The sequence below is a fragment of the Arachis hypogaea genome, chromosome 2, assembly GCF_003086295.3.
Source record: "Arachis hypogaea cultivar Tifrunner chromosome 2, arahy.Tifrunner.gnm2.J5K5, whole genome shotgun sequence".
In the NCBI taxonomy this organism is placed as follows: Eukaryota; Viridiplantae; Streptophyta; class Magnoliopsida; order Fabales; family Fabaceae; genus Arachis; species Arachis hypogaea.
Window position 1 is genome coordinate 97,030,657 of NC_092037.1, and position 144,179 is coordinate 97,174,835.

The window sequence follows — 144,179 nt, forward strand, 5'->3', positions numbered from 1 at the left end:
CATATAGAACTGAAATGTTCTTGAATTTTAATTATATTTTAAATTTTCTCTACTTTATGTCTTTTAAATTAATATATAAATACAACTGAGATGTTTAAAATATTTTAAAAATTGTCGGGAAATGTATGAAGAATTTCAATTTTCAAATTGATAACGAAAAAAGTAAGAATAGTTTATGCATTATTCGAGTAATAAAAACAACCCCCAAAAAAGGTGGGATATTCCTTTATCATGATAAGATTTTAATAAATCAAACTATAATCATTAAATGCAATCGTTCTATTTGTTAACTTAACCACACCTAATACTTTAGCAAAACCCTAAGTTTCTAACCTTTATTCTAAGAGGATATGTTCAAGTAATTAATTCAAAAATTATTATAAAAATATAAAACTTAAGTTTTTATTATATTTGTTTTTATATTTATTAAAATAAAAAAATTAAAAAAATTTGTACTAATACTAATATTAATAATATGTTCCCTTTACACTAAATCATAAAAATAGGTATTAGAGATATAAGTAATTTTGATACAAGTGATTTACTAATATAATATAAAAAAATTATGATTAAAATTCAAAAATCGACTTCTATTATTTTAAAAAAATTAATATAAGACAGCGCAAATAAAAATGAAAAATACAAACAATATGTCAATATATACTTCAAATAAAAAATATTATTTATAAATATTAAATATATTATTATAGATTTAACTATCATGTATTTTAAAAATATATATTAAAATTTCTACTAATATTTTTTTAAAGCAAATTTTATTTTATAAACTTTTTTAATTAGTCATTAAAACACTAATTAACTAAATTCTATTATTATTATTTATGACAATTTAGATTAGCCAAATCCAAATTTGTTAAATAAAATTGACCCAATAGGCCAGCCAATACATGACAGATTAACTTTCGGTTCAACTATGTCGGCTAAATCCTAGTCACCATCATTTAATAATGTGTTTAGTTTTAATCATAATTAATGGTAAGTAGTCCATTTGTGGATGGCACATGTTAGGCAAAGAGGTTGGCACGTGGCAAGTGGTAATAGTCTAAAAAATATCTATGCTATTTATGACAAAGTACTATGGTTTCTTGCTTCCAAAACCATATGTAAATGTGTTGGGTTCAGAACTCAGTTACCAAGAATTAATGAAATGAAATGAAATTGCTAAGTATAAAAGAAATCAGAATGTTAGGTGTTGGATTATGGGGGACCACTGAGCGTGCAGTGGTCCTTCGATGCGTTTGATGAGATCCAACGGTCACAAACTACTTACTTTTCCCAATTTCTTTGTGCACGTAATTCCCCATGAATTTGCTCTCGTCACCTTTTCTTACATTTATCTGCCTTTGTTTTCGTGCAATTTTTTTTTAACTTCTTTATGTTATTGAACGTTAGATGAAACAAATTGAAAGATGAGCAAAGAAATTATGTTCTTCTTATAGCTTATAATGCACCAAGAAATTTGACGTAACTTAAATAATGTAATCAATTTGAGTGTTACATTATTGAAAATATATATAAGATTTTGAAAGTTCTAATAATAATAATAATAATAATAATAATAATAATAATAATGAATGCTAAAATATTTTAGAAATTTTATGAATTCTTTTTAACTTTAATATTATTAACAATTGCCATAATATTTTATTAGAAATAATACTAAACAATAATTGTCGTCTTTAACTTTTTAAGTAAATTGATTTTAATGTATGTGGTTATTTTTCTGTCTGGTTACATTAAAGAATCAATAAATCTAAAAGTAAAAGAAATTATTATTGTTATTATAAGAAGAGAAGAAAAAAGTATAACATGAAAGCTTTTAATTGTTTCTTTATATTTTCTTAATATTTTAGACTTTTAGTCTAATTTTCTCTTTATGTAGTGTCAATTTTTTTAGCATTGATTAAAATTATTTAACATATCTAAATATTTATTATAAGATATATATTACGTCTTTATTATTATTTCTATTCTCTTAACGCTTATAAATACCATTTTATATTATATTATTGAGTTAAGAAATTAACTAAATTAATTAGTGATGACAAACATTATTTTTGGGCAAAATAAATAATTAGTGTTAAGTGTTAATAAGTATATGTTGCTAATTATTTATTTCATATTGCAGGCCAACAAAATCTCAAGCAGCCCAAATGATATAAAAATGATATAGCAAGGCTGATGAATAAGAAATCAAGCACAGCCCAAGAGAATCAAAGCCAAAGGATCCAATGGGCCAAACGGGTGGCTTAATGAAAACCGGATCCAAGCCCGTATCCATCCCACAAAGCTTCTCATACAAGATTGAAGCTTTCATTCCCTCTCACTTGCTCTCACCGAAGCAACGTACACTTCTCTAATCAAGTCAAATCATAGCATCAGAAAAGTAAGAAAGAGAAAGAGAGAAAAAGCTTCATCCATAAGCTAGTGATCAAAGAAGCAAGAGAGAGAGAGAGTGAAGCTTGAAGCACAGAAGCTAAAACAGTAACTCCAAGCTAAATCAAGTTTAAGAAAGGTAATCCATCTCATCTTGCATGCATCAGATCTTCATCCCTTCTTCCCAACTCTCTGCACTATCCAAAAATGGCATTCAAGGAAAAGTTGATCTCTGTTCTTCACTGCTACAAATCCACGGTCACAAGAGATTCTTGGGGACCAAGTTGCATCTCTATGGTTCAGATTTGGTTGACCATTGGAAGACAATTTCGGTTACTCCTTCTTGGCTTTCGAACAAGTTGGAGAAGTCAGAAGCAAAGTTCCCATTGTGAGGATTAATGGGAAAAAGTGAGACAGTGGGTTGGTGAAGCTCAAGGCTCAAGGTGTTGACCTTGGAAGCAGAACCAAGCAACATGCAAGGAGATAAAAGAAGCTTGCTGCTCATTCAGAAAGCAAGGAGAGAAAACCAGAGTTTGAGAAGTTGAGTTCTGTGAAGTATTCCCTGTGAAGTTCCTCTACTTGGACAATGCTCTCTATCAAAGAAGCATTCTGCCAATACTGAAGAACAAATTCTGAGGTTTGCAAAGCTGGTTTTTCACATAGCTTAGAGGCTGTTGATGAAGTCAATCTCCTTCTTGTTTTACTGATTGTAATGTACTTTTCTAAGCTTATCTTTCTGTAATTTCTTGAGAGAAAAGGCAGTGTGAGAAAGCTTGAGAAAAAGCCATGAGTGGAAAAAGGCTGAGAGATACACTTGAGAGAAAATCCTAGAGTTGTTTTCTGATTTCTTTAGGTGTAATTATGTCTTGTATCTTGTACCTGTAAGGTATCCCTTCCTTAGTTGGGTTAGCACTAAGAGGTATAGTTAGGTATTAGCATAGCCAATGTCAAGTTAGGTTAGAACTTGAGTGTGAAAGGATTGGGTCAATCCTGTGTTATTGGTGTATGTAATATTGTTAACTATAGTGAAATTCTTCCATAGTTGTGGAGGAGACTGGATGTAGGTTGCATAGCACAAGGCAACCGAACCAGGATACTTGCTGGTGTTAGCTTTTCTCTTCTCTGCTGTGTTCTGTTTTATGATTTTCATGAGACAAAAATAAATTGTCTCATAAATTTCCGCTGCTCAGATCAAACAGAATCAAAATAGCAAAGGTGTTTCAAAAGGGTAACAACAGCAACTTAAAAGGAAGGCATAGATTCAACCCCCCTTCTCTAAGCCTACCACAACCTTCAATTGGTATCAGAGCTAAGGTCTCAAGAATCAAGCTTAACCGCTTGGAGCAAAGATCCAATGGCGAACAATCTGGGCACAACCACGGTTGCCTACACCCTCACTGAAGGCCAGTCAAACAACAGGCCACCTTTCTTTAACGGAAAGAACTATTCCTACTGGAAAGAAAGGATAAGGATCTTCATCCAATCCATTGACTACAACTTATGGAAGATCGTTGTGAGTGGTCCCAAGATCCCAACAAAAACAAGTGCTGATGGAGTGGTGACTCCGAAAGAAGAAGCTGAATGGAATGAAGATGACAAAAAGAAGATAGAGCTGAACGCTAAAGCAATCAACCTTCTTCATTGTGCTATCAGCTTTGAAGAGTACCGGAAGGTGTCTAGATGCAAGACAGCCAAAGAAATCTGGGAAAAACTCCAGGTTACACATGAAGGCACCAAACAAGTAAAAGAAACGAGGATTGATATGCTGCGAAAAGAATACGAGATGTTTAGCATGAAGGATGGAGAAAGCATTGATGAAGCATTTGAGAGATTCTCAATCATAATCAACAACCTTGATGCTATGGGTACAAACTATGCAGAACAAACCTTGGTGAGAAAACTCCTTAGAAGCCTCACAAAAGAGTGGGAAAACACTGCCACTGTCCTAACCGAGAGTAACAACATAAGTCCCATAACCTATGATGAGCTGAGAGGAAAACTCCTTGCCTATGAAGCCACACACACAAACACAGAATTAAAGAAAAAGGGAATAGCCCTCAAGTCACAAATAGAATCAAAAGAGAGTGAGTCTAGTGATGGCATTTCAGATGACGAGCTTTTATTTTTTGCTAGGAGATTTAAAAGGATGCTGAAAAGCAAGGGCAAATACAAGGGTTCAAGTTCAAAGGAGCAAAAGATAGACTTAAGCAAGGTGACGTGTCATCATTGCAAGGAGGCTGGGCACTTCAAGTCAAACTGTCCAAAGCTCAGAAAGGAGGACAAAGGCAAGAAGGAAAGGAAGAGAGTACTCATGGCAGCTTGGGAAGATCTTGAGAATGACTCAAATGAAGAAGAAGAATCTGAAGGAGATGACAAAGACTGCTTCATGGCTGGAAACAACAATCTTGATGAGGTAAACTACTATGATTTGACTATTGAGGATTTGCATGTTATTATTGATGATCTCACTTTAAATACATCAAAACTGCTTGATAAATACAATGGGTGCAGATCTGAAAGAGATGTGTTAAGAGCTGAAAATGAATTTTTAAAAGAAAAAGTGAAGGAAACTGAATGTGCTTTAGACCTCATTGAAGAAAACAGATTTCTAAAATCTGAACTTGAAAAATTAAAAGGAAAGCACATTGTCGATCCTTCTCATGAATTAATTGCTGAAAATAAAAAATTAAGTGATATGATTAAAAGGCTGAATGGTGACTTAGCAAAATTTGCTCAAGGCTCTAGCAACTTGGACAAATTACTTGCAAATCAAAGACCATTGTTTGAAAAATCTGGTTTAGGCTACATAGCCAAGGAAGATGTAGTTTCTAACACTTCCTCTATAAAATTTGTGGCCTCTTCATCAAATACCAAATCCATACCAAACAAATCAGGTATCGGATATGTTTCAACATGTGAAGAAAAATCTGATGAAGAATACACAAATGACGCTAAGCCTTCACCAAGAACTGGTCCAAGTTCAAACCGACCAGGTTTAGGTTATATTTCGAAGAATGAGGCTGCTTTCAAGAAACCAACTTTTTACAACAAAACCTCATTTTTGAAAGGCAAAAATATTCAAAAAAATTCTGGTGAAAATGCTTTTGCAAAGAGGAATAACTTTATTAAAAATCAGTTTGTCAAAAGAAATGCATCTCCTCCAAGAACCAGAAAATTTCAAAGCTTTAATCATTTCAAGCAATATAACTCACATCAGTTTCAGCAACACACACCAGAAAATCATTGTGTTAATTGCAAGAAATTTGGTCACTCATATGCACAATGCTTCATTGAAAAGAGAGTTGTAGGAAACAAAGTATACAATGTTGTTTGTGATTTCAATGCACTTGGGCAACCAAGATGGATTAATTTCAAAGAATCCAAATTAATTTGGATACCTAAGGCTACCTGAAACTCATCATGCAGATTTGCCTAGCATCCAAAAACAAAAAGGACATGTGGTACATGGATAGTGGATGTTCAAGGCACATGACTGGAAGGTCAACCTACTTCATCAAACTAAATAAGTATGATGGAGGTTTTGTGACATTTGGAGATGATGGTAAAGGTAAAATTATTGCTGTTGGAAAAGTAGGTAATGAGCAATCTACTTTCATTGATGATGTACTTTTGGTATGTGGTTTAAAGCACAATCTTTTGAGTATAAGTCAGCTGTGTAATTTAGGATATTTAGTTGTTTTCAAAAGGCTTGAATGCTGTGTAGTTAATGAAAAAACAAATGAAGTGATGTTTGTTGCCAAGCGTTTTAATAATATGTATGGACTTACTCTTGATGAACTAAAAGATCAAAATGTAGGTTGTCTTCACTCTAAAGAATCTGAAAAGTGGTTATGGCACAAGAGATTAGGCCATGCAAGTATGTTTCAAATAAACAAACTTGTTAAGAAAGAATTAGTAAGAGGTCTTCCTTTGATAAAGTTTGACAAAGACATCACTTGTGATGCTTGCCAAATGGGAAAACAAACAAAAAGTTCTTTTAAACCAAAGGAAGACATCTCTACTAAAAGACCACTTGAGTTGCTACACATTGATTTATTTGGTCCAACAAGAACTCAAAGCCTAGGTGGTAAACATTATGGTTTAGTAATAGTGGATGACTACACTAGGTTTGGTTGGGTTTTATTTCTTGCACACAAAAATGAAGCCTTTTCGGTTTTTGAACCTTTTTGCAAGAAAATTCAAAATGAAAAGGATTTGAAAATCTCTTCTATAAGAAGTGATCATGGAACTGAATTTGAAAATAATTTGTTTGAAACCTTTTGTGAGGAATTTGGAATATCTCACAACTTCTCTTGTCCAAGAACACCACAACAAAATGGTGTTGTGGAAAGAAGAAATAGAAGCATACAAGAGATGACAAGAGCTATGCTTTGTGAGAGTAATGTTCCAAAATTCCTTTGGGCTGAAGCGGTCAACACAGCTTGCCACATTTTAAACAGAACAATCATAAGGAAATTTTTGAAGAAAACTCCTTATGAACTTTGGAAAGGCTACCCACCAAACTTAGATTACTTGCACATCTTTGGATGCAAATGTTTTGTTTTAAATAACAAAGAAAATTTGGGAAAATTTGATCCAAAGGCTTATGAGTGCTTGTTTGTAGGATATTCCACTACTAGTAAAGCATATAGGGTTTATCATCAAGATGCTAGAATTATTGAAGAGTCCATACATGTTGTATTTTGTGATACTAACTTGGTGCAAAGCATTTTGGAAGATTGTGATGCAGGAAATCAAGCTCAAAAGGAGAATGAAACTACTCAAAATCATGGAAGAGAAAATTCTGGACAAGCTGAACCAGAACCAGCAAATGCTGAAAATTCAAGAGACAATTCCATTTTGTCTCATGAATTTGAAGGAAATCCTGCAGCCAGCAGCACCCAAAATCCCTTGGTGACTGAATCTGTCTCCAAGTCCACCAGACCTCGTGAATGGAGATTCCTGAAGAATTATCCTGAGGAATTTGTCATTGGGGACGTATCTCATGGAGTGTAAACAAGGTCTTCCACTAAAAGGACAAATGAAGGATCAAACATTGCCCTTCTTTCACAAATAGAGCCTCAAAACGTCAAAGAAGCACTAAGTGACCCTTCTTGGGTTAAAGCTATGGAGGATGAGCTCCTTGAGTTTGAAAAGAACCAAGTATGGACTTTGGTTCCAAGGCCAAGTGGAAAGAAAGTGACCGGCACCAAGTGGATTTTTCGGAACAAGTTGGGAGAAGATGGTAGCATTGCAAGAAACAAGGCAAGGCTAGTGGCTCAAGGATATGACCAAGAAGAAGGAATAGACTTTGATGAATCCTTTACCCCTGTTGCCTGAATGGAAGCCATAAGACTTCTCTTAGCTTATGTTGCATTTTGTGGTTTTAAATTATACCAAATGGATGTGAAATGTGCATTTTTGAATGGAGTGATAGATAGAGAAGTGTATGTGGAGCAGCCTCCTGGTTTTGAAAATAAAGAGCATTTTGATCATGTTTTCAAACTATCTAAAGCTCTCTATGGTTTAAGACAAGCTCCTAGAGCTTGGTATGAGAGACTTAGCTATTTTCTTTTGAAAAATGGTTTTCAAAGAGGCACCACAGACACAACTTTATTCATCAAGAACTCTAATGATTCTTTTATTCTAGTCCAAATATATGTTGATGACATTATTTTTGGATCAGCAAATGAATCCCTTTGTTTTGAATTTGGAAAACTCATGACAAGTGAATTTGACATGAGTATGATGGGTGAACTTAATTTCTTCCTTGGGCTGCAAATTAAACAAACTGAAAAAGGTATTTTCATTCATCAAGAGAAGTATGCCAAGGAATTAATTAAGAAATTTGGTATGGAAAATGCCAAACCCATGGGAACTCCTATGCATCCTAATTCTAAATTAGATAAGGGAGAAACTGAGAAAGATGTTGATGAGACTAGGTATAGAGGAATGATTGGCTCTCTTATGTACTTAACTTCCTCTAGACCCGATATTGTGCAAAGTGTTGGATTGTGTTCTAGGTTCCAATCCAAACCAAAAGAGTCACATCTTTCTGCAGTTAAAAGGATCATTAGATATGTTCATGGCACATCCAATTTTGGTCTTTGGTATCCTAAGATTGATGATTTTTCTGTAGTTGGGTATTGTGATGCAGATTTTGCTGGTGATAGAGTTGATAGAAGGAGCACTTCTGGTTTATGTTGCTTCCTTGGGAAGTCCTTGAATGTATGGTCAAGTAAGAAGCAACCAACAGTGGCCCTTTCCACTGCAGAGGCTGAATATATAGCTGCTTCCTCTTGTTGTTCTCAGCTCTTATGGTTAAAAACACAGCTTGCTGATTACAAATTAAATGCTGAAAATATTCCCCTGCTGTGTGATAATATGAGTGCCATTAATATTTCTAAAAATCCAGTTTTGCACTCTAGGACTAAACATATTGAAGTGAAATTTCACTCAATAAGAGAACATGTCCAAAAGGGGGATATTAGTATTCAATTTGTTAAATCAGAGGAGCAATTAGCAGATATTTTTACTAAACCATTAGCTGAGGATAGATTCTGTTTGCTTAGGACTTGTCTAGAAATTTTGAGTTATGACTCCTTGTTTGAAAAGTGCTGATGTTTTTGCTGGAGCTTTTTGTCTCATAAACAGGTATGAGACAATTCTGGGCAAATGATGAATGTTTTCTTCTAGTCAGCGTGTTCTGGGCTTATTGCTAGTGAAAAATCATTCTGGGCCAACCTCAATTCAGATCTTGGTAGTCCTATGTGTCTCATTTGTTCAAACCACATCTGGGCCCAATATGAATGTTACATTCTTATGTTTAAGTGTGTGTTTAAGTTTTCTTAAAATTTTTTGTTTAATGGCCCGAAAATTTTCTTTTGGGCTAACTTAATTTTTGACTTTAGTCCAAAAAGTGTTTCAATTTAATTCTGTTTGCCTTTCAAAATTTAAAATTAATTTCCTGTTTTAATTTAAAAATCAAATAAAATCTTTTCCTTTATGATATCATGTCTTTTCAAGTCTTGTCAAATGGTGATGCAGTTGCATGGTTTTGGAAATTTGCTTTTGGGTACGGTTACCAACATAACTCTCTTCCCTCCATAACTCCTCCTCTATCCCTTCGGTTCTCACCACTACCCCTAACACTCTCTTTCTTCCTAAATCATAACCACAAAATGAGGAAGAAAACCATTGCTCATAAACCTCCTCGTGAAAAGCTGTATAAACTTCCATCCAAACCTTCCACTCGCTCACAAGACAAAACCTTCACTCCATCTCCTTCTCCTCCTACCTCTCCTCCTCGCTGTGACCCCATGGCTCGGACCAAGAACACTTCAAGATTTCCTGCCTCTGCCAAGCCAACGCCACCACCGAAAGTCACACCATCCAAGCCAGGTTCATCGAAACCGAGTTCATCCAAAGGAAAGCGACCTGCAGCACCAGAACCTCCACCTGAGTCCACACAACCAAAATCTAGGTCTGTTCCATCACGTTCTCAAAGAGGTAAAGCTCGAGTTCCTCTCTCATCTGTTAGAGAACCAGAAGTTGATCCTTTTGCTCACAAATCACACTATATGACATCTCACTCAGACTTTAACCCCCATCGTTTCAAATCTGCCATGGACCACGATTTCTATGAGGGAGTTATTAAGTATCGTACTCTATGTCCATCTTTTCTGGCTGATTTACCTGATTTGAAAAAGAAAGGTTTTCCTTTTGTTGAAAACTTGGAATTTTTAGACTGGAATCACCTTTTTGACATCAAAAAACCTGTATATCCTCAGTTGGTCAAAGAATTTTATGCGAACATGACTTACCATGAAGGAGGTGTGCATTCTTATGTTAAGGGCAGAGACAATTTTTTAAATAATGAAACTGTCAGTGATGCATTGAAGTATACTGATGTTGGGCCTTGTGCTTACACTTCGGTTAAGTGGGATGAAGGTGTTGGAATTTCTTATCTTGATGCATTGGCTCACATTTGTGAACATGTTTCTTTAATTGATGGCATCACACCCACTCACAAAGCCCTAGGATATGAACGTGCTCAATTACACCGCATTGTCAACCACATTTTGATTCCTCAAAGTGGTTCATATCAAAGGGTTTCTTACACTGACACACTTGTTTTATATGCCCTTATTACAAAAACAGAAATCTCTTTTGCATACTTGATGGCTAGATACATGTTTGATTCTGTTCGAAGTACAAAAGATAAAGCACTTCCTTATGGCATGTTTCTAACTTGCATATTTGAGCATTTTGGTGTTGACTTGACCAATGAGAAATATGAAAATAGACATTCATACCTAAAGGGGGGTGGTTCAGTGAAACAGAACAAAGGACCCACTAGATCTGAAAGAGTCGTCCTAGATGATGAAGATGAGGACTTTGTCCCTGAGGATTCTCCTGCTCCTTCCACCGAGGGTACTTCCATTTCCACTGGGAAGAAATCCACTCTGCTGAATGTGGTCAAGGATGTTGCTCAAGAGTTTGTATCTCAATCAAATCACATGATTGCCATGAGCAAGGAACAAAGGAAGTTAACTAGCAAGCATGAGAACTTTCTGAAGAAATCAAGGGATAGGGTGGCTGTGCTCATGACCTTCATTGATAACCTTCACAATGATGAAGACATTGCCACTGATGTTGAAGAGGATGCTGCCTCGGAAGGAAATGGTTCTGATGCCTAGGATTTGTCTCATAAAAACTGCTGCTGCTGCTCCTTCTTTGTCTCATAAACTCTGTTTATTGGGCTACTGTTTGATCTACTTTTCTTGTCTTGGATGACTGTAATAACTTTGAACACTGATGCACTTTTGGTTATTTAGTTGGTTGTTTTGACTGTGCACTAACCTTTCTTGCAGGGTTTATAGTGCTATTTTTATTGATCTTGCATGTTATCCACCCTTGATGACAAAAGGGGGAGTAATAGCAATTAAAAGTTGGTTTTTGATTCAGTTGATTGATGCTGATAATTTATTGATGCTGCTAATTCTGTTCTGAACTTTGTTTTTGCAAATTGTTTTTTATTTACAATATGCTTTGGCTGTTGTCATGATAAGAAATATTGGGCTGAATATGTGTTGCTAGAATCCCTTAGTCAAGTTACATCTTGAATAGCTCCTTTTAAGCTTAATACAAACAGGAACAAAAAGGAAAAAAGCATAGATTCAGGGGGAGCTACTGTTGAAAAGGAAAGGGGGAGCAACACATTAGCAAGCAACATCATTCAAAGGGAGTCTCTAAGACCTTACTCAAACTCATTTCCTTTTGATTGTTGCTTAAATCATGTTTGTCATCAAGGGGGAGATTGTTGAGTTAAGAAATTAACTAAATTAATTAGTGATGACAAACATTATTTTTGGGCAAAATAAATAATTAGTGTTAAGTGTTAATAAGTATATGTTGCTAATTATTTATTTCATATTGCAGGCCAACAAAATCTCAAGCAGCCCAAATGGTATAAAAATGATATAGCAAGGCTGATGAATAAGAAATCAAGCACAGCCCAAGAGAATCAAAGCCAAAGGATCCAATGGGCCAAACGGGTGGCTTAATGAAAACCGGATCCAAGCCCGTATCCATCCCACAAAGCTTCTCATACAAGATTGAAGCTTTCATTCCCTCTCACTTGCTCTCACCGAAGCAACGTACACTTCTCTAATCAAGTCAAATCATAGCATCAGAAAAGTAAGAAAGAGAAAGAGAGAAAAAGCTTCATCCATAAGCTAGTGATCAAAGAAGTAAGAGAGAGAGAGAGTGAAGCTTGAAGCACAGAAGCTAAAACAGTAACTCCAAGCTAAATCAAGTTTAAGAAAGGTAATCCGTCTCATCTTGCATGCATCAGATCTTCATCCCTTCTTCCCAACTCTCTGCACTATCCAAAATGGCATTCAAGGAAAAGTTGATCTCTGTTCTTCACTGCTACAAATCCACGGTCACAAGAGATTCTTGGGGACCAAGTTGCATCTCTATGGTTCAGATTTGGTTGACCATTGGAAGACAATTTCGGTTACTCCTTCTTGGCTTTCGAACAAGTTGGAGAAGTCAGAAGCAAAGTTCCCATTGTGAGGATTAATGGGAAAAAGTGAGACAGTGGGTTGGTGAAGCTCAAGGCTCAAGGTGTTGACCTTGGAAGCAGAACCAAGCAACATGCAAGGAGATAAAAGAAGCTTACTGCTCATTCAGAAAGCAAGGAGAGAAAACCAGAGTTTGAGAAGTTGAGTTCTGTGAAGTATTCCCTGTGAAGTTCCTCTACTTGGACAATGCTCTCTATCAAAGAAGCATTCTGCCAATACTGAAGAACAAATTCTGAGGTTTGCAAAGCTGGTTTTTCACATAGCTTAGAGGCTGTTGATGAAGTCAATCTCCTTCTTGTTTTACTGATTGTAATGTACTTTTCTAAGCTTATCTTTCTGTAATTTCTTGAGAGAAAAGGCAGTGTGAGAAAGCTTGAGAAAAAGCCATGAGTGGAAAAAGGCTGAGAGATACACTTGAGAGAAAATCCTAGAGTTGTTTTCTGATTTCTTTAGGTGTAATTATGTCTTGTATCTTGTACCTGTAAGGTATCCCTTCCTTAGTTGGGTTAGCACTAAGAGGTATAGTTAGGTATTAGCATAGCCAATGTCAAGTTAGGTTAGAACTTGAGTGTGAAAGGATTGGGTCAATCCTGTGTTATTGGTGTATGTAATACTGTTAACTATAGTGAAATTCTTCCATAGTTGTGGAGGAGACTGGATGTAAGTTGCATAGCACAAGGCAACCGAACCAGGATACTTGCTGGTGTTAGCTTTTCTCTTCTCTGCTGTGTTCTGTTTTATGATTTTCATGAGACAAAAATAAATTGTCTCATAAATTTCCGCTGCTCAGATCAAACAGAATCAAAATAGCAAAGGTGTTTCAAAAGGGTAACAACAACAACTTAAAAGGAAGGCATAGATTCAACCCTCCTTCTCTAAGCCTACCACAACCTTTATGTATTATTTTAGACAACTTAAACACAATTAATAATACACAAAATTTTTTTCAGTTTAATCTCTTATTTCTAACATTAATTATTTTTATTAGATTTAACATCATTTTCAATTTCTAATAATTTGTTCCAAAGACAGTATTTATTAATAATTTAAAAATTTTTAATCATTCTAACTATCTAAGTAATTAGTTTTAGCGGTTTATATATTACAGGTTTAGACGATTTTTGACACATTAATAAATTATTGTTTATAAAAAACTATTAGATCAATTACTTGAATATAATTTAAAATCGATCAAAAATAGTAAGAGACTGTAAACCATATTTACTTTTTAATTTTTCTTTACAACAATTAGTACTTTTAATGAACACCATCTACTGTTCATAAGATCTTAAACTTTAAAATAGGTGGACAATATTGCCCATGAAGCTTTGCTAAAAGATACAACAACATGTTAATCACGAATGTACCAAAACAGTAGAAACAAAATAATTGACAACCTTAAAATATATATATATAGATAAGATGATGGTATGCCCTACATATTGTCTCAGATGTATGTTGACAAGTTGCGACTAATTTACATCATGGACCTTATGCCTTTTCTTACCACAATATAGAGGTGTAAGTTACCGAACCAAACTGAAATTGACCGTAAAATCGAACTAAAATTTACAACAATTAAATAAAAACCGAAAAAATTAGTTTTTTTGGTTCTTTTTAAAATAAATCGATTGGTTTGGTTTTTGATTGGTTCGGCAGAAATTGAATCGAATCGAACTGAACTGCAAAAGTGGTTTAGTAATACATTGAAATAAAAATTTTAGACTTAACAAATGTGTTTGTTTTATGTTTAGTTGTTGAAATTGTGTTGAATTTGAATGTAATGTAATATTATTTCAATTTATTAATTGTTTTGAACATCATTTTACTAAAATTAATTTTCTATTAGTTAGGATTTAAAAATCGAAAAAACTGACCGAATCAAACCGCTTTTGATTCGATTCGATTGTTACGCAAATAACAAACTAATTGATTGATATTATGTAAAAACCAAACAGATCGGTTCAATTAATTTTTAGTCTAAAATCGAACCAAACTAAACCGATAATACCCCTTCCACATTATCATTCAATCTTTCAATACAATCGAAAGAAAACTAATTCGATTAGTTGTGAACTCCATTTAAAAATTTCTTTTTAGTCAATGAATTGCTACTTACATGCGAAAAGAAAAACTGATTTATTTTTCTATACCAAATTATTTTGGTTTCTTCTGTATGTATGTGTTAGGGCACCTTTGGATTATTGTAATTATTATCTATTTTGAAGTTCATTTTATCATCGTACAACAGCTAAACCCAATAATGAAAAATAGTTACATATATATCATGTCCGATAAAATTATTGAATCTCTATTCAACACGATTAATATTAAGAGATAAGATAAGCTAAAGTTACAATCATGTCATATATTATAAAAGTATACTTTATTCACCTGGATGAAAACACGAGTTAAATATACAAAGAAAAAATATAAATAAATAATAAAAATACTAAATAATATGGATAATAGATATATCGGATGTTCATTTTATTAGATGTGCATATGATTATTCTAATATTAAGATTTAGATAAATAATTTAAATAGTTAATTTATTCATTTGTTTAAGTGAAAATCACATGTTCGAATTTTATTTTATATATTTAATAATTTATTGATTAATAATAAAATTTTAAATAGAATTTACATTTACAATAAATTAATGATTAATATATCACACACTGAAACATACCATAAAAGTAAGACGAAAGCAATTAATTAGAATGTAAAAAGAAAGAAGGTAACTAATAAATGTGTGTGTGCGGGCATCAGTTTTTGTGGACCAAATCCATTGACACAAGCAATCGGTTGGTGACTTGGTGGTAGGTCCCTATTTATTCATTTGTGGCAAATATGAAGCACATTCAGAAGCATGAATCACGTGTTATAATCATAGAATTAATTCTATCCACACAATATGTCTAGGATTTTGCTAATTAGATTTAGTGTCATCAAATTTTTTAGGAGGAGCTCGTGCTTTATGAAAGTATAAATACTTTGTTTGTATTTGAAAAATAAAAAATTTATGTGCGTATAATTATAATTTTTAAAAATTAATAGTATTTTTTAAAAAAATTTAAAAAAGCCTTATAATTATCAAAATATAAACGTTTAATATAATTTTATATATTAATAATATCTAAATATAATTTTATAAGTCGTAACAAGACGGGATGTATGTAAGTTCGGCCATTGAAGAGAAAATTTTAATACAAAGGTGAAGATTGGAAAAAATATTATACAAAATGTTAAAAGTTTTAAATATATTGAATACATCATACAAGATAATGAAAAAATTAAACATGATATAAATTATAAGATCTAAACAGATTGGTCAAAATGACGGAGTGTATTTGGTTTTATATGTAACAAAAAAAATGCCTGTAAAATTTAAAGGTAAATTATATCACACTGATATTAGACCGGCTATGCTCTATATATGGTACAGAGTGTTGGGCGGTCAAAGAAAAGCACGAACATAAGTTAAGTGTGGCAGAGATGAAGATGTTGAGATGGACGATGAGTGGTCATACGTGATTAGATAGAATAAGGAACAAAGATATAAGAGAGAGAATTGGAGTAGCACCTATTGTGGAAGAGATGGTAGAATCGCGTCTCAGGTAATTTGGACATGTGAGAAGAAGGCCGACAGAACACCCAGTCAGAAGGGTAGATGAGATGGAAGATGGACAAATGGTGAAAGGCAGAAGAAGACCTAGGAAGACCATCCACGAGGTGGTCAAACGAGATCTACATGTAAATGGTCTCTCTGTAGACATGATATATGATAGACCTCAATGACATCGTTTGATTCATGGAGCCGATTCTACCTAGTGGGACAATGTTTTGTTGTTGTTGTTGTTAGTAGTGTTTAAAAGAAGTGATTGAGAATTTGAAACTAATAGATTGAGATTTAGTATTGTATTTAGTAGTTAGAGATTAAAATTAAAATTTTGGTTTGAAGATACAAAATTTTAATTGTTTCAGTACCTCTAAAAAATAGAAACAAAGAAAACTAAAATTTCTGACAATAGAGATTGAAATTTTAATAATATTTACTTTTAAAATTATTCTCATTCAACATTTTAAATTCCAAATCTAACCACATACTTTCTTTTTTCACAGAAAATTGAGACAACACACCAAACATAATATTAAGACATAATTTAATCTTAATTTTTCAGTTTCTATCTCCTGATATCTATTTCTTACTCTTAGTCTCTTTTTTAAATATAGTCTTATTTTTTTTTAATTTTAAAATTTTAATCAAATACAATTATATTATTATTTATATTTATTGAAAATTATTTTTAGTTTGATATATCAAATATAAATGATACAAAAAATTAAATTTAATAAACTATTTTTAAAAGGTAAAGATTTTACTAAACTAACTTTTAATCGAAAGAATAGAAAGAAGAAAAAACGACTGAAATGCTTTTAAAAAATTAGCTTTGTATGGAATGCTATTTGAATTTCTTTAAAAGTCAAACATAAAACATTTCCTTAATGTTTTAAATAATTTTTTGATACCAAAGAAAAAAAAAACAAAAGTTTAGGAGTGTACAATATTCTAACAGTAAAATAATAGAAGTTTTAATATATTAAAAGGCTAAAAGCCTTAAAAAGTAAAACCAGAAGTACAAATTTTAATTAAAACTGAGTTTTATTATAAAATATATTAAGAATACATGCTAAAGGGTTTCATAGAAGAAATAAATTTCTAAGAATATTTAATGTGTTTAAACTTAAAAAAATTATCACTCTCAAACCTTTAACAATTATTCTTAAAACAGTAGTTCACAAAAATGGCATACAAAACTCTTTTCAAGTACTGTGTTCACAGTTGTACACAATTTTTGGGGCCATAAAATTATAACAGAAGCTGCCGACCTAACCTATATAAAAGTAAATTTTGACTAACGCCTAAATACATGAAATGCACTTGAAGTTGGTCACAATTTTTCTGCCCCAATCACAAAAGTATACTTTATCTTTTATTTTAGTTTTTTGTTTCTCACCTTTTATTTTATTTACTTTTGCTTAATGCAATGTTTGTTTAAATTAAGGGTGTACATAGGTCGGATCATACTGGATTTAACTTAATTCAGATTTGACCTAAAATATAAATTAGATCTAATTTTTAGATCTTAATCCAATTTTAGACCCGATGAAACCTACGCATTTTCGGATCGGGTGAAAATCGGATATTGGTGAAAATCGAGTCTTTAGCATGTAAAAATCACCTAATTTTCAATCATTATTTCATAATTTACATAGTAAAATTCAGGGTAAAAAACCTAAATAAACCAATGGGAGATCTTTATTACCCAAATCAGCCAAAACAAAAATTTTTTCAGCAATCCACCAACGAGCAAATATATATAATTCGAATCAAGTTGATTCGAACTGCAAATGCAAGTAAATCGAAACAACATGATTCGAATTACAATTGGGACGAGTTGCATGTAATTCGAATTAAGTAGATTCGAATTAGTAAAGGCTAAATCGAATTGAGTCGTTTCGAATTAGTAGGCAAACGTGACTCAAGGGAGTTCGAATCATATTGATTCGAATTATTCATTGTTGGTTTCTAAAGGTAGTTCGAATTAACTTGATTCGAATTACTAGTAAGTTGCCTAAATAAGGAGTTCGAACCAAGCTCATTCGATTCAGTTTTACTTCCTCATACCCCACCAAATCCCAGAGAAAATGACGCAGAATCTGTTTGACAAAGACTCAAGAGGTAGATTAACGCGATGGGGGACGATCTGGGAAGGCTGTATCGTTTGGATGGAGTCGCTCACATCGCCGGGGTGATCAACGACGAGGTTAGTGATTTTTAATATTGGTATATGTTTAGTGGTTTTTAATAGTGGTATATGTTTAGTGGTTTTTAATAGTATATGTACAGTGGTTTTCGTATATGTATTTTAGTGGTTTATTAAAGTGGTATTGCTAGTGGTTTACATAAGTGGTTTTGCATGCGGTTTAACATAGTGGTTTTCTATGTGGATTTGTTGATGGTTTTTGTTAGCGGTTTACGTAGGTGGTTATGGTAATTGTTAATTTCAGTGGTTTTGTTGATGGTTTTTGTTAGCGATTTACGTAGGTGGTTATGGTAATTGTTAATTTGAGTGGTTTTGTTGATGGTTTTTGTTAGCGGTTTACGTAGGTGGTTATGGTAGTTGCTAATTAAAGTAAAGGGTTTTTTAAGTGTAAAATATAATTACAATTTCAGCCATCATTATTAAAAAACTTCAGTTCATGAATGTGTACATCACGAAGTTGCTAAAATACTACTTGTGAATGGATGCAGATTTAAGACTAGTTTTTAATTTGTTCTAATCATGCGGTCCTTTTATTTCGCAGCCCCAACGCTGCATATCGAGTATGCGGCGGCAGCAGGGAATGCGACTGGATGAGCGGTACGTTCCGTACTTGCAGATGGCCGGATTATACCATCTTGCGAGACTGAACGACAAATGGTTCCAATTAGACGAGCCACTTGTGAGTGCATTCGTCGAGCGGTGGGGTCCAGAGACGCACACTTTTCATATGCCGTTCGGAGAGTGCACGATCACACTTCAGGACGTAGCATACCATTTGGGGTTGCCAGTGGACGGACATTACGTGAGTGGCTGCCTTACGGATTTCCATGTATACATACATGGTGGTCGGCCAGCTTGGCAGTAGTTCCAGGAGTTGTTTGGTGTGTTACCCCCCCAGCCAAATTCAAAAGTTCACAGTGAACTGCAGCTGGTTCCAGGAGACCTTCGAAGAGTGCCCCGAGGGGGCCGACGAGGAGACAGTTAGGCGCTTTGCCCGTGCCTATATCATGATGTTATTGGGCACCCAGCTTTTTACCGACAAGTCCGGCAATCGTATTCACATCAGATGGCTACCGTACGTGGCTAGGCTTGAGGAGATGGGTGGCTACAGTTGGGGGTCGGCGGCGCTTGCATGGCTATACCGGTGTATGTGCCGAGTGGCCAACAGACATATCGTGAAGTTAGCTGGGCCGTTACAGTTACTTCAGTCTTGGATATTTTGGCGTTTTTCTAGATTTCGGCCTGATGGGTTTGATTTGTTTAGCTGGCCCCTGGCATCCAGGTACGACTATGTCATTATATTATGTTTAATTATTCTGTGAATTCAAGTTATCGCCTGTAATTGTTATTCTACCTCGTTACATTAATGATTTACTTCATAAATTAACGTCCTTTTCCGGTGGTCATGTTACAATCCTGGCGTTAGCGAGAAGGGACCTTGGGTTCAGATGACCCGGCTGAGGATCAACATGTTACAGCCTAGGGATGTGAGTATGCTAAGGTCCCATGTTTAGTCAATTTAATTTTAGACATACCTAAATAGATATTTTAATGTATTGGGGATTCTTTTTTCAGTTTCTCTGGATGCCATATAGCACACCAGAGGTCGTTCAGGTGGTCCATCCGGAGGTGCTGGAGTCTCGTCATACGGCTTTATGGCGTTCCGTCACCTCGCTGATATATTTTGCCGTGGTTGAGTGGCACCAGGTTGATCGGGTGTTACCACAGTTTGGAGGAGTACAGGCTCGCCCCCGTCCCGCCCTGAACATCGACTTCTTGATGTTGAAGGATGGTAGAGGAGGTGATCGTTGGTTTTCGTCCCAGTTACAACACTAGCATCATCACTGGGAGACACGTGCGTAGCACGTCCTTTGTTTTGACGTTATGCCGGACCCGGGTCCGTCACATGCCTTCTTGGACTGGTGGCGTCAGCACGGAAAGAGGTTTTTATCACCGGAGATGTTATTGAGGGATCCTAGAGACATTCCTATTCCAGTTGAGGCTACACAGAGGGGTGTTTGAACAGTTCCCGACATGGACATAGTTGACGACGTTCCCGATAGGCGACGGGTTGACAGGAGAGCTCGGGTAGGAACACGGCGTAGCGACCGGGAGTGGAGGTGGCTTGACCATGCTATAGAGGAGGGTAAGCAGGCAGGGAGGGCTCGTGGAGGAGCACGGCGTCGTGGCGGGCGACGGAGAGGGGCTGCAGTGCTCCATATTGGGGGTGATCATCGTGACGATGCCGTTGCTGGGGGTGCTGCTCACGGTGGTGTTATACCCGATGCTGGCGGAGCTGCTGGAGAGTTACATGACTCGGTTATGGGACATCCTTCGGGTCATGTTGACGCTGGACTGGGGGAGGGGCCTCTCGGAGATTACTTTGTCGGTGTTCCCGGCGACGATCATACACTACATGAGAGTACACCATGGGTCAGTCCGGGCACCATGTATTCAGACTTTCTTGCCGATGATGGTCTTGATGCCGAGTACGGAGGGGACCACTTCCTTGACGAGATCACTGCCATCATGCAGGAGGATAAAGCTGCCCGTCGAGTTGGTCAGACTTCGGGGTCACAGGCACATTTAGATATAGATCTGAATTAGCCTCCATCCGTGCCTCAGACTGAACATTTTGCCCTGGGCGGTACACCACCATCAGCAGCTTGTGCTGGATCACAGTCAGTTGTCGGGCCTTTTTCATCCCGACCGTTACATATCCAGCCACTCCAGGATGATGAGGAGGATGACATAGAGGATGAGGAGCTGCTGATCCGGAGAGGTCACAGGACATGGGTTCCTCGACGTTACTTCACCGGATCGCACCTTTTTAGATGATTTGTGTTGTCTGCTATTTGTTATATACTTATGTTTATGTATTTCCGTTATCACTGTTCTATGTACTAGTCATTTACTTTAGCAGATGATGTCTGTATGTTTACTAGTGGTTACATTGTATCAGGCACTATGAGAACTATGTTACTTTGCTTATTTATATTAGTTCCGTTACTTACCTTGCATAATCCGTTAAATTAGAGAATCCTTTTCAATGTTTATGCTACGTACTTTTTGAGAGCAACTCACGTTCATCACATATATACACAGGCCTCGAACACACTAATTCGAAACAACCAAAGTTGAACTATATACACATAATTCGAATCAAGTTGATTCGAACTTCCCTTTGACACTAAAAAGACATAATTCAAATTAATATGATTCGAATTCTCCTAGGTCACGTTTGCCTACTAGTTCGAATCGACTTGATTCGATTTATGCTTCCTTAATTCGAATATAATTGATTCGAATTACTTGCTTTTGGAGTTCGAATCATGTTGATTCGAATTATATATATTTGCACTTTGGTGGATTGCTGAAAAAAAATCTTGTTTTGGCTGATTTAGAAAATAAAAATCTCTCTTTGGTTTATTTAGGTTTTTTACCCTAAAATTCACTTAACAAAATATAACAAAAACTAACCATTCTCTAAAATTAAAGTATAACCATAATCAATACTAATATTGTCTAATAACACCAAATATTTAACACAATATTATATATTAATCTAAAGTCTTATACATTTTAAACATAAAAATTAACTTATAAATTTATAATGACTAATAACACAAAATATTAAGGTTTACAATATTTAAATTCCACATAAGAATAGCCATCATCCATCACTAATAACACAAAATATTAATTGTGTATGATGACTGGGCTGAGTTCGGGTGGCTCGAACTATGGCTCGGACCCGACCCGAAATAATGATCGAATCTATATTTAAGACCCTTACTCGACCCTAGATCCGATGAAATCACACTAAATTAGCCCCTAAAATGTTTAGAAATGGGTGAGTCTTTGAGTCAGGTCAGACCATGTACACCCCTAGTTCAAATTTACAATATGAGACCAGATGGAGACTATTTTTTTCTTTTGAGGGGTGGGGGGAGGAGGTGGTGTGATTTAGTTAAAAAAAATTGAATCGCAAGCACTGCCTAGAAGAAGTATTTAAATGTTTATAGAAAATTACGTTTTATTAACGATGTATTTTTTTCAAAATACTTCAAACATTGATTTGAAGTGCTACTAAAAACCTAGATGAATTTAAGGTTGAATGTGAGATCTAAACACTTTTAGATAAAATTTTTGATTTATTCGTTTAGATAAACAAAAGTTTCGATGTTTTCCACAATAAAAAGTACTTATAAGAGATTTTTATATTTAAATTAGCAAAAATTTTAATAAATTTTTAATGAAATTAGAATACAAAAATACCTGTGTGTTAGAATATTTATAAAATAACAATGTGAAAGTTATTTTTTAAAAATGACTTCTGAATATCATAAATAAATACTTTTTTTCGGTGTGCAAAATTATTTCCCTATATTTAGAGTGATTATCACTTGGAGCTTGGAAGTGATATTCAAAGCAGTGGAAAAATGTCTAACTTACTCTCTATATCGGATCGGATACGGATTTCAGAAATCTATTTTAAAATTGATTTGGCCCATATAGATTAGGCCACATGAATTAGATTTGACACTATTAAACCGACCTTGTCAAATCTAATTTCGAATATAACTTATCTGTTAGGAGGAGCGTGGCCCTGTTGGCCCGACTTATATTCTTTAGGCTGATGTATGAACAAACATATTGTAATTCACTTGACAATTTCTATTCTCTCATTTATTTATCCAATGATCAACTTAAATATTCTCATTCATTATATGTGAAAATCTAAAGTAACATGTGAACAAGTATCGATTTAAATTGACTGAAATAATTTAGCTAGTCAAATTTCTGATAATAGGATTGAATGCATAAATGCTAGCGATTTTATGGGATAAAATAATATTTCTTTTAGTTAAAAAAAATTTGTTCATTTTGACCCATAAAAGGCCCAGTTGATCAAACTAGCAAAATGTAGACTGAAAAAGAAGATCAAATTAATTACTTGAAAAAAGAAAAACTAAAAAAAGTGACCAAAGATGAATAAACATAAAGAATCAATTGCATTAGTTTTCTTGTCATCACAAACAAAAACAAAAAATTACATTAGTCTTTTTTTTTTCCAGGAAACTAACCAGTCACATGTTTGAAAATACACTGTTGACCAAAAAATTATACCCACAATATTTGTTACAAACAAAAAGAGATTCACACATTGGTTCAAATTTCAAACCTTACATGATCTAAAATTGACCCTTGAATGCCACTATGATCCCTGAACCAAAACTCAAAACGTTGTGTTAGATCAGTTTGTTTGATCACAACACCAAGGACCAGCTGAAATTTATGTGTAATACTCACCTTGTTAATATGAGGCAGCAAAACACAGATTTGTTGACCAAATTATTAGGGTTCTATGAGTAATTAATCAGGGCATGTTAAAAATAATAAAAGAAAAAGAAAAAAAAAGAAACTTGTGCACTCTAATTTTTTTTTTTTCTCTTATGTTTTGTGTACTAAAAGAACAAACACCCTATAATGGCAAGAGTTTCTTTGTAATCCACAAATCATACTATTTCTAGAACTCCATTATTGCCACCACACTCCTTGTGTTGAAGGTGAGGTGTAAGAAATGCAATGAGAAGAGGGTTTTTCTTGAGGCATGAATGAAAATCATCCTTGGTTATTCTTCCATCATTGTCATCATCAAATAACATAAAAAGCTCATGAACCTGCAAATAACAAAAGTTACCATCATTAAAATTTAAATAAGGACAACTTATCATGTAAAATGTTTCCTTTATAGACTATGCTACGTGTACACCAAAATCAACCACCAAAGTCCGCCACTAGTATCAAATAGATGCTAAAATACAAATGCACGTGGAAAATAAATTAAATCACACATGTAGTTATACACAAATACATTGGTGGCTGATTTTAGTGACTGATTTTGGTGTACGAATAGCATTTTTGTTCTGTATATATATAATCGTGTATTGTCATGCCAGCGAAATCTGACTAATCCAGCTCAAGAAATTGTTGCTGCCTTTCTCAGCACTAATGATTTCTTTCCATTCCTATGACTCGAACTCGAGACTATTAGGACAGGGAGGAGCTTGCCTACCACCCAACCAACACAATGTTGGTTTGACTTTTATGATATAATGACTTTGATTAAACAACAACAACAATAACAAAGATTTTGGGTTATATGGATCAAATAACGCCATTGAGCCCTATCATGTATCATATCTATAGTGAGACTGATTAAACGACTTGTATACTAAATCAATGCGAGTTACCTCATTCTCATTCCAGCTTGGGATGGCATGTTGCATGAAGTCTTGCAACTGGAATTAAAATGAATTGCAAAGAACAAGGAAGTTAGAGTTAGGCTAGTGTAAATATAGTAAATGGAAATAGCCAAATAAGAGTATAAAAGATCATGGTACTTCTTGTTCTACAATGTAGCCCTTTACTGCACTGCTGCATTCCGCAAATGCTTCTTCGCAAGCTTGATGGAATCCTCGATGCTTCATGACGTAAGAAGATCCGTACAAGAACTGGAAGCAACATAAAAGCACGTGGATAAGATGTCGTGTCATTAATCTGAACTAAATTTGCAGAAGTAGTTCTCTTTGGCTTAAAAACTAGTACAGATGTAAAATGCAGAAAAGCTACTCCTAGTTTTCGATATAGCAAAGAAAAAGAGTAGAATGAACAGAATCACCTGTCTAAACGTTATTGAGCCGCACTTCTCCACATCAATGAATGCAAACATCTGTAATCAAATATAATCAACATGCAAATGAAAAGGCAGAAAAATAGTTGGAAGATGGAGATTGAAATGAACCTCATCAAGCAAAAAGCGAAATGGAGCAGAGAAATGTTAGTTTTGAAATTAGAAGACAAGACATGATATTGCAGAATTCGAGAGGTAATTTATCTTAAACACACAAGGGTCAGAACTCCGAATCTTGAGGGGATTTTGATAGAAAATTATTAAATAAACTTTACCTTTTCGGATAAAGGGCATGCCTTAAGTCTTAAAACCTTCAAGAAGTTATGATATTGAACTCGACCGCTGCAACCAAGACATGGGTATCATTAGTTTCCACAAATATAAGATTGGATTATACCACAAACTGTAGCCATTAACAGTTGAAATGACAATTTAACTTTGATATTTGTGACAATAGTACCTGGGATCAGGATTCATAGCCAAGAATTTATCTAGGAATTCAACAGCTTCCAAGCTTCTGATATGAAATAACTGAAAAGATATAAAGTCTCTTTTTATCTCTCTTTCCACTATTGGTAAGTCTATAGCAGTATCATTTTTAAAAATGAATTAAACAGCATAAAATGTTTAACCTAAAAAGCCTACTTGCGTAGGCTGAAGGAGAACATAATTTTATGGGGACTAGTGAATGACGGCAAATAGAAAGGAAAAATTAAAGTTTCTAGGAGAAAATACAACATAATTAAGGTTTATTAGTTTTATGGACTTACTGATTCCAGCGTCGCCATTTCAACCATAAAACTTGAGGGGTTTTCCTGCACAAGTCCATAACCATGATTAGTTCAGTACCTGGGTTGCAGTTACAAACAGAGAGAAAAGTATAACTACCACAAAATCTATGGAAGGCATATAATAAATTTTATAGCCAAAAAGCAATTTAGTAACTAGGAAAAATACATAACAATATTTATAACCAATAAATCAATAGTTAAAAAAACACACCTGTTTTGCTTCTTGTGCTTTCATATAAAGCATTATGTCTCCATAAGTGTGTCCAGTTTGGACAACGTTCATCGCAGATGCAATAGCACGGCAAGCCTGCATTTATCCACATATTATTAGTAGGCAAAGTTTAGGAGGCCAGCAATTTTATTGAATTTTGGCCAGCATGTAACCAGCAGAGAAAGGTGAGCCATTGGATGAAATCTCACACCAATCTCACACCATCAAATCATCATTGATGGCTAGTTGATGGCTAACAATCACAAAAATTGCTGGCCCCTAGCATTGTTCTTATTAGTATAGAGGAGCAAATAATCAACAAATCATCCAGTATAAAGTCCTTTGATAATGCATGAAAGCATAAAACAAAACAGGAAGACTCACCCTCTCACGAAAGTGGACTGCAGTTTCTTTATCATGCAGGGGTGAAATGACAGGAAGATATTCTACCTGTTCAATTTGAGATCAAATTTATGTGCTATTTCACAAATGATAAGTTCCCATGCAATAGGACATTAACCAGTGAAAAGAAAAATTCAATCTGTAAGAGGGTAACCTCGAAGAAGTTGTGGAATTGAGTGAACATCCTGAACATAAGCTTTCCCAAAGAAACATTACCCCTACACAAATTTGCATACCACATAAAATGTCAGTGACAATCTATTGCTGCAAATAATGGAAACAAAATTCAAGGGTCTTCGTAAACAAACTGCTTACCAAGATTGATCAAAGTGTACATGAGGATAGCGAACAATTACAGGCTGGATTGGGTAACCGGGGATGAATGCACCAAGTTGGAAGGAGATAAGGCTCCTGCCATTAGTTGTGGTTCCCTCAGGAAATAGCAGTACTCGAGGAAATCTATTGCAGGAAGCCCTTCTCTGTTATTCAGATCCTTGAAAGCAGATTTATGTATCAAATGGCTTATAAATTGATAAGTTACATGCAGCAATTTCATGCCCAAGCATCTAGTGTTTAGCCTCTAATTCCTATTAGTTCGAAAATTCTTGCATCTTTCTATTCAGTTTCGAAACCTGAATCAGATATAATTTTATCTAACTTCATCTCTGAAGATCCCTTCCATTTACTTGGCAACTAAAGTTTTCATAACTTACAGACACCTTAATCATTTATGCTGCACAGTGTAGCCTGAAACATATTGCTTGTACAACTCCTACTTGATGTTATTTCTTTATATATTTATATTTATTCTGTAAGGAAAGGTATACTTCTACTTTGCCACATACGAACATAAACTTCTATCATTAAGTAGTATCTCCCTGAGTTTTAACCAAATAGCCCTTTCATAAACTTTGCAGATGCTTGGTGTAAAAATAGGGGCATCAGAGGAACATATGTGAAGAAGATAGCAAATTGAGCATCAATCAACCACCAAATCAACAACCAAGGAACAAATACAAGTCTAAGATACAGATAAAACAACGGTAAGCAAGCTAACAGAAATGTTTTTACCTTTATTTCCTTGACGGCATGTTTTCTTGATGATGGTGAGAACCTGTCGACATATATGACCTGAAAGCATAAAAAGTGGGGAGAAAAAAGAAAGGACAAACAGCTGAATGGTGTGTACTCTTTAACTGAGCATACGGAAAGTGTAACCATGAAATGAAATTACCTGCATTGCTCTAATAATGGTGCCAACAAAAGGTAGTGCATCATGAGACTCTGATGCTACAATGGTTGGAAATAATTCATAGAAATAGAAGATAGGTTCAATGTAGGATACGTGATTAGATACAATTATCGGTGCAACTTCCCTTGGTGCAGGTCTTCCCTTCCGCTTTATCCACTGATAGCTGCAATGAGCAGAAGGAGAAAAGAGTGAACTACAAGTTGATATATTTATGTTATACAACACTGAAATCAACCCTATAGAAAAGAAACTAACCCAACACCTCAATGTATCTTTCATTCGAAAAAACAACACAAGTACATTTTTTTTAGTTCTGGCTTCCAAACTTATTTCCTGCATAAGCCATCAAAAACTATACAGGGAATATTCAATTCTAATGTGTTCCCTTTCATTCAACATAACATCACAAGGAAGTGCAGAATAGGAGGTAGAAGGAGAACGAATGGTGTATTGTAGTATATAATATAACAATGAAAGCAAAGTTATTTTGAAACACAGACAAAATGTGGAGTTTTCTAATCTATCAACCAAAATAGCAAGTATGTATAACTATTTGCATGATATTTGAGATAATAATTATGATACTCAACCACTTTTAACAACTTGGTAATGCATAGTTGGACCACAATATATAAAAAGGAAAAAGAAGAAAAAGTACACTAGAAGTGTTTCACTAAATCCAATCAATAATTCATGAATTGGAATATTGAAAATTTACATCCCCCATTTCCTTAATGGTATAAGTCAAGTCCTTGATCCTAAATTTAGTTTTGTCATTTGCTCCTTTTCCTCACCTAACAACTGAAGTTTTTACCTTCATATTACAACGTAACAAGTAAGTTAGAGCAATGATTACATTACATTCACTCTAATGCCAAATCAACGTGCTTAAAAAGAACAAATTAAATCAAATGAAATAAATGATTAGACAAACTCTAGTGCCACATCAACGTCTTGTGTCATAAACAAGATAAAGTGACCTAACCACAATCAATATGTACTAGCTAGTAGTATCACCTAACCTAACTTAAATAAGATCTTAACTCAAAAAATCAAATAAAGACAACAACTTAAGAGAGAAAGAACAGGGGAAGAGGGGGATCAAAATTCAGTGATGATATGCATCTATGCATTACATCACCCTACCTAAGTTCAAGGGGAATTTACAAAGTTGACTAAGATCTTAGCTAAGAAAAACAACACCACCGAAAAGGAAAACGAGATAAAACAAAAATCAAATCAATCAGCACTAAGAGATCTTAGTTCCTAAATAGCCCATTCAACTCAAAACAAAGTACAGTTAAGTCTAAAACACTTCATATAACTGAAATCAGATTAGTTGATTCCAAACACTAACGATCAACACGGACAGACATAAAAAAAAAAAAAAAAATCAAATTTTGAGCTGAAGCCAAGTCAAAGTCTGAAAATCAAAGATATACCCAAAAGAGAAGAGGATCCATCTGGCGCAAATCCTTGTAACCCACATGAGCCTGCACCTCCACTTAGGCATGGGGTTCTCCTTGTCCTTCCACCCTTCCAACGCCAACCTCGTTGCAATATACCCAACAGCAAGGCACAATCCGAAAAGCACAAGCCTGAGAATCGCAATTGGCAAGCACAGAAGCATCTTCAACCACTCGTAGACTCCCTCAATATTCGGCGTGTTGTTCTTGAACGGGTCAACGGTCATCGGAACCGGCACAGTCAACGCTTCACTCTCATCGCATCCCAGAAAAGTAAAAGGATTCCCTCCGGCGGTGCCGGAAAGTGGAGCTGCGGAAGTGGTGTCGGCGGCGGGGAGTGGGTCGACGGTGAGGATGAGATGATCGGAGGTGATGAGAGGGGAGGTTATATCGTGGTTCGGCATTGGAGGGGTGTAGGGATACGCCAATGGATTGAAGAAAGTGGACACACGGAAAGAACAAGGAAGAAGAAGAAGAAGAGGAGAAAAAGAAGAGGGAAAAAGAAACAAAAACGAAAAGCGTTAACAGTTGTTTTGTTGTGTTTTGAGCATCTTTTTGAGGATTCCGTGTTTATGGTTTAAATAGATGGAAGAGGTGTAAGAGCCAAGTGTGCATGTGATTGCGATGTTTCCATTTTCCATGTGAGACTCCATTTTTATGTTTAACCGAGTTTGGTAACAACTCAAGGTTGTCATTTTATATAAAATTGATATTATTTAAAAATTATAAAATTTTAATGTATACTTAAATTTTTTTATTTTTTTATTGGTTTGTAAATATTTTATTGAGTGCGATAATTAATCTAAAAATTTAAATTTTTTATATTTAAAGTAAAATTTAAATTCTCTAAAAGGGAATGAATTTAATCATACTAATGTTATGTATAATTTTATGAGTCTTGTTATATATTTTTTTAACTTTTTTTGGTAATCAAGTTTAATCAAGTTGGTTTAAATTCAACAAAAATTAATGTTATTAGTGAGAATGTAAATACACGCTTTAACTATTTCTATTAACGTAAACATTTTCGTATTCGATCATTCTCCTCTTCCTTCTACTCTTATTCTTCTTCTTTTTTTTTGCCTTTCTCCTTTCTTTCTTCGCGTTTTTTCTTTTTTTTTTTTACATTTTTTTCGTTGCCGTTTTTTATTGTTATCATTATTATTGTAATTTTTTTCTTTTTCTCCTCTTCTTTCTAATGATTTTGCAACATTATATATTTATTCTTCTTCTTTATTTGTTTTTTTTTCTGCTTTTATTCTTGTTGAGAGAATAAAATAAGAAGAATTATGAAAAGGTACTAAAGAGAAGATGAACAAGAAAAGAAAAAGAAGAAGATGATGATTTAAAGAAGAATAAAGAGTAGGAGAAATTTTGAGTTATGTAAAATTTATCAGAAAATAACATCGAAATTTTGGTGCATTCTGGATTTAAATAAGGTGCATTTAATTGGTGCTTGTTTTGAACTAAGTTTGTTTGTGTGGCGTCATAAAAAGAAGACGATGATGATGACAATAACGATAACGATGATCATGATCATGATGATGGAGAAAGAGGAGGAGATAAAGGTGGTAGTGTGGTGGTGGTGACGACGACGATTACGAAAGAGAAAGATGAGAAAAAAGGAGGAGGAGAAGAAGGAAAAATAGCAACATCACAGGTCACTACAAGAAATGCACTAAGTATCGTTGGATTTATCGCCGCACATTAGCGTTATCTTTACTGTTGTATTTAGCGACGGATTTGATGTGAAATTCGTCATGCCAAATAATTACAGTTGATAGCCGCTTCCGCTGGTAAAGTCACAGGTAACTTTTGGTAGGAAACCACAACAAATAGGCACCAAATTTAGCGTCGGAATTATCGACGGAAGAATCCGATGATAGACATATTTAATGGAACGTTGCGTTTTGGTGATCCGTACCGCGTTACCATTATAAATATCCATCAATAAATTCGACGATAACCGTGTCCTAAATTGGAACCGAAAACTCTCTCTCCCTTCATTTCGAACTCACTCTCTCTCTCTCTAACCTCTCACCTTCCTCTCTCTTTCTAACAACTCTCTCTCTCTAACCTTCTCATCTTTTCTCCCCATCAACCTCCTCCGCTGCTACTGCTGCAAATGCCCTTGCTACGTTGCTGTCAGCTTGGACTTAACAGAGAAGTTGGAGCAGTTCGATCAGTTGCTACAGCAGATGAAGGAATACAACCAGTAGATGCGCGCTGGAGGGGCACCGACGGCAACACCTGCTCTTCCGCCTCAACAAGGGGACCACGACGCCGCCGCTGACGACGAAGAAGATTATCGGAACCTGTAGGAATTAGGATTTTATGCATTTTTGTTTGTCTACTTCATTGTATTCTACATTTGTGACATTTTATTGTATTCAGACCGTTTATTTTTTAATAAAATAAGTTGTTAATTTCTGCTAACTTTAAATTTCTGGCAATAATTTTGTTAACAAGAGTCTACTAATTTTGGCTTAGCTGTGCTAAAAAATAAAATATAAAAAAATATTTATTATCAGATTTATCGTCGGATTTTGACGTCTAAACACGTGAAATGTCGCCAAAGTTATCATCGGATGTATCTGACGGTAACCATCAACACAATCTCGCCAAATTCATTGAAAAATCGATAAAAAATTTACCGATAATTAGTATTAGAAGAAAAAATCTGCCGGTAAATAATTTTTTAAAAATGTTTATACTGTCAATTTAAAGACAACAATAAATTCGACGATAATTCTTTTATCGGTGGAATTGATAAATTTGACAACAAATTTGATGGCACTTAACACATTTTTAGTAGTGCGTGAGAAAAAGAAAAAAAAATACTAAAAAAAAGGAGGAGCAAGCAGAAAAAAAGAAAAAAAAAAAGAAAAAGCATGATGCTTAAGTATTTTTGTTGTTATGGTGAGTTTTATTGTAATTTCATTTATAAATTTATTGATTTATATAGACATATATAAAAGGATATCATGTATATATAAAGTCTTAAATTTGTTATTGTTAATGTCGTACTAAAGTTAAAGATTTTATGTAAATAATTAGAAAAAATAATGGATTTAAAATAAAAATATTAGTGTTGTGAGAAAATTTTGTCTTAACATTAGGCCAACTTAATGGTTATTTATCTCTAATTATCTCTTTTTTTTTCGGTGGTTTTGTCCCATTGAATTTTCTATTAAGAGTTTTTAAAGAGACTAAGAAATGTGAAGCCGTATATTTTTATCGTTGGTGATGGATTTTCTGTATTTGTTTATCCATTTTGGGTTTAAACTTTTCAATAATAATTTTCGAAAAAAAAAGACAACCTTATGTAATTTATTCCATTTTTATTTAAATTATTAATATTTGAAATTATTTTGTTTTAAAGAAATTTCAATCAACTATGACCCACCGATTCAAACAAAAGAAAACCATACTTTTCAAATCGTTATTAAATTTAAATTTTATCTGGCTATGAAATTAAAGGAACTATATATACACTTTTTTTTTTCTTACATGAAAAGATTTTGCTTAAATTAATATCTTAGACTAAAAGTTAATGGAATTATTGCAAGAGAGCATGATCTAGCCACGTGATGTGTGCTTCCTTTCAATGTGCAATGGATGTGACTCTCTTCCTAATATGTTTTGACCACATTTTCAGATATAGAAATAACAATGCTTAAAAAAAAGGTTAATTATTCACTAATAGTTATTTTATATTATTATCGAATCAAATTTTAATTTTTTAAAAATTATTTAGATAATAAGTAAAAGAATTATATTATTTGATGTGATCTGATCAAATGTTAAAAAAATTATACTGTTATTGAATTAAAAAATATAATTATTTTTTGTTATAATATCTCTCATGACTAATGTTGCCGTAAAAAAGTAGCGGCTATGAAATTTTTCTTTATTTACTTGACTTTACACACACTACCAAAAATCCCAGCTCGTTCGTTATTTCATGATTTTGTGAGAATATTTGTCTGTTCATTATTTATCATCGTCCCACCTAACTTTAAAGGTAATTAAAAAAGTAATTGTCATTATGGCATGAAATATATAAATATAAAGCTAAGGTTGTAATAATGGAATAATATCTTAATTGCATATTTAATCATTTTGCATCAGTAGGGATTACTAAATAAGATTCAAGTAAATATTAATTACTCCTAACAAGATAATTAATCAACTTTTTCCTCGTTTAGTAATTAGGAAAATATTCAAAAAGTTGATATTATTAGAAATATAGTAAAAGAAATCTCTTGTTTAATAAATATATGAAGATATATACATGAAGCTCAGATCATAGTTTGTTCAATAATTTTTCTTGTCATATTTCATTTGATATTAATATATATAATTTTCATAGCATTATTAATAGGTTGACAATTTTAATTTTATTGTTTATTTATTTATTTAAATACACCCTGAGAAATGAGTGAGCCCACTTTCACGTTGAATATGAAAGGAAATTGACATGGCCTTGTCCACATGCTTTTTACAACTTTAAAGGAACTAAGCAATGCCTCAATTCTCGGCTAAGGTATCGGAATCTAAACAAGTCGGCACAAAAAATAAAATAAAATCATTTTCATAAAAACTATAACACAAACTAATATAATATTTGGGTGGTGCTCAAAACACATGGGATACACTTCTTAAGTTCTTATGGACATAATTTATCCTTAGCTTTTTTTTTTCTTTGATACGTGGCTTAAAACTTTACGGAGGGTATTATTATTAACTGAAATATATATTTCTACCCGTATTATTGAGATTTTTTATTTTAATAAATAAATAAATTACCGAAATAAATAATTTAAAAAATATTTACCGAAATAAATATTTTTCTCTTATTTCGTTTATATTGTAAACGAGATAATTTTGTATGTATCTCATTTACCGTGTAAACGAGATAAAATAGACAGACGCGACATGTGTATATCTCGTTTGTGCAAACGACATATACATCATAAATGAGATATATGTATTTAAAAAAAATAGAAATAATAAAAAATATTAATAATATTAATAATCCAAAATTTTTAAAAGGCAATTAGTACATAAAAAAATAGGTAGAGAGATTAAAATGGATAAATTTGATCAATTAATACTCAAAAAAATTGATGGAATAATGAGAAGAGAATTGAAACGGTTATCTCTCATTTTTTTTTTGAGATATATATTGAAACTAGATATATGTATATTTCATTTACACACGTGTTGCATACTTTTCTCTTATCTCGAAATACATACAAAATTATCTCGTTTACACCGTAAATAAATATGAGGAAAATATTTATTTCGGTAAATATTTTTAAATTTATTTATTTTGGTAATTATTATATTTATTTAATTTATAAAAAAATCCGTATTATTAAATGTGTAGTTAGTTCTATTATTATTATAATAATAAATTTGAATGTTTACACCCACAAAAGAAACATGCTCTCTTGTACTAACTCGATTGTCATTCTCTTCCATAATAATAATAATAATAATAATGGCCTCTAGCTATATATACTTTAATTTCCTAATTGAGCACTCATATATATAGTTCTTTAGAGTTGTACCAATATGTTATTTCTTCAATATTATATAACGAGTTAGATGATATTTAATTTGTTAAAGTGTCATGATTATTGTGGGTGTGTTATCCATCACTTTAGGGTACACACTCAAATTTGGTTATTATCTTATTCATTGCTCTAACTTTTTTCTTTCTTAGCCAACCATAATGATATAAATGGTCATAGAATTGAGAGAAAACAGACTTGATATTTGTGTATTGATCATTGAACTAATTAAGATTATTAATTGTGATGTATCCGTTAGCAGTCCTATTATACAATAACCGAATAACTAACTTTAAATAATGAATATTCCAAGGGCTAAAGTATAATGAAAATTCTATAATTTTGAATTATATTAATCTAGTTACTAGCCAACATGGTTGACTCATATGTATATGTATATATATAACAACAATGTGAATAAGAGAATTCTTTTTTTTTTTTCAGCATTTCCCTTTTTTTTTTTAATTTTGTTTGGTCTATATTTTCAGTCATGGTTGCCCTATCTTATGCAAGAAATATGGTATGGGCTGGTTCATTTATTGGCCCAATAAAATTCAACCCACCTAAAAAGGTCAGCGGATTTTTTTTTGTTAAATGGAAAATCGAACTAAACAAAATCTCATTTATGAACAAACAAAAGTATTGCTTTCACTTCTTCCCTTTCTTTGTTTCAATTTTAATTTTAATCTCACAAAACAATCAAAGAAGGAGAATGTTGTGTTGTAAACTATGAACAAGAATATGTGTCGGAGATGACCATGAAAAAACGTCAAATAGGGAGAAAAGAAAATAGGAGAAGGGGAAGAAGAATAAACCATCGAGAATCGGGTTTTTATTTATTTATTTATTTTGGAATTAAAATCAAAGGATAAAATTATTATTTTCAATTATGTGTTGCTAATATTCTTTAGAATTAAATACAATATTAGACACTATATTAATGTTACACCTATACACAAATACACAAATACATATATGTTATATTTATATTTTAAATGTCTATGTCTCAATATTCAAAACATATACAAATCAAATAGAGTCTTAATTTACAAATCATTTAATTAAATTTATCCTTTTAAATGATTATTTATACGGTAATTATAAAAAATTATTTTTAACATAATAATTCATAAATTAAATATACGTGTAAAATCTATTTTACTGTTAATATATCATAAAATATTTAAAGAGACAAAATTAATTCTAAAATAGTTGAAATAATATTATGCATGTATTGATGTTCAGAGTTATCAGTCATACAACGGTAACAAAAAAGTTACTAAAACAAAGTCACAAAACATAGCATAGCCGATTTTGTCTTCTAATTGAGCTACTCTATTATGCTTTGAGTTAAGCCAGCTTACAATCCAATTTGCATTTGGAGGGAACCAATTCATTACTGCTAGCATACTTGAAATTTTAAACAAAATATAAATATTATGCATCAAAACCCCAATATTATTACGCAGTAAAAAAATCTAAAAACTTTGCAATGACTTTTAATACTATAGAAAAAGGTGTTAGTTACTTTGAAAATGTTGCTGAACATGACAAGTTCTTGCTGTAAAACAAGCCCTGCTGAAGAGCAACCAAAAGAAGCCATCAAACACAGCTTCTGAATTATGTTCTGTGTTTTTTATGAGAGAATTAAGGTTTTTTTTAATGTTTTTCCTTAAAATAACAAAAATTTTCCAGCTCGTGTGACTTTGTGACAACCCCATCAATTTATCCCTTCCTGCACCTCAGAATCAAAAGGATTTTTTTATAAGTTGGACTTTTGGGTGGCACTGAAAAAATTTAAGTAGGAATATAAATAAATAAAAATGATTGATTTTCTTCTTTTAAAAAAAGAAAAAAAAATAAGTAAATGAATAAAGGTTTTTATGTGAGCCACTCTGAGTCGTGATCATCTAAATAAATAAATGAATAGAGGTTGGAAACTAAAAATGGTTTTTGACTTTTTGCAGTAGTTTAAAGGATTATGAGATGAGAATTAATTTTAAAGATGTTTCTGCTAATCAGTCTAGCCTTTGATTGTAGTTAGTTTAAGTTTAAATTCAAATGAGGTTGCCTCACATGGCTTACTTTTCATATTTTTTTTTTTGCTGAAAAAGAATTCCCCAAAAAAGAAAAGAATAAATAATAAAATGCATATGTTCGTTTATACGATGTTTTGAGGAAAAGCATATATAGGTTGGTGCAGAAGAAGCACAACATTTATATCTATCTACATCTTATTTCAATAAATTTAATGCAACAATGTTAGCTTCTCAACCATATAGTTTTCATACATGATAAATAGCAACACGTAAAATGGGGCAAATACCATATATTATAATGTCAACTTTGCCTCATTTAGGTTGAATTTCAAGCTAAGCCTCAAAAGTAAAGATAAATAATGACTAGTACATGTTTAACATACATGCTTGAATTTGAATTCAAGAAATAGGATCATAGCTAGGGAGGGAGTTTCATATTATCTTCTTGCTTTGCAAGCAATATAATCTATACAATCTAGATAGTGATACATGTCTTGAAGCTTCTGAACAAATAAGCTTCACAAACTCTTCTGCTTCTCATCTTTTCTTGGATTTTGAAATTGTTTATATTATAGGCCTAATTTCTCTCTATTAATAACTAATTTAGATTATTCAAATTATAAAATATAGGTTTAATTATTCGTCGGTTTCTATAGTTTCACCAAATTTATAATTGTGTTTCTATATTTTTTTTCTTTCAGTTGGGTCTCTACAGGACTTCTAATTTTGTAATTATGTAATTAGACAGTGTAAAAAATGTTAGAGTTAACGAAATATTTGTCTGCAAATTGAAAATACCTACAATTAAAAACTTAATTAGATATTTGACAACATATTTTTTAGGAGGAATATTCTGTTAATTTTAACGTTTTTATACAAAAATGACCTAATTATAAAATTAAAAATAGTGTAGGAACATAATTGAAAAGAAAAAAATATAAGAATTTAATTGTAAATTTAATAAAATTATAGAGACTAACCAAGAGTAACTAAACCTAAAATATATATTATAAGAATTCATAGATAACATAACTGGAACTTAATCTTCATTTAAATTGACTAACTAAAAGTGATAAGGACTAATAATAAACATTATGAAAATGAGAATGTTAATAGAAGTTTCTCCTAAAGAAGCAATCATGTTAGATATACATATAAATTTTACATACATTGACTGTTCTGCCAAAGAAGGAATAAGAAATTCTCTAATCTGTCTTACAAGTTTCCCTTTTACCAAAACACTTGATTTAATTATTTGTATGCAAAGAAGCAAAATGTTTGGAACCTTGATCCTTATCCTTTTTCTTTTGTGATTTCTAATGGTATATAAGCTAAGCTTATTCTTGGAGAATAACATGTCACTGTACTAAAAATGTTTTCACATAAACTTACCAACTTTTCTTCTCTTCTTTGGCTTCCATTGCTTTTGATCCTACTGAGCAATGCTGAAGTTAATGGTGTTGAGCAAAAGGCAATGCTTTTTTCATTGATTATGATATTATTTTGATACTTTTTTTCTTTACTAATGAAGCTAGAATTCTTGTCTGCAGAACTTTTACATTGTTTTCTTAAGAGATCATCCTCTTATTAGAGACAATGCACATGAGGCACATTTAAATGTTCTATCAACTGTTAAAGAAAGGTAGCCTTGTTAATTTTCAACTCTTTCTTGCTCTTCACTCTTCAAATCCGAGCTACTCGGACACTTGTCCCCCTTATCAGACCTTGTTTTTATTGGTCGGATTAGTCGAGTTTCTGATACTAAAGTTAATTAGATAATTGTTGCTCTGTCAAGACCAAAAGATTAGAATAAAATTAAGGCTTGTTCTACTTAGTGTCTCAAATAAATCTCTTTTACTATTTTATTGGCAGCCACATTGAAGCCAAAGAATCCTTGGTATACAGCTACACAAAGAGTTTTAATGCATTTGCTGCTAAACTCTCTGAGGATGAAGCCAAAAAGTTATCTGGCATGTCATATTTTCCACCCATATTCTTTCATATTTGTATAAATAATAGTGTATTATTTGTATAGTCATTTTTTTAACACTTTTTTAGTTTTTAATTTTTGTTTGTTATAAACTGTTTAGCCAAGGATGAAGTGCTTTCAGTGTTTCCAAATCGGTATCACAAACTGCACACAACAAGATCATGGGACTTCATTGGATTACCTTTGACTGCTAAGAGAAAATTGCAGTCAGAGAGTGACACCATTGTAGGGCTTTTGGACACAGGTTCATACTAGCTTTCTTCCTATTCTCATTTTCATTACTTGCATTCCCATGGTTCTTGATGTCAAATATTTTCTCCGTTTCAAAATAACTGTTAGGTGGAAGCTCACACGCAGGTGTCTTCATGTGAATTTATTAGATGATTTGACATGTTTGATTAAATTGTTATTTAACGGCTCTTATCTATCAATTTCACATGAAGACAATTGCATGTGAGTATTCATTTAACTGTTAACTTGCGGAAAGTTGCATGTACTTTAAAATATTAATATATTTGGACTATTTATCCTACCAGGTTGTTTGAATTGACAGTTATTTTGAAACAGAGATAGTAGTACATAAATGGTATTTCTACAACTTAAAAATGTAACTGCTAAACACTGTATCTATGTCTCTTCATATTGGTGATGGTGAGGGTAGGGGTTACTCCAGAGTTTCAAAGCTTCAAGGACAATGGACTTGGTCCTCCACCAGCTAAATGGAAAGGAACTTGTGATCACTTTGCTAATTTTTCAGGCTGCAATAAGTAACATCCCTATCTCTATGTCTTACTTTACTTTCAATGTGTGAATTTGACATATGAATATCAATCTCTAGTGTCTATATCATTGGTTGTCTAATTTTAATTAAAGTATAAGCAACTAAACCTTAGTTTGCTTTGGTTTATTACAAAAGTGGTTGAAAAAATAAACCAACTAAACAAGAACTATTGGACTTAAGCATTAGAATGATACTACTAGTTTTATCTAACTATTGCTGATATATTTGTTTCATTCTCTATGATGATTACAAACTTGAAGCAAGCTTATAGGAGCAAGATACTTCAAGCTTGATAAAATGGAAGATCCAGAAGATATATTGTCTCCCATAGATGTTAATGGGCATGGAACTCACACTTCTTCAACAGCAGCAGGAAGTCTTGTCCCTAAAGCAAGTCTCTTGGGCTTGGCCGAAGGAACTGCTCGCGGCGCAGTTCCATCGGCCAGGCTGGCCATTTACAAGGTCTGCTGGCAGAGCAGTGGATGTGCTGACATGGACTTGTTAGCTGCATTTGAAGCAGCTATCCATGATGGTGTGGATGTCATATCAATTTCAATAGGTGGAGGGGACACAAATTATTTGAAGGACTCCATTGCAATTGGAGCATTTCATGCCATGAGGAATGGCATAATAACTGTGGCCTCGGCCGGAAATGATGGCCCGGCTATGGGGACTGTCACGAATACTGCGCCGTGGATTGTGACAGTTGCAGCTAGTGGCATTGATAGGGAGTTCAAAAGTACTATAGAGTTGGGGAATGGAAAGAATGTTTCTGTAAGTTTTTTCTTTGTTTCTCATTTAGAATTTGATACTAACAAGACTAATTTCACCATAAAAAATGCATAGAGTTTACAATCATATATTTCAGCTGATAAATTGATGTAACTTTTTTTCCTAAGAACTAAAATGATGTCACAAAAATTTGTGTATACCAACTATGATAACTATGCAGGGGGCAGGAGTAACCACTTTTAGTCCAAAACAAAAAGAGTACCCTCTAATCAATGGTGTTGATGCAGCCAAAAACTCTGATAGCATGGACAGTGCTAGGTGAATTTTCTTCATGTTTGTCCATAAAATCTATAGTTAATTAATCTTTGTAAATTGGCAATAAAAAAAACTCAAAAGGAACATTTTAAATGCATTGACAGCTTCTGTTTTGAAGACTCTTTAGACCCAAAAAAGGTGAAAGGAAAGATTGTATACTGCAAACAAGGAACTGGTGGAACTGAAGGTGTTATCAAAGGGTATGGAGGAATTGGAACTATACTTGAAAATGAACAATTTCCTGAAGTTGCCCAAATTTTCATGGCTCCTGCTACTATTGTTAATACTACCATAGGTCAAAGTATTACCACTTATATAAAGTCAACAAGGTATAACAATTTTATCATTAAGTTTCTTCTAAACAAAGAATTTTCGCTTACAGATATCTGCTGTCATCCCAGAGAATAAATTTCGCCTTTAATTTAATCATTTTCGTCAACTTGTAATAACTATTTAACAATATTGGATGAATTTGTTGTCCAATTAAGATCACCATCAGCAGTGATACTTAAGAGCCATGAAGTAAAAAGACCAGCTCCATTTACTGCTTCATTTTCATCAAGGGGTCCAAATCCAGGTTCCAAAAACATTCTCAAGGTACCATTTAGTTGCATATATAATAGTACATTTTCATGCATTATTATTTATAGTTTCTAGACTTTGGATGAATTAATAAAATTTGATGCAGCCTGATATAGCAGCACCTGGAGTTAACATATTGGCATCTTATACACTAAGGAAATCAATAACTGGTTTGAAAGGAGATACTCAATTCTCAGAATTCACTCTAATGTCAGGAACTTCCATGTCATGCCCTCATGTTGCTGGAGTAGCAGCATATGTCAAATCTTTTCACCCGGATTGGACTCCTGCTGCTATCAGATCTGCCATTATTACCACAGGTGAAAATTGTTAAGAAAAATTTTGATTTTAAAGTATTTTGAACCTATAAAAACAAGTTAGTCTAGAGTAAATGTTTAATTTGGTCTTCGAAAATCGAAATTGCAAGTATGCTTTATTTTAGTCTCTAGAAGATGAACTATTTGGTCAAAAATTAGAAGCAGACAAGTCTTATTACTCCAAGATTAGATAATTAGTAATCTTGTTTTAAAGCAGACTCAAAAGACCAACCATATTAAGATTGAATTTTTGCTAATGTTTGAATGATTTCACACGATATATCTTTAAAATAATGATGGTTGATTAATATTCAACCAATTAATGATTGAAATACCTTACAAAATATAAGTTACAAATTGAGGTGTTATCTTAATGCAAACAAACTAAATATTTATGCAAAACCTGAATGCCTTGTGCCTCAAGTCATAAACATCATATCTTTTAAGATTGCTTGACTTGCCAATGTTGTTTTCTTGAAGCTAAACCTATGAGCAAGAGAGTTGACAAGGAGGCCGAATTCGCCTTCGGCGCTGGTCAAATAAACCCAACCAAAGCCGTCAACCCCGGTCTAATCTATGACATGGACGACCTTGGTTACATCCAATTCCTATGCCATGAGGGCTACAATGGTTCCAATTTATCAGTACTAGTAGGACACTCTATAAATTGCACCTCTTTGGTACCAGGACTTGGCCATGATGCTATCAACTACCCTACAATACAATTCAATGTGAAAAAAGACAAAGAAACAACCCTTGGTGTGTTTAGGAGAAGAGTGACCAATGTTGGTCCTGTTCCAACAATCTTCAATGCAACCATCACAGCTCCTAAGGGACTGGAAATTACAGTTAAGCCAAGTAGCCTTGTTTTCTCAAAGGCTATGCAACAAAGGAGCTTCAAGGTTGTGGTGAAAGCAAAAACAATGGCAAGCATGAAAGTTGTGTCTGGCTCTCTTGTTTGGAGAAGTCCACGTTACATTGTTAGGAGCCCTATTGTAATCTATAGTCCTTAAAGTTTGACATTTTAATTCGGTTTTATGTGTACATGTTAAATCTGAAATTGTCTAATACATTGTCTTGTGAATAATCAAATGAAAGTGTTAGTTTGTGTTGGTAATGATTTTCCATGATATTCAATTTGATTTCTATATATATGATCAAGAAATTCAGGACAGGGTAGAAGAACCAAATTGAAGTGGCTTACTATAGGGAATTTATTGATCCTATAAGAACAAAAATGATTTATTTAGATACCAGGTACTTTCTACTTTGTATGGTGATTTTTCTAAAAATGTTTTGCTAAAATGTAAAAGAGAAAAAAAATCACCCAAAATGATTTTGTAAGATTAGGATTTAAACCAAACAAAATAGAGAAAATCCAAAATCAGTTATGTGAGAAACTTCGGGAAGGAATTAAAGTAAGAAAACATAAAATTAGAAGACACCACATCCAACTCAAAACTTTTAAATAATAAGTTAATGGGTCTCTCATCTTATAAACTCCTTACTCTTCCTTACTTTCTTTAATATGGGACTAACTTCATACGTTCCTTACACCTGCAACATTAATAAATGTTTTGTAATAATTTCACTCTTAAATGGATATAATTTGAGGGACTAAATGAATTTTATTTTTTTTATTAACTTTTTTTTTTTAGAAACATAAAACAAATGAAAAGAACGTGATGGTTTAGGAGATTAAAAGCATGTTTAAGTATATATAAAAATAGAACTATGATTGAAAAGACATCTATATGGAATGGAGGAGTTGTGTGCATGTTCACTTCACACCCTCAATAATAACTTGCAGCTCGTGAATGAGGAATCCCTTAAATTGAACTCAAAGGAATGGCTAGCTAAAAGTTCTCACAAAGGTCAAACTATACAATGATCACTCACGTAAAATAAATCAAAATTTTATATAAAATTGAAAGAATAAATTAAATACGTAAAATATAAAATTATAACAAGATTTAAATTGTAAAATTATTTGATTTAATCGAATTTTTTTAACAAGATTAACTACCAATTCGATACCTGAAAGATATTATCCATAAAATAGTTCCTAAATGATTTAAAAATACAACAAAAATAAAATATTATATTTTTTTGTAAGTGGCAAAAAATTTTTTGTATTTAACAAACAATTTATCCATTTGATCTGAATTTTTGTGGCAACAAATGTACAAAAAATATCGGAGAAAAATTTAATATTTAAATTTTTCAAAAAAAATGTGGTCATTCACAATTTAAAAAAATCCATTTAACATAAAATTACTAATTTTTAAGAAAAACAAATCTTTTTTTTAATAATGATTAAAAAAATTTGCATCAAAATCTTAACTTTAAAGTCTTTTTTTAGAATATATATTTAATATCTAGTTTTTTTTATCGTATTTTTAAATTTTTAAAAAAAATTATTGGTAGCATTTTTTAAAATTTTTTTTGTCAACAATGTAAACTTTTGGATACTATTTTGATAGTTTATTCTTTTTAAAATTAATTGGTTCACTCAAAATTATAATATTAAAATATTTTAAATATTAAATCGAAATTATACAACAATTGCTGGCTTTGGCTTTTTTATGTATGCCTTACTTAGAAAGCTAGAAATTGGTGTTACAATGATGAAAGCTAGCTATGAGCCTATGACATAAATGTAAGCATGCTAAAAGAGATGTCATGAGAGTGAGAGCTAATGAAAACCAATACTTCAATTATCTGCCACCCCACTTGGAAACATTCTTAAATGATGTTCAGAGGCATAAACCCTTTTGGGGTCTCATTCTGACAATACCATAACTCCACTAACTTGGAATAAGTAGGCAATGCCATCATATCAAGCACTTTACAACAACATCCCAGCAGTTGTAAAAGAAAAAAAAAAAAAAACTAATAGCAATGTTGTAAAAAAAAAAAAAAACCAAATTCTTTTTTTTTTTTTTTAATTTATGTATGCCAAACATACACATTGATTCAATGGATGTTCATGAAAGTAAGATCCTACATGTATTATTAGCCTAATGTATGACATAAAAATGAGTATATAAAATATTTTCTTTATAAAGTGTGCCTTTATTAACTATGATATTCATGACACTATATCAAAGGATACCTCAACTAAGAAACACTCTTATGATCTCAAAAGATAAGAAAGGTTCTGCAAAGAGAATAAAAGAATGCTAAAAGTAAAATTAGAAGCAACTTTGATGGTCATTGATATAATGTGGTGGATCAGTGATATGATTTGGCACCGAATAGATAAAAATATTTCTACAATTTAATATACAATGGCACATGATTATACTTTTTACCCTACTACAATATGTATATGAAGTGCATATTATTATTATTATTCTTATCATCAATAATTATAAATGAATTGAAAGCATGCAATCGTGAATTAGAAGACAAGAATAGATAAAGGTAGACTCATGGTTGAAATGCAATGAACATGTATTAGAAAAAAGTCAAAGCTTTCAACATTTTCAGGCCTTGGTAGCTTCTTCAGGTTCTTATTTAAGATTCAATGCTAAGAGTGTATTAGCATCCTTCACTTCCCATAGCATCCTTCAATGTTCTTGTGCTAAGGGCAACATGAAAGGTTTGGAATCTAGCTCCATTCCTTCTCAATACATAGCATACATTGTTCTTTGCATTGTTTGCATTCTCTGTTGCTGAGATGAAAGTAGTTTTCCTTTTTAGTAATGTTCCTACAGAAAGAAAAACTGGTTATATGGGGCATTGTCAAAATCACTGTGTTTACTTCCTTTATCATACATGTATTTAGAAACTTGAAAAAAGACATTTAAATGTTTGATTTGTTTCTTTTATTTTTTCCTTTTTTTGCAGGCAACATGACCTCTAGGACATTGCTACTTTTCTTGGCCTTAATGGTAACAAATTCAATTGCTATCATGGACAAACAGACATATATAGTACACATGGACAAGACCAAGATCAAATCCTCAATTCATTCACAAGACAGCACTAAACCATGGTTTCAATCTGTCATTGATTTCATCACTGAGGTTTCAGTGCAAGAAAATGAAGAAGAGGAAATAGCTCCTCAGCTTCTTTATGTCTATGAAACCAACATGTTTGGTTTTTCTGCACATCTTTCAAGTAAACAACTTGAATACTTGAACCAAGTTGATGGTTTCCTTGCAGCAATGCCTGATGAGCTATTAACCCTTCACACAACACACACCCCACATTTTCTTGGCCTACAAAATGGGAGAGGACTTTGGAGTGCTCCTAGTTTGGCCTCTGATGTGATCGTAGGGATCCTTGACACCGGTATATGGCCGGAACACATCAGTTTCCAAGACACTGGTTTGACAGAAGTACCCTCTAGATGGAAAGGTTCTTGTGAAGAAGGGACCAAGTTCTCTGCCTCAAATTGTAACAAGAAGCTAATTGGAGCAAGAGCCTTTTATAAAGGGTATGAAAAAGTTATCGGGAGAATCAATGAAACGCTGGATTATCGTTCGCCAAGAGATTCTCAAGGGCATGGAACACACACAGCCTCAACTGCAGCCGGTAACATGGTGAACAATGCAAGCTTATTCGGCATGGCTAAAGGTTCAGCAAGTGGAATGAGGTATACCTCAAAAGTTGCGGCTTATAAAGTATGCTGGCCGCTAGGCTGCGCCAATTCGGATATATTGGCAGCTATGGATCAAGCTGTTGCTGATGGGGTAGACATATTGTCACTCTCTTTAGGCGGCATTGCAAAGCCTTATTACAATGATAGTATTGCCATAGCTTCATTTGGGGCAACTCAAAATGGAGTTTTTGTTTCTTGCTCTGCAGGGAATTCGGGTCCTTTCAAATCAACCGTCGGAAATGTTGCACCGTGGATCATCACTGTTGCTGCTAGCTACACTGATAGAAGCTTTCCAACCAAAGTGAAGCTAGGGAATGGACAGGTTTTCAAAGGGGCATCTTTGTATCATGGCAAGACAATCCAATTGCCTCTTGTGCATGCTAATACAACAGGAACACAAAGGACAGCACAATTTTGCACCAAAGGTTCACTTGATCCAAAGCTAGTCCATGGAAAAATAGTTGCTTGTGAACGAGGAATGAATTCCAGAACTGAAAAGGGCGAGGTGGTGAAAATGGCAGGCGGGGCAGGAATGCTACTACTAGTGAATCAAGGAGAAGAGCTTTTTGCTGACTCTCACATTTTGCCAGCAACTTCCTTAGGTGCCTCAGCAAGCAATGCAATTCGAAACTACATCCACTCTGCCAAATCTCCAACAGCTTCAATTTCATTCATAGGAACAACGTATGGTGACCCAGCACCAGTTATGGCAGGATTTTCTGCTAGAGGGCCAAGTATAGTGGGGCCAGATGTGATTAAACCAGATGTAACTGCACCTGGTGTGAACATCTTGGCTTCATGGCCACCATTAACTGCTCCAAGCCTGCTCAAGAGTGACAAAAGGAGTGTGCTATATAACATAGTTTCTGGCACCTCGATGTCATGCCCTCATGTTACCGGCATAGCAGCACTTCTCAAATCTGTGCACAAAGATTGGTCACCAGCAGCTATCAAATCTGCACTGATGACCACAGCTTACACAGTGAACAACAGAGGTTCCCCTCTTTTAGACATTGCATCAAACACCTCATCTGCATTCGCTAACCCTTTTGCATTTGGTTCAGGCCATGTCAACCCAGAATGTGCCTCTGATCCAGGGTTAGTCTATGATATCACCAACAAAGATTACCTAAACTACTTGTGCAGCCTTAACTATACTCCTACCCAAATTGCTATAATCTCAAAGGGTCATTTCAAATGCTCCAAATATACATTTTTTCAACTTGGTGACCTAAACTACCCTTCATTTTCTGTCTCATTTGACATAAATGGCACAAATTCTAGTGTTACATACAAGAGGGTAGTCACAAATGTTGGATATCCTAGTAGTTCTTATACAGTGAAAGTTGAAGAACCAAATGGAGTATCAGTTAAGGTTGAACCAAGGAATTTGAGGTTTGGAAAATTAGGTGAGAAATTGAATTATAGTGTGACTTTTGTTGCAAATGGAGGAACGACAATAAGTGACACTTCAACATTTGGATCATTGACTTGGGTGTCAGGCAAGTACAATGTTAGAAGCCCTATAGCAATAACCTGGCAATAGCAATTGTCATTGTTGTAATTTCATTTTGATTATTAATGAAATATATATCTACTGTCATGGCCCGAATCCAGCCATAACTGGCGCTCAAGGGACAAGTCCCTCAATAAGCCAAACGACCAAATTTTTCAGAAAAACGGACAGAACCTCCTCTGTTTCTAGGACCTTACCAACATAAGTATTAACTCCCTATATCAAAAATAAACATCCATTTCCAAAGACAACAACATATTCCAACCATATCCACAACCAAATATATCCAAAATATGCATCATATATATATATCAAGTTGATAACTAGAATATATAGTTAAATCCATAAGTCTTACATAACCAAATCATAATTACTACCTAAACAGTTCAAGATTCAAAATAACATAACCCACACGAGGATCCTGCCTGTGACATATGGAGCATTGACATAATCTAAATTTTGAGTAAAGGTTCCATTACATAATACTTAGCCCTTGGAAAGAAGAAGGGCTCACCAAAATGACTAAGATCTACTGAGGGGCAGGTGGAATGGAACCTGGAATGACTCCTGTATCTGAAAAACATGGGAATATAATAGGGTGAGTTTTGCAACTCAGTGAGCAAACATTATATCTATAACCCACACGAGACAATACAAGTTTTACCATGAAAATTATACTTCTTTTCAGAGATGAGGAATCCATATTAAGTAACTATGCAAATAAATAGATAAATAAGTAAGCAGAATGAACTGAAATGGGAGTTCTCATTCCAGAAGTCAAATCAAATCGGATATTACACAGCTAGGGCGGCTCCACCTCTAAGGGTAGCCCTTTCCTCTAGTGTGCCCGTACGGTATAACAGATCCAACGTGTGGCCTACACGTTAGGCTAGCAACACCCCTGCTAGCTGAGGTCTGAGCCATATGCATCTAGGTTAACGTCATAACCGCCGTTAACTACGGTTTTCTAGTCAGAGTCTCCCAAACCAATCCAAACCAAATCACTTATAAAAATCTCTAGTGCTTATAACATACTACTAAATTCCATAACAAATCAATATATATAGGATTGCATACTAAAATTTAATTAAGATTTAAATAAGGTCAAATAAGAAAACATTTATACTTTACAAAATATATAAATATCATCTCGTGTGTATTTTTATAAAATTGTAAGTTTCACAAATCAATATTTATTTTCAAAAATTCAGAAATCACAATAATAAAATATTTTCAAACTCCAAAATTAATGATTCAACATAGATATTGATAATAATATATTTAAAAACAATTATAGATATAATATCCACTCACAACTTGATTCCAAAGAACCGGAAGCAACTCTGAGCGCGTCAACGAGCTACCAAATGATGTCCAATAATTCTACAACTCTAGAAATATGACAATAATGATATTTGTGAGCTACTAATATTGTCAATTAACATAATCTTACTCACCTTGACAAAAGCCCCAAATTTTCTAACCCTAATAACCCTAATTCGGATTTATACATACCCATAAATATATAGATGACAAAAATTGGGAATATGGCTAATTATTGAGTCAAAGAGTTACCTTGAAGCCTCAATAATAATTGGAACTCAAGGATTGAATGGTTCCTTCACTCATTAAGTTGAAATCACATGATTTGGAGGTTTTGAGAAAATAAGATTTTGAATAAACAGAGGTAGAGTAGAGAAGAAAAGAAAGCAAGATGATAAAGGTGAGTTTGATGATATAGGGTGGTTGATGCAAGGAGAAGAGATGAGGAATTGTAGTTGAGAAAGGAAGAGAAGAGAGGATTTTTAGTGTTGTTGTTAGGAAGAAATAAAAAGAAGAAATGAAAGAAAGAAGGGGAGTGTCGAAGGAGGGGGCACGGAGAAGAGAAAAGAAATGTTTAAGTGGGGGCATGTGCCCCCCACGTGCTCTCCCCCCCTTTTTTTTCTTTTGTCGGTTACTACATTCTCTCCCCCTTAAGAAATTCGGTCCCCGAATTTCGAATTTATATACGGTGATAAGTGTGATAGTTACCTTTAGACTCAAACAAATACGGATATTTGTCGCGCATAGCGTCCTCCATTTCCCAAGTTGCTTCTTCTACCGAATGATTCTTCCAAACAACTTTCACAGATGCTATCTCTTTAGAACGTAGTTTCTTTACTTGGCGATCAACGATAGCCACGGGTTCCTCTTCAAATGATAAATCCTCCTTTAGCTCTATGGCTTGTGGTGTAAGCACATGAGATGGGTCAGAAAGGTATTTGCGCAACATTGACACGTGAAAAACTGGATGAATCATAGATAACTCAGACGGTAGTGCCAAGCGATAAGCGACTACACCTATTCTGTCCAATATCTCAAATGGACCAATATAACGAGGACTTAGCTTCCCTCTTTTTCCAAACCTCATCACTCCCTTCATAGGTGACACCTTAAGAAACACTTGATCACCCACTGAAAATTCTAAGTTACGCCTCCTATTATCAACATAAGCCTTCTGCCTACTCTGAGCTGCTAATAAACGTTCTCTTATTATGCGAACCTTCTCAACCGCATCTTGTACCAAATTTGGCCCTAAAAGCTTAACCTCACCAACCTCAAACCACCCAATAGGTGACCTGCATCTTCTCCCATAAAGAGCCTCAAATGATGCCATTTGAATGCTGGCTTGATAACTATTATTATAAGAGAACTCGATCAAAGGTAGATAGCTGTCCCAATTCCCACCAAAATCTAGAACACAACACCTTAACATGTCTTCCAATATCTGGATCGTCCTCTCTGATTGCCCATCGGTTTGAGGGTGAAAAGCTGTGCTAAGATCTAGACGAGTTCCTAACGCTTTTTGAAAAGATTTCCAAAAATGAGAGGTGAACTGGGGCCCGCGATCTGAAATAATGGACACTGGAATTCCATGTAGCTTAACTATCTCATCAACATAAAGTTGAGCATACCGAGCTGCACTGAAAGTTGTTTTCACCGGAAGAAAGTGAGCTGACTTCGTCATTCTATCCACAATTACCCAAATTGAATCAAAACCTTTAAAACTACGAGGTAAACCTGTTACAAAATCCATTGTAATCCTTTCCCACTTCCATTCAGGTATCTCAATCTGTTGTAATAACCCAGCAGGTCTTTGATGTTCAGCTTTAACTTGTTGGCAAGTTAAGCAATGAGAAACAAAAACTCCTATGTCTTTCTTCATGCCTTCCCACCAAAACAATTGTTTCAAATCTTGATACATCTTATTGGAGCCTGGATGAACGGTATACTTAGAATTGTGAGCCTCCTCCAAAATAGCTTTCTTCAAGTCGGGGTTATCTGGCACACATAAGCGTTGACCACAACGCAACACATCTTGATCAAGAGAAAAGTCTGAGTTCCTCCCATTGCGAACATCTTCCATAAGCTTTCTTAGTTTCGGATCATCACTTTGTGCAACCTTGATCTGTTCTATCAGGGAAGATTGGGTTCGAACATGTGCTAAGAAAACTCCTGATTCTCCAAGATCAAATTGAATTCCACTGGCCTCCAATTGATGAACTTTTTCAACAATTGGTCTCCTTCCAAGAGTGATATGGGCCAAGCTACCCATAGATTTCCTACTGAGGGCATCTGCTACAACATTTGCCTTTCCAGGATGATACAAAATGGTACAATCATAATCTTTTAGCAACTCCATCCATCTCCGTTGCCTTAAATTTAAATCCTTTTGTTGGAATATATACTTCAAACTCTTGTGATCCGTATAGATCTCACAGGTCTCACCATAAAGGTAATGTCTCCAAATCTTTAAAGCAAAGACGACCGCTGCCATCTCCAGGTCATGAGTTGGATAATTCTGCTCATGCTTCTTGAGTTGTCGCGAGGCATAGGCAATAACGCGGCCATGCTGCATTAATACACAACCAAGTCCTATCCGAGATGCATCACAAAAGACTGAGAATCCCCCAGACCCAGAAGGTAAAACAAGAACTGGTGCTGAGGTTAGACAAGCCTTAAGTGTCTGAAAACTTTCCTCACAAGCTTCTGACCATTGAAACTTCACATTCTTCTGAGTTAACTTGGTTAATGGTGCCGAAATTCTCGAAAAGTCCTTGATGAATCGCCGATAGTAACCGGCCAACCCTAGGAAGCTGCGAATTTCTGTCACTGTAGTTGGCCTTGGCCACTTCTGAACGGCTTCAACCTTCTTTGGATCCACCATGATTCCATCTTTTGATACCACATGCCCCAAGAATGTCACTTGATCAAGCCAAAACTCACATTTAGAAAACTTAGCATAAAGCTTGTGATCCTTTAAGGTTTGTAACACAATCCTCAAATGATACTCATGCTCCGTAGCACTTTTCGAATACACCAAGATATCATCAATGAAGACGATAACAAAGCGGTCCAAGAAAGGTTTGAAGACTCGATTCATTAAGTCCATGAAAGCTGCAGGCGCATTCGTCAGGCCAAAGGACATTACTAAGAACTCATAGTGCCCATAGCGAGTACGAAAAGCAGTTTTCGGAATGTCTTCCTCTTTTATCTTCAATTGATGGTACCCTGAACGCAAGTCGATTTTTGAGAAACAGGTAGCTCCTTGAAGTTGATCAAACAAATCATCAATCCTTGGCAATGGATACTTGTTGCGAACAGTTATCTTATTGAGCTGACGATAATCCACACATAGCCGCATCGTCCCATCCTTCTTCTTTACGAATAGAACAGGAGCTCCCCACGGAGAAGTGCTAGGACGAATGAATCCTTTCTCTAGCATATCTTCCAATTGAACTTTTAATTCTCGTAACTCAGTTGGAGCCATACGATAGGGAGGAATGGACACAGGTTGGACTCCCGGAGCTAATTCTATAGAAAACTCAACTTCGCGATTAGGTGGCATCCCTGGTAGCTCATCAGGGAACACATCAGGAAATTCTCTAACTATAGGAACCTGATCAAGACTAGGCACTTCGGCATCAACATCTCTAACAACTGCCAGAAATCCTTGGTTTCCCTTATCCATCAATTGCATAGCACTCATAGATGAGATGATGCTGGCTAAAGTGGGACAGTCATCACCCTTAAAAACAAAAGGTGAGATACCCGGTATGTCAAACTTTACAGTTTTGGAGTAACAGCCCACATTAGCATGACAAGCTGCTAACCAATCCATGCCTAAGATGACATCAATATCTTCCATTGGTTCTAAAAGGATCAAATCAGCTAAGGTTTCAACGGTATTAATTCTAACAACACAAGACCGAAATACGACTCGAACCATCGTGGAGGCTCCAAGCGGAGTGCCAACATGAAATGGGTGGGATAACAGTTCAGGTTGTTTATCGAAACGAGATGCAAGATGTGGAGATACATATGAATAATGAGAACCCGTATCAAATAACACTCGAGCATCTAAAGAACAAACTTGTAAAGTACCTGCCACCACAGCATGAGAAGCTTGAGCATCTTGACGTGTTAAGGCTTACACACGTGCCTGACCTCTTCCTCTTTGGCTCCCTCCTCTGTGATAAGTCTGACCCCTGCCACCTGCTCCTCTGCCACTAGGACCAGAAGAATTTCCAATAGACATAGCTGAAGATGATGGCATTGGTGTTGTAGGACGTGCAATGCCTGGAGCAAAGCCTCCTCTAGCATTTGGACAATCTCTCCTAAGATGACCATATTGACCACAACCAAAACATGCTCCAGTAGTCTTGAAACATATACCAGAATGGTAACTCCCACACTGATGGCAGTAAGGCTGAACTGGTCTTGTCTGATTTGAACCCTGTGCACTAGATTGAGAGGTGCTCTTAACAAAAGGTCTGGGATTCGAAACACTCATGGAAGCAGATCCAGAAGAAGCAACCCCACCAAAAGATGCTTGAGGACGAGCTCGATACCCCGAATAACCTTGCTGATTAGTTTGACCATGATGAGACTGAAATCCTCCTAAACTAGATCCACCAGAAAATTGTCCCTTCATCTTGGGCTTCTTTCCAACATCCTTAAAAGCATTTCTCTCCGCTATCCCAACTTCAATTCCATAGGCAGAGTTTAGGACATCCTTAAAAGACATGCGTCCGACTTCAGGCATAAGAGTAGTGAACATAGGTTCTGCCAATCCACGAACGAAACGACGAACTTTCATCTCTTCTGAATTCACCAAGTACGGAGCACTCTTAGAAAGTCTAGTAAACTCCTTAGCATACTCAGTCACTGTCATATTCTCTTGCCTTAATCTTTCAAAGGCAATTGCATCTTCTGCTTGCTTGTTAGCTGGATAAAATCGAGCAAGAAACTCTTCAGTAAACTCTTCCCAAGAAGGAGGAGGAAGTCCAGCTGCTTCTTTGCTCTCAAGAAGAGACTCATACCAATATCTTGCTGAACCACGCAAGTTGTAGGATACTAACTCAACAGCCCATTTTTTGGTGCACTTGAGAGCTCGAATAGCTTTCTTTGCATCCTCTAGATATTGTTGTGGATCTTCATCCAATGAATCTCCATTGAAAGTGGACGAATTCAACTTCAAATACTTTTCAATTGGCGGCTCTTGATCCCCAAACAATTGATGAACCCTATGAGGCTGAGGATTTGGCGCATTAGGAAGTCTCGCTTCACCCCTATTTTGATTTGTTAGAACCTGTAACACCGCATTAAGAGTTTGATTCATTCCCCTCAATTCAGCTGCTAAGTCCGGTTGAGCCTCTCTTACTGCGGGGTTCTCTTGAACTCTCTCGCGGGGTATCTCTCCTTCGCGCCTATCAGCTATCCTTTGGCTCCTTGGCCTTTGTCGAAGAGCTCCAAGAGGCGGAGAAACTGCCCTATTGGATTCAGCAGCATCAGGAGCACCAACAGTTCCACCACGTCTTTTCTTAGGTGGCATCTTCCACCTATCGAGTAAGTACAGCGATTGAATCACCAACGACATATGTATATGGAGTTCAAAGACAATAGGACAGACGGAAGAATTATGAGACCAAAATATTAAGGACAACTTCCTATAGGCCTCTAGTAACATCACACTTTGTGAAAATGGGCCGGCTTCCATTTGCACAATTGTGATCTTACTAAAGGACACTTGCTCCATATTACACAGGAAAACCTAAAGCTCTGATACCACTTTGTCATGGCCCGAATCCAGCCATAACTGGCGCTCAAGGGACAAGTCCCTCAGTAAGCCAAACGACCAAATTTTCCAGAAAAACGGACAGAACCTCCTCTGTTTCTAGGACCTTACCAACATAAGTATTAACTCCCTATATCAAAAATAAACATCCATTTCCAAAGACAACAACATATTCCAACCATATCCACAACCAAATATATCCAAAATATGCATCATATATATATATCAAGTTGATAACTAGAGTATATAGTTAAATCCATAAGTCTTACATAACCAAATCATAATTACTACCTAAACAGTTCAAGATTCAAAATAACATAACCCACACGAGGATCCTGCCTGTGACATATGGAGCATTGACATAATCTAAATTTTGAGTAAAGGTTCCATTACATAATACTTAGCCCTTGGAAAGAAGAAGGGCTCACCAAAATGACTAAGATCTACTGAGGGGCAGGTGGAATGGAACCTGGAATGACTCCTGTATCTGAAAAACATGGGAATATAATAGGGTGAGTTTTGCAACTCAGTGAGCAAACATTATATCTATAACCCACACGAGACAATACAAGTTTTACCATGAAAATTATACTTCTTTTCAGAGATGAGGAATCCATATTAAGTAACTATGCAAATAAATAGATAAATAAGTAAGCAGAATGAACTGAAATGGGAGTTCTCATTCCAGAAGTCAAATCAAATCGGATATTACACAGCTAGGGCGGCTCCACCTCTAAGGGTAGCCCTTTCCTCTAGTGTGCCCGTACGGTATAACAGATCCAACGTGTGGCCTACACGTTAGGCTAGCAACGCCCCTGCTAGCTGAGGTCTGAGCCATATGCATCTAGGTTAACGTCATAACCGCCGTTAACTACGGTTTTCTAGTCAGAGTCTCCCAAACCAATCCAAACCAAATCACTTATAAAAATCTCTAGTGCTTATAACATACTACTAAATTCCATAACAAATCAATATATATAGGATTGCATACTAAAATTTAATTAAGATTTAAATAAGGTCAAATAAGAAAACATTTATACTTTACAAAATATATAAATATCATCTCGTGTGTATTTTTATAAAATTGTAAGTTTCACAAATCAATATTTATTTTCAAAAATTCAGAAATCACAATAATAAAATATTTTCAAACTCCAAAATTAATGATTCAACATAGATATTGATAATAATATATTTAAAAACAATTATAGATATAATATCCACTCACAACTTGATTCCAAAGAACCGGAAGCAACTCTGAGCGCGTCAACGAGCTACCAAATGATGTCCAATAATTCTACAACTCTAGAAATATGACAATAATGATATTTGTGAGCTACTAATATTGTCAATTAACATAATCTTACTCACCTTGACAAAAGCCCCAAATTTTCTAACCCTAATAACCCTAATTCGGATTTATACATACCCATAAATATATAGATGACAAAAATTGGGAATATGGCTAATTATTGAGTCAAAGAGTTACCTTGAAGCCTCAATAATAATTGGAACTCAAGGATTGAATGGTTCCTTCACTCATTAAGTTGAAATCACATGATTTGGAGGTTTTGAGAAAATAAGATTTTGAATAAACAGAGGTAGAGTAGAGAAGAAAAGAAAGCAAGATGATAAAGGTGAGTTTGATGATATAGGGTGGTTGATGCAAGGAGAAGAGATGAGGAATTGTAGTTGAGAAAGGAAGAGAAGAGAGGATTTTTAGTGTTGTTGTTAGGAAGAAATAAAAAGAAGAAATGAAAGAAAGAAGGGGAGTGTCGAAGGAGGGGGGCACGGAGAAGAGAAAAGAAATGTTTAAGTGGGGGCATGTGCCCCCCACGTGCTCTCCCCCCCTTTTTTTTTTGTCGGTTACTACATCTACTTTTGTAAAAAAAGAAGAAGATAAGATTATTTTATATAAATTTTATATTCAGTTATCTAATTATATCTGTTATTTTATATAATTATTTACGCTGTTAACGTAAAAATAAATTATTTTTGTTGATATTATGTAATTAGACGCTATTTTACATTAATAATCTATCAAAATTAAATTTTTAATTTAACACTAATCAATTTAGATTGGTCCAGTAATATATATACAATTTTTCTTTTGTAATAATAATAAAAAGGGAACGTTGTTATTTGATATATTGATCACATTATTGCTGCAAAGTGCCGTTATTTTCGCGCGAGTTTTGTACCCTTCGTTCAAAAGACCATGCTGACGTGGCATGCATGAGAGAGAGAGGGGAAGAGAAAACGAGAGCGCGATGGAGTAGTGTGTATGTGAGAGAGAGAGTGATGTGGTTCATCTCCAATGCCTTTGAATCTTCTCATTCTTCTTCTTCTTCTTCTTTTGATGAAGCTTCCGAATCAGAATGCTTCGTTAAGGTGAAAGCTTTTCATTAAAACTCTTAACGTTCAGCTGAGTTTCCTAAAAAGGATTCTCATGCATGAATTTTGTTAGCGTGTTCTTCCGTCTCAATCAACATTCAATACCACCATCTAATACAGATGCAGTAATCCTTTGTTATTATTGTTTTCTATGTGCATAATTAATATAATTTATTTGTTTTTAATTCAATTTGTGGAATAGTTTTGCATGATCATCAATTCAAGTAGGGTTTGGAACAATTTGAGTATTTCGATTGATAAAAATGGAGAATAATAATGGATCTCCAAGCCAAAATCGGAACTCTAGGTCTAGGAGCCCTTCTGATCATGCAAGAGCTCAATCTCCAATTCCACATGGTGGTTCTGATCCACATGCACCATCAACTCATCATCACCCTGCATATTCATTCTCTTATCCCCCGGGACCATATTCCTACAACTATTACCCTCCACCTCCTTTATCACCTTCTTCACACCCTTCTCTTCCACACTCACCATGTAGCCATAGATATGCATACACCTCACTTCCTGTGTCACCCAGCCCCGGTTCTAGCTCCCCTGGTCCTCCAATTAACCGCCCTCCGCCTCAATTGGTTGCCTTTAACCGCCCTCTTCCGCGATTAGACTATCCCCTGAGTCTCGGGGTGCCAACAACTAAACGGCGGCCTCCACCACGGCTGGACTATCCTCTGAGTCCGGGGCAAAAGTCGGCTTATTCTCCACCTCATTATTATACTTTCCCCTACCATCAAGGTCCTAAAAGTCCAGGAGTATCATCACAATCTAGTCAGAGTCCCATTTCCAGCTCTCCTAGGAGTCCTTCCTTGGAAAATGTTATATGCAATGTTCAGATATCAGATAGCAAGCTCGGTGCTCCTGCATCACCCTCTGCTCCTGCATCACCCCCTGCTCCTGCTGCACAAACTGGCCCTTTTGCACCACATTTTGCGCATTCGAATTCAGTTCCATTTCATGGGAGGAATGATGAATTTAATGGTTGTTCGGATAAATTATCAGGCAGGAGACGTTCTACCTCTGATGTAGGGGATTTAAAGACTTCGCCTAGTGTGTGTAATGAATCGCCACGTAACCAGAGTTTGCAGCTTGCAAGCTATAAAGGGTCTTCTTTGAGAGCTTTGCTTCTACATGGAAATTTAGATATATGGATTCATGAAGCCAATAATCTTCCAAATCTAGACATGTTCCACAGAACTTTGGGGGATATGTTTGGCAAAATGCCTGGTAGTCCGGGCAAGGGCAATACCAGCGATCCTTATGTGTCAATTCGTGTATCAAGTGCTGTGATTGGGAGGACTTTTGTGATTAAGAACTGTGAGGACCCCGTTTGGGAGCAGCATTTTTGTGTTCCTGTTGCGCATAATGCTGCTGAAGTTATCTTTCATGTTAAGGACAGTGACGTCGTGGGATCAGAACTCATTGGTGTTGTGGCGATTCCAGTCGAACAAATACACTCGGGGGAAGTAATAAAAGGGGCCTACCCGATTTTGAATAGTAATGGGAAACCTGTTAAGCAAGGTGCTGTATTGAGCCTAACCATACAGTACACTCCAATTGATAAACTAGTCATGTATCAACAAGGAGTTGGAGCAGGTCCTGAGTATATCGGGGTTCCCGGCACTTATTTTCCATTGAGGAGAGGTGGAACTGTTACTCTATATCAAGATGCTCATGTTCCAGATGGCTGTCTCCCTAATTTGATGCTTGATAATGAGATGCATTATGTGCATGGAAAGTGTTGGTTTGACATATTTCAAGCAATAAGTCAAGCTCAACGGTTGATATATATCACGGGCTGGTCAGTATGGCACAAAGTTCAGTTGATTAGGGATGCCGGCCCAACGGAAAGCCTTGGCCATCTTTTGAGGTCTAAGTCACAGGAAGGAGTAAGAGTGCTTCTCCTTGTTTGGGATGACCCTACATCAAGAAACATCCTTGGTATACAAACAGTAAGTAGTGCAATCTTTTGTTTTCTTATTATTGCATTTCTGTGTTTGGGAGGCCTGTTAGGATGGTATTATTATTGCTACATGTTGTCATCATAGTTATATTCTATTTGCTTTGAATTTTTTTTTTAAGATCAGTAAAAAGAGCTTGAGTCTGAAACTGTATAAGAATGGATAAATAGGAGTTTCATCACCAAACGCATTTCAAATATTTATTTATTGTAAGAACTGTGTAACTTCAAAATGTAAAAAAGGAATATAAATTGTTCAATCTATTTGATTACAAAGTTGTATATTTAATAAAGGGAATTTTTTAAAATCATACCAATAACGTTCAACTTCTTGTTTCTCTCAGCCAAATGATTATATTGGTAATGCATATGACAAGAGAAAAATCTTTATTTTGTCCTCTATTAGTACTTCTCTGATGTGATTTCTGTTGTTTATTTTATTTCAATTAAAGATTAAGATCCTTGAACATTTTTTCTTCTCCAGGGGTTTTGCTTATCAGAAGAATGGGCATGATTTTATCTTTTAGTTTTAATTATACAAAACTCTCTACTTTATATTCAGGATGGTCTCATGGCAACTCATGATGAGGAAACTCGAAAATTTTTCAAGCATTCTTCAGTACAAGTGCAGCTTTGTTCTCGCAATGCAGGAAAACGACATAGCTGGGCAAAACAAAAGGTTTGGTTGATATATTTTGTTTGTTCCATTGTTTAATTTCTCACATTATTAGAGATTTTCATTGACTTTGGCATATGATGCACACACTATGCTTGCAACTAACATGATTCTGTCAGGTAACTAAACAAAATTTTTGTCACAAATTTCAGAATTTACGAAACAGAATATAGTTTTGCTAGCTATTAGATATTTGATTTGAATCTGCATTCCCACAGATGTTTTCATTTTCCTTTCATAGATGAACATTAAAATTCCTTTTCTGGTTATCAGGAAATTGAAGCAATATATACACATCATCAAAAAACTGTAATGGTGGATGCTGCTGCTGGAAATGGCAAAAGAAAAATTATAGCATTTGTTGGTGGACTTGATTTGTGTGACGGACGATACGATAATCCATACCATCCTCTCTTTAGGACATTGCAAACACTGCATAAGGATGACTATCACAATCCATGTTTCGCGGTAATCTCTTATTTTTAGTTTCCAAATGGTTGCATCATTGCATGTGTCACTCCATTTCTCCATCAAACATCTAACATACCACAAATGAATGCCAATATATGATGAAAGGTGACCAAAATATAACTTAAAAATAAGATGTCACTCTAAGATTTAGAATCAACCGGAAATCATGGTGAACTATGTTGTAATAGGCTAATAGCTAAAATCTACTTATAGAGAAGTTTGAAAACAAGGACTAATTTATTCCTATGTTGTGGTTTATTTAATGACAGGGTAATACTGGTGGTTGCCTGCGAGAGCCGTGGCATGACTTGCACTCTAAAATTGATGGTCCAGCGGCTTATGATGTTTTGGCAAACTTTGAGGAGAGATGGTTAAGAGCTGCAAAACCTAAAGGGGTTTCAAAGGTAAAAGGTAATGCATATGATGATGCACTGCTTAGATTAGAACGGATTCAAGATTTTTTGACTGTGAATGATGTTCCTAGTGTCGATGACGATAATCCTGAGGCTTGGCATGTTCAGGTATTTTCTATTAGTCCTGAATGAATATTTTCAAATTTTCTAGAAGCAACATTTTTTTCTTCTTATTTGTGCTACTTAAACTAAACTAATTAATTCTGTATAATTTGGAAATGCAGATATTTCGCTCGATTGATTCTAATTCTGTCAAGGGATTTCCAAAGGATCCAAAAATAGCACAAAGCATGGTGAACCCAAGACCTTTTTTGTGTATTTCTTCCTTTTTATGTTTATTTTCAAGTCTAAACTTCCGTCGCCACGAGAATGTTAAGCTTATTGTGGTTTTACAGAACTTGGTATGCAGAAAGAATGTGATGATTGACATGAGCATACATGAAGCATATGTGAAGGCGATCCGTTCAGCACAACATTACATTTATATAGAGAACCAATATTTCATTGGATCCTCATTCAATTGGAGTCAGACTCAATATAAGGATCTTGGTATGTATTCTCTTTGTGCACCATTCTTGCTTGTTGCTTCAACAATTATTTGGCCTACTGTGCTGCATAATTTGAACACAAATTATTATAAAGAAGAAAATTAATGATGAGTTGCTTCTATTTTAAAGATATCTCGTTTATGTTATATTTCATGTTTTTGCAGGTGCTGATAATTTAATTCCAATAGAAATTGCTTTGAAGATTGCTGAAAAGATTAGAGAAAATCAGAGATTCGCTGTGTACATTGTTATTCCAATGTGGCCAGAAGGTATTCCAACAGGGGCTGCCACCCAAAGGATTCTATATTGGCAGGTATTTTCACATTTTTAAGGAAAATTTTTTAATAAAATCATCATAGCCACTAAATGGCTCAGAGTGTTTTGGTACAAAATTAACAAAGCATTAAGTGTGTCCAATCAAAATTGAAGAAAGTTGATAATAAGAGTTGAAAATTGGAAATCATGATAGTGAAGAAAGAGTTAACAAGTGTCATTTTAACAGTTCGATGAATTTTGTATCATACCAACAATCTTTATTGTAAAATCGTTTAAATTGAAATCTTTCTAGTGGTTCTTGCCAAAGTTTTATGCAACCTTCCTCCATCACAAGTTTTAACCGAGTTCTACATTGGTTATCACTATGAATATCTTTTGTCAACTAAATTATAGTGTATAGTCCTAGTTACATATTAGAAGCAAAATAGAAAGAAAATAGGGTTCTTTTGACAAATTTGATCCTATAGACACAATTGAGCATTAGTAATCCATTTTCAGTGAATATTGTCCCATTTATGGGGTTTGAAAGTAAATGAGTTAGGGGATATCATCTTGTGATTTACAACCATCTTCAGGTCTTTTGCTACTTATATGTTTCCCTTTTTGATAAAATGTAATTTTCAAGTTAGGAAATATCATTGCAACCATCATGAGTCAAAAAGTTATGTATGAGCTGCCAAAAAAACTTCACACAAATTATGCTAGAAAGTGAATCCTCAGTTCAGAATTCTTGGGTTTTCATTTTCAATATTTTCTATTTACACAATTCTATGAAGGAAAAAGCAAAAATAAAATAAAATAAAATAAAAACTAGAAAAAAAAATTTTTTTGTTTATACTATCTTCCAAAAGCACTCAAACCTGCTTCATGAATCCTGATGTTAAACTAAAATTCATAAAACCTATGAGTACTTGGATACTGCATTTCTTACTCACTGTTTTTATATATTTTTGCAGAACAAAACAATGCAAAATATGTATCAGACAGTATATAATGCTTTGGTTGAGACTGGACTTGAAACTGCATTCTCTCCACAAGACTATTTGAACTTTTTCTGTCTTGGCAATCGCGAGGCCTGTGGTATATATGAGAATGTTAATGGAACTGGAGCTCCTCCCCCAGCAAATAGTCCACAGGTAAGAATACAATGCTCACGTTCCCTTTGTCATTTACCTAGTGGGATAAGATTAAAACTTTGTTGTTGTTTGTTGTTTGCTTAATGTCAAGATAAACAAAGAGATAGAGGCCTTGAAAGAATATAATCTAAGTTTGTCTCATTTGAAAGTACATCAAATAGTTTAATTGCAAGGTTTGATATTTGATAAAGATAAATTTGTATTTAGATAGTAGTTGTTATTAATTCTTAGTTGTTATTAGATAATTCTTAGACTAATAAGTAGCCAAAAGAGTACCAAAATGCATGGGTTATGAGTACCACAAATATTCTATACGACAATGTAAGCATCTTGATCTTGTATTTCTCCTTGTGGTAAATTTTATGGTGTTTTTTTCTCTTCCTTTTTGTTTTGTTTTACAGGCACAAAGTCGAAATAATGGAAGATTCATGATTTATGTTCATTCAAAGGGTATGATAGTTGATGATGAATATGTGATAATTGGTTCTGCAAACATCAACCAGCGCTCCATGGACGGAGGAAGGGACACAGAGATTGCAATGGGAGCCTACCAACCTCATCATACATGGGCAAGAAACAATTCTGCTCCTCGTGGACAGGTAAAGAAAGATCATCTTTAAAATTATGTTACTCTTTTATAGATCTTGAGGAAAATAAAAGAACTATGTACATATCTGAAAATATTTAGGATGATCAAAATTTACAGGACTAAAAACCAAAAATAAATTAAGAGGGACCAATTGAAACATAAGGGTGCTAAAGTTACATTACTACATGTCTAGATTAGAATTCTTTGTTGAACTATATAGTATATGTGTAGGTCCATGGCTATAGGATGTCACTATGGGCAGAACACACAGGGACAATTGAAGAGTGCTTCTTCCAACCGGAGAGCCTTGAATGTGTCTCAAGGGTTAGAACAATGGGTGAACTGAATTGGAAACAATACTCAGCTAAAGAGGTATCAGAAATGAGAGGCCATCTTATGAAGTACCCTGTAGATGTTGATAGGAAGGGTAAGATTAAACCCATTCCTGGCTTTGAAGAGTTTCCTGATGTTGGAGGCAAGATTGTTGGTTCATGCTTTGGCATTCAGGAGAATCTAACCATTTAGATTATCACATTTACTCATTCATTCATTCATTATTCGATCATAGTTAGGTTCCTTCTCCCAAGAGGCACTCTCTCAGTGACTAGAATTCGGATTATACCCGGGAAAGGAAGTGTCTAGTGTCTAGTGTGTATCTCTACTACTACACCAACCTCATTGTTAGTTGCTATTTTTAGTATAAGATCAAATGATTAGTGTAAATTATAATTATAGAGGATAAACCAATTTTAAAATGTCTTATAAGTTGAAACATTGTATAGTGACAAACAACTTTAATCTCATTCTTTATTCTTTCATGAATACCTTACATATTCCTCTAAACAGTTTTGAAATGTCTTATAATTAGTATATATTACTAATAATTTAAGAATTAATTAGCTAGCAAAATTAGCATATGAAGCTCTATGGTGGACCCAATGTTGTTAAGAGACTTGAGTTTCAATGTGTATCCCCCAAGTTGGGCCACACACCCCATGCTTTTGTATTTAGGTCATATAATGAGTGCTAGCAGGGCCACAAAAACAAAGTCAAAAACATTGGTCCTACAATACCAAAAGAAAAATATATATTGGTCCTACATAGGGACAATACACTGGCCAAATTACCGAAACAAGAAACAAAAAAAAGGTAAGGACAATATAGAACATGCTCCATTGCACCTACCCAAAACTTGATGTGAGGTAGTTCTGTATTCATTTCCTTTGTTTTTTGTAATTTTCTTCCAAGTCACTAGTTTTCAAGTGTCTATTTGACCCTAACTAAAATGAGTTTGAACTTCAAATCACACTAGTTTATTATTATGGAGATAATTAATTTTTTTATTCATGGAATGACGATATATATGTTCACTTGCATCGTGGGAGGGACCACAATACATATTTTTGTGATAAGTTATTTTAGAGTAAATTATCTTTTTGTCCCCAACATTTGGATAAGTTATATTTATGTCCCTAACGTTTAAATCGTTCTATCTGTATTCTTAACGTTTATAAAAGTAATTTAATGTTATTCTACTATTAATTATACTAACAAATCAGATTATATTTTTCAATTATTTTCACTTGGATGTATTCATTCTCAATTAGGTCTCACTTGGATGTGTTCGATTTTAATATTATACCCACTATTTATGTTTAGATTCAATTATGTTCTTAGAAAAGTGAATTATGTAAATGTTGTAGTAATTAGTTTCAACTTTTGATGAGCTATTTTTTTGAGTGGATCATCGATTTTATTCTAGATATTTGTATTCTAACTTCAAAAAGAGATTTTTAAAACTCAAACTAAAACGTTCATAATGTGTAATTGACAGCAGGATAACATTAAATCACTTTTACAAATACAAATAGGACGATTTAAATGTTAGGGATACAAATACGATTTATCCTAAACGTTGAGAACAAAAACGATACTTTACTCTATTAAATAAAAGTAGATATTCCAAACCATTGTTTTTAAAAAGAAATTAATTCTTACTTTATTTTATTTAATAACATTTAAAATAATATGTAATAAGAAACTTTGTCATGAAAGATAAATAATTATATATATATATATATATATATATATATATATATAGAGAGAGAGAGAGAGAGAGAAGAGAGAGAATAATTTTTTTATACTAGATATGAAATATGTTCACCATTTTTTTTTTAGTAGTTTGTTACATACTCAATTCACAAGATAAGAGAGTAATATTCTAATATTTGCTTAATTTTCATTTACTTACTCAGTTACTCTTGGGCATGACTATCAAAGAGTCCATTACTTTATCTGTTTGAACAAATAACTTTGGAAAATTGCAAGGCACTTTGCAAATGCCGTCTCTGACCAAATTCAAGTTTAGCTTAGATTTTTCTGCTTGTTCTCCACTAAGATAAGATCTTCAATATGGTCTCTTATTGTTATGTCACAGTCACACTCTTAAACTTAATATATATATTTCTCTTCTGAAGAAATTCAATCTCAAATTTCACGGTGGCAAAGAATTAGTTAACAACCATTGGTTCTTTTTATATGGTTATTGGTCTAAAAGGTAATAAATTAATAATAATAATAATAATAATAGGGGTCCATCTAATGTAAAGATGGATATGTACAGATTTTTGTTGTTTTGTGGCTGAAAAGTGTGTCATTAAAAGTGTTGTTTAAAGAAAAAGTGTTACCCTTAATCGTTAACTTGGCTCTGATACCAATTTTTAGAAGTTGTCGATTTTTCCTGTAACTTCTTTTTCGAAAATTTTTAGAAGTCGTCGATTTTTCCTGTAACTTCTTTTTCGAAATTTCTATTAACTCTTCATATTTTGCTTCGAATAAGTTTGTAATTTGTATAGATTCGGTTGGTGGTGCTTTATAATTTGCAATTTCATAATCGAAAGTATTGACCATTTCTACTATTACTAATTCTGATTTTTATAATTTTTTCAATCTTGTTTTAGTTTATAATATTCTTTTTTGCATGGATTATTGTATATAAAATCTTTTATCTGTTTGTCTTTTTCTTTAATATAATTTTTCAAATCCTCAAAAAGTTCTTTTATTTCTACACTTTCTGTTGTTTCTAAATATCTTTTTAATTTTTCAACTTCATTCTCCATTTTTTCTTTCAACAGCTTTAATTCTTTTAAGTCATAATATGGTTTTTCAGGCATTTATAAATTTTTTAAGTTTAGCTCCAACTTGTTTATATTTGTTTTTATTTCTATCCTTTTTATTATAAGGTCATTAATTTCGAACTGAAGATTATTTAATTCCCTTTTATATTCTTTTATTTTACTTTTTAATTTTTTCGCCCTTTTTCTTTTTATTTTGTTTTCTGGTCTTTCAATCTTTGTATGCTTCATTATTTATCTTAGAATTTCTGCAAACTCTATCATTGATTCATCACTATTTTCTAGAGATTCTATTAATTTCTCTAGCTCTTCAACTTCTCTTTTCAACTTGTCATAGATTATTTTTAGGGCTTTGAATGCTCTTTGATTTATTTCAGAAAACTGTAAATAATTCAACCGATTTTCTCTTTCAAAGAGCTCTTGTTTCTTGTCATATATTTTTTCTCTATTTATTGTCATAATTTAATGTTTAGGGTTTCATTTAATTTTTCGACATTTTTTGTTAATTCTTTTATTTCAGAATTTTTTTCTTTAATTTTTAACTTGGATAAGCTTAAAGGGCTATTAATTTTAGATTCTCTTATTTGAAAATTCGATGAAACTAATTTTTCTGATGGTTCTTTTAATAATAGAACTGGGTTTTCAATAGCTTTATATTTTGGTATTTCTGTTTTTACAATTTTCTGAAATAATTCATCAACATAAATTCTTTCTTTGTTTTTAAATATTATACTATGATGGCTGTTTGTTAAAGCATAATTTATTGCATATGTAATTGAAAAAGGTTCATCGTCTTGTTCCATTAGATTCTTTCTATGAAATTTATAAGCCAAACTTATAGATCTTCCAAGGTTTTCAGTTGATAAAGGTATAGCATATCCAAGATGGGCATTGAATTTAACATTTACGTTTGTCAAATTTCCATGAACAATTCCAATTATTTGGTCTATTGGGTCATCAGTAATTCTTTTGTCACAGATTGCTAAGCTTATTGGTGAATTAATTCCTTTCATGTATGTAGATTTGATTAAGACTTGTATAGTACTAATATGAATCCATCCAATTTTAGATCTTTTTTGTTGATCCTTAATTTTCTCAATCTGTTTACTCAATTCTTCATCATTTATCAAAGCTATTTCAAGTTCTCCATTGGCGGATTTTATCTTTATAGGGGCTTCAAGTTGAATTTTTTCATAGTATATTATATTTTTTCTATTAAAAACTTCTTTTAAAAGATTTTGTTTATTAAAATTTTCATTTGATTTAAGATTTAATTCTGTTTTTAGAACAGCCTGTTTTTCATTATCTAATAAAGCAGTTAATCTATAATAATCAGATTCTTCTGTTAATTCTAAACTTTCTAAATAATTCATAACTAAGAGATTAGGATAAAGGCGTACCTTTCTGGAGAAAAACTTCCTTTATTTAGAATATTTTACATAAGATGTTTTTATCTCCAGATGGGAAATTGTAGATACTAACTCCAGAGGGGAGTTTAGAATTGGTTTTTCCTAAGGGAATTCTTCTTCAAACCATAGAATCGCCTCGGCAGCTTCCTCTTTGCTTTCCTAGCATATGAGTACTCTTAGCCTCCTGCTTTCTATGGTTTGATGCCTTCTACAATTGCCTAAGCAACCTATTTATAATGGTTGGGTCTGATGGACAATTCCCATCCTTACCCTTCTTATGACGTCATTGCTTACGTCATTGTTTATTATCTTGCACCAGCTACATTGTTGGTGCTCTATGACATAAGCGCTTACGTCACTATGCAATAATGTTGAGAGATGCTTCAGATGTGCTGTCCTCTTCTTTCATCATGTGACCTTCAGATGCGTTGTCTTCTTCCTTTATCATGTGGGTTGATTCCGTTTTATTATTGCTTTCTTCAGATAACTCTGAGACACATAGCTGGCACTTGTGGTCTTCTCTGTCTTTTATCAAATAGCAGATATTCCTCTTTATCCCTTCGGGGAGCTTTTCTAAGAGTCCAGATAAGTTGTAGAATGCTGATTCAAATTCCACTAAGAGTCTCATCTCTCTTTCTTCAATTTCATTCCTTTTACTGGACACAAGCAAAGTATTTCTGCTTTTATAGTTGATTCTTGTGTGAGATTCCCTTGTTATCTTTTGAGTTCTTTCGAAGACCCTTGCTAGTGTACTGGCTAGTCTTCCTTCATGACTGTAGATTGTTAAATCTTGAACTTGATCAATTGGTTGAAAATTTCCTGGGAAGACGGACATGAAGATTACTTGATGTGCTGGAACCAAGCATTCTTCTTCTTCATTAAAAATAGGTTGACTATTCGTAAATTTTAGGGATATATCCCTTGGATTTACGTTGTCAATCATATTTTTAAATCTCTTTACTGCATCAATAAATCCTGCAGGAAACTCACTAATAATTTTCAAATCATTAAAAATTAAAATTGTATCAATTAATCCATACTGGAAAAACTGATAGGTGTCAGATGGGGAAGCCTCTGGAAATATAACCAGCTTTGTTAGCTGTTCTTTGGCAATAGGATAATATCCCAAGATTGCCCTTTTTTCTTTAGTCCAATTTAGGACTATGTTAAGGGTTTCTCTGAGATTTGATCTACAGACCCTTTTCTTTTCCTTGATTTCGGCCCTTGTAGGAATGTTTCTTATTATTCCTGTTCTCTGGATTTGAATTGGAGCTTTATCTACTCTTTTTAGGGTTTGCTCTGGATGAAGAGCTTTCATATTCCCTGAAAGATTCCTTTGCTTCTTCCAGTGTTAAAAACCCTCCTTTATGAATTATCCTTGATTGATGTGTAAATGGTGCTGCTTTTTCCCAGGCATCATATACTCCTTTCATGGGGCCATTATAAATTACATAATATTTTTTATCTTGGGTGGATTTTTTGATAATTTCAGCAATTGTTTTATTTTCTGGAATTTTTTCACCTGATTTGTCCACCACGCTTAGCTGGCTGAACTCTGATGGTTTTGGTTGTTGTGTTGATTTCATTGCTTCGATGGCCTTTTTGAGGGATTGGATCTGTATCCTTATTTGCTGACAATGCTTGCATTTTTCAAGTTCTTCTTCGTATTTCTGAATTTCTTGATCTAATGCGTTGTAGACGAACTCCATTCTCTTGTTAATGTATCTGCAATAACATTTTTGTCACCTTTAATATATTCAATTTTTATTGGATATTGTAACAAAAATAATTGCCATCTTACCAATCGTCCATGATTATAATCAACTTTTAAATTATATCGTATGAAACCTGTTAGATAACTTGAATCTGTCCTTAATGTAAATTCTCTGGGTAGTAAATCAATTTTCCATTTCTTAAGAGATTTAATTGCTGCTAGAGTTTCCTTTTCATGAGTGGTATATCTCCGTTCTGTTGGAGTAAAAGTCCCTGAAATATACCTGCAAAGTAATTCCTTTGGGGAATATTTAGAATCTAGTGATTCTTTTTCTTGTTCCAAACTTTTTATAGCTTTCTTAGCTTTTAGACATCCTGACCAGGTTATGTCTGAAGCATCTGTTTCTACTATTAAGTAGTCATTTTCTTTTTCTAAATTGATATTTTCTCTTTCTCTGAAAATTTTTATTAAGCCCATATTTTTGGGGTATCTCTTCATTATCCTTACAGCAGATTCTAATTATATTTGCAAATCTTTTTTGTGTTGCTTCTTGCATACAACGCTCTTTTATTTCCTCTCTTATTGCAGCGGTTGCTCCACCAAAATTATTTTCAATTGTCCCTCTATTTATTTCTCTTATAAATCTTCCCATTATAAATTCATTAGCAGGATATGGAAGTTTTGTTATATACATACTAAGATAATAATTTTTATCTTCTTCTTTTAATTTGTAATAATGTATTCTATATTCGCATATATAAGATTCCACATTACATAGATCATATATCTGAATATTAGCTAAATGGTTTTTTATTTCTTGATATTCTTTATTATAGACTTCTTGTCTATGATCTATAATATTTTTTTCAAAAAATTCTTTATATAGAATCATCATTATATATAATATCTTATCATAAGTTGTTGTTTTTGTTGCTAAATCTTCTATTATTTGGTTTTCTATTGATGTCATATAATCTCTTATAGTTCCTTTAGTATGAAATCCTATGTAATTCCAAATATCTCTTCCAGACAATTCACTAAGCTTTGGATTAGTAAAAGCTTTTAATAAAAAAGAATTCAACCAATTTTCGAAAATTTCTTTTTCATTCTTTTTACAGTCTAAATCAAGCATTCTTTCTCCTTCCATTTCTTGGATTTTAGGAACGTACTTTGATGGTATTTTTGTATATTTTGAATCTTTATTTATAAACCCTTTTTTAAAAGCATAATTATCAAAACATGTTTCCCATTTATATTGAGATTGGTTATCTTTAGATGTTCCAGCTTCATTTTTTACTTGTATTGGAATTGTTGGTTCTTCGTCACTTGAATAATCTAGGATGTGTTCTTCATTTTCTATATTTTCAGAATTTACTAATTCTTCTTCTATTTGAAATCCTTGTTCCATAATATTATTTTCTTGAGCCATTTTTAATTGTTTAAAAAGCATTGTAACTTCTTCTAACTTTTCTTCAATATTCATAATTTTAGTGGTGGTTTTACTTTTAGATCTGTTATGTTGATTATATTTTGAAATTTTTCTTCTTTGGGATTCTCTTTTTCTTTATTTCTTTGAAATTTTATGGATACTAATATTTCTTCAAGCATATCTACTATAGAATTTAATTGTGGGTTAAAAGTATGATAAAGATGTGGGGAATCATTTCCATGATAACATTTTTTAGAAATTCCGTGTGAAAAATAAGTTTTTTCAGGTTTTTGAAGTCCTTCAATAAAACTTATAGTAAAATAAATATTTTGAGAAAAATCATTTTGTATTGATTTTAAGAATTCGGTGTCATTACAGTTAACATTAGTTAAAATCATTAATTTTTGGTCTATTAATTTCGATAACTTGATTATTTCTTTACTTTTTTCCATTAGGTGACGCTTTTCTTTATAAAGAGTTACGGTTTAAAGTGTGGCTTTAAAAAGTGTTATGTAAACAAATTTTTAAATCTGTACCAACTTTGATCTGTATACTAAAATTCTCCTAATAATAGTTGGTCGGTTTGGATAATACACAATTACACATGCGTTTTGAAGTTTAATTTCCATATGTTAATAAGTAATAACAAAATATTTTATACAATAACCTAATTATATATATATTCTGATTATTTTATGAGTATTCACACAATAATTATAAAAAAATATTTTTATTAATGTGATAATACGTAAATAATAAAACAGATGTACGTATAAAGTTTCTTTTTCCGTATTGATAGTAAATAAAAGTTAAATTCTGTTTTTTAAAAGTAAAAACATAAAATAAAATAAAAAAAATTTGGGATAACAACTTCGCTATGTAAAACAAGAAAATTCTTTCTAAATTCTAATCTACAAACTCCTCCTCACTTTTATTTAATATTGTCTATTATATTTTTGTTCCTACCAATGGGACAATTTTATTTTGATTTTTAATATTTAAATGTCTGATTTTTATTCCAAAAATTTAATATTGATATACATATTTATCTTAATTTTTTATTATGACAATTTTATTGATACTACTTCTACTTACAATATCAACACTACACAATTTTTTTTAAGAAAAAACTAAACATTATTAGTTCTAGTGGTCCTCTGATTATGAACCATACACCTAGCTGACAAAATTATAAATTGATGCTTATTTTATTGGAAAAGTTGAAAATATATTATTTATATAAAGAGGGACCCATTGACCTCAGTGATATGCTAGTGGGGTTTATTGGCCTAACACATTTGATGGACCACTGAACCCTCCTTATTTATAGGTAGCCGCGGATTAATAATGAATATTTAAGGGGGATCGTGAATTATCTAACTCTTAATATTATATTAAAGATTGAAATAATCGACATTTTTATTGAGGCAACCATAATAATGACTGAAATTATTTGCAATTTTATCTCTTCTAATGTTATTAAATTTGCCTGTTCAGAAAGTAATTATTTTAACATTTCAGTTAGTACAAAAAGTTTTACATAAAAGTACTGTATGCATCTTCTTGTTTTGATGAATAATAATAATAACAATAATAATAATAATGTTCTAATTCTTAAAATAATTGTTAATTAAAGGCCATTATTCCTCTTTGTAGGTCTTACAAAAAGGCCGCATTGTTACTTGGTTGGTAGGATTTGATGCACAATCTACCCAAGATTTTCTATTTTGAGTTAAAATTATATTTGATAAGATATATAAACAATATTAAATAATATAACATAATAAGATGCTAATAATATGAGGTATCTCTATAAGAATGAAAAATTTTATAATTAAAGAATTCCCAGCTTCTTCACTAATTTTTTTCTTTTTTCTTTCTATGTTTCTTAGAGCACAAACCATCTTCGTTCTTCCCCACCCAAAGTCAGCATTTAATTGAATAAATATATGAATGCTTCCAAAACAAAGAACTGGATACTCAAGATTCTCCCGAGTAAAAAATATTTTAATATATAGTACTCTCATAGGTTATTTCCAAAGAGAAGTTAAAAATTTTAAATGGAGAAACATAATTGGAATACTTGTTTGACCTTAATGTTTTAGTTTATTGGTACTTATTATTTTGTTTAAACAGAATTAGAGTCTTATAAATACATGGAAATGAAAAAGCTACTGTCTTACTAATTTTACCATTATATATAAAATTGAACTAACTCGAATTATCCAATTATTTTAAGAGCATAGCGAAAAATCAGTCAATAATCATTTTTAAAAGACTTGTGCATTTAAAATCTATAAACTTTCCCTAAAAAAAACACTTAGCTGTGGTTACAAATTATGAAAAAATCTTTTTCTATAATTTCGTTTTGATGGCAATCCGAAGGAAAATATCGACAAAGTTTTTTTTCCATCTTTTTTTGTGTCTTTTTATAAGTATTTATCTACATTTTGCTATGAATTTATTTATACTTTCACGGTGACATTTTTATATAAAAATGACATTGTAAATTACTAAACTGACTCGAGTAAATTTAATTTGATGTCTCTATATTTATATGTTCCACTAAACTGACTCGAGTTATCAAAACAATTAGGATAAAATTCTTATTGTCTCTCTTTGCCTATACCCAAAAAGTGATTAATGTCGAACTCTTATCATGTATGATTCATCCACTACAGAGACAAAGACACATATCTATGTTTGTTTTATCTCAATGGCAAAGGATTCTAATCCAATTCTTTATTTTTTTAAAAAAAAATCAAATATATTTTTTGTTTCTGAAATTTGTTAAATATTTTAAAAATATTTTTAAATTTTATTTTATTATTTTTGTTTTTCAAAACTTTTATCTACATCAAATATATTTCTGATAATAATTAAATTTTTAAAAAGTTTAGGATCAACTCAGTGATAATTATATTTAATTTGTTTGTGTTAAAAGTTGATCTTATAAAATTGTTGTTAAATTAATTCAAAATTTAAAAAAAAAATTAATTACTAAAAATATATTTAATGTAAATTACAAAAATTTAAAATAAAATTTAAACAAAATAAAAATTAAAAATATTTTTAAAATTTTTAGTAAATTTAAAAAACAAAAAATATATTTTACCAGAAAAAAACAGCTTATTATTCATTCATGATATACCCACACAAGTTTGAGTGTTAAGAGAGAAATTTATCTTTAGACAAGAATATTTTTCATTAGTGGATGATCATAATGACGTTTGAAGTTAAAAATGCTTTAAACACATCTAACATTCATCCATGAAACTCTAGAGATATTAAAGCACAATCTAGAATAATCCATCTTAATTATTAGAACTCAAGAAACATGCATTTAAAAATATAGGAGACTAAAACTACATATCATTGTCAAAAGAACCATCTATTGAAAGCTACATTACACAACTCAAAAGCTTCAAAGATAATGTTGTGTCTACTTCTTCATAAGCTACGTTAAGGTTTGAATCTTTTTTACAAAAAGCAATAAAGCATATCCAACTATGGAAATTAATCTCATTATGCCCCAAAAAACTCAAATCGTATAAATCGAATCTCAATAAATTCTAATATAATTCGTCATTTAGACAAAAATATAAGTTACATCGGCATCTTTTTAGATTAAATAGTATTAAATATGTCATACTTGATTTTTTTTTACCGTAAGAGCTTTACAATATTGTCTATCACTTCATTATTTTATACACTAAACAACATTAAACCAAGAATTACATACATAATTAATAACATTATCCAAATTAAAATTTAAATATATTTTTATCTTATATGTTGTAGTCTTTAACATTCAAATTAGTTAATTAATTTAAATTAGTTGAATAATCACTCATTTACTTAAATATATGATAAACATTAAAAGTTTGTTTTATGTATACATAAATATATTGACTAACAATAAAATTTTAAGAGAATTAAGATTCATAATAAAATATTATTTTTAAATAAAAAATACTCTTAAAAAAATATTATTAATTTTTTGTGTTGTTCACGATATATTTTAATATAATAAATTAAAAATTAATTTATTATAAATTTAAACTTTATTTATTTATTTAAAATTTATTACTGACTAATAAATTATTATATATTAATCCTTGGTTAAAAAAAAAAACAACATTATTAGCTAACACTATCAAAGGCAAACAACTTTCATTTTCATGGAAACCCCAAAAATAGGGCCCATAAAGGAAAAAATGAAAATGAAAATCCATATAAAAAGATTTGAAGCATCTGATACCATTCTCATTGATTGATCTTCTCTCACTCAGATCACTCTCATTCTCACACTCTTCTAATCTTCAATCTGTCTTTGATCTTCTCCTCACATTCTTTCAAATTTTCTCCGTCCAATAGCAGCAAACCGGAGACACCAATTAAAGGTGGTTCTTGTCCTGCAAAAAAGTGGGACCTACCACCAGAAACCCCCACGTGTCGAAGTGCAAAAAGTGGTACCCCACACTGCCAACGACCCATAACGCGACACGTGTCCATCTAATGTTAAGCTACACACACCAAGTGGGGACCACTTCGGAAAGGCCGGCTATTGAACGGTCCCAGTAGCCATTTTGGAGGGCCCCAACCGCCTTGGGTCCCTCGCCCACCCCCTCACATGACCACTACCTTCCATGGACCCACCACACCACAATCCTCACCTACAACACAACCCCATAGATAAGATACCAGTAAATTTTGACTCATACTTTTTCTCTTTTTCTTTTTAAAATAACATTATATAAAGATTGTTTCTAAATTATGTCAAATTTTCATCATCACACCATTTTAATTGACTCTTAGAATTTTTTTTGTTCTATCAAGACTAGAACATGGTTCTCTCAAAGCTTAGATAACGTGTTGTTTATTTGAAAGGTTAAACTCTCATATTCAAGAGATTCCAAATGTAAAAGAAACCTCATATTACAAGCCTTTCTATTAATTATTATAACTTCATGCATGAGTAATCATAATAAATAATGTTATGTGAAAATTTTATATGATTTCATTAAGTGTATATTTTGATAAATGATAAGAAATGTACACTCTCTTTTTTTTAGGTCCAAAATATTACAAACTTACCTTCTTTTTTTTCCTTTAGGCTCGCCATATGAGAATTATTATCATTCCCATGCAAAATTTACACTATTCATAACATAATATTAGAAAACTCGTTTACCTAACTGATTTATTTTTATTAAATAATAATTAAAAATTATACATTTTACGGTCCTAAAATTGATAGGCAATAATAATATACAAGGAGGTTAAAAAATCGAATGGCTAAGAAAGGAAAGGGTAGTAGTAGAACTGTAGAAGACGAAGCAGTAGTGGTACCCTCTCTTGCACGGTCCACGCAGCAGCACACCCCAACACACAAAGTGGGACCCCCCACTTTTCATGTTGACCCACACCCCCACGCACGTGGTCCCCGCCATTTTCAATCCCCTAACCTCACGTGCGCACGTGCTCTTCCTCTTCGCGCTCCGACCTCGCCCTTCCCTTCCCTTCCTTCCTTCCTTCCATCAATGGCGAAACAAGAAACCGTAATTCACAAAGCCTGTCTCAATGCTTTGAACTCGACTTCGACATGAACTGAAGCTCCTGCTTATCGTAAATCTCCAGTGAGAAATCCCTCAGCGTGTGCGTTGTCGTAGTTGCACTGCTCGGCGCCATAACCGTCGCTCTTGGCGGAGATTTCGACGACGGAGCAGTCGAACCGGCCGGTTGAATTTGAACCGGCGTCATCACCGACGAAACAAACGCCGAAATCGGACGTGCGAATGTGAAGAATTGCGGCGCGTTGGAAGGTCCCGCCGCCGCCACGGAAGGCACGACGAAGAAAGCGTTGGACGGAATCGCCGTCCACATGGCAGGTACCGCGTTTTGCGGTAAGGCAATAGCGGTTTGCTGCGGTATTATAGCGGCCGTTACAGAGTTTGTTATGTGAGTGGCGGAGGAGGTTGTGGAGTTTGTTAGGGTGTTAGTTACGGAATTTGTTGTAACCGTCAGGCCTGCGGAGACTGAAACAGCGCTTTCGTTAACATCCACGTAGGCGCTATTGGCGGGTCTTTTGCGCTTCTTCTTGCAGGGCGGGTCTCCCGGTTCCGGGTCGGATCCTGATAGTGGTTTGGTAGTTGGGATCTTAAGTGTTCCGTTGACAGACATGGCGATGGCGGGAACGGTGCCGGTCCCGGTTGCGGCGATGATTGCCGGCTCGGCGTGCTCCAGAAGCCACCGGATGGTTTCTCCGTCGGACTTGTGGCCGAGCTCCCGGGTGAGCTGGAAGATCCGGGCCGCACACGTGGCAGGCATTCGGATTCTCCTGCCGCGCCCCTCCACCTTGGTGTGCCTGTCCTTCGTGGAGGCTCTCTTTTGAGTTGGATGGGCCTGGGCTTGGGCTTGGACTAAGGCCTTGTTCATGGACATGGACGGTATGTGCACTGCCACCGGCATGACGCGTATGGCCGATGGCGGAGACGTTGACGGCGAGGGGTCCTCCGTGTCGGGCTCCTCCTTGGGCCCTTTGGGCTCTCCAAGCGTGAGATCAATGTTTCTGGAAGGTTCGGAAGCCATAGAATTGAAATGTTGAGAAGAAAGAGAGACGTAGGAGGTGGAAAATCTCTTGAGGATAATGAGGAGGAAGGTGTTTTGTGTGAGATTTTGTTGGAGTTGGGTTTTAGAATGGAAGAGTGCAAAGTGTGTGTGTGAATATATATAGGAGCGAAAGTTGAGGTTTGAGAATGAGAATGTGGTGGTTTTGTTTGGAGAGAGAGAAGAGAAAGAGGTAATGGGGTAATTGGAGAATGGAAGATGGGGCCCGTTTTGTTGAACGGATGATTATTTTAACGTGGAAAGAAATCTACGGTGGTGATGGGTTGTTGGGCCCATGGAGATTAAGACTAGTGCACGTGATGGGTCCCATTAAATGGGGTTTGTGTGTTAAGGTGTGGAAAGTTTTGGTCAATGTTATTCACTTATTTGGCAACTATAGAGAAAATGAAGAATTTGGTGAAAAGAAGAAGAGGGTGAGAAAAGGAGGGAGAGAGGGGAAAGAGCATGGAAGGGAACTTGATAAGATTCTTGCATGATGAGTTGATGATGGATGCTATGAAGTATTTCAGGGATAAGGGGAAAAAGAACATTATTCTCTTTTCCTTGTCTAAGTTTTCTTTTCATTTTCAATCATTTTCATCTTATACATAGGGGATGATCCCTTGTTTTAGAGGTCAATTAAGTCTGTATATGAAGAGTGTTGCTTGAAATTATAGATGTATACTAGTTTTTTTTTTTTTATTAACACTTTTTTTGTGTGCAAGATCATGAATTATTTAATCCAAAAAATTAATTGTTAAATAGAAGTATGCTGATAATTTTATATCTAGCTAACAACATGCCAATAACAAGAAAATTCCTATATGGGAAAGTAGTATTAATATTTAATACAAGCTAAGGAAGAACTTTGCAAAAATTTTATGATAAATCCTAGAGGAATAAAATGTACCTATAAAGGCTCTAATACCTAGTTTGAACTGTCAACAGTTAAAGGTATTGGTTTTTGACGAATTAATTTGTGAATAATGCATTTGAAGCTTTGAACTACTGCTTTTATATGATATTTTTATATACTTTCTTTTTCTAGTATAAAACAATTTTTTATCAATTATTTTTAATACTAAAAATAGAAATATATAAGAATAATATACATAATAGTAATATATATAAAAGCTTTTTAAATATATTAATATACTAGTATTTTAATAATTTTTAATTATTAATTTTAATTATATATATTTTTATAATTAAAATTATCGATTAAAAATTATTGAAATATCAGTATAGTTATACACTTAAAATTTTTTCTATATATAATCAATAGATACATGCTAAGCTTATGTGAGAGAAGCGACTAAATAAGATGTTGGACTCCTTTGATTATTAGATCCTTTGAATTTTCTTGTACAAGGGCCATGTTAAGTAATTTAACAAATGACTTTAAGACTTTAGTTTATTTTAGTAAAAATATATATCTATAAATTATTCCTAAGAAAAATAACCGGAAGAAAACATGAGAATCAAATTTAAAACTCATAGTATTGGACAATATGGACAAGAATGACATACACAAAATATTTTCTAGAGCTAGCTTTTATATATATTTGCATGGAAACGATAATTTTGTAGGAGCATATATATGACTAGCTTATTTAAAGGTTTTCCACTTTAACTCTCGAATGGACACGTATGCACCCAATATATATAAAAATAATATTTTTGAAAAGGAAAGCATTGCCCATACCCACTAGTTTAAACTTTAAAGGCATGAATGCATTTAATTAATCTTATATCAAATGGGCAACTACATGAGATCTTGATGTTAAAACAAGAAAATAGCCACACTTGCCCTAAAAGATGAATAGTGTAGTGAAATATATATAAATGAAATTGTGTACAATCTAGCTCTATATGAAGAAGAAAAAAAATAGATCACTAGACTTTTTTAATATTTTATTAAAATTCAATTTGAGATATTATAATTTTTTTACATGAATATTTTTTTTTCTTGTCAACAATTGAATATGAAATGATTAATATTAGATAAATTTAATTTACATCATTTAATCATTTTGAGACTATTAATATAAAGTAAATAAATTAAATAAATAGAAAGTTGGAAGAAACAAGATAGGAACAAACAAAGAAGCCTTAACTTAAAGGCAGATATGAGAATTAAAGAAAGAAGGAAAAGACATAATGGGAACACTAACTAAGAAATTGCATGTAGTGCTTTTTCATTCAATGAAGGAAAACAAAATTATATAACAAAAAGATAAAGAAGCAAGACGATGACCAAGACTTGAAAACTATCCAAATCCAAAGTCAATACAGTAACCTTATGTTGCATGCATTATATTTTTGTAACATTCATATCATCATATAATAATAATCATTAGAAAATATATTTAAAATCTATAGGTCAAGAGATCACTTGATTATTATTCATAAGAGTAAACAAATAATTAACATCATTTTAATAAGTGCAATAAATCACTTATTTTCTCACCCGTCAACATTAATTTTAAGGTGTTTATATATATTAATTAAGTTTTAAATATGTTCTAACACTTTACATCATTTAACTATCATTGCAATGCTCAATTAGAAAGTAACATTATTAATTATCTAATTATACAAAATTTGGCAAAAACAAAAAAAGTGAGCTTAAATAATTGAGTAGGTCACGGCTCATGAACCATGCATGTTAGGATTTGAGCTCTTGAAAACGAAATTAGTCTCACATACCAAAAGGTGTGGGGGATGATAATATATGGTAATAATAATGGCTGAAAAGTAGCATCATTTATATGAATCCAACGCTAATCAAAAATCAATAAGTAAAGCATGTAAAAGCTCAAAATTCGGCCCATTATTTGTTAACATGAACTAAAATTTTTAATTTATTTTTAAATGTTAAATTAAGAAGCCAACATGCATCATGGTCCTACTCGATCGGTTTCCTTGTACAATCTCCACATCTACTTCAAAATTTGTTTCATAGTGTAAAAGTAATGTTCAATGTTTATAAATTAAAATAAAGTAAGACTCAAAAATGAATTTAATCAAGAAGTCAACTTTTCGAAAAAAAAATTTATTTCAAATTTTAAATCTTAGATTCTAAATTTTAAATTTTAAATTAAAAAAAATTTAGTTTACAATAAAAAGTTAACCAATAATAATGAATTAAATTAAAAATTAACTTCTTATTTTTGTTCCTCTAAAATGAGTCCTGGTTTGTCTTAATTAGTGAATTCAACAAATAAATTTTTTTTTGGTTCGTTCATATTCTATCATTATGTATGTACGTATATATTCATTCTTCTTGTCCATATATATATGTCATTCATCACCACTCTAAAGCCAGGGTTTGTTGGGGAAACCTTTTTTTTTTTTTTCTAATTCCCACTTCTACTATATTTATATAACTAGAAATATATCAGACTAACGACAAAAATGTATAACCTAATTGGAGACATATTTGTATGGACGGAATTACCTACACGCACATACTTTAAAGAATATTAGTTTTTTCTTATTTATTATTATTATTTTTTTATCTCTTCCTCCTTTATACATTTTTTCCCCTTTCTTCTGCTTCCAATATATTATTAATCCCTTTCTTGTATTGATTGATTCTTTTGAGATTGGTGGACAATTTTTGTTTGTGCGTAAACGTGGAAACCTGGCTATTTATATTATAATTTATTGTGTTCTCTTTATTATGTATGTTAAATTAATAATTATTTAGCCAAAAAAATTTATTTATTGATATTTTAATTTTAGTAAAGTATGACTTTATACCTTTCTACTTTCTTAAAATGAGACTTTGAACATTATTTACACTCTGAAGTAGTTTATCTTTATATGTATGTAAACTTTATAGATAAAAAAGGTGAAGTTTTCAGTTATAAGAAAGTTAAGATAATTGTTCAATAAACTTTTTTAATTCAAGGTGTTAATGTGTTATGCACATGTGTTCATCTTAAAATATACATTTTTTCTTTTTTTTTTTAAGAAAAAACTACCAAAGTATCCATGATATTTATGAACGCTGACAAAAGTATCCGTAAACTAAGAAAATTAGCGTTGTACCCATGAAAGATGGATTTTGTACGACAAAAGTACCCAAATCCTAATTTTTTGTTGTTTTTTAATAAAATTTCTAAACTACCCTACACTCAACCTCAACTTACATTTTCAACCTTTCATAACCTAATATGCACCAACCCTTATCATGGAGTACTACTCCTACAACAAATCAGACCGAAATTAATAATAGTGGTAGTGGTGGTGGAGGATCGGACCTTATCCGATTCACTTATAAGTTTACAATCCATACCCAAACCAAATCAATCAAATACAAAAAATACTCAACATATAAAAATTTTCAAATTCATTCATCCAATTTCAATTCACTTTAGCAAAACTAGAAGTTGAAACAGCCATCAACCATAAAAAAAACCAACAAATCCATTTATCAAATTTAAAATTTATTTCAGCAAAAATCAGAAGTAGAAGTAGCCATCAACCGGATCTTCTGTAAATCAATCTCAGCCTTCATAAAAAATAGAAGCTGATTTTAAAAAAAATAGAACAGTATCATTTTAGTAGTAACTAAATCAATTTCTGAAAAGAAGAAAAATGAAATAAAAAATGTTTTAAAAAAAATTCTTTTCTTCGCTGGTTGTAACATCGTCAATGGCAGAACTTTCATCCACAGTGCCACCCCCTGTCTTCTCTAATTTCTCTTTACCGAACCCTCTTCCTGCATGCAAGAGTACCACGACCCCTCTCTCTTTTCAGGCGTGCGACGATGGTATTCTCCTCTGCTAGGTCAGGCACGCCACAATGACGTTCTCCTTGGCTGCAACAGGTGCGCCACGGCGATATTCTTCTCAAGTTGGGTCACAGGCGCGCAATGAAAGGAAAGGAGATTGGCGATAATGGAATAGGTGGGTGGCAGACGGCAATGAAAAGGTAGAGGAGAGTTCTGTGACTCTGTGAGGGTGTTTGAGAGAGATAAGTGATGAGAGGAAAAGAAGTGAGAAGAGAGGGAGTGGCGGTAGAATGGGATTAAGGTGGGTTAGTTTGGGAATTTTATTAAAAAATTAACAAAAAATTAGAATTTGGATACTTTTGTCGTACGAAACTCATCTTTCATGGCTCAGGATTCGGTGGTCCAGAATCTTTGGACCACTTAGTGGTCCCATTAGAAAACATGTTTTTAGAGTTTTTTTAACAATTGCTACATAGTCCTTGAACTAATTTTAATTACAAACTAACCCTATATATTTTATTTAATTATAGAAACTGTTTTTTATTTTATAAATTATTATTTTATCAATTATCTATTATATTTATTAACAATCAAATACAAAAACAACAACTAATTATATCCTCCATTGATCCTAATAAAGCTTTTGGCCATTCCAATCGATTAAAATATTAAATTTGATATCGTGACGTTCGTCCATGGCTTCCAAATCGTGTTTCCTTGAAATTCAATCGATTGGATTACAATGTATCACAAAACAATCGATTGAAAGTTGTAAGGTAGAATGGTTTTCGCTTAAACCAATCGATTGTTTATACTTTCCAATCGAATGAATCCTTCAAAACAATCGATTGTTTTTTTTACTCAATCGATTGAATTTACGAAAACAACATGAATTTGCCAAATACAATCGATGAAAAAGTGATGACATTGAAGTTTTAGCCAAATTCAATCGATTGATAATGTAATCTAATCGATTGGAAGGTGATGAAGTTGAATTACATTACCTTCTTTCTTTAAAAATTTTTCATCACCTTCCAATCGATTGGATTACATTACCAATCGATTGAATTTGGCTAAAACTTCAATGTCATCACTTTCCAATCGATTGTATTTGGCAAATCCATGTTGTTTTCGTAAATTCAATCGATTGAGTAACAAAAACAATCGATTATTTTGAGGCATTCATTCGATTGGAAAGTATAAACAATCGATTGGTTTAAGCGAAAACCATTCTACCTTACAACTTTCAATCGATTGTTTTGTGATACACTGTAATCCAATCGATTGAATTTCAAGGAAACACGATTTGGAAGCCATGGACGAACGTCACGAGATCAAATTTAATATTTTAACCGATTGGAATGGCCAAAAGCTTTATTAGGATCAATGGAGGATATAATTAGTTGTTGTTTTTGTATTTAATTGTTAATAAATATAATAGATAATTGATAAAATAATAATTTATAAAATAAAAAACAGTTTCTATAATTAAATAAAATATATAGGGTTAATTTGTAATTAAATTTAGTTCAAGGACTATGTAGCAATTGTTAAAAAAACTCTAAAAATATGTTTTCTAATGAGACCATTAAGTGGTCCAAAGGTTCTGGGACCACCGAATCTTGAGCCATCTTTCATGGTACAGCATTAATTTTCTTAGTTTATGAGTACTTTTGTCAGCGTTCGTAAATTTCATAGGTACTTTTAGTAGTTTTTCCTTTTTTTAAATAAAAGAAGCCATATATGATTGGTCCGTTTGGTCAATCTATTTACTTATTTAAACAAAAAAAATATTTTTAAAATTAGGTCAATTTAAATTTCGGAATAAACAGATTAAATCTAAATTAACTAAAAAAATAACAGACTAAACGAACAGTTCATTTAATTTATTTTATAATTTTTAAATAAAATTAGTATTTTTACTGACATCTTCCTTGTTTAATTCAAAAATTAGATCCATCAATAAAAAATATTATTTCGTTAAATTTTTTTTAGATAAAATAAAATAATTTTTTGTCAAAATATTTTTTTAAAAAAATAAGTAAAATATAAACGAATCACTCTATTTAATCGTTAGATTAGTTATAAACGATTTAAGACTAAAAAATTATGGCTCATAAATAAAATAAATTTAAACAAATTATGACCGGCTCGTATATATAATTTATAGATTTAAATAGATCAAACCTAAATAAATCAAATTGATCCGTTTGACCGCTCTAATACATACTTAAAGTTAGTGAGTGCAAAAATATGAATCGAAAACTCAATTCTTCGTTTATTATTACACTAATTCCTTCAGTATTAATATGTGTTGGGAATAAGACACAATTCCCCCTTGAGAAAACACCTTTGACAGAGAAATAAAATAGACACAATCACAACACAAGAATTTAACGTGGAAACTCCAATTACCGGAGAAAAAACCACGGCCGTTGTCAAATGACAACCAGAGAATATCACTATGTGAAAATTGTTACAACACATAGACTTCTTTCTCTCACCGGCACCCCAGTACACCCACACTCTTTCAAAGCAAATATCTAACTACACCTCACAACACTCTCTAATCAAAGAGTACAGAGGAAAAGAAAAATCAGATACAAGCTTAAAGTGTTTCTGACTGGTGCAAAAACAAATGAAGAACTTAGCCTCATATTTATAGCCTAGGCCACCCACTCCATTTGCTATCCTAAGCAATGTGGGACTAATTCAACCAAATCCTAACAATCTCCACCTTGATTGAAATAGTCACACATCTTCAGCTTCCATTGTCAACACCGACAATTCTTTGCTGCCATTGTCTATACCGACAATCATAGTTCAGAGAACTATCATACTCCACCATGAAAGTATACTCACTTGGAATTAGACCACTCCAAGAATTTCGCCTTGGTACAGATCGAAACCTTGCTGAAAATTCATGGTGCAACTTCCAAATTGGCTTTTCCTGGAAGTTCTTCAGCCATCGACCTAACTCCGCCACACACCTTGCATCTCAACGCCAACCAATGCCCGTGTGCAATTGTGGACCCGATTGCCACAACTTATCCTTATCCATGGCAGTGCGGTAATACCATGAGGATACTTCTTGTCTTCTAGAGAACATCATCTTCTCTCATAGAGAGAGCAACCAGAGATCTTCTCCTTCAACGCCTTGTGCAAACCTGATTGTATCAACACATCCTTGACTTGTACTTGCCACAAGCCAAAATTGATTCTTCCATCAAATTTCTCTATTTCAAGCTTCACAGCACTTGAATATCCTGACATTGTTGCAACCGTATACTGGAATATTATAACTCAACTGTAGACCGTGCACTAGGAAGGGTCCCCAGGAAAGAGAGGTGGGTCACAATGGACACACTTAAATACCAAGTCTTTCCTTAGCCAGAACCTTTTCCAAACTGCACTCTCACAGAGTCACACTGCCTTCCAGCAACAACAACAGCAACCAAAGATCAACCTCAAGCTACAGGACAAAATTCTTTTTTGATGTGGAAGATCAGACTAGGCTGCAACCACAGAGCATACTAAGAATAAATCCCACCGAACCGAAGCTCTGATACCACTTGTTGGGAATAAGACACAATTCCCCCTTGAGAAAACACCTTTGACAGAGAAATAAAATAGACACAATCACAACACAAGAATTTAACGTGGAAACTCCAATTACCGGAGAAAAAACCACGGCCGTTGTCAAATGACAACCAGAGAATATCACTATGTGAAAATTGTTACAACACATAGACTTCTTTCTCTCACCGGCACCCCAGTACACCCACACTCTTTCAAAGCAAATATCTAACTACACCTCACAACACTCTCTAATCAAAGAGTACAGAGGAAAAGAAAAATCAGATACAAGCTTAAAGTGTTTCTGACTGGTGCAAAAACAAATGAAGAACTTAGCCTCATATTTATAGCCTAGGCCACCCACTCCATTTGCTATCCTAAGCAATGTGGGACTAATTCAACCAAATCCTAACAATATGTAGAATTATTTAAGTTATTGTGATAAAAAAAATCACTAGAGAAATTGTTTGGCCGACAAAAACAATAGGTTGTTTATTGGTGACTTCAGCTCTCACTATCAATACAATGCAATGCAATATCACACAAAACATACACTAAGCTTAACCAATCTTATCATCAATTACGAGAAGGCATATTCTATTTTTCATGAATCACATGCTGCTTATTTATTCATTTATATATATTGTGTTGTGCTTGAGACATTTTTTCTTATCTTGTATGTGCATATTTTTTTGTTATGTTTATTGGTTATAGCTTTCATTCATTCAAATCAAATGTACCTCTTTTATTATTTTTATTCGAAGTATGAAAAAAAATATGTCACTATTTTTTATTCACATTATCCAAACTGAAATTTATTTTTACCGTGATATCTTCACTATTCTCTTCACCTACTTCCATCATGAAGAGATATTAATTTATCTTAAAATTATACAATACTTATTTTAATAAGAATAAGAAATCAACTTTTAACTAGATAATATTAACTAATTTTTTTATTATAAAATTATTTTTTTAATTCTTATTTTTTAGATGATTTAGAATTTACGGTTTAAATTTAAAATAAAAATTGATGATATTAACAAAAAAAAAAAAATTGGCGCCCTAAAACTTTCTTTAGTAATTATGTTTCTAAATTTGTTGGACTTTACCTTAATTCAAAATTTCAAACAATACTAGCAATCTAGCTAGCATAATAATTTGTACCAACTTATTGATGATAAATGAGTGATTTCATTCTCAATTCAATATAGTGAATAGTTTAATATAATTATACACAAAAATCAAATAATTTCCTTATTGATATAAATACAAAAATAACCGCGGGACATGAAAAAAGAAAAAATAAAAAATGAATAGAATCACATTATAATTATGATGATTCACTCTTTATTTATTTTGTCTTGTTGTGCATGCACCCATCACCCCATGATACAGAAAGTGATAGGGTGGCTCCACTTTCTCCTCATGCAACCTTGGGACCCCACGGGCCATCCACACCCAGTGTTTTAAAAAGGGTAAGGGCCCGATGGGCCCATCCTCTATCTTCTCCCAGTATTGGTGGGCCCAACATGCACCCAGTGCGCACGCTGAGATGCCAACTATGCTCTCTCATGGGCCACATACACATGACACGCTAACTTGTGGCCCACTTTATCTCGCCCGTGTAATGCCCTCTGGCTGCGCACCGCAACTTGGTGATCCGTACGGGCCATCCTTATGTGGGCCCAGGCCCGATCTCAAATCCAACGGTTGGTTTTCCACCAATCAATCCTGTCTGTCGCCCCACCACTTGTAGCTGTGGGTCCCACCGGGCCGGAAATATAGGGCCGTGACCATTCTGGTTTGGTTGAAGTTGGGTGGCTTTTGGCCACCTTGTAAGTGGACCACAACCTAATATAAAATTAATGGTGGGCCTACTAATTAATTAGGATTAGTTTTGCTTAATTAACGTCCTACAAGCTAAGCCCCACTTTGGTATCTAAAATTGATGAATTACACTAATTTAGTTTCTAATTTTTTAATTATTATAATTTAATTTTTTAGATTAAAAAATGTAGATCAATATAATTTCTTTCATATTGTCTGGTACTAAAATTTAACGTCATTAATAACGTTACTTAAATCTTGTCACATTGAACATATTAAAATAGAAAACATTCTATCTAATTTTCTTTTTGTTGTTATTCTTCTTATAATTTTTTTTTATGTACAAAGTTGCAGGACAAAAAGAGATGAATGAAAGTGAAAGTATAATTCTTCATCATTAATCTCTGTAGACAAACATAAAAGTCTTAAACCCTTTCTCAACCTCTATAAACATCGATCCACACTTCGTGAGAACCAAAGGTTGGCCACAAACACTTTTTTCGTTAAGCAAAACAGCAATTTTTAGTTATTTCTATCTATGAAAGAGATAATTTTTTTTTTTGAAATTTAGTTAAAAAAGAGATGAAATGATAAGGAAAGGAGCGCAATATTTTAGTATTGTAAAACTTTTTAAATGATATTATTTTAATATGTCCAACGTTATATGATTTTTGCCACGTTACTAATGACATTAAATTTCGTAACAAAAAATATATGAGAAATTATATTGTTATACTTTTTTAAATATAAAAAACTAAATTATAACCATTAAAAAGTCAAAGATTAAATTAATACAATTTGTTAATCTCAGAAATTAAAATGAAACTTAACTCATGCTCCACTTGTACATCATTATTTAGTTAAATTTTTAAATTTCACAATTAGTTATTTGTATAAACCTTTTTTTATAGTGTCTGTATATAAAAACTAAATCCATATAAAATATAAAAAAATAATAAAATTAATGTTAAGCACAAATTACAAAATAGAGCAAAAGTTTGATAAAACTAACCATATAATTAGTTAATTACCATATTAATTAACTAAACTGGAACTATTGTGGCACTTTGTGGGACTCAGCGCTATACAGTCTCTCACCTATGGTTGGTGTTGGATTTGGAAGAGGGCCCCTCAGCAATGGCAAAATGGGAATTGAAGAAGCCCCATTTTCAATCAATTGGTCCCTACTTGTTTCTTAATTATTTTGACTACATTGTTTTTCCATACAACCTTCTGGATGGGGGACCTTTAATTTGCTTGTAGGTCCCAAATTACTGCACCTTATGGTGTAGGGTATACCCTCCTTCTAACTCATCTCACAAACAAGTGTTCCATTTTTCCTTCTAAAAGGATTTGTTTTATTATTTATTGCCCTACCAACTTTTGCATACTAGCTAATGACCTTCTTTAAATCAATTTGGGTTAGTCGAGTGGTTAACTCACTCGTTCGTTTAAATAAGTATTAGGGTTCAAATATCATCTTGTGTATGCAATAATTTATTTACCAATGACAGACCCTCAAATGAAGCTCAGATTCATAACGGATTAATTTTTAATTTGTCAGATTGAAAAATACCGTAAAAAAAAAGAAGAAGCTAATGACCTCGTTTTATTTCTTTCCTTTCTTTCTTAGTTGCTTATGGAAAGTTTATTTATTTTTCTTGTAACTACTCTTCAAATATTCTATCAAAATTAATTAAGTTAATCTAATATCTAATTAATTTTCCGTACATTTTTTGGTTCTCAAACTTAAAATCATAAAAGATATAATAAAAAATATAATTCCTGATAATAAAATTCAAACATTGATAAAAAAAATAAATTATACAAATTTAACTAACCAAAATAAATGTTAATAATTTTTATAGATTATTAATTAATGTAAAAGAATTTTATACACACAACTAATTGTGTATTATCATATTAATAAAAAAATTATTTTTTAAATTTATTATTTAAAAAATTATTTAAACGTATATAAATCAGACTATGTATTAAAATTAACTTTTTTCTTTTTCATTTCCAAAACTTATATCTAAAACTTAAAAGAACATGGCTGAACCAAATAAAGTGATTAATAAGAAGAAACGTGGATGGTTTTGTTTATTATTTATTATTTAGAAATGAATGATGAAAAGAACTATTCCATTGGATGAGAATGGTGTTAGAAGAGGGGATGGAAAGTAGGGACCCTCCAAAAGAAGCTTAATTCACGATGCTTGTTTGTGAATGGTGAATGGTGATTGATGAGTGAATCATCAGAATTCAGAAGCCTTCAGTTCTCTTATTTTTCCCACCCACTGCTTTGTTAAGTTGAATTCTCTTTTGTCTCCTTTTATTTATGGAAAAGTATAGGGTACCAACGTATTATCTGCCAACTTCTGCCAACTCTTATTTATATTTGTGTTTCATGGAAGTGTGTTCGTAGATGTGTCTAATAATTAATATATTTTAAATACATATATAAAGAGACACATCCATAAAATATATTTATAAAGACACTTCTATTAAATACAGTTATAAAAAAGACATTTTTATTAGACACATCCACAAACACACTCCCATGAAACACAATTATAAATAAGAGTTGGCAGAAGTTGACAAATATGCTGTTGGTGGAACCGTTTATTTATTCCTCTTCAATCAATGCTACTTAAATTATTACTCAATGGATAATATTTTATTTATTCATGTCAATTTATTTTAAAGTTTTCTTTTATTTTTTCATCTACTCCTTTTTTAAGATTTTCACATATAATTAGTACATGATTAGATGATAATAATATCAAATAGGATAGTAAACGAAGTTTTTTTTATTATTATTATTCTTTCTAACATGAGAATGCAATCTGCCTCTAATAATAATGAAATTATTCTTAAGGTAAGAATAAAAATTATAAAACCTTATTTAATACTATAAATAATTAAATATCTATCTCTAATTTGGTTTGTGTATGGGATGACAATACAAATCAATTTACCTTTTTTAATAAAAAACATTTAACCAAAACTAAAGGAAATCATTTGTAAAGAATTAACTCAGCTTATTAAGAGGCAAGTAGTTAATTGAGAATCTAAATGAATTAATGAATAAATCAAGGCTAATATCACAATCTAAGCTTTAATCAATTTTTTATTGGAGCAATTTTAACCTTAAGATGCAATTTCTAACAAAATAGATTTAAAAATATTGAAATCATGTTGTAATTTTTAAAAATTTATTTTTATCTAATAAAATATACTAAAATAGTCTAGAATATAATAATATATTTTAAAAATTACAATATCATTTAAAATTTTAGAATTCATTAGTGAAATTGAAGTTTTTGAGATCAAAATGATATTCCAAATTTTTAGTGATCCCAAATAGATACACTTGGCCTTAAAGCATATCAATGGTCAATATTTCCTTCAAATATATCATGTTCTAATGATTTGGTGCGTGTGGGACCCACTTTGGAATTAAGCATATATAAGACTCCGTTGGAGTGTCCACTAATACAACTCTCTAGTCAATTGATCAATTCTTATTCCTTTTTACAAATGCCCTTTATGCATATTATATTATTTTGTTTCTGGAGTATTACATGTTAATAAAATTTAAATAAATTCCATTTCTATGAATTGTTGGTTTAAAATATACTACTGTATTATTTTTCATACAGTTAAGCATTTAACATTTTTATAATAGCTTTCACTTTTCATTTTATGTCACCATAACCTTTTTCTTCCTTTTACACTTTTAGATTAATATATTTAAATATAAAAAAACAGACATATTTTCACTATACTATATGATTAATTGGTGGTAAATGGTTTGAAATTAGTACTCAAAATACTATGCCATGCCACTTTGGAAGTTGATACATTCATGAACATTGGTGAGATGAAGATTCAAAGTGCGTCATGAGTCCTTCATTATAATTTCCACATTCAAAAGGCTTGTGAATAGTTTCACACTAATGTACCAAAATATAGACATTTTGTTAAAACATCCAACACATAAGAAAATACTAAATTTCTAAATGAAAAAAAAGTAAAAAAATTATGCCAAAGCACTGTAGTATGCCTAGTGATAATGATTTAGCCTCCTAGAGTATTGTTTTAACTACGAGACATCTTATTCTTATCTGTACCAACAAAAAACAGACAAAAAGCTTGGGACATCTTAGTTTTGGAGGTAGCAATGGTTACTAAATTACAAAATTAATATTCCTAGTTGACCTTTAAACATACACAATCATTGCTGCCAAGCTTGAATGTAAAGACATAGCTAGCCTTTACATTTTTTCATTTTTTTTTAAAATAACATAGAAAACATTAGTTCTATATTTAAAAAAAAATGTTTAATTACTCTGTCAGTCCTTATAGTTTTTATGAGTTTTCAATTAGGTCTTTATACTTTTTTTTTGATTGAGTCCCTATATCATATCAGATTTTGTAATAAGTCCCTATCGTAATAAAAATGTTAGAATTAACAGAATATTCCGTTAAGCAAAACGAATATGCCTAACACTTGACTGAATATTCTATATAGTTTAACAGAATATTCTATTAATTTCAATATTTTTGTCACTGTAGGAACTTAGTTACAAAATCTGATATGATATAGCTGTATAGGGGTCTAATTGAAAATTCGATGAAACTATAGAGACCGACAGAGTAATTAAACAAAAAAAATATATGTATCTTCTATATTCAATTACAAAGAACCATAATGAATAGAAACAAAGACAAGTTAAATTCTTTCGTTCTTAGATCTACACAGAGGTACTACAACACAATAAGATACCTCTTCTTCTATGAATAATATACCTTATTTTGGGTTAAAAGTATAATTCAACATAAGAATAAATTATAATTTTAACCCTAAAAATTTTTAGCTCTTTTAAAATCAATCCTTAAAGATCAATAATTACACCCATGATACTTAAAAGATTGTAATATTTAATTAAACCTCTATATTGGACTACAAATATTATTTTGTTGGTAAATTAATCAAGTAGAAATTAACATTTTGAGAGACAAAATGGTAGTTTATTCGTCAACACACAAAAGAAGAATACTGATGGAAGATAATATGAACAAGTTTAAACAATACAATTTCTTTCTCCAAGATCACATATTAACTTGCCAATTGATGATCCCTTAACTTATTATGAGTGCAAAACAACACAATAAAATTCTTTCTGAGAGAACTTTGTTAAAAAAAAAAAGGAACAAAATCTCCTAAATAAAAATATAATATCCCTATTTATAACAATTTGTGGGGAGTGGAGCCATATCATAATCATAGCTAACAATTTATCCCCACACATGGCACATGCAAGCCTTACACTTCCCAACTTTGGGATTCTTGTAATGTTCACCCTTGCATGGTTTCTTACATTTCAATCATAACCTTTTGCTGATTTGATATCTCTTGGTAATTTGAAAGATCTTGATTGGAGACATAATGGAAGAACACTAAGAATATCTTCCCAATTTCTATGAGTATCTTAGTTTTTCTATCATGATCCTGACATGTAGGTGTATCTTGTTTGGGCTCCAATCAGAAGCTCAACAAGTTTGGCTGCAAAATTTGTTAACATCAGATATCAGATGCTCAAACTAGTCTACCATGATAAAACAACACTCCCTCCGTTACAAAATAATTGTCGATTTAGACAAAGTGAGAAACTAAAAGAATCAATGTAATTATACATTGATTTTTTTTCTTTTAAACTGTTTTTATAGGAATTAAGGGATGGAAAATAATGAGATATTGAGACAATGGAAGCAAAAACAAGATAAATTGTCTTTTTCTCTGTATCTAATTTTTTGTCGCGACAGAAAATTCCTAAAATTTTATCCTAAGACAACGATATTTTGCCTGTTTCTGTATCTGTCTTTTTCTCCAAACGAATTTGTGTCATTTTAGTTACTCTACCAACAGTTGCCAAATAAGGAATGTACCATTTTTGTCGAAATTGACAGTTATTCTAAACCAGAGGGAGTAACAACAAAGGAAATAAGCACCAAACCAACCTGTGAGAAATCCTATGACAGGTATAGGTTCCAAAACTTTCTCAGTGCTCTCAAGTCTTTGCCTAAAAAAATTAGATATGAAAATTTTAGTATCAACATTCCTCCTCCTTAGAAGAAGAGTCACATTGTATAGATTAAAAAAAGTGAAAACAAGAAGGAAAAGAGAGGAAAATGTAAAATCAGTCTTACCTCGTATACTTGGTGAAGAATGGATCCCTCATAAGGTAAAGTACAAATAGCAGCTTCCTTCGTTTAATCTGAATGGTAAGCATTTCACAACAACTATTTAATAGGTTAAAGTTGAATACTACTACCAAAAAAACGATTGGACAACTACGAAAAATAAAAACGGCAGTTCTAGTTGCAATTTAACAATCAAGAATCAAGAATCAAGAAGGAAGGCTCCATATAATATGACTCTAAAGTTTCAGAAACTTGTTTCTGAGAGCGTGAAAGAAAATCATAATGCTCAAACCTCATCCTTTTCCAGGGCAGAAAGATGATACTTGTGCTCATTCCTGTTAGTCGCTGATGTGGAAACTAGCGAAAGAATAGTGTTTGACATGCATTCAGTAGCCAAGGAGAGGAACCAAGGGGTCCATGACCGAATACCACATTTTCGGATGCATAAAACATAAATAAGTGGTCTGCAAATAAACAGAACTTCCCCAATCAGAAACAATGCCCCAGGAAGACCTCTTTTTGACAATATGGTGGAAAGTGTTGGTCTCTCCGCCCTTGGAACTGTAAGAATGCAGAGGGCAACGACTATTAGGTTGAGTTTGGATAACACTAATGATTTAATTTTTTTTTCCTTCTATTGTTTACAAATAAAAAAGTTTTATTTTTAACATTTTTATCCTATTTGGGAACATAGCTTATTACTTCTCAAAAGTCACTACTAATACTTTTTAAGAAGTTAAAATATGTAGCTTATCAAGAAGCACTTCATCTAAAATAGCACTTCTATTACCATGTATCCAAATATATATAAAAGCTACATTCCCAAATGGTGTCTTAGTTGTAACACTATAAAAGAACCTAAAGGTTTTCCATAACACTAACAACTAGCAAAAAAAATTATATTTAAAATAGATTACTTGAAGATGCCATAATTGCTTGTTGGTGTTGAAGCCTACGAAACTGTGCAGGATCTGACACCATCCTTGCTGTATCTCCAAATTTACTCAAAGCAGACAGTGCTCTTCCTTCCAGATTCGATGGGTTTGGACCATTTTTGTTTGACAAGAAACTAGAACCATAATGCCCATCAGGCTTGGACCCTTTTTGACCTGAATACGTAGCATCATTAGATGTCTCCCCTCCATGTAGCAGCATCTTATATCCACTCTTCCGAAACAAAGATAACCGAACGAGTACCCTGAATTGTATAGTGACTCGAGATAATAAGAAAAATGGATCAACGACTATAAATATAAACAAAACAATGGCATACTGAGGATAGTAAGAGGGGCCGAACGCTAAATTACATTCTACTACTTACTTGGTTCCTTCAGTAACAGCAAGAAAACTCCATTTCTTATCATCCCCATAGTAATGTTGTGCCACAACTTCAACTAATGTTTCCAAATCTTTTAGTGCAGATAAGCATAATGGATAAGGAAATGTATAAGGCTCTACAGAGCCTGTAATGTTTTGAGCAGGCGCTGTATCGATTATATGTTCATTGATAGCAGTGATAATGCCTAGAACGGTTGTCACTGCATAAATCATAAATTTTTCAATGAGGCACCAATTTGTACACTGTAGACAAATATTATTGGAGAAAAGAGAGATGATAATTAGATCTCACAAGTCATAAGTCATAAGATTAGTGAAATTTAGGCAACCAAAATATGTATGTGAATTTGGGAATTTGCAACAACGGGATCTAAGAAGACATACATCTCTGCCAAGTAAAGTGTTATTATTTTCTAGTAAGAATTTTCAGGATCAACATGAACAAATAATTGAAGTAGAATACCATAATCAGTTTTTATTTCAAATTTTGGAATCCACAGAGAAGTAACTGTTTGAATTGAGATAAAGTCTTATATAATTGCGGAAATCCAAACAAGTAGCTAAAAGTTACCAAAATTACACAAAACCTGCTTCAGGTCCAATCTCTGATTCTGAGAAACGTTCTGGAAGAAGCCATGTCAAGCCCTGTCCACGTTTTTAATCACCCAATGAGATAAACAAGCAACACATACAAATACTCAACATATAACAAACTTCATCCCAAGTTTCAACACAATATGCCCCATAGACTCGTATGAAAGGACAGTTACAATCATAGCAAAAATGAATTTTTCCTTATCATTTGTTTACTCATATTGTGACAATATTTTCATCCTCTTGTTCTTACACAAGAGCATAAGCATCACAAGATAGCACATTACCACTTAATGTGAATTCATATTAAAATAGCCATTTTGCACAGATTTCTGTGTACTTCAGTGTCATTATATAATTCAAGCACTGAAACTATTAACAACACAATCATGACTTTGTTCACAAATTTTATTACTTGGTTGATTAACAATTAAAGATTGAGGTTCATGAATTGTAATAATAAAAATGAATGACTATATGCAATTAAACATTAGATACATGAATCCAAGTAAGCAAAATGAATAAATATAAAAACATGTAACAGCAAAATGATCACATTTAACATAGCAAAGTAATCATACTAAAATCTCCCTACAAGTTGAAGTTCAAAGTCACATGAACAGCTATATATCTAAACATGCTCCTCATGTAAGAACCCTTTGCACTTGGAGCATTAGTATCCACCTTACTCTGCAATTCACCTTTTTTTAGATATAAACAAAGATCAAATTCTTCACCGCTCGATTATAAATGAATACTATGTCATAAACTATCTAAAACAGATGCTTGAATTCTCATATAAGACCCATAAATAATCACTACAAATCTAATAATATTTCACCAATACTTCCACTTTTAACACCAAATTAAAAAAAAAAAGATAGAAAGTGAAATTGGTAATCAAAAGCAAAATCTTACATTGGCCAAAGACTCCAACGAGTGCACATAATCTTTGTTCTCTCTGACCCATCTCTTGTAAGCTTCCATAGCCCTTCTTCACTCACTCCCTACAAATTTATCAACAAATAGAAACTTCAAAGGCACCGAATTCGGAACTCCTATGCATAATTTGCAGGTTTCTGAAACGACCCGAATAGCCAAAGGTTCAAACTTTGGACACAGATTGCGCGAATTGAAGATGGGATTTCCAATCACTAAAAACAGGTAACGCAAGGCATTGAGATGAACGAGGAGGTGTCGTATTTTATGATGAAAATTGAAGATTTGATATTGACCGTTGATTCCACACTCCCTTTCTGAATCATACACCGTCAGATTGCAAGTGATTTTATGTTAGTAGAAATGAACGGTGGAGATTAAAAATTAGATTTTGATCACGCGGTTAAAAGTTGTTGATATATATAAGCTTATATTAATATAATAGCGTTGGAATAAAATTGGATTGAGCTAGTTGTGAAGAAGGGTTCCTCTTAATAGGGTTTTGGTGTTTCTGAATTTCTGAGAAAACATTGTTCAACATGCAACTGACACTGGAATTCGGGTAAGTGTTTATTAATCTTTTCTTCTTTTTTTTTTTTTAAAAAAAAAAATCACTTGTGATTATTTTTATCAATAGTTTTACTTTTTCTGTGTCTTTTTGAGTTTCTTATAACTGAGAATGTGAGAATAGGATTTAGGTTTTGGTCATGATTATCAATCTCTCTAGTTAACTTGTAAACTTAGGTCTCCAAAATTTGATTTTTAGGATTGGAGTTTATCTAACATCTAGGAGCCTAGGTGAACTCTCGAGTTTGAATACTTTTGTTATTGGTAATATCCAAAAGTATCTGAATATTGCTGGGGTTGAAATTTTAGCTCTTGGTCTTCGTTTAGGTTATTGTTCATCATAATTGGTTTTCTCCTTGGTCTCTTATGTTGTTGTTGTTTGGAGTTTTGTTTATTATGAGTAAAGAATATTTGGATTTTGGATCACATTTATTCATACATAAGCACATAACTATTTTCACAAGTATGTTTTTAGGGATGAGAAAAATTATTATCAACATGATTTATGTTATTTTGTGAAAAAAAGAGCCATAGCGAAGTGAGCCTTAAGTGTCTTCTTGTGAAATAAGGAGTATATGTTACTGATTGTTGTTTCCAAAATTCTGAAAACTCATAACATGCTTAAGAATTTAAACAATGTTTGTTCCTGGTATTGAATTGACAGGATTCGTTCACTTTAGTTTCCACTTTCCAGTTAATAGATTAAAGCAACAGATGGAAAAAAAAAATTCATTTTGAGATATTTCACTGTGTACTATCTTTTGGGTTGTGTTACATTTGTAATCTTAATTTGAAATAGGCTTGCAACATTTTAATCTAAACTGTTGAAAGTTATTTTATAACAAAAATGTTATCCATACACCAAAATCAGCCACCAATGTATTTGTGGATAAATACATGTGTGGTTTAATTTATTTTTAATGTGTATTTATATTCTAACATGTATTTTATACTGGTAGCTGATTTTGGTGTACACGTAGCATAGTTGAATTTATAAATAGGTTTTCACTTTTCAAATTGGTTTTTCACTGTTTTAGCAAGAGACTGTGCTAATTTTATACGTTGTCGTGTTCAAAATAATTGTTCTGCTAGAGCCAGGAATTTTTGTCTGCTATATTAAGATGCATGTTCATGTTTCCATTACAGAGGGGGATTGGAGCTTCTTTGTGACTCTAAGAAGATTCACAATGTCAATGTTGAAATCCAAAATGGAGAGGACAAGGTAATGCATGACTTAAAATATTAACGAAATAAGATATGCACGAAACACTTTTATGATTGACATTCTTTTAAGATTCTTTTCTTCTTGTTTCTCAGCTTACTATGAAAGATTTGCTGTCTTGGGTGCGGACCAACTTGATTAAGGAGAGGCCTGAAATGTTCATGAAAGGAGATACCGTGTAAGTTTAATAACATAAATTGATTTGAGTTGTGCATTGCAAACAATTAATCATGTTCATCACTCATGCATGCACCTTGAATTCTTTAGTGGACAAGAGGAGAGACAATTGAGTTATGCTTAAGCTAACTTACAATTCGGAAAAAATGCAATTGTTAATTGACCCCTGAATTTTAGCACGTATGCATTTTAAACCACATACTTTCAGAATTTACATTTGATACCTTCAGTTAACTTTTGGAAGAGAAATTTATAGAAACCTTTTCTGAACCATTAGTGTACTTAAGAGTATCGAATTATACATTTTGAAAGTTTAAGTTGTAAAATTCTAAAGTCAATCACTAAAGTTCCATCTACATATAATTTGAAGTATTATCAATTTTGATCATTACACTTGTGTTGAAGTTTGATAATTATTTCCGCTTTCTGCTGTTCGTGATGCAGGCGACCCGGAGTTCTTGTCCTCGTGAACGATTGTGATTGGGAGTTATCTGGTCAGCTGAATACATCACTAGAAGAGAAAGATGTGGTAGTTTTCATATCAACTTTACATGGTGGCTAATCACTACTATGGAAGATCATCATCATCATCATCATCTAGTTGATGAAGTAATTGTTATTGATATACATACACGGTTTTTGAACTCATTAGTGAACCATTTACATGATAAGTAAAATTTTGGCATTCTAATGGGGGAATCCATTTACTGTGCTAACTATGTCATATGGGTTGAACATTATATCCTTTTGTATGACATTGAGAAAGTAATATTTACTTCTTTTTGTTCCAAGAGCACCTTGATGATGAATTATCCTTTTTTTTTTTTGGTATAAACTTGTGAAACATATCTTTGGACAAATGTATATATTTGAACTCTAAAAATTGGGGTTTTGTGAACATCAAATCCAATCCAACGACGAAAAATAAGAATTCAGTATCTTGAAGTTCCTTTTTTCTTTTGTTTCTTTTAGCTGGTTTCATAATGAATGTTGGGGTGTTTACTCAAATTTTCAATGACTGATAATGCTCAACCTAAGTCCTCAAAATGCGTAATTTTGATGTGGTAACTTGAAAAATAATTTAACATGGTTTAAATAGAACTATTTATATAAGTATGTATATGATAATAATGACCTTGCTTATAACTAAGCAGTTCCCTTTTTATATTAGACCAAACAATTGTTTTTTCTGCTGGGGTTGTAGTAGTTACTAGTTACTTCTTACTTTGAACTGAAAAATGAGTTTGGTTTTTCAAAAATTTTGCTCAAAGAGGAAGCCCATTGTTAAAGGAAAAAAAAAACCCAAAATAAGTAGTAGGGAAGCCCAAGTCCATTAAAATGAAGATATAATGAAGGAATGTTGAGAGTGGGATTTGAACCCACGCCCTTTCGGACCAGAACCTTAATCTGGCGCCTTAGACCAACTCGGCCATCTCAACTTGATGACATTGTAGCTGATAAAGTTTTTTATGTATTAATATTTTCTGGTAGATTAATTATTTTTGGTGTAAGCACTTGCACGAAGTTAATTGAAGCAGTTAAAAAAAATGGTTCTCTAAATGATATTCTTACTCTTAAAATCATGTAAAACATCATATAAGGGAATATAGATTGCAATGGAATTACCTTATTATTGTTATTGTCATTATTATTACATAGCTTAATTTGCTTTCTAGACTAAAAAGATATCAACTGAAATTAGTTAGAACACCGATAAACATGTCATTAATTTTTTTTTTTGTCAAATTTATCGGTATTCTCTTACAAAAGTAATCCCAGTTAAGCATTGAAAATCCCATCAAATAATAAGAAAAATGTCACTTTCTTGAGAACTAAGTTCTTACTTCATTAACAATATGGTAAATATACATTGTACTATTCTTTCTGCAAGTTGTTTACAATGTGAATTTACATATTTACAAGCACATATGTTACCAAAAGTTAATAAAGTTACTACCATTCACATAGCACACTTTGGAAGTTTAATTTCACCCCAAAAAATAAGTGAGCAAAATTTAACCATCATCAGAAATTTGAAGCAGAAGCAAGACCAAACATCATTTTATCATTTGTGTCAAGCTTTTAAAAAAAAGTCACACACAAGAAAATTTTCTACCAATAACAAACTAGAGTTATTATTTTGCATGTCACTTTTACTTGGAATTTGAAGCAACCTAAACTAAAGTATATTGATATGAAAGTGTCCAACTCAAAAATCTGTGATATACAAGTGAAGAATAAAAGAATATTCATGAAACAACTTGGACTAACCTCTGTTTTTTTTTTCTTTTCTTTTTTCTCTTTCTTGTTTACATGAGAAAGCTACTTCTAAGTTGTAACATTAAATAAAATAAATAGAATGAATAAAAAGAATGTGGACCAAAAATGCCTATTATTCATTAATGGAAGATCCATCAAGCCTTCTCCTTTCTGATTATGGCCAACTGTTCTTCCGCCTCGCTTAGCTGCTGCTTTAGTCCCAGTACTCTGCGCTCTAACCGCTCCTCTGGGTCTGTACTGCATGATGGTTGATACGGCGTCTTAAAATGTTTTGAAAATGCTTTCAGAGCTTCAACCCCAGTAACCTATAATGTGCACTTCCTAGTTAAAGGTTGACATAAACAAGATACTATATACGTATGCTCCATGTAACAACCTTTAAGGAATAAACTTGGTGTATTTTACACCCTAACCTTTCTTAACTCGCAATCCAACAATTTTAAGTTGTCAAACGGTGTGAAAAAAACCTTTAGTTAACTTTCATTCCCTACAAAATCACATGTTCATGTGGAAAGTGTTCTATGAACACAATTACCCTTTGAAGAAGAGAAAGTTTGGAAGAAAAGTTAATTGAATGTCTTTTTTTGCATCGTTTGACAACTTTAGAGTGTCAAATTGCAAAGTTTAGGGTATAAAATGCACATGAGCCGTTGTTCACTTTGGGAGGTTGCAATTGAATATTCTCTAGATTCTATGATATGACAGTATGACATCCTCGGAGCCATGTAACCAACATAGTTGTAATTGTTACATATATGCATCGATCGTCCCTGAATATCATTATCAACAATACAACAAGTGAACGACTTACCTCTTCTGGGAGTAATGGCAACTTGGTGATGTGAAAGTCATCATACAATTCATAAAATTGATTCAGATATTTCTGTTGCATTTTCATTCTTGCTTGAAGTAACTTGGATTCAACATCTACAAGGACAAACAGTTTAGCAGACAGTATATACATTCACAGATATAGAATTTTGCTAACTTCCGATGAACTCATTTTAAAGGATATGGAAAGCACACTACCTTCTTCGTCATGGATTACTTGATTAATAATGATATTGTGTGTTTCTATCTCGAACTTTGCAAGTTGTTGAACCAATCTCTCCGTTTCATAAAGTGAGAGGAATTCCGGAATGCAAACACACACGAAAGTTGTCATGTCCTGTGATCAAAAGAAGTATATCAGAGATTAATTGGAAGAAGATTATTGGTACCGTACTTGGTGACTAATACAACGCCAAGCATATAAGAATTACCATAAATAATTAAAATATGGTAATTAGAACGCTTTAGTTGATCACATTAATTGTCAAACGAAGAGAGCTAAAACAAGATTCCCAAGCCTTAAAAGAACATCTAATTTGGTGAAGAGGAGAAAAATCATTATGTTAAAAACAATTAATAACAGACATTAAATGGAGTAAATACCGGATCTTTGAATTGCTGGTTAACTTGTTCAATTACATCCTTCATGCCTTCAAGCCTCCCAAGAATTGCATCATCACCAAAATCATCACCCATACCAAACATACGAGTCATCTGTGGTGTAAATTTAAAAAAGTTTCCTATTACACTATGGATGTTGAAGCAAACAAACTCGTACTATCCAATGAAAAATCAAACAATATTCCACTCAGCATATATATAATTATTGAAAAGAAATAATATTAATAACAAAATAACTCATCATGCATCAAAAGATGGCTAGAGAACCATCTACCTATAAAAGAAAAAATAAAGAAAAAATCTGATGAAAGAACAAAATCCTGTTATCAGATAAATCTTCTATATGTTAGAAATAGGTCAAGATCATCACAGTATTAGAAACATAACCAGAATGTAATCAACTTCTAACTAGTGGATGAAATATCATGTGATGAAGAAAAGAAGTATTAAGTTCATACCTGATTAAGCAATCCACCAAATTTGCTTTTCAAAGACATCATTTTTGCAAGGCCCTTCTCTAAAACAGATGGGAATTGCAATAGCCTGAGTGTATGGCCAGTGGGAGCAGTATCAAATACTATTACAGAATAATCCAGTGTCTGCACCAATCTGTAAGTTATTATATGTCAACAGAGGCTTATCAAATGAAAACTAATTGAGAAGGTAGTTAAAAGAAATTGTTTAACATGATTAAGAGTCAAAGAAATCTTACTTTAGCATCTCCGCGAAGCTCATGGCCTCATCGATTCCAGGAATTGCACCAGCTAACTCTGAGAACCATTTTTCCATTCCATCAGAGCCTGAGGGGTTCTCTTGTTCAGCCACAGGATCCACCTCCTGCAAAGGATCAAAATTTCAGAATATAATTACAAAAAAGAAAAACCGAAACGAATTCCTGCATATCAGGTTCCTAAGAAAGCATTAGACAACATGGGCATGATCAAATTCATCAAAAGCCTAAACTTTTACTAGTAATAGTAATAAATCAAATTACATGACATGTTTTTGCAGCATAATCCGGAAGAACTAACAACTTAAAATGGCCATGTTGAAATTCATCAGAAGGCATGCTTTTTTAATTAAGAATGGAAAAAAATTATATCATCCAATCACAAAGCATCAAATGAGATGATTTTAGAACCTCAGAATTACAACAAGAGATATGCTCAAATTCATAAAAAATTGCATCTTTTTCCAAGCTCCTCAAAGCATAAAAAATGGTTTTGAAGCATGGACCAATAGAAATGACATGATGGGCATGCTCAAATTCATGAAAAGACATAAACTTTCATTAATAATAACAATAAACATAATAAATCATATTACAGAAGGAACAAAGCATCACAAAAAACATGGCTTTGAAGCATGAATGTAAAAAGATAGATAGATAGAAAGCATGCATAGTTAGTACCATCGCATAGAGATTGGTGAAACCGTTGACAAGAATAGGGGTGTGAGTGAACTTCTGCTGGAAAGCATCGCTAAGATTGTGAGCAGGGTCGGTTGAGATGATGAGAACGGAGGATCTGACTTGGGAGAGGAGCACGGAGATGATGGAGCTGCATGTTGTTTTTCCAACTCCCCCTTTTCCTCCCACGAACACCCACTTCAGTGTCTCTTCTTCTAGAATGTTCCTCACCGTACCTTCCACCTCCGAAGTTCTCTCCATTCTATGATTATATAACAAACACACCCACTTCTCTCTCTCTTTCTCTCTGTGATGTGGTTTTTGGTTTGATGATTGAATGAATGAATCTTGGGAAAGAGAGAGAAGACCGGGGTGGTTTGTTTTCTGTTATTGTGTGTGCTTGTTTGTTTATGAAGAAATCTAAGCTGAGAAAAGTGAACTTTTATTTGTTCTTTCTCAGATTCTGGAAATATTCAAGGGGAAATGGAAATCGTACGTGAAAATATATTTTACTTTTTTTCTGAAAAAAAGGGAGAAAAATGAAGGAAGAAACCAATTTTTTATTACTTTTGTTTTAATTAAAAATAATTTCATGAATTATTAATGTGGTTTTAATTACACTACTTCCTCTAATTATTATTATTGTTATTATTTTCGTGTATATTCTTTTGTGGATTTTTTATTTTTGATATTAAAAGTGATTGATAAAAAAATGTGATAAGATAAAAAACAATCTTTTATACCATCAAAAATACAAAAAATGTGTGCATAAGAAATAATAATGTAAACATCAGGTTTTTTTTCCCTAAAAACTTATTTTAAATTTTTTTTAAATTAGATGAGAAATCTAATAAGTTTAGTTTGAATTCCAAGTGTATATATATAGCATATAAATGAAATAGGCAAATAGCTATAGCCTATAGGCCTAGGGTGTTTGCGATTTTGAGATAAGAAAAGAAGATGGCTATATGAATAACATATGTTGCATTTTATATTGAGCTCAATAATAGAAGAGTTTCACATTCTCTATATATAGTAACATATAATTTATAAGACAGTACAATGTTCATATGCATATATACATTAAAAAACTAATAACAATAATAATGATTATGAAAAATTGAACACAGCCTTTGATAAAATAATCTTCATCATCTTCGACTCTCTTCCCTTTCTTAATCCTATCAACACTGAATATAATGAATTGACATCTTTCGTTTACAAGTGCAGCCATAAACATCACTGCCACTATGTCTTCGTTACAACCTGGATTAGATAAATATGGATGCTTCTTCTGTTTGACATCTGAACCACTTTGGGACTTTGTAACCTGGATAATAAACACTATCTTTTATGTTGATACATTTGATTATTATTTTATCAAAATAAATATTAAATTTATATTCAACAAATAAATTTTATTAATTTATATGTGCAAACTCTAAAAATACGATTCATTTGAGTTATAGCTCGTTGGTATGAAGAGGTAAATTAATTAACTATATAGTATATTTTAAAAAGTGTTATATTATTTAAAAATTGATCAGATAATATATACATGTATCAATCTCTTTATCACTTAAGTTTTTGAATTGTGATGACAACTCAACAATTGAATCAGAAGATAAACATAAAAAGCATTGCATAAAAAAAAACAAAATAAAATCGGTAAGAGGTAAGAGAGAAAATCTTTAAAAATTGAGAAGCATACAATTTGTTCAGTCCTTAACTGTACGAGAATGTAAAATAAATGGTTCCTTGACAATGACTTCTTTAGAAGTTTGTCCTAAAATCTTTGAATCAACCGCACACACTATGAACAAAACATCTTCTAGCTCATCTATCTAACCGACAAGTTCTAGTGTTCCACAATCAAATATTTATCTTTTTTTTTACATTATTTTTATATTATTTTATGAAACTACTGCATAGATTAAACTTTCTTTAGCTATAACCATATGTATGCTCTGGCTTCTTCTTCCACAAATTATTCGTAACTTGTATGAAAGACGACTATATAAATGAAATAATAAGCAGCTTAATTCATTACAATTTATTTATACATAAAACGAAAATTCATATGTTGGCTACATGAATAACATATGTTGCATTATATATCACCTCATCAATACTAAAAAGAGTTTCACATTATATATACTTATATAGTAGCATATAAAAGAGTTCAACGTTCAAATGCATATATACCTTAATAACTAATAATAATTATTATAACAAATTTGACTACAAATATTATTGAGAAGAAGAAGAAGGTGTAATCTTGATGACAAGGCCAGGGAAGACATCATCAGGGTCATGGATATGAGGGTTGTTGTCAACGATATAAGGGTCACCGCACTTGTCACTTATCGTGTGAAGTGTCTCCCCTTCTCCGACCACATAGATCTCCTCGCAGGGTCGTCGGAGAGTAATAATAGTGCTGCTATTGTGTTCATCAGTGAAGATAGTTAGCATGATTAGGAGAGTGGAAGAAAGAAGGAGAAGAGCACAGTACCATGAAGCTTCTTCAGCAGTGGCTTTTGACCCATTTCCCTTTCTGGAGTTCAAAGCCATTGTCTTCGTCACAATTTCACAGAAGAGAGAAAGCTAAGATGGTTGGATGGAACTTGTAACTTGGAAGTTAATATTATATAAGCCAAGATATAAAGAGGAGAAAGAGAGAGAATGGGGGGCACGATGCTTGTGAGGCTCAGTTTTGGCGGTTATTCAGGACAATACAGGGGGTTGTGGAACAACAACAAAAGGAGCATCAAGATATGGAAATATATATGAATTTTTTTAATACGGAATAAAATGTGTTTTTTGTTTTCTTTTTTAAGAATAATTTTACGCATTCCTAGCTAGCTAATAATTAGTTTAAAAATAATTTCATTTTTGACAGTAATTTTGTTTAAATATAATTTTTAGTGTGTATCTTGATATTAATTATCCATCGAATTTTTTTAATTATTTGACGTGACTTAAAAGTGTTAAGATTCGATATATGCTTAAAATTTGAAGGTTTGATGTTGTCAAATTCTTTTCTTTAATTATTTTTACTTCTTGACCAGAGAGTTATTAGTCCATTGTTCTAACTTGTTATTTAAAAAATTTTAAACTCATATTTTGTTTACATTCACTATATTAACTTTAAATTTTAGTGTGACTCTGCACATTCTAATATCTAGTTTTTTGGTTTTTTATATTATCTCTAGATTTTTTTTTTTGGTGACTATATTATCTCTAGATTGAATTATAGTCAATAAATATTTTATTTTTAAATGCATAAATGATAACTCATTCAAAGTATAAATTAGTTTTATGATGAGTCATGCGATGATGTAGCTAAGTATTGAATAAATTAGGCCTAGTTTTGAAATGGTGAGAGACAAATGAAGTTGATGCTATTTACACTGCTGGGACTGCTGCAGAGCAAGAATAATGAGAGTAGTTCTATTTCTCTGTCTCTCTCTCTCTCTACCAACAGAGGAACCATGTGTATATGTAGGAACCATGTGTATATGTAGGTAGAGAGAGAGAGAAATAAAACTTGGTAATGATGCATTTCTTGAAAATTCAATGGAGGCAGGCTTGGATTATTGGGCTTAAATGATTACTCAAACCATTTACTCATGTCTGCTAATAGAATCTGTATAATTAACCAAGTTGGGTTGGTCTAGTGGTTAGCTCACTAGTCCGCTTAAGCAAGTGTCGGGGGCTCGAATCCCGCTTTGTGCATGCAGCAACCCATTGGCCAGCGGCAAACCCTTAAATGGAGCTCAGTACCGCGGCGGATTAGTCCTTGACTGTGGGAAACAAAAAAAAAAAAGAATCTGTATAATTAATGAAAATGTATCATGCTATTAAAATTGAAACGGGAATCTTTTGATTGAATGCTAGAAGTACCAGAATAAATTAAAATCGTGTGAATTTGAGAAGGCTTTACATGCAATAATACATAAATTAAAACTTAAGAATAGAGACTCCTCACTTGTGTAAAAAAAAGTGTGGCATTCCCAAGAATCATGACAAAAAGTGGTTCAATTACATTAGGATACACAAATCAAATAAGAGGTTTACAAGACCACAAAGGTGAATGTAAGTGCATCTGTTTGTACAAACTTTCAAATAGTAGTACAAGGTGGAATTAGAGGCATGAAGCTTTTGCTAATGTTGAAAATCAAATGCAGTGGTAGTACTCCCCCTTGCTGCCTTTTAAATCCAGACTACTCTGCAAATGAATAAAATAAGTGCATTTCAATAACATAAACGTGCACATCAATAATTATAATCATTTTAGAATGTGCCTGATTAATAATACCTTTGATCAAGCAGCTAACTCCTATTCTTGGTCATGCAATTTACTTCTTCGGGAGTCGATGTGATTTTCCTTTAATCTTCCGGATCATCTTGCTTTTCAGTGCGTCTATACTCTGCCTTGTGATGGAGTTATGACGATGAGGGTTCAACTGCAACTTGAACTCCAATTCAAGTTTTTGAATGACATCCACGACAGTTGAGGCATACATTGGCAAAATCCCACACCCTTTGATAAAAACCAATTTTTTCCTTTCTTCTACTCTCTTCCCATATTCATCAGATCTATCAACACTGAATCTGAATGACATCTTTTGGTTGCTAGTGCTGTCATCATCATCACACATTTCAATTTCCGTAAGCATGTCTTCATCAGGAAATTGATAAGTCCAAATAAAAACGTGATCTTCAGAGTTCCGTCGTCTTTCAGGAACAAAGTTTGGCCTTATAATTTGAAATGTGTGCTTAACATCATCTCCGAAGTGGCCGTATTCACACCTGATAGTGAGAGTAACCCATTTATTAAAAAAAGGAGGAGGTAAGTTTTGAGAAACAGCACAACAGAAGATGAAACCCAACAAGTGGTAGTAAGGTTGATCAAGTTCAATTGTTATGGACGCTTCTGTTGTCTGACATCCAAACCACTTTGGAACTTTGTACCCTGGATAACAAATACGACCATCCATTCTACGATATTCATAATAATTTATCATCTGATATTGACCTGTTAACCAATACAAAACATTTTTCAATATTGTGAGATGGGCATCTTCCATAATATCATTCAGCGACTCCTCTTCCAATTTCACGCAATTTTCAAATGAGATCTGTCTTCTGTTCAAACTAAATGCTGCCTTCAAACTGAATATTCTTTCCAGTGATGTGCACCCATTAGCAAGAAGCACTTCAATAGATGGTGGAAGCTCCGGTATAGATCGAAGACTACAACAACCACTTACGTCCAGACTCAATAAGCTTGATAGGGTTTTCATATGGTATGGAAGCTCAATTAGCTCTCTGCAATGCCAAAGACAAAGAGACACAAGATATGTAGAGCAATAGAATTCATATGGTAAACTCTTAATTCTCGAAAAAGAGAAATACGAAGTCGTCAGTTTCTCTGATGACACCGAAAATTCCTCCAGGCTTAAGCACAGTCGAACCTCGAGTCTTTTAAGAGATTTCAAATATGTGTTGCCTTTGACACTCTTCAATTTTTCGCAACCATAAAGCTGCAATTCCTCAAGTGTTTGGATGGATAAAATAGATGGATGAAGTTGACATAGATTTTCACAATCCCAAAGGTTTAAGCTTTTAAGCTTCGTTGCTTTACTGAAGTCTGGGAGCTCTACCAACTTTATACATCCACTAAGGTCAAGCTTTGTCAAATTCACAAAATCCTGTAACAATTTAGAGATACATTCATTACATTATGCAAAAATCCTTGATTTCCAATTAAAAGAAAATGGATAAAACAGAAGTTCATATTGGTATTAGTACCTGTGCTCCATCCCAGAGTTTAGAAATTTGACTGTTAGTCATCCTAAGCTCAACAAGTTTTTCTGCACAAAACCTTAATGGTAGAGAATTCAGAGGACAACTATTCCACTCCAAATAGCTGAGTTTTGCCGGAAACGGGTCCAGGGTTGTGGGAACATGGACTTTGGACTGTCTTCGATCCCAAGGATCATAAAACTTAAGAAATCTTAGACGAGGCATATTTTTAAAGGTGTCGGCATTTAAGTGTAAATCTCCAATTTGGGACAAGTCTATCATAATGCCTTCTACTAAACTCTTTTCCTGAAAACCAAAAACGAGTACTAACAAAATGCTATTGTAATAGTTTAATACATGCAAAAACAAAATAGGTGTACCAGTTTCTTACCTCACTATTTTTCAATAAGTTGCAGAAATCTTCAGCTTTATTTATTCGAGTGAGCTTTCCAGAATCTTTATTTGATTCTCGGCGAACGACTTCCCAACCCATTTGTTGTATCAAGTCATGCATTTCTATTGTATCGCCGACAATAGTTATAAGAGCTTTACGCTCAAGAGTGCTTATTCCAATGTCGCCAAAGAAATTACACGAGTCTAGAAACCTTATAACATTATCCATGTATTCTCCTCTGAAAAAGAATGCAATGTCAAGGAATATGTTCTTTTCTGAATCATCTAATCCATCATAACTCAATTTTAAGACATTGTAGATGTCCACATTGGGATGAACCCTGAGTTTTTTCAATGCACTTTCCCATTCTTTTATGCTCCTTGAGTGTAGAAAGGATCCCAATACTTTTAATGCTAATGGATTGCCCTTTGTGTAATTAACTGCCATTTTTAAAAGCTCTCTGTATCCATTTTCAGGACAGCTTTTGTGAAAGGCTTTTAAGCAAAAAAGCTCATGGGAACTGTCAAAGCTCAATCCCAAAACCTTGTATCTTTTATCCACTCCTTTTAGCAAGTAGAATTTGCTCGTCTCTTGTTGTTACAATGACCATACTACCTGCTCCCAGACAGATTGGTTCTTTTGTTAGATAATCTAACTTGTCTAATGCATCCACATCATCAAGCACTATGAGCACCTTTTTCCGACTCAACCTTCTCTTGACATACATAGATCTTGCATGGGCTGATCCCTTCACAAGGAGATGTTCTCCCTCAAGTAGTTCAGAAATAAGTTTCTCATATAAGCTGTGTTCACCACACTTTTGTGATTCTTCTCTTACATTTTGTAGAAAGCAGCAACCTTCATATCGAGAGGCATATCTGTCGAATATTGCTCTAGCAATTGTTGTTTTACCTATGCCTCCCATGCCCCAAATTCCCACAGTTCGAACTTCATCAGACTCCATTGCCATTAAAGGTTGAAGAAATTTAAAATGCTCATCAATTCCGACAAGGTCTTGGGGTGCATTTGAAAAAAGATGCGACAATTTTTCCGAAATATTCTTGACAATATCTTGGATGAGTTCTGATTCATTTCTATCGTATATGGAAAAGAAAAGGAGAAAGTATATCATAGTACAAGTAAAAATAGACAAGAATAAGAAGAGGGAAAAAAAACAATAATAACGGAGACGAGTAATAAAAAAGAAAATGAGCATGTTTAAGCTGGTGATTTTAGTGAATTTATATTTTAATACTAATTATATCAAGCAATTTCGATATTTAGTAAAATATATTAAATTTATTTTTAAATTTTTTTTTATAAAAGTGAATTTTTTTTTCCATGTGTAGCTAACTTTTTTAATATCTAAAGTAACTAAATATTATTATTTATTGCTGTTTCTTTATTCTAATGAAAATCTTTGTCAGTTTGCTTTTCTCAGTTGAAACAGATATGACCAACTTAAGGTGAATGCATAACTCTGTTTATTTGTACAATTTAGTATGAAACTAGATCTATATCCGCGCATGTCACGAAATTTAAATAGATATATAAAATTTAACAATTATGTAATTACAAATTTATAAAGCTATGTGAAAATTTATGAAAATATTTAATTCAAAATTGTTTATGTAACTTTATTCAATTTAGAATACTAAGATAATAATAATTATGATATTAAAATATTTTTTTTTTTTTACCAAAGATTGAAAGACTCAAATTCGCAAATAAATATGGAAAAACTATATCATTTGAGTTATAGCTCATTGATATTAAAATATTTTTATTCTTATACTAATATTTTTATGTATGTGTAAAATAATATTTTTTTTTTAATCAAAACCAAATTTCGAATACAACTAAACAAAGTTAATGTTAAAAGGTAATTTATTTGATTCCTTTTAAAACGAATCCTAAATTTAACCATTTTAAAATTAAAAAAAAGTATTCTAGTATTAGTAAATTGATACTTCTAATTTTTAATACAATTAAATAATTTTAACTCAGAAAGGATATTTTAATCTTTTAAAATTATTTTTTTTCTCAAAGATAAATATTTTATTGATTAATAAAATAAATAGATGGTCTAGAATAGTTTTTTTTATTTTAAATATTAGAGAGGAATATATTTTTTGTTGTATTATAAAAGTGAGAAATTTATCATGAAATTGTGGAAGACAATTAAAATAAATTCTAAAAATCAAATTTTGATATCAAAATCTTATGGTTAGGTTTGTGTTTATGAATTTTTTATTTTTTTAAATAAAACATTTAAATATCAGATTTGTGTTTATAAATTTTTTATCATTTTAAAATCATAAATATATATTTTTTATTTGTGTACCTACAAAATTTACATCTTAGCCATCATAAAATTTGACCCTCAAATTTCTTTTGAAATTTTAATACTACGCTCAAATTTGATTATCTGATTTGATAATTCAATTTAAAAAATGATTTTTTATATTAAAAAAAAACACCAAACTTACCCATAATAATGGATATTACAAGTATACAACAGCATGCTCATCCATTTCTAAAAAAAAAATTAGCCGAACAACACAAGAATGTGGATTTCTCCAAAATAATGAACAATAACTAAAAAAAAAAAAGTGAGACGATTGGGAATATTTCAGACACTAGTACACTACTATCTAGGTTTAATTATTCTATCGACTTTTATAATTTTATTAAATTTTTGATTAAATTTTTATATTTTTTTTGATTAAGTTTCTATATTATATCAGATTTTGTAATTAAGTTTCTGTCGTAATAAAAACGTTAGAATTAATAAAATATTTTGATAAATAAAACGAATATAAAAAAAGTATAGGGACCTAATTAAAAATTCTGTAAAACTATAGGTACCGACAGAATAATTAAACCATTTATAAAGTCTTTTAAAATTAATCTTGAAAAGGTATTTTGGTTTTTTAAAATATGATTAAGAGGATCTTTTAGTATCTCATGTTTTAAATTTATAATACAAATAAACAAATTAAATTTTAAAAAGGTAATTAAATCTTTTCAAAATTAACTATAAAGTTATTTTATTTTAATCTTTCTAAAATCAAATTCAATTTTTTAATACAATTAAACAACTTTAATTCTAGAAGGTATTATTTTAGTCTTTTTATTATTAAAGTCAAGTTCCTGATTTCTAATAAAACCAAATAATCTTTATTCATCCTATAGTATTTTAGTATTTTCCAAATTAATCTTAAGAGATTATTTAGTCTTTAGAAAATTAATTATAAAAATATTTTAGTCTTTTAAAATTAATTCTCGAAAGGTATTTTAATTTCTTAAAATGAACTCTTTCCGTGTTCTAATCATTTTAAAATTAAATTTAAATGTCTAATTTTTCATACAATCAAACAATATTAATTAGTCATATATATAAGGATATTTTAGTGTTTATGAAACTTAATCCTAAAAAGTGATTTAATTTTTTAAATTAATTATAGGGATATTTTAATATTTTTAAATACTCAAATTTATAATTTTAAATATATTTAAACAAAATTAATTCTAAAAAGGTATTTTAGTCTTTTAAAAATGAAATTAAAATTTATATTTTCTAATAAAATTAAATAATTATTTTCTGTGAATATTTTAATATTTTTAAAATCCTATTTAAATTTTAATTCTAATATCATTTAATAATCTTTAACTTAAAATGGTATTTTAGTTTTTTATTAATACTAAAAGGTTGTTTTTGTTATAATGTTAAAAACGATACTCTAAATCCTTTGTAACAATTCTCAAAATAATATTTTAGTCTTTTATAAATAATTTAAAGAATATTTTAGGATAATAAAACTGTGATATATTTTTAGATTTAATTAATATTTTGAAATTTTAATAAAATTATACAAATATAAATATTGAGATTTAAAATATAATTTATTAATTATTGATTAATGATATAATATTAAATTAAATTCAAATAAAATCAACTAGAAAGAATAATTTTTATTCTTAATTAAGAGGGATACGATAAAACTCACCTATGTATATTCCTTCCTAGTTGCTATGATTGCTGCTTGCTAGATAGTAGTACATATCTCTCTCCTCTCTCTTTTTTAATTTAAATTTTAGCCAACAATACTTAAAAGAAAGAATATTATTTGTATTTTTGTGTACACTTTTTTATACATTTTTTATGACTCATAAGAAATAAAAAATAAAAAAAATTGATTTTTTTTACCTAAAAAGATATGATTTTTCTATTAGTCTATTTAAAATAAGGATTTGGATTCTCTAAATTTTGAATTTTTACTTTAGAAAATAAAGTGTGATTTTCTACTTTTGAATGATTTCTCTCTCATATTTACTCTTGGCTCCACTTACAAAATAAATGGTAAGAGATCACACTTTATTCTCTAAAGTGAAATTCAAACTTTAGAGGATCTAAATCGTTAAAGTAAACTAATTTGATGTAAGAGCAATGATGAAATCACTATAGGGGTAATAAATATAAAATTAAATAACAAACAGCAAAAGAGGCTAAATAACAAAAGCATATATTTTTATGGATGAAAAAATTTACCGATATTTCGATGGATAATGAATTCCAGATAAATTTGCCGTCTTCTTGAGAACAGATTTCCAATTCTGCATAATTTCCTCTTCATATCTCTCTTTGTGGACATCAAAAACTTCTCCAAAAGTTCCTTTTTGATATCTTACATGAGAAGGATCAACATTATAAAAAACAGGTATCACAATCCTTTCATACTGTTCCATGCATTCAATAATCTTCACAAGCTCTTCCATACACCATCTTGAAGAAGCATAGTGTTCAGAGAAGATAACCAATGAAATGTATGATTGCTCAATAGCTCGAAGGAGGGTGGATGAAATCTCATCTCCGGGATAAAGCTTTTTATCGTCAACAAAGAAATCAATTTGATTACGGTTCAAGTCTGCTGTCAAATGACTAAGAAAAGAAGTGCGAATGTCTGTTCCTCGAAAACTGACAAAGACATCATGTTTGATTAGAGGAACATTGAAAGCAGATGGACTAGAGAAAAGAGAATATGACATCGAATGTTGTGTGTGTTAGTGTGGTGTGATTAATTCTTAGCTAAAGACTATTAGACTAGGGTTATATAAAGAGGCAAGTGAAGTCAAGTAGTCAACCATAATGATAGCTAGGTGGCTAGGTTCTTCCTGGATGTTTCTTCGTTGATTCCTCTCCCTTGTTAAAAGTCTTTACATATAATGATAGCTTTGCTTTACTTAAGTGGGCTCATCCCCCTTCAATTACGCTGAGTACTACTCGATGTCTCCATCTATGATTTTCATTTTAAGACATAGAAGAACAAGAAGTACTAAAAAATAAAATACTTATTTTATATTTTGAATTTTTTATTTGTACTTTTAAAAAAAAAAAGTAAGGAAGAAAAATTTTTCTTTTACAATTTTTGAAAAGTACATAACAAATGTATTTTTGAGTTATTTATTTGAACTTTAAAAAAAAAAGATTAATTTACAAATGTATTCCATATTTCTGCTGAAAGATAAGTTTTCCTATTAAAAAAATTCATACCTTTTAAATGTAATACTATACAAATATTAATACTTTTAATGTGAGATTTTTTTTTATTACACTCATATTTAAAATAAAAAAATATAATCGGTTATTGCTTATTAAAACTAAAACAATGTCAAATAGTTTTTTATTCCGTATGAATGCCATAATTGTAATTTTGATAAAAGGTGCTTACATATTTTTTATTACAAATAATTTAATTACTTCTTATTCTAATAAAATGTACTTTTATAAGTATATTCAAACATAAAATATTTTTATTTTTATTTTTAAAATCTCAATTGTACAAACAATAAAAAAAAGTTGGATAGTTGATCTAAGGTTGAATCGACACAAGTATAATAGTGATGTGTTTGTTGTCAACACGGACAGTTATGTATGTGTGTCGGTGGAGAGTGACTGGCAAGTCATTAAACTAAAAACAAAAAGACCTCTCAAGAGATTATCAAAACCTTTTAGAATCAAATAATAATTACATAAACATTATTAATGGAAAACCAACTTGTAAGTGAATAGAATAATCCCCCAAAATATGTATGTGGGGGTTCATTTATGTAAAATATATGGTGTCAAAGCACAGAGTCTTTATGTTATTTTTACGTGTTTAGTGGTGATCTTTTGTATTTCGTTGTTCTCAACTTTTTTTCATTCCCGTGATGCAACATGATCAAAAATTCAAAATATATCAATCATTCTATCCGTATATTAAAAATCAATCACTAATTAATTAATTAATATATATATATTTATTTATTATTTTAATTTTTTATTATATTATTATAAATACATTTGATTATTCTATTATTATATATTTAATTATTCTAATGATTTATTATTTAATTAAAAAATTATATAAATTAATAAGTCAACCCCAAACTAATAAGTCATGTTAGCTTCTTCTACAACTTGTTTCCTCTCTCATATTTATCTGTTCTATTTTTTCATTATTATTTTATTCTTCATTGCTCTCAGTTATTGTATCTTTGGCAAATGGTTCCAAGAATGTGAGATAGAAAGTAGAAACAAAACATAAGAACAACACGCTTTTGATCTTATGGCAATTACCAAGTGGTTACCATCAAGAAGCTTTTGTCATTTGTTATAAATTTTAGGTTTATTACCTCCTGTCTCTATATTATTTACTCAATTTTATATTATATCATTATAACCTTAAAAATTAGAAATTTAGAATTGAGTTCATATTTTGAATTCAAATTTATAATAAAGTCCTTTAAATAACTTTATTAGTAGTTATTATCAAAAAAATGGTTAATGTTATTAGGTAAAAATTAGTATATAATTATTTTTTTGTAAAATTAATAAATAACTAAATTGTTAATCATTTACATGGCAATCTCTCGTAGGGGTGTACATGGGTCGGGCCACACCGGGTTTAGCTTAACCTAGATCCGACCCGAAATATAGACTGAGTCTAATTTTTAGACCCTAACCCGATCATAGACCCGATGAAACCTACGCATTTTCGGACCGGTGAAAACTTGGTAAAAATCGGGTAAAAGCCGGGTCTTTAGCATGTAAAAATCACTTAATCTCTAACCTTTATTTCACAATTTACATAGTAAAATTCACTTAAAAAAATATAACAAGAACCAACCATTCTCTAAAATTATAGTGTAACCATAATCAATACTAATATTGTCTAACACCAAATATTTAAATCAATACAAATAACACAATATTATGCATTTGTCTAAAATCTTATGCATTTTAAACATAAAACATTAACTTATAATCTTATAAATGACTAATAACACAAAATATTAAGGTTTACAATATTTAAATTCCACATAAAAATAACCATCATCCATTACTAATAACACAAAATATTAATTGTGTATGATAACCGGACTACCGGACCGAGTTCGGATGACCTGAGCTATGGCCCGGACCCGACCCGAAATAATAACCGGGTCTATCTTTGAAATCCTTACCCAGTCCTAAACCCGATGAAATTACACTAAATTAGCCCCTAAAGTGTTCGGGGCCGGACCGAATCTTCAGATTAGACCGGACCATGTACACCCCTAATCTCTCAGATCATGTGAGTAGCTTGTTGATATATGGGCTCCACTCATTCAATTAATACACGCCATGTCTCTATATCCCTTTGTGTATTACAATTTCTATGTTCTTTCCCTCTTTATATTCCAGTTCAAAAGTTTTTTAGCATATATAGCGTCTGCTTCTTTTTCTCTAATAAACATGCTTGTCTAATAAAACAAGCTTGTCTACTATAATTGAATGAACTCTAACCACAACATGCTTTTATTTCAGTAAGGAGCACAAATTCTTGAAATATAGTCACCGGTAGCTGAGGTGAAAGGGGAACATATATCTTAGAAAGCAAGCAAAATACATGACACGAATGTTAGTTATATTAATTGTGGTCTAATCAAGTTAGCAAAGCCAATAAATAAAACAAGCAACAGAATCTCAACCCAACAAGTAGAAATCACAAATTAAAGATGAATTGTTAGTCATCATGAATTGCATCCTGAACTAACTATCAAAATTTTTGTTTTGGTCAGAGTTCTTGAAAACATAATTTTTAACTGATTCTGATTTCAATTATTTGATATGAGGATGTATCAAAGATTACCATGCACAACTGAAAATGTTAAAATTGTAATAGGAATATTTAATTGAATACTCACTTCACTTTATATTAAATGCTATAAGCACTTAAACAAATTAAAATCATTTACCAAAAATTATCTAACAATTTTGTTTTAACTTTTAAGTTTATCCAATCTCTTAGTAAAATTATGTGGATTGAAATTGAGTAGGATTTAAGTGGAATAGAAAAAGTATAAGTAGACAACTAACATTATGAACAATGAATAATGTAAATAATGGGGTTAAAAAAGTAAATTAATTCCAAATTTAATTAGTGGCATGAGTAATTAATATCTAATAATAACTAAATTTAAGGTCCGTTGTTCATATTGTTCAAGAAAGTCATTGGTTACCTAACACAACCCAATGGAATAATACAGAAATTGAAATTCAGAGCAGAAACTCCTCATTTATATAAAATTATTGATGTCTCTTAATTTGAATCATCAAAATAATAATTAAAAAAAACATATATATAATTTGTTTACCTTAGCTTCAGAAAAAAAGTGTGGCAGTCCCAAGAATCATGACAAAAAGTGGTTCAATTACAAGTAAAATATTCAGATAGCCATTGAAATACACAAACTAAAGAGTTTTACTAGAACATAAAAGTGAGTGGAACTGCATCTGTTAGTATACAAACTTTCAAATAGTAGTACAAGGTGGGAATTAGAGGCATGAAGTTTTATAAAACTATGGTTAGTGATTAACCAACCACAAATTAAATAGATCAAGCTTTTCTAATATTTATATTAGAAATATCTAAAATGTCTTTGGTTAAATTTGTGCAGAATACAATAGTTAGCAAATAATACAAGTCTGCTTAAACTTTTTATAGTTGGCAATGATTAGAATGAATTCACATAATTGACAAAATTGAATTTTCTTATTATTAACATAAATAATTTCATACTGCCTATATTCTATTTGGAATGTAAGAAATATTGCTATATGCATAGCTTAAATATAAAAAGTGAAATAGGGATCTCTTATTGAAAAAGAAAAAAAAATCTAGATTGTAATGCTCTTAAAAATTTAGATAGCATACAATAGACTTTTATTTATTATAGCCTGTTGTCTGATCAATCAAATGTTTCTGTCTATGAGACTTGAGTTGTTGAATCATTGCTCATGCAAAGTAATTTCTTAATATATAAAAGGATTAATCTTAGCATACAAGCAATTAGCATTTACAAGTTTTACAAGTGCTGAACTTATTAAAATCCTAAACGCGCTGCAATTTATACGTACAAGTCATGCGCTATATAACAGAATTTAGTTTCAATCAAAATCAATTAACGCGCGAATATCTCTCTTCCAATTTTCAAAAGATTTCCTTACCTTCTTCGAATCTCTTTCCAAGTTTCTTCGTTTTCCTTCTCGCGTTCTCCCCTGGTCTTTTGGATTTTTCTTTTTTCTGCGTTTATCACTTCTTTGATCTTCGTCATTCGCCTGAGTTTTGCGAACTGTAACGCTAGTTTCGTTTTATTTCGATTTTCTGGTTTCTGAAATCAAATTTTGAAGTCCTTTTGAAGATAATGGATGATTCAACCTCAGATTGTCAGCTTAATCACGGCGAAGTGGATTCAATCTCAGATTGTGAGCTCAATCACGGCGAAGTGGATTTTGAATTTGAATCAAACGAAGTTCCTGAGGTTTGATTTAGTTTCAGTTAATTATGATCGTCTAGCTGAATAATTCGTGAACCTAGACTGTGAAATTAATGCGTGAACATAATCTGTGGATTGAATCCAATGTATTAGTTTTGATTAATTATCTGCAATTTATAGCAGACGCTCGGGTGTAGATCAGAACTTTTTGGGTATATTTTTAGGATGGTTTGGGTGTATTTTAGGGAAGTTTTGGTGTATTTACAGTTTATGGTTTTTCTTGTTATTTTTAATTGACTTGTTGTCGTTCGGATGTATATCAGGAGTCCATGGGTGTATGTTACTTTGATTGTTATTTTTTTTATGAGGTGCAGAAATTCTATAGTATTTTTTTGTTTTTAACGTGTTGTATTTTGCAGCCCCTCTCTGTTGTTGATGAGCAGCTTGTTCCCAAGGTTGGAATGACTTTTAAAAATCTTGAAGATGCTGCAAAATTTTACAAGGACTATGCTAAGGCTGCACATTTTTCTACAAGAGTTCGGAGTACAAATAAAAAGGAAAACGAAATTAAGAATCAATTGATCACATGTAGCAGAGAGGAAAAATGAAAATCTAAAATATCTCCGACCGAGAAGACAATTCCCACAGCTGGTGTAAATTGTCTTGCAAGAATTTATATACACACATTGAAGGATGTTGGTGCTTGGATCATCTCGAAGGTCGTGCTGCATCATTCACACCCCTGCTGTCCAACTCAAGCAGAGATGCTCAAACAGCACAGGGAACTAAGCATGTCCGTTCGTCGTACAATAGAGAATAACGAGGAGGCCGGTATCAGACCAAGCAAAACATTCCAATTATTCGTTGCGGCAGTCGGGGTCACCGCGGTTAAATTTTATTGAAAAGGATGTGAGGAATTACATCACGAGAGAAGTGCGGAATGTTTCGGAACAAGAAGATGCAAAGGAATTCAGGAAATATTTATTGAGAATGAAAGAGAAGAATCAGAATTTCTTTTTCGAGCTCGAACTCGAGGACGATCAATCGATTAAGCTTGCTTTTTGGGCCGATGCAAGGAGCAGAGCTGCGTTTGAGTATTTCGAAGATGTTATTTCATTTGACACCACCTACAATACAAACAGGTAATATGCTGTTATTGTTTATGCTGCTACATTAATTTTATTCTATGAATCTGCTGCAGAGGTGTATATTGGATGTTATTTGGGTGTGTAAATTCATTATACGGGTGTACGTAATGATTTTCATTCTGTAATATCGTAATTTATTTAAGGTATAATCTGGTTCATGGTTCTTTTGTCGGGGTGAATCACCACGGTCAGTCAATACTTCTCGGATGTGCTTTGATGAAAAACGAAAAAATTGAGTTGTTCAAATGGTTATTTCAATGTTGGCTTCGTTGCATGGGGGGAAATGCTCCGAAAGGGTTTCTCACTGATCAATGCACGTCAATGAAAAGGGCTATAGAGGCTTGTATGCCAACAACAATTCACCGTTGGTGTATTTGACACATCATGAAGAAGATTCCAAGCAAATTAAACGGGTACAAGGGACATGCTGATATTGAACAAGAATTGAGCCAAGTTGTTTGGAACTCTCATAGTAAAGACTCATTTGATAGGAATTGGAATAATTTTCTGCTGAATTTTGGTCTTGTGGATAACAAGTGGCTGTCAGGTAATGTTGTTTAAAATCTGCAGCAGAGGTGTAAATTGCATATTTTTTCGGGTGTATTTATAGTCTGTTTTTGGGTGTATTATGCAGATCTTTATAAAGACCGTCATATATGGGTTCCAATCTATCTGGATCACCACTTCTGGGCAAGGATGAAAAGCACACAAAGGAGCGAAAGCGTGCATTCATTTTTTAACAAGTTTATTACCCGGAACAGCTCGCTTATTCAATTTGTCAAACAATACGATAATTGCCTCGGAAGCAGGGAGCAAGTAGAGAGAGAATCAGATGCTGCAGATTTTCATACGGTCATACCGTGTGCAACCAAATCCTCCATTGAAGCTCAGTTTCAAGATGTGTACACTCATCAAAAGTTTAGGGAAGTCCAAGCACAATTTAGAGGAAAGGCGAATTGCATTACTAGATTAACAAATTTCGCTCTAGGCTATTCAGTATACGAAGTTGGAGAACAAGTTTCCAGCTCAATATTCAACAAGTTTGTGGTTACTTACGACTCATTAGCAGCCAAGGTAAAATGTCAATGCTTATTATTCGAGTCAAGAGGGATATTGTGCCGTCACGCACTAAATGTGTTAAGCTTTGAACGAGTAAGCCAAGTGTCATCGAGATATATATTGGAACAATGGAGCAAGAAGGTAAAGAGGCGACACACACACATCAAGAGCAGCCACGACGAGCCATTGTTGCAGCCAAGAAACAAGAGGTTTGACGAATTAGTTTTTCGTTCGCAAAATATTTGCGAATTTGCATCAGAATCGGACGAGTTGATTGCCATTCTGCACCGTGCGTACGATAAGGTCATGGTTGAGATTAAGGGTGGCAAAACGGGTCGAACCCGTCGGGCCGATTCGCTAAACCCGCTAGAAAAGGCGGGTCGGGCTAGAATTTGGAGCCCACCAAATTAAAAAAAACCCGTCAAAACCCGCACTGCCAAATTGGCGGGTTTTGGCGGGGCGAGGCGGGCCGATCCGCCGGGCCAAAGATTTTTATTTTTCTTTTTTTATTAAATAAAAAAGTGATTACTATTATAAAATTAATAATTATAGAATTTTTAAACACTTTTTTTTCATATTTTGTTTTTATTCTTTTTTTAGTTATTAACTTTATTTATTTTATTTTATAATTTCGTATATATGCTTAGATTATGTGACTTATTTTTTAAAATAAAGATGATTCTATTGACAAATATTATTTTGAACAATTTTATTGAAGTTAAAAATTAAAAAAAATAAAAAAATTATATTATAATTTGACTATTTTTTATTTGTATTTGATTTTTTAATTATTATTTTTTGGTTAATTTTAATGAATTTTATTTTTCAAAAAAAAAAATCAAGCGGGCTAGCCCGCCGACCCGCCAATCCGCCATAAGGCGGGACGGGCTAGCATTTTGAGCCCATTTTAGTTGGCGGGGTGGGCCGGTCCGCCCCGTTTATGGGGCGGGCCTAGGCGGGGTGGGTTGGGGCGGGTCAGCCCGCTTTGCCACCCTTAGTTGAGATGGAAGAATTGAAAGCCAAAAAGAAGGGGACATGTTCGTTATCTCACGAAGATGCGAACTTGGAATCCGTTAACGAGCTTCAAAGCCCTCCAAGGATTCGAACAAGAGGATGTCCAAAAAATAGGCTAGGTTCAAAGTTGGACAAACAGATTACAAATGCCTCAAAGAAGAAGAAAACAAAAGATCTAAACAAGGTAAAAGTGATTTTCTTTAAACTTGTGGTGATTGATTCTAATTTTCTTGTTAATTGATTTGCTAATATGTGAGTTTATTATTTCCAGTTAAACGTCTTTGATGCTGTATCAGTGGTGTGTCCAAATTCCAGCAAATATCTAGGACGTGTTATGAATTTTCAATTCAGGCAACCAGCAGCAGGGGATAACTTTTTGGGTGTATAATTACAGAATATAGGTGTAGAACACTGTTTTTTGGGTGTATTTTTGAATTTGTTTGTGTTCCACATTTTACACACACACATATATATATATATATATATATATATATTTGGCTGCTGCTGTTTATGTTATAAATTATTATTTTTTTAATTTGTTATGGTTTAGGGTTTTTAAGGTTTAGGGTTTAGGTTTTAGGGTTTAGGGTTTTGGGTTTAGGATTTTAGGGGATTAGGAATAAAGCATAATGGATAGATGTTTGGGTGTATAATCGACTTCTCTTGGGTGTAAAACTCTGTGTTTTGGGTGTATCATTGGTTGGGTGGCTTAGAGTTTAGGGGTTTTAGGGTTTAGGGTTTAGGATTTAAGGGTTTATTGTTTTAAGGGTAAAGCATCAGGGTATAGTATTTTGGGTGTATATTCAATTCCCCTGGGTGTATATTCAACTTTCTTTGGGTGTAAAATTTTATGTTTTGGGTTTATATCTCGTTATTTATTTTCCTTCATACTTTACCACCTGTAATACAGAGCTTTTGAATACAGCACAGATAGGTTAATAGCACAGACAGTTTAACTATGGAAAAAAAATTTCATTGAATAGAAGTTGTTTATAAATGCAATTTTTTACAGCATGTGTTCTATTTACAAGACTACCTATCAGTTACATTAATCAGTTTCAATATCATTAGAATCTATCTGCCAATATGGACTCAATAACAATGAGGATGGCTTGGACAGTCTTATTGCATTACTTCCTCTAATGGCTTCAACTTTGTCTTGATTCATTTCATGGAATAGAATCCGGGAAGCATATTCTACTCTAAAGTGGTCCACCTCGTCCTACAATTAAAAAGAATATTCTGTTTAATCAACCATGTTAATTGAGTAAAGTAATACAGAGTTATTTAGTTTTAAACACATTTACCTGGGTCCAATTGTCCCACTCATACTTCAACCTTTTAATGTTTTCAGGCTGAATTATCTCAAGCCACTTTATTATGTAAATAGCACAGTCATAGCTGAAAACCAAAAAAATAAATTACAAATTACATATAGGAAAGTTTAATTTTCAGAGTGAAAGATTTATACCTTGTCTTTTGGCCTGAGATGGATTTATACCTTGTCTTTTGGCCTGAGATGTTAATGTATGGGGGTCAATTTCCTTGTCCTTGTCCCTTGTCTTCAGAGGTGCCCCCTAATATATACTCTAATTCGTGAAATTATATATCTCTTAAAATACAAAACAAATCAGTAATACACCCAAAGGAGCACAAACTTAAACCTTATATTGAATAGAAATACACCCAAATATTAAAATACAAAACACAGAACCAACTTACAATGAATGTATTTAGGGCTATTCTCTTATCGGACGGAGATTTCGTGTGATGTGGGTCGACTATATAAAATTTTCGCTTTCTTGTATCAACCAACCATAACCACCAATGTTCTGAATGACAAACATGTGCAAAAATCTAAAATATGTTCAGATTGAACACTGTTTTAATTTATTTGGCACATAAGTAAAAAAGGGTAATAAAAAGTTTTAGAAATGAAAACTTACATAACGATGCGATGCTAATTTTTTAAGGTCCAAGAAGGGTATAAACATTGGGTAGTCTTCCACCCTGAATGGCTTATTAGTTTTAGGTTGTAAGAAGACCCCTTCTGGATGATTTACAATGGCCATGTTCTGCAAAAATTGTGAACCACCAAATGAATACAGAAAATACACCCAAACGAATGCAGAAAATACACCCAAATAAACACATAAAATACACGCAATTTAAGACAGAAAATACACCCGAAGGAATGCAGAAAATACACCCAAAATTCGTTGAACCAAACTTTACCACAATATCAGGGGGGAGACAGTATACTTCTTCTTGAAACCTTTTAATCTTTTGCTGGTTTAGGATGAGGCACATGGCAGAGACAATCTAGAAAAAGATGCCGAAATCAATTTATATGAATTAGCATTGCAGTTAATTTTGGTCATAAAAACATTTATGTTATTGTAATATTACCTCATCTTCTATATGCGTTTCAGCTGCGAGTGATGCAAGGTGGACTTTTGACAAAATGTATTTATCTTGGGCTTGGAGTGTGCACACGGTATCAAACTCATTAGTTAGTCCATTTGCATATGTCTTCACTCGTATGGCCCAGATGTAGCATTTCTCTTTCATGTCAGAAGTATCTTCATTCGTCCTCACATGAGTTTCAAACTTCTCGAAACTCTCTCCACCACTCTCCTTTCGAATTTGTGAGCTTTTTCCTTTTGTTGTCACCCCACCACTTGCAATTTTTTCTACGAGATTCCCTAATTGTTCTAGCAGTTTTGGGTTTTCAGGAGTTTTTGCCTGCTCTCCATCTTGCATTGTCGCCTCCTCCTGCGTTGCTGCTTCTTCTTGGCTTGAATCAGTCAAGCCAAGGCTGAATGATGGCATCGGATCTGTTTAAGGAACATACGATGCTGTTCGTGCCATCATCAGCAGCGCAGCATCGTCTTCTGGGGCTGGATTACTGCGTGACCATGTATAACGTATATTAAGAATAAGAATATACGAATGATAATGAAACATTGATTTTAATCTGATGAACTTACATTTTTTATGGAGCTAGTGGAAGTGCGGGTGTGCTTTCTTCAGGTTTTTGGGGTGGTTCTGGAGTGCTGCAGGGGTAAAATTAATCGTGTTATAAAAAAACTAGTTAGGGATCAATCGTGAAAATATACACCCCAACAAAGATCATATACACCCAAACAGGGACAATATACATCCAAACTGTAACCAAATACACACCCAAGACTATTTCTTACCTTTTTGTAGTTCCTTCAATTTCTAGCAAAGGGGTTGGTTCATTTTCTGTCAGAGGTGTTTGTTCAACTTTCGGCACTGTGGTTGTTTGGGATAGCGGTAGACAAACTTGAATCGGAACTTTAAACAAGAAGAAAAATAAAAGGCTAACAAAGCACCCAAATATAAAAAGGTTATTATGTTTAAATTTTCTTGAGAAACTCACATTACAAGCGCTTCGGACTATGTCTCTTCCCTAACAATCATCATGTTCTCTTCAGCTGGCTCACTGGCTGACTCTTCAACTAGACTGAACCTAAAATACACCCTAAGAAAGTCAGAAAATACACCCGAAGCATTCAAAAGAAAGACAGGCATTGTTTTTTTAGGAACTTACATACTTGCATTTTTTGCTTTATTTTCCTGCCTTTTTTTTTCTCGAATAAAACATTAAAGGGCTTTTTTCTAAATATATATATATATATATATATATATATATATATATATATATATATATATATATATATATATATATATATACAGAATATGAAAAATCTGCTGCACTGGGGTATGTCTTATTGGGGTGTATATTCCAGATTTTAAGGTATTTTCTTTACTAGTAATTGTTTCTTGTTTACCAAGGAGAAGGAAGCTGACATGCGATCGACGGAAGCTCACTATGTCTCGTCTAAAACGTAAGAAGCTTTATTTGATAAAATCTTGTTATCCTGATTTAACAGTATGGTATTTTTGTGAATAATATGTACTCTATTATGTTTAGAATACTAGACGTAAACTTAGGAAGTGATGATCCTTTGTCTCAAGGACACACTGATCAAAGTAGCGTAAACAAACCGGCGGAAAGCATGTAATTTCTCTTTCAAATATTCGTTGCTTTTATTCTTTTATTAGCTACTACTTCTAATTCTGTAGTAGCTAATAAAAGAATAAAAGCAACGAATATTTGAAAGAGAAATTACATGCTTTCCGCCGGTTTGTTTACGCTACTTTGATCAGTGTGTCCTTGAGACAAAGGATCATCACTTCCTAAGTTTACGTCTAGTATTCTAAACATAATAGAGTACATATTATTCACAAAAAATACCATACTGTTAAATCAGGATAACAAGATTTTATCAAATAAAGCTTCTTACGTTTTAGACGAGACATAGTGAGCTTCCGTCGATCGCATGTCAGCTTCCTTCTCCTTGGTAAACAAGAAACAATTACTAGTAAAGAAAATACCTTAAAATCTGGAATATACACCCCAATAAGACATACCCCAGTGCAGCAGATTTTTCATTGTTTTCCCTCAAAAATTCTTCTAATTCTTCAGTTTCAATTTCAGGTCTGACAGTATATGCATAAAAGAACATGTTAACAAATATAATTTTGATGATAAATGGTAATATAGCTTACAAAGTACTCTACCCATGATAGGATTGAGCTTGTTCGGGAGATGAATCCTCAACAGTGACCTTTTTCTTTTTGGATTGTTTCCTGGGGGCAAAAAATAAGTATAAATAAAAAATAAAAAATAATTTGATCAGAAAATACTATCGAAAGAAGTGCTTACTTTTGGAGTGTTTTTTGAGTCTTTTTCTTTGTTTTTTGTTTCTCTATTGGTGATGATTCTTCGCTTCTAAAAGTTAATAAGAGACGCTCTGTTAATACATGAAATTTTGATAACAAATCGAAAGGAAAGCAATAATAATTTCATAATATTACTCATCATTTGATTCAGAATCCGATTCAGATTCTGGTTCAGATTCCTCCTGAATCTTCTTCCTTTTTTTGGATTCCATTCTGGAAGGCAAACAATTATTTTTTAAAAACATACTAAAAGGGGCAAAATACACTCAAATGAAGACATAAAAATACACCCAAATGAATATAGAAAATACACCCAAATAAATGCACAAAATACACCCAAACGAAGACACAAAATACACCCAATTGAATACACAAAATACACCCAAATGAAAGCACAAAATACACCCAAGTATGTTACTTACTTTTTGGCTTTTCGGGTGGGTTGTTTCCTTGTTGTATCCTCTGAGTCTTCTTCAGTCTCAGACTCAGAGGTAGAATGGTCTTCACTTTCAGTTGTTTCACTCTCAGTTGATGATGATGATGATGAACTTGCCTTCCTTTTTTTGTTTTTTTGGTTTTTTCTCTTTTTTTCTTTATTTGTTTCATTTTCTCCTTTGTTTCCGCCATCTTTACAATTTCCTGAAACATTAGAAATGTTAGTTAACAGCATTCAGTTAAATAAAACACACCAAAGATATTTTATTCACTTACCATATGTTCCTCTATTTCTGCGCTCATTCTTTCAACCAACTGCTCTCTAGTCCAGTTGGCAATCCAGGGTTCTGGAGATCTTTCTTCCCTTTTCTTGTCTTTATTTTTTGATAGATGAAAGTAAACTATCATCAGGGCAAACAGGCAGCCGTCAATTGCCTTTTTCTTTTTCAGATTGTAATCTGTTATTCCCTTGAAGATAAAATTCAGAACATGCACCCCCCAGTTTTGCTCTATTATTATGTCCATCTTGAAGATTGGTGCCAGGTGCACAGGAGAGATTTTGTTTATTGTGGTTGGTAACAGGAACGCCATCTATATATAAAGGATGAAAATCCTCTTGAACATGAGGCGATCCTGTTCATTATCAACCCCAATAGTCATCATCTCATCTGTCAGACTTTTTAGGGTCTTCCCCTGGAATCTTCTAAAAATTTCTTTGTTGTCTTCAGAAAGATCTTTATAATTGACTTTCTGAGGCGGTAGATCACCTACAAAAAGGGAAACAACATTGTATGAAAATCAGTTGAAATACACCCAAAACATCACTTGAAATACACCCCAATATGCCTTATATACACCAATGTTTGTAACCAGTTACCTGACACGTTGAGGCCAAGCGCAGCCCCTATTATTTTTTGGTGTTACTTTGAATGAATTGTAGCCGATTTTGAGTGTGTTTTTCCCTAATTTAAAGGAGTTAGCCAACTCCTTTAATATTTTATGTTTCACCCTTAGTGGCGGGATGTGCATGAGGCCACCAAACCCCAAATCCCTGACAATGGCTTTCTTTTTGTCGCTCATATTTCTGAATTTCTCATTCAACAGATGGGTTGCACACTTTAGTTCCTTGGTTTGCACACTTCTGCCTTCCATTTTTACTGCAATGAAAAATACACCTATAGATACCAGTCAGATACACCGATAGCTCAGCCACATACACCTATACCGATTCTCATAAGTATTTAATTAGATCAGTTTAAAATGATGTTCAATTCACTCAAACATGCATAAATTATGCCATATACACCCAAGGACAAGCAACATTAGAACAGTTGCAACAGTTGATTATATTACATTATATCAGTTCAGAAATATACACCCAACAAATTATGCCATGTACACGCAACAAATTACTTCATATACCTCCAACAAATTAAATAATATACACCCAACAATAATCCATATACACCCAATAAATTACGCCATATAAAACCAACAATCAACCATATACACCCAACAAATTACGCAATATACAGCGAAAATTCAGTAATATGAGATTTAGAACAAGAAGAACAGTAAAACCTAGAAGAACTTTGAAGAACAGTAAAAACAGTAATATGAGATTTAGAACAAGAAGAACAGTAAAACCTAGAAGAACTTAGAAGAACAGTAACAGTAAAATCTAGTTCTTCGATTTCAAAATTAGAAACAGAAATGTGGAAAATCTACAAGATGAGTAAAATAGTAACGTACCTTGAGTATTTTTCTTCGTTTTCTTTGGAAATTGTTGATTGAGAGTTCTATCTTTTGTTGATTGTTTCTGGTAATCTTCGTGACGAGTTCAAATTGCAATATTGCTCAAAGTTTGACGGTTTGTGTTTTCTTCGAAGGAGAAGTGGAAGAGTGCGCCATAATGAGCGTGTTTTGCGAGCGTAACGGTTGAGTGACGCGCGTGACATTGACGCTTCATTCAATGGAGAGTGACTGCGCGTGTATTGTTATTGGGTTGGGCTAACTTGTAAAGCTTGTAGACCTTTTTTGCTTGTATGTATAGCAAGCCCCTATATAAAAATATAAAGGTAAGTAGTTGCAAAAGCAGGGAAAGTAAAGGGCAATTAATTGAAGCAAACTGAATTGTCTCTGCAAGAGAAAGATCGGTTTAAGCAAGAACGCCCTACAATAATTAAAAATATCTGCAAAAGATTGATAAGTATTTTTTCACTCCAAAGAAGCTTACCTAATGATGGAAGTAAGGAGGCATTAATTCCATCATTTTATCTTCTTCCCATGGCCATCTAGGTTCTTCCATGATTTCCAATTATCTGAGTTGGAGTTTTGATTTTCCTCTAATCTTCCAGATCCTCTCACTTTTCAGGTAGATTCATCAGCCTTGTGATGAGAGTTCAACTTCAGATCCAATTCAAAGCTTTCTTGACAATCAAAGCTTTGGAAGTTTGTCATAAAATCTTTGAATCATCAACTGCACATACTATTTATTACAATGTTTATTGACCGCTGTATATTCAACTATACTAGATATACACTAAAATCGGTCATCAAAATTAGCAACTAATATAAAATACATATAAAAATACATAATATATAAATAGCATTTTTGTTATAACATTAGGTTACCCATCTTATAATTCTAGCTATGAAACAAAACATCTTCTACCTCACTCTAACCGACAAGTTCTTGTGTTCCACAATCAAATCTTTATCTTTTATACATTCTTATATTATTTGATGAAACTACTACATAGATTAAACTTTCTTTAGCTATAACCATATGTATGTTCTGGCTTCTTCTTCCACAAATTTTTCATAACTTGTATGCAAGACGACTATATAAATGAAATAATAACCAGCTTGATTCATTACAATTTATTTATACATAACACGAAAAATCATATGTTGGCTACATGAATAATATATGAGTAATTTTGTTTAAATATAGTTTTTGGTGTGTATCTTGAGTTCTTGACATTAATTATTGGTCGGATTCTTCTAATTATTTGACATGACTTAAAAGTGTTAAGATTCCATATATGCTTAGATTTAGAATGTTTGATGTTGTCAAATTCATTTTTTTTATTTAGCTTGACTACTTGACCAGAGACTTACTAGTCCACTGTTTTAACTTGTCAATTAAAAAATTTTAAACTCATATTTTGTTTAGACTCACTGTATTAACTTTAAATTTTAGTGTGACTCTACACATTCTAATATCCAATTTTTTGGTTTTCTTATTTTATCTTCAGATTAGACTATAATGTTTCAATAAATGTTTTATTTTTAAATGCATAAATCATAACTCACAAAGTATAAATTGGTTTGATGATGTAGCTAAGTATTGAATAAATTAGGCCTAATTTTGAAATGGTGAGAGACAAATGAAGTTGATTCTATTTACACTGCTGGGGCTGCTGTTGAGCAACAATAATGAGTGTGTGTATATGTAGGTAGAGAGACAGAGAAATAAAACTTGGTAATGATGCATTTCGGGGCTTGGATTATTCGTCGTATTATATTGATTTCGGGGCTTAAATAATTACTCAAATCATACTCATGTTTGCTAAAAGAATGTATCCTGCTATTAAAATTGAAACAAGAATCTTTGATTGAATGCTAGAAGTACCATAATAAATTAAAATGGTGTGAAGTTGAGAAGGCTTTACATGCAGTAATACATAAATTAAAACTTAAGAATAGAGAAACTCCTCGCTTATGTAAAATTATTGATGTCTTTTAATTTAAATTATCAAAAAGAAAGAGGAGCATGTGTGTAATTTGTTTGCCACTTCTTCAGAAAAAAAGTGTAGCATTCCCAAGAATCATGACAAAAAGGCTTTCAATTACATTAGGATATACAAACCAAATAAAAGTTTTACAAGATCACAAATGTTTGTACAAACTTTCAAATAGTAGTACAAGGTGGAATTAGAGGCATGAAGCTTTTGCTAACGTTGAAAATCAAATGCAGTGGTAGTACTACTCCCCCTTGCTGCCTTTTAAATCCAGATTACTCTGCAAATGAATAAAATAAGTTCATTTCAATAACATCTCAAATTAGATGTGCACACTCTATATAATTATAATCATCTTAGAATGTGCCTGAATAATAATACCTTTGATCAAGTAGCTAACTTTCTTTCACTATTCTTCTTGGTCTTGCAACTTACTTCTTCAGAGTCGATGTGATTTTCCTTTAATCTTCCGGATCATCTCGCTTTTCAGTGGGTCTAGATTCAGCCCTGGGATGGAGTCACGATGATGAGGGTTCAACTTGAACTCCGATTCAAGTCTTTGAATGACATCCACGACAGTTGAGGCATACATTGGCAAAACCCCACACCCTTTGATAAAGGAATGTTTTTTCCATTCTTCTACTCTCTTCCCTTCCTCAGGTCTCTCAAAACTGAATCTGAATGACATCTTTTGGTTGCTAGTACTGTCGTCATCATCACACATTTCAATTTCCCTAAACATGTCTTCATCAGGAAATGGATAAGTCCAAATAAAAACGTGATCTTCAGAGATCCGTTGTCTTTCGTGAACAAACTCTGACCTTGTAATTAGAAATGTGTGCTTAACATCATCTCCGAAGTGGCGGTATTCACACTTGATATTGATATCAACCCATTTATTAAAATAAGAAGGGGGTAAGTTTTGAGAAACAACACAACAGAAGATGAAACCCAAAATGAGCATGTTTAAGCGGGTGATTTTAGTGAATTTATATTTTAGAGAAATTTTACTTTCCTCTCCCTTTCTCAAAATATGCTAAAATGACACTCCTCTTTTTTTAAGATATATATTTTTCTCTTTTATAACTTTTAAACTTTTTTTTTAATTTATTTTAAATTTTTTTGCGTTAACCAATGTTAATTTTATCTATTTTAAAAAAAAATAAATTCTTTTTATAAAAATACCCTTTAACAAAAATTTTATTTTTTTTATTAAATTTTACTTATCAAAATACTCTTTAATAAATTATTTTTTATTAATTAAATTATATTTTTACCAAAATATTTTTTAAAAATAATTAATAATTAAATTATTTTTTTCTAAGATACTTTTCAATAACTTTTTAATTTTGTAATTTTACCAAAATTTTTATTAACAATTATAGTTATATTTTTACTATTAATTTTTCAATATCAATATATATTATTCTAACATTAAATAAAAAATCTTGATAAAATTATTTTTCGAAATTAATATATATTAATTATTATACATATTAATAATTTTTATTCTTAATTAAGAGGGATACGATAAACTCGCCTATGTGAATTCCATTATTCCTTACTATTTGCTATGATTGTTGCTTGCTAGATACTTATCTATCTTTTTTAAAATTTAAATTTTAGCCAACAATATTTAAAGATTAAAGAAAGAACATTATATGTATTTTTATGTACACATTTTTATAAATTTTTAACCTTTAATATTATAAGTGATTCATAAGAAATAAAAAAAAAAGATTTTTTAACCTAAAACAAATACACAAAAAATTATATAGAAAATGGTATAGATATGATTTCTCCATTAATCTATTTAAAGTAAACGAATTTGATGTAAGAGCAATGATTAACTCACTATAGGGGTAATAAGTATAAAATTAAATAATAAATAGTAAAAGAGGCTAAATAACAAAAGCATATATTTTTATAGATAAAAAATTTTACCCATGTTTTGATGGATAATGAATTCCAGATAAATTAGCAATGTCTTTTAAAACAGATCTCCAATTTTTCAACTTTTTTTTACTGATCTTATATTTCTCTTCATGAACATCAAAAGCCTCTGCAAACTTTCCTTTCTGATGTCTTACATGAGAAGCATCAACGTTGTAAAAGACAGGTATCACAATTCTTCCATATTCTTCCATACATTCAGTTATCCTCACAAGCTCCTCCATACACCATTTTGAAGAAGCATAGTGTTTCGAGAAGACGACTAATGAAATGTAAGATCCTTCAATTGCTTGAAGAAGTGTGGATGAAATTTCATCTCCAGAACCTTTTCATCGTCAACAAAGAAATCAATTTGGTTATGACGCAATTTTTTTCTCAAGTGGCTAAGAAAATTTTTTTTTTTGAAAGTAAAAGAGCTCAACACATTAATGTGGAGCATGCAGTATCAAACAACAGAAAACAACAACGCATTAAGCATCAAGCAAAGAACAACTCCTAAACCAAGCAGACAAAAATCCCATGTCATCTCCGGCATAGCCATCAACAACCCTAGGGATAAACACCTCTCCACTCATCGCAGCTAAGGAAGGTCATTGTGATGATATCTTGTACGCCTTTACCCTCATTCTGAAAAATCCGCCTATTTCGCTCCATCCAAATGTGCCAAACGATCGCACAGAAAGACCTCAATCGCTGCTTCCGATCGTCTTGTCGTCGCGGCTCATCTGTCCAACTTAAGAAATGATCCTTCACCAGCTCCGGAACCGTCCAGTACCGACCAAATACAGATATCCATGCACTCCACACCTGCCAAGCAAATTCACAGCCAAGAAACAAATGATGGACCTGCTCTACATCCTTATTACATAGCACACAGTTCTTATCATCCTGGCTAATAATCCCGATCCTACTTAGCCGTTCCTTAGTATTCACCCTGCCTACTAGTACAAACCACACAAACAGTTCCACTCTTGGTGGAACCAACCCTTTCCAAATGGTCTTGGTGAAGCTGTAGCTAGTTACATCCTCTGATAGCATTCCTTCTTGTAGTACCTGCACAAACGAGTTAGTAGAAAAGATACCAAGTCTATCATATTTCCACACAACTCTATCCTCCCTATTATTTGCTAACCTCACAGGCCTCAAAACCTCATGTAGCTGACTTAGTAAGTCTAACTCCCACTGAAAGAGTTCACGCCTCCATTGGAAGTTCCAAATCCACTTTAGCCCATCCCAAAACCCACAGTCCCCTATAACCGAACCACATTGGTTTGAAACAGAGAAGAGCCGGGGGAATCTATCTTTCAAGGAACCACAGTGCAACCAACCATCCTCCCAAAACCGAGTCCTTCGTCCATCACCAACCTCCATAGCCAGACCGGTAATCAGTTTATCTCTCAGAGATTGCTCCTGGACTTGTAGATGACAAATATCCTTCCACGGGCCTCCTCTAGTAGGCAACACTTGTGTGTACAGTAGCTCATTCGGTCTCAAATTATTACAGGAACAGACCACCTTCTTCCACAAAGGGCATTCTTCCTTGGCAAACCGCCACCACCACTTGAATAGCAGTGCGGTGTTACGGACCATAGCATCTCCAACTCCCAGTCCACCGAATTTCCTAGGTGCTTGCACCAACTCCCATTTCACCAATGCCATGCCCTGACTCCCATCCTCCTTACTCCACAGAAATCTCCTCTGTAAGGAAATCAATTTTGCAGCCACTGCCTTCTCCTCTAAAACTGATGAACACGTCATACTTGATTTGGGGAACATATAAAGAGGAAGATGCCATTGAACATTGGAGAGAAACTCAGTGCCTTAATTAATGAACACAAGTGATTATTATAATGGTGGTGATGTCTGTGTGAATTGTGAAATAAAAGACTCAAGTCATCTTAAATAAAGCCAAGTCAAATTAATAATAAATAAATGGTAGCTACTTCCTTGGTGTTTCTTCGTTGGTTCCTCTTCCTTTCTATTATTCCATTATGCTGCTTATTCTTCATTGCTCTCAAGTCTCAAGTTTCCTTTCTGTGAAGTTGCTTAGGTAGCACAACTTTTGACTTTTGGTGCAATAAGCGTATAAATTAGTTGAGTTTATCATTAGTTATTTTCAAATAAAAATAAATAACAATTAGGCTATTATTCATGATGAAAAATACATTTGGTCTTTTTTTGGTCATTCAGTAATAAAAATGTACAGTTTAAAATATTAGACATTACATTTATAACCAAAAAAAAATTTTAAAATCATATTTAAGTTTGTTAGGCAATTAATTTGGATCTAGAAAGTTACATGATTGATTTTCATAACAGAGAATATCGGTATTTATAATTAAATAAAATGTTAAATTAGTGTTAAAAGTTATGGTTCCAGTAGTATTTATAAGAAAATATTTATTTGAAGGAATATTAAGATTATAATTTAATGTCATTTGTGTTCACAAATGTAATATATGAGAAAGGAATGGGAAAGTATTCCAAATTTAGTTACAAGCAGTAACAGATATCAGGATGCATGAATATCAAGCCATGAAGGTACTGAGTACCAAATCTACCTACAAGCAACTGCTGCAGACCAGTAACATGGTCAATTCACATTTCATCCATTTAGTCGTCTATATGCTTCTCTCAAGTGACATCGACGAATTGGTCCAGATTCCTTCCTCTCTTGCATCACTATTCTAGCTGAAAAAAAGTAGTAGTTTTTATCAATGGGAACTTTTGGAATCAGAATATTGACCTTCTTGGGTTGTTAGAGTTAGTTATGCTGTACCAATTATAAAGAGTAAGTAGCAACTATATATAGAGGGTTCAGATGTAAGAATAGTCACTGAATAAGATCCAAATCTCATTTCCCTCATCTCTCTCTCTCTCTCTCTAAACTACATCTTATTCTCCCTCAACTCAGGCCTGATACCTTTCACCACCCGCCGCCAAATCCTCCCACAACTTAACCAGTAGATTCTGAGTTCCTGAAACTATTCATTCCTCTGTTCAAGTAAATTCTCCTCAACAATAAAATAAATAATATATAAATAAATTTCATTTTATATTCACAAAATACTCACCAAATAATAATAATACATGTATAAGATTAAAAAAAAATAGACAAAAGTACATACTTAAGATTATCAGAAAATTTTGTTTTTGAGTTTATCCAATCTCTTCGGTAAAATTATGTGAATATAAGAAGGGTTTACATGGAGTAATACATAATTACATAAATTACAAATTAATGATAGAAGCTCCTTGCTTATGTAAAATTATCGATGTATGTCTTAATTTAAAGTATCAAAAACAAAAAACATTAAAAAAAAAGAGCATGTATATAGTTTGTTTACCTCTGCTTCTTAAGAAAAAGTGTGGCATTCCCAAGAATCATGACAAAAAGTGGTTCAATTGTAAGTACAGTATTCAGACAGCCATTGAGATACACAATTTTTACAAGAACACAAAAGTGAATGTAAGTGCATCTATTTGTACAAACTATCAAATAGTACTACAAAGTGGTTATTAGAGGCATGAATGTTTTGGTAATGTTGAAAATCAAATGCAGTGGCAGTGCTCCCCCTTGCTGCCTTTTATATCCATATTACTCTGCAAATGAATAAAATAAGTACATTTCAATAACATCTCACATTAAATTAGGCATACTCTCAATATTCAGAATCGGTTATCAATCATCAGCCACCTAAATACATATATTCATGGTAGTAAGCATGCATCTACTTCAAGGCCAATTATTGTGCTAGTAAGTTTCTTTACTCAATATACAGCTTATTCCGCATATTCCCATGGAAATCTATCTATTATGTTAGTTGAACTTGAAAGTATGGAATAAACACTCGTTCATAATTGTCACAACTTACAAACACATGGCTGCAATTAAATGGCAATTTGATAATGTGAATTAGACATATTATACAGGTTTTTATAATTTGGAAGCAAAAACAGATCTCATACACTTACATCATCTCTAGAAAGATCTTGTATGTTGCAGTTTCTAAAAAGAGATATATAAGAATGATTGCATATCATCATCATCATCATCATCACCAGTGAGTCGTAAAGAAAGAAAAGCACATTCATGTCCGTGCTTAAATTAGAGGGAGGCAATAATGTGTGTGTGTGTGTAGATAGGGTTAATTAATAATAGTATAATACCTTTAATGAAGCAACTAACTTTCTTTCTTTCACTATTCTGCTTCTTGGTCACTGCAACAAGTTCCACTGTTATCACCAATAGAGTATTGGTTTTCCTCTAGTCATCTGGATCATATCACTTTTATATATGTCGGGATCCAACCTTCGGATAAAGTCATGATATCGATGACGGTTCAACTTGAACTCCATTTCAAGTTTGCGAATGGCAATCACCAGAGCCGTTGATGAGGCGTAAATTGGAAAAATGAGATCTTTCTCCTGTTCAAACTAAATATTGCCTTCAAACTGAATATTGTTTCAAGTGATGTGCAATCATCGGCATAAAACTCTTGAATAGATGGTGGAAGCTCTGGTATAGATCGAAGACCACAACAACCACTTATGTCAAGAGTTCTTAATATTGATTGGGCTTTGATGTTGCTCGGGAGCTCAATTAGCTCTCTGCAATCACGAAGATAAAGTTCCTCAACAGTTATAAAGCAGCAGAATTCATTTGGGAGGCTCTTGATTCTCGACAGAGAGAAACGCAACTTCCTCAGTTTATCTGAATACACTAAAAATTCCTCCAGGCTTGAGCATTCATAAGCAAAAAGTTCTTTAAGAGACTTCAAATTGCCGTTGACACTCTTCAATTCTTTGCAACCATTAAGATGCAATTCCTCAAGTGTTTGAATTGATGAAATGGATGGATGAAGTTGACATAGTTTTTCACACCCCACAAGATTTATTGTTTTACATCCAGGAATTCGTGATTGCAGAGAGCTAATTGAGAATCAAGAGCCTCCCTGCTTTCCATCCCAGAGTTTCAAAATTTGACTGTAACCTCTGCACAAAACCTTGATGGTAGAGAATTCAGAGGATAATCACACCACTCCAAATATCTGAGTTTAGCAGAAAACGGCTCCAGGGTTGTTTCAACGTATACATTCGATTTTCTTCCATGCCAAGCACCATAAAACCTAAGAAACCTTAGGTGAGGCATATTTTTAAAGGTGTTTGCACTTAAGTGTAGATCTCCAGATTCAGACAAGTTATACAAAATGCCTTCAACTGATTTTTCTCCCTGAAAAAGAAATAACCAACAGTAAAAAAGTGCACAATGCAAGCTCCATTTTCTATATAACATTATAAGCAAAAGCAAGATATGTACATATTATCTCACCTCACTATCTTCCAATACATTCCTGACATTCTCAGGATTCCTCAATCGGCTACGCTTTTTGAGGTCGTTAGGTGATTCATTGAAAACAATTTCCAAACCCATTTGTTCTATCAGATCATGCATTTCAATTTTGTTCAGCGGTGAAATAGTTATAAGAGCCTTATCTTGGAGGCTGTCTATTCCAATGCTTCCAAATAATTTACAAGACTCCAGAAAACATGAGACTTCATCCTTATTTTTTCCTTTGAAAAAGAATACAATATCAAGAATTATAATTTTCTCATGATAGTCTAGTTCATCCACACTCAGTTTCAAGACATTGTAAATGACCTTATTGGGATGAACCCTGAGTTTTTCCAGCGCACTTTCCCAGACTCGTATGCTTTTTCCTGAGCGTAAAAAAGAACCCAAAACTTCTACGCTAATGGAATGCCTTTCGCATAGTTAACCACCATTCTAGAAAGTTCTTGATAACCAATTTTAGGAGAAGCATGGCCAAAGGCATTTAAGCAGAAGAGCTGAAGGGAGCTTGGAAAGTTCAACGGCCGGACATTATATATTCCGTGCACTTTTTTAAATATCTGCTTGTCTCTAGTAGTTACGATGACTCTATTACCTGCTCCCAAAGTGAGTTGTTCACCAAGATACTATAATTTCCTTGATGCATCCACATCATCAAGTACTATAAAAACCTTTTTCCCACTCAAACTTTTGTTATCACAGACAGATATGGGGTTGGCTGATCCTCTCACAGGGATATTTTGTTTTTTTAGTAGTTGAGAAACAAGTTGCTCACACAAATAATCCAGACCATGTCTTTCTGATTCTTCTCCGACATTTTTCAAGAAGCAACAACCTTCGTACTCTGAGGAATATTTATTGAATATAACTTGAGCTATGGTTGTTTTACCTATACCGCCCATACCCCAAATTCCAAGGATTCCAACTTCATTCAGCTCCATTTTTGCTAATAACCATTCAATAGACCTGACTTGTTCATCAATTCCAACAAGTCAGGTATAGGTTCCAAAATTTTTATATATAATTTAAATTTATTCTATAAAAAATTGGTATCAATTTTTATATAATAAAAATAGAGGTAGCTATGAAATTTTGTAGAGCTATTGATTATAATCTTTAGTTTGGCCTATACATGTCATGTATCAATCTCTTTATCACTTAAGTTTTTGAATTGTGATGACAACTCAACAATTGAATCAGAAGATAAACATAAAAAGCATTGCATAAAAAAACAAAATAAAATCGGTAAGAGGTAAGAGAGAAAATCTTTAAAAATTGAGAAGCATACAATTTGTTCAGTCCTTAGCTGTACGAGAATGTAAAATAAATGGTTCCTTGACAATGACTGCTTTAGAAGTTTGTCCTAAAATCTTTGAATCAACCGCACACACTATGAACAAAACATATTCTAGCTCATCTATCTAACCGACAAGTTCTAGTGTTCCACAATCAAATATTTCTTTTTTTACATTATTTTTATATTATTTTATGAAATTACTACATAGATTAAACTTTCTTTAGCTATAACCATATGTATGCTCTGGCTTCTTCTTCCACAAATTATTCATAACTTGTATGCAAGACGACTATATAAATGAAATAATAAGCAGCTTAATTCATTTATACATAAAACGAAAATTCATATGTTGGCTACATGAATAACATATGTTGCATTATCACCTCATCAATAGTAATTAAAAAGAGTTTCACATCATATATAGTAGCATATAAAAGAGTTCAATGTTCAAATGCATATATACCTTAATAACTAATTATAATGATTATAACAAATTTTAGTACAAATATTATTGAGAAGAAGTAGAAGAAGGTGTAATCTTGATGACAAGGCCAGGGAAGACATCGTCAGGGTCATGGATATGAGGGTTGTTGTCAACAATATAAGGGTCACCGCACTTGTCACTTATGGTGTGAAGCGTCTCCCCTTCTCCGACCACATAGATCTCCTCGCACGGTCGTCGGAGACTACTAATAGTGCTGCTATTGTGTTCATCAGTGAAGATAGTTAGCATGATTAGGACAGTGGATGAAACAAGGAGAAGAGCACAGTACCATGAAGCTTCTTCAGCTGTGGCGTTTCCCTTTCTGGACTTCAAAGCCATTGGCTTCGTCACTTTTTCACAAAAGAGAGCAAGCTAAGATCGATGGTTGGAACTTCTAACTTGAAACTTGGAAGTTATTAATATTATATAAATGAAGATGAAGATATAAGGATGAAATAGGATAAAGAGAGAAAATAGGGGGCACGATGCTTGTGAGGGTCAGTTTTGACGGTTATTCAGGACAATACATATATATATATATATATATATATGAATTAGTTTTGATGCACGTCTAGTTTTTTTATTTTTTTCAATATTTTCTAATAGTTTGATAGATCAAAGACTAATTTATTGTAGACTGAAATTCCATTTAAAGATTTATTATTGGCCAATGAGTTGATGTATATACAAAACGGAATACAGTGTTTTACAATACTAATTTTGTGTATCAAAATTAAACTCTTTTTTAATACATAATTTTATGGAATAAAATGTGCTTTTTGTTTTTTTAAGGGTAAAATACTAAATTAGTCCTCTATGTTTGGACATAATTCTGTTTTGATTTTTAAAGTTTAAAGTGTCCTATTTAAATAAAAAAAAATTCATTTAGCTTCAATTTAGTCCCACCGTGAAGTTAAAGCTAAATAATTAACGAAATGTCCTACATAACAGCAGTACAAGAACAAGGTCGATAAATTAGAGAATAAGTACAAGCTCTAAAGGTACAAAATCAACCCTGGATGCATCAATACATTTATTTATCATTCTCCTTGGATAGAAAATATTTCATTTAAATTGTAAGAAAAATGATAAATAAATACGGTTGATTTTTTGCCTTTAGAGCTCGTACTTGTTCTCCAGATTATCGATCTTATTCTTATACATATAGGACATTCCATTAATTATTTAACTTTGACCTCACGGTAGGACTACATTGAAACTAAATGAAACTTTTTTTGATTCAAATAATACACTTTAAACTTTAAGAACCAAAACAAGATTACGCCTAAACAAATGGGACCAATTTAATAATTTACTTTTTTTTTAAATAATAGTTTTAGGCATTCCTAGCTAACTAATAATTAATTAGTTTAAAAATAATTTCATTCTTGAGAGTAATTTTGTTTAAATATATTTTTTGGTGACATTAATTATCGGTCTGATTGTTCTAACAATTTCGTTACGGTACTAACAGTATTTTTGCCAATTTCTGCCAACTCTTGTTTATGACTGTGTTCAATGAAAATGTCTTTATAGATATATCTAATAAAAATGTCTTTGTTATAGCTGTGTCTAATGAATATGTTTTTATAGATGTATTTTTTGGATGTATTTTTTATATATGTGTTTAAAATATAATAATTAACTATAATTGACAATAAATTAATAGATAATATATTGGTACCTTATACTTTTTCTTGTTCTAATTACTTGACATGACTTAAAAGTGTTAAGATTGAATATATGCTTGAATTTGAAATGTTTGATGTTGTCAAATTCTCTTCTTTAATTATCTTTACTACTTGACCATAGAGTCATTAGTCTACTGTTCTAACTTGTCAATTAAAAAAATTTTAAATTCATTTTGTTTACATTCACTATATTAACTTTAAATTTTAGTGTGACTCTGCACATTTTAATATCCAATTTTTTTGGTTTTCTATTTTATCTCTAGATTGGATTATAGTATGTCAATAAATATTTTATTTTTAAATGCATAAACCATAACTCACTCAAAGTATAAATTAGTTTTATGATGAGTCATGCGATGATGTAGCTAAGTATTGAATAAATTACACCTAATTTTGAAATGGTGAGAGACAAATGAAGTTGATTCTATTTACACTGCTGGGGCCTGGGCTACTGTTGAGCAACAATAATGAGAGTAGTTTTATTTCTCTGCCCCTCTCTCTCTTCCAACAGAAGAATCATGTGCATATGTAGGTAGAGAGACAGAAAAATAAAACTTGGTAATGATGCATAAATTCAATGGAGGCAGGCTTGTATTATTGTGCTTAAATGATTACTCAAATCATTTTTACTCATGTCTGCTAACAGAATTTGTATAATTAATGAAAATGTATCATGCTATTAAAATTGAAACAAGAATCTTTGATTGAATGCTAGAAGTACCAGAATAAATTAAAATCGTGTGAATTTGAGAAGGCTTTACATGCAGTAATACATAAATTAAAACTTAAGAATAGAAACTCCTCACTTGTGTAAAAAAAAGTGTGGCATTCCCAAGAATCATGACAAAAAGTGGTTCAATTACATTAAGATACACAAATCAAATAAGAGTTTCACAAGATCACAAAAGTGAATGTAAGTGCATCTGTTTGTACAAACTTTCAAATAGTAGTACAATGTGAGAACTAGAGACATGAATCTTTTGCTGATGTTGAAAATCAAATGCAGTAGTAGTACTTCCCGTTGCTGCCTTTTAAATCCAGATTACTCTGCAAATGAATATGAATAAAATAAGTGCATTTCAATAACATAAATGTGCACACTCCATAACTTACTTATTAGAAAAAAATCAGGAAAATATCAAAATCAGAAAAATATCAAAGAAGATTAGAAAAAAATTAATATAATTTATTAGAATATTTTTTTTTTGAAACATAGAAAGCTCAACACATTAAAGTGGAGCATAAAATAAAGAAGAAGACACACAACGAGCTACCAACCAAACCAACACCTAACACCCCAGACCTATCAACAACCTCCTCCAGAATCACCACCACGCCATTCTGTATAGCTCATCACCGTCTTTGTGTGGATTACCTCCAGGCTTGCTCTTGTATTCTTA

General features: G+C 32.6%; 14 protein-coding genes, 1 long non-coding RNA gene and 1 other non-coding gene across 20 annotated transcripts; 4 read left to right on the plus strand and 12 right to left on the minus strand.

The window, feature by feature from the left end:
* Positions 1-23,313: 23,313 nt before the first annotated feature.
* On the minus strand, positions 23,314-29,803 carry LOC112754509 (lysophospholipid acyltransferase LPEAT2). The gene is made up of 14 exons (XM_025802169.3): positions 29,113-29,803; positions 27,653-27,833; positions 27,490-27,549; positions 26,734-26,897; positions 26,573-26,636; positions 26,401-26,466; positions 26,017-26,112; positions 25,785-25,829; positions 25,475-25,545; positions 25,290-25,356; positions 25,003-25,053; positions 24,725-24,835; positions 24,575-24,622; positions 23,314-24,001 (listed from the first exon to the last, which is right to left on the minus strand). Exons 1-14 carry the CDS (start codon positions 29,538-29,540, stop codon positions 23,837-23,839), a joined length of 1,617 nt encoding a protein of 538 aa, XP_025657954.1. The 5' UTR covers positions 29,541-29,803; the 3' UTR covers positions 23,314-23,836.
* An 8,203-nt stretch (positions 29,804-38,006) lies between these two features.
* LOC112728935 (subtilisin-like protease SBT4.14) lies at positions 38,007-42,588 on the plus strand. Its single transcript, XM_029290403.2, has 11 exons — positions 38,007-38,225; positions 38,305-38,396; positions 38,627-38,724; positions 38,845-38,988; positions 39,406-39,511; positions 39,786-40,299; positions 40,478-40,575; positions 40,677-40,901; positions 41,061-41,169; positions 41,261-41,474; positions 41,952-42,588. Exons 1-11 carry the CDS (start codon positions 38,127-38,129, stop codon positions 42,482-42,484), a joined length of 2,232 nt encoding a protein of 743 aa, XP_029146236.1. The 5' UTR covers positions 38,007-38,126; the 3' UTR covers positions 42,485-42,588.
* Positions 42,589-44,911: 2,323 nt separating this feature from the next.
* On the plus strand, positions 44,912-47,683 carry LOC112754523 (subtilisin-like protease SBT1.1). The gene is made up of 2 exons (XM_025802194.3): positions 44,912-45,075; positions 45,324-47,683. The coding sequence occupies exons 1-2, from the start codon at positions 45,069-45,071 to the stop codon at positions 47,624-47,626; spliced, it is 2,310 nt and encodes a 769-aa protein (XP_025657979.1). The 5' UTR covers positions 44,912-45,068; the 3' UTR covers positions 47,627-47,683.
* Positions 47,684-47,817: 134 nt separating this feature from the next.
* On the minus strand, positions 47,818-56,580 carry LOC112720324 (uncharacterized). Of its 3 annotated transcripts, XM_072221477.1 has the most exons (5): positions 56,203-56,579; positions 55,942-56,018; positions 55,142-55,200; positions 53,021-54,477; positions 47,818-48,169 (listed from the first exon to the last, which is right to left on the minus strand). In XM_072221477.1, exon 4 carries the CDS (start codon positions 54,468-54,470, stop codon positions 53,067-53,069), a length of 1,404 nt encoding a protein of 467 aa, XP_072077578.1. In that variant the 5' UTR covers positions 54,471-54,477; positions 55,142-55,200; positions 55,942-56,018; positions 56,203-56,579; the 3' UTR covers positions 47,818-48,169; positions 53,021-53,066. The 3 variants fall into 3 exon arrangements, 2 of the variants coding, with proteins under 2 accessions (XP_072077578.1, XP_072077579.1); XR_011874653.1 differs by lacking the exons at positions 53,021-54,477; positions 55,142-55,200; positions 55,942-56,018; positions 56,203-56,579 and adding exons at positions 48,911-48,987; positions 49,172-49,479; XM_072221478.1 differs by lacking the exons at positions 47,818-48,169; positions 55,942-56,018 and having other exon boundaries at positions 52,908-54,477; positions 56,203-56,580.
* A 370-nt stretch (positions 56,581-56,950) lies between these two features.
* Positions 56,951-64,013, plus strand: LOC112728943 (phospholipase D gamma 1-like). 2 transcript variants are annotated; one of them, XM_025779304.3, is made up of 10 exons: positions 56,951-59,074; positions 59,645-59,761; positions 60,032-60,226; positions 60,499-60,750; positions 60,867-60,935; positions 61,038-61,191; positions 61,355-61,503; positions 62,423-62,602; positions 63,004-63,201; positions 63,423-64,013. In XM_025779304.3, the coding sequence occupies exons 1-10, from the start codon at positions 57,371-57,373 to the stop codon at positions 63,714-63,716; spliced, it is 3,312 nt and encodes a 1,103-aa protein (XP_025635089.1). In that variant the 5' UTR covers positions 56,951-57,370; the 3' UTR covers positions 63,717-64,013. The 2 variants fall into 2 exon arrangements, with proteins under 2 accessions (XP_025635089.1, XP_072067961.1); XM_072211860.1 differs by having other exon boundaries at positions 57,260-59,074; positions 62,899-63,201.
* A 12,053-nt stretch (positions 64,014-76,066) lies between these two features.
* On the minus strand, positions 76,067-77,990 carry LOC112754528 (transcription factor TCP9). Its single transcript, XM_025802203.3, has one exon. The coding sequence runs from the start codon at positions 77,466-77,468 to the stop codon at positions 76,458-76,460; it is 1,011 nt and encodes a 336-aa protein (XP_025657988.1). The 5' UTR covers positions 77,469-77,990; the 3' UTR covers positions 76,067-76,457.
* Positions 77,991-92,714: 14,724 nt separating this feature from the next.
* On the minus strand, positions 92,715-97,032 carry LOC112754537 (peroxisome biogenesis protein 16). The gene is made up of 8 exons (XM_025802212.3): positions 96,694-97,032; positions 95,769-95,826; positions 95,165-95,381; positions 94,761-95,041; positions 94,136-94,404; positions 93,850-93,917; positions 93,661-93,722; positions 92,715-93,205 (listed from the first exon to the last, which is right to left on the minus strand). The coding sequence occupies exons 1-8, from the start codon at positions 96,760-96,762 to the stop codon at positions 93,144-93,146; spliced, it is 1,086 nt and encodes a 361-aa protein (XP_025657997.1). The 5' UTR covers positions 96,763-97,032; the 3' UTR covers positions 92,715-93,143.
* A 110-nt stretch (positions 97,033-97,142) lies between these two features.
* LOC112754547 (ubiquitin-related modifier 1 homolog 2) lies at positions 97,143-99,471 on the plus strand. Its single transcript, XM_025802222.3, has 4 exons — positions 97,143-97,276; positions 98,428-98,503; positions 98,599-98,681; positions 99,125-99,471. The coding sequence occupies exons 1-4, from the start codon at positions 97,254-97,256 to the stop codon at positions 99,240-99,242; spliced, it is 300 nt and encodes a 99-aa protein (XP_025658007.1). The 5' UTR covers positions 97,143-97,253; the 3' UTR covers positions 99,243-99,471.
* Positions 99,472-100,038: 567 nt separating this feature from the next.
* TRNAL-AAG (transfer RNA leucine (anticodon AAG)) lies at positions 100,039-100,119 on the minus strand. The gene has a single exon. It is a non-coding gene; the product is annotated as a tRNA-Leu (tRNA).
* A 724-nt stretch (positions 100,120-100,843) lies between these two features.
* Positions 100,844-104,232, minus strand: LOC112754557 (ATPase GET3A). Its single transcript, XM_025802227.3, has 7 exons — positions 103,824-104,232; positions 103,125-103,249; positions 102,871-103,021; positions 102,395-102,505; positions 101,990-102,128; positions 101,772-101,887; positions 100,844-101,265 (listed from the first exon to the last, which is right to left on the minus strand). The coding sequence occupies exons 1-7, from the start codon at positions 104,079-104,081 to the stop codon at positions 101,095-101,097; spliced, it is 1,071 nt and encodes a 356-aa protein (XP_025658012.1). The 5' UTR covers positions 104,082-104,232; the 3' UTR covers positions 100,844-101,094.
* Positions 104,233-106,070: 1,838 nt separating this feature from the next.
* On the minus strand, positions 106,071-106,391 carry LOC112754589 (uncharacterized). Its single transcript, XM_025802275.3, has one exon. It carries the CDS (start codon positions 106,389-106,391, stop codon positions 106,071-106,073), a length of 321 nt encoding a protein of 106 aa, XP_025658060.1.
* A 1,417-nt stretch (positions 106,392-107,808) lies between these two features.
* LOC112754566 (disease resistance protein RML1B) lies at positions 107,809-110,955 on the minus strand. Of its 2 annotated transcripts, none has more exons than XM_025802249.2 (4): positions 110,020-110,955; positions 109,635-109,934; positions 108,139-109,534; positions 107,809-108,043 (listed from the first exon to the last, which is right to left on the minus strand). In XM_025802249.2, exons 1-3 carry the CDS (start codon positions 110,467-110,469, stop codon positions 108,179-108,181), a joined length of 2,106 nt encoding a protein of 701 aa, XP_025658034.1. In that variant the 5' UTR covers positions 110,470-110,955; the 3' UTR covers positions 107,809-108,043; positions 108,139-108,178. The 2 variants fall into 2 exon arrangements, with proteins under 2 accessions (XP_025658034.1, XP_025658024.1); XM_025802239.2 differs by having other exon boundaries at positions 107,809-108,048.
* On the minus strand, positions 110,576-110,986 carry LOC140177440 (disease resistance protein Roq1-like). Its single transcript, XM_072210546.1, has one exon. The coding sequence runs from the start codon at positions 110,984-110,986 to the stop codon at positions 110,576-110,578; it is 411 nt and encodes a 136-aa protein (XP_072066647.1).
* A 3,584-nt stretch (positions 110,987-114,570) lies between these two features.
* Positions 114,571-115,071, minus strand: LOC112754579 (toll/interleukin-1 receptor-like protein). The gene has a single exon (XM_025802258.3). It carries the CDS (start codon positions 115,069-115,071, stop codon positions 114,571-114,573), a length of 501 nt encoding a protein of 166 aa, XP_025658043.2.
* Positions 115,072-132,091: 17,020 nt separating this feature from the next.
* Positions 132,092-132,963, minus strand: LOC140177949 (uncharacterized). Its single transcript, XR_011869687.1, has 2 exons — positions 132,383-132,963; positions 132,092-132,281 (listed from the first exon to the last, which is right to left on the minus strand). It is a non-coding gene; the product is annotated as an uncharacterized lncRNA (long non-coding RNA).
* An 8,149-nt stretch (positions 132,964-141,112) lies between these two features.
* LOC112754599 (uncharacterized) lies at positions 141,113-141,427 on the minus strand. Its single transcript, XM_025802288.2, has one exon. The coding sequence runs from the start codon at positions 141,425-141,427 to the stop codon at positions 141,113-141,115; it is 315 nt and encodes a 104-aa protein (XP_025658073.1).
* Positions 141,428-144,179: the final 2,752 nt, after the last annotated feature.

Bases quoted from the DNA above. Each gene is read 5' to 3' on its own strand.
- LOC112754509 (XM_025802169.3), bottom strand. From the start codon at position 29,540: ATGCCGAACCACGATATAACCTCCCCTCTCATCACCTCCGATCATCTC. The intron at 27,834-29,112 runs GTATATCTTTGA...TGCTCATTGCAG, and splicing joins TGGATCCTCTTCTCTTTTGG to CTATCAGTGGATAAAGCGGA. The intron at 26,467-26,572 runs GTTACCCTCTTA...CAAATTGAACAG, and splicing joins AATTCCACAACTTCTTCGAG to GTAGAATATCTTCCTGTCAT.
- LOC112728935 (XM_029290403.2), top strand. From the start codon at position 38,127: ATGTTTTCACATAAACTTACCAACTTTTCTTCTCTTCTTTGGCTTCCA. The intron at 38,226-38,304 runs GCAATGCTTTTT...TCTTGTCTGCAG, and splicing joins TTAATGGTGTTGAGCAAAAG to AACTTTTACATTGTTTTCTT. The intron at 38,989-39,405 runs GTTCATACTAGC...TGGTGAGGGTAG, and splicing joins TGTAGGGCTTTTGGACACAG to GGGTTACTCCAGAGTTTCAA.
- LOC112720324 (XM_072221477.1), bottom strand. From the start codon at position 54,470: ATGCCACCTAAGAAAAGACGTGGTGGAACTGTTGGTGCTCCTGATGCT.
- LOC112728943 (XM_072211860.1), top strand. From the start codon at position 57,371: ATGGAGAATAATAATGGATCTCCAAGCCAAAATCGGAACTCTAGGTCT. The intron at 59,762-60,031 runs GTTTGGTTGATA...TCTGGTTATCAG, and splicing joins ATAGCTGGGCAAAACAAAAG to GAAATTGAAGCAATATATAC. The intron at 62,603-62,898 runs GTAAGAATACAA...ATGGGTTATGAG, and splicing joins CCCCAGCAAATAGTCCACAG to TACCACAAATATTCTATACG.
- LOC112754528 (XM_025802203.3), bottom strand. From the start codon at position 77,468: ATGGCTTCCGAACCTTCCAGAAACATTGATCTCACGCTTGGAGAGCCC.
- LOC112754537 (XM_025802212.3), bottom strand. From the start codon at position 96,762: ATGGAAGCTTACAAGAGATGGGTCAGAGAGAACAAAGATTATGTGCAC. The intron at 93,918-94,135 runs GTTTGAGCATTA...CTTACCATTCAG, and splicing joins CTGCCCTGGAAAAGGATGAG to ATTAAACGAAGGAAGCTGCT. The intron at 93,206-93,660 runs GTTGGTTTGGTG...CAAATTTTGCAG, and splicing joins TGTCATAGGATTTCTCACAG to CCAAACTTGTTGAGCTTCTG.
- LOC112754547 (XM_025802222.3), top strand. From the start codon at position 97,254: ATGCAACTGACACTGGAATTCGG. The intron at 98,504-98,598 runs GTAATGCATGAC...CTTGTTTCTCAG, and splicing joins TCCAAAATGGAGAGGACAAG to CTTACTATGAAAGATTTGCT. The intron at 98,682-99,124 runs GTAAGTTTAATA...TTCGTGATGCAG, and splicing joins TTCATGAAAGGAGATACCGT to GCGACCCGGAGTTCTTGTCC.
- LOC112754557 (XM_025802227.3), bottom strand. From the start codon at position 104,081: ATGGAGAGAACTTCGGAGGTGGAAGGTACGGTGAGGAACATTCTAGAA. The intron at 102,506-102,870 runs GTATGAACTTAA...TTTACACCACAG, and splicing joins TTGGTGGATTGCTTAATCAG to ATGACTCGTATGTTTGGTAT. The intron at 102,129-102,394 runs GTATTTACTCCA...TTTTGATCACAG, and splicing joins ACCAGCAATTCAAAGATCCG to GACATGACAACTTTCGTGTG.
- LOC112754589 (XM_025802275.3), bottom strand. From the start codon at position 106,391: ATGGCTTTGAACTCCAGAAAGGGAAATGGGTCAAAAGCCACTGCTGAA.
- LOC112754566 (XM_025802249.2), bottom strand. From the start codon at position 110,469: ATGGCAGTTAATTACACAAAGGGCAATCCATTAGCATTAAAAGTATTG. The intron at 109,935-110,019 runs GTAAGAAACTGG...TTTGGTTTTCAG, and splicing joins ACTTATTGAAAAATAGTGAG to GAAAAGAGTTTAGTAGAAGG. The intron at 109,535-109,634 runs GTACTAATACCA...AAATTGTTACAG, and splicing joins AACTCTGGGATGGAGCACAG to GATTTTGTGAATTTGACAAA.
- LOC140177440 (XM_072210546.1), bottom strand. From the start codon at position 110,986: ATGGAGTCTGATGAAGTTCGAACTGTGGGAATTTGGGGCATGGGAGGC.
- LOC112754579 (XM_025802258.3), bottom strand. From the start codon at position 115,071: ATGTCATATTCTCTTTTCTCTAGTCCATCTGCTTTCAATGTTCCTCTA.
- LOC112754599 (XM_025802288.2), bottom strand. From the start codon at position 141,427: ATGGCTTTGAAGTCCAGAAAGGGAAACGCCACAGCTGAAGAAGCTTCA.